At 40.4% G+C, this 144,179-nt stretch overlaps 4 protein-coding genes across 7 annotated transcripts in view; 1 reads left to right on the forward strand and 3 right to left on the reverse strand.

Moving 5' to 3' along the window:
• The window catches only part of LOC110985237 (uncharacterized), a 57,100-nt gene extending 52,189 nt beyond the window's left edge, over positions 1 to 4,911 (forward strand). For all 3 annotated transcript variants that reach the window (XM_022246115.2, XM_087138919.1, XM_087138918.1), the window contains 3 exons: positions 278 to 525; positions 971 to 1,145; positions 2,145 to 4,911. In XM_022246115.2, the coding sequence (XP_022101807.2) occupies positions 278 to 525; positions 971 to 1,145; positions 2,145 to 3,559 (1,838 nt within the window). In that variant the 3' untranslated portion in view covers positions 3,560 to 4,911. The remainder of the gene's footprint in view (positions 1 to 277; positions 526 to 970; positions 1,146 to 2,144) is intronic.
• Positions 4,912 to 29,033: 24,122 nt separating this feature from the next.
• Positions 29,034 to 37,293, reverse strand: LOC110985272 (uncharacterized). Its single transcript, XM_022246182.2, is given in 6 exon segments — positions 29,034 to 32,884; positions 32,886 to 35,351; positions 35,524 to 35,587; positions 35,806 to 35,871; positions 36,029 to 36,072; positions 36,305 to 37,293. Coding segments are annotated over 6 exon segments (3,207 nt in total). The 5' UTR covers positions 36,374 to 37,293; the 3' UTR covers positions 29,034 to 32,386.
• A 24,364-nt stretch (positions 37,294 to 61,657) lies between these two features.
• LOC110985256 (uncharacterized) lies at positions 61,658 to 81,429 on the reverse strand. 2 transcript variants are annotated; one of them, XM_022246160.2, is made up of 6 exons: positions 80,646 to 81,429; positions 76,911 to 76,954; positions 75,863 to 75,928; positions 71,380 to 71,434; positions 66,775 to 67,609; positions 61,658 to 66,376 (listed from the first exon to the last, which is right to left on the reverse strand). In XM_022246160.2, the coding sequence occupies exons 1-6, from the start codon at positions 80,808 to 80,810 to the stop codon at positions 66,339 to 66,341; spliced, it is 1,203 nt and encodes a 400-aa protein (XP_022101852.2). In that variant the 5' UTR covers positions 80,811 to 81,429; the 3' UTR covers positions 61,658 to 66,338. The 2 variants fall into 2 exon arrangements, with proteins under 2 accessions (XP_022101852.2, XP_022101850.2); XM_022246158.2 differs by having other exon boundaries at positions 61,658 to 67,609; positions 80,646 to 81,425.
• Positions 81,430 to 96,005: 14,576 nt separating this feature from the next.
• Positions 96,006 to 116,504, reverse strand: LOC110985247 (uncharacterized). The gene is made up of 5 exons (XM_022246149.2): positions 116,052 to 116,504; positions 114,729 to 114,772; positions 112,243 to 112,308; positions 106,106 to 106,160; positions 96,006 to 99,712 (listed from the first exon to the last, which is right to left on the reverse strand). Exons 1-5 carry the CDS (start codon positions 116,106 to 116,108, stop codon positions 99,068 to 99,070), a joined length of 867 nt encoding a protein of 288 aa, XP_022101841.1. The 5' UTR covers positions 116,109 to 116,504; the 3' UTR covers positions 96,006 to 99,067.
• Between the last annotated feature and the right edge of the window lie 27,675 nt (positions 116,505 to 144,179).

Below are 144,179 nucleotides of genomic sequence, written 5' to 3' on the forward strand. Positions count from 1 at the left end.
CCTAAAAATGAAATAATTGGTTTACTTACTTTACTTTACTTAGGAAGGGCTAACCTCACAAACAATAAAAGCCAAGATGGCACCATTACAAAACAAGAATGACCATGAGACATTCCAATAATTATAATGATGATACTTTTATATTACTAAACATTTGTTGCCATGCATATTTATGGGCACTTTTCTTTACTGAGCACGCACCAATGCTCCACTCCCATTCCATCATGGTCAAACTTAGCCAATGAAATTATTTTCATAATATCACCTGAAATTCTAGGAACGACTAACATCCATCCAGTGGCTGCAAGGGCTCCCCCAGATCCTGACATTATAGAAAGCCAACGCATCAAACGTGTTAAAGAACTGAAGATGTACGCCATCATTCGGGAGATTTTATTCAGCATCATCTTCGTCTGGATCTTGTCTGTCTTCAGCTACGGTAACCAAGATCCTTTGGCGTTCCGCACCAAGGATTCCTATGTGAAACTGCTTGTCCGTGGAGATGGTAACCATACCTTCCTGAATGTAAGTCCAGTGGTTCGGTCATTTGGTCAAAGCGTGATGCTGGCAGTTTTGTGCAACATGGAACATAGTTTTAAGCTCAATTTAATCTAAGAATACTTGCCTCTCGCTCATTTTGTCTTTTCCTGCAGGTAGCATAACTATATCAAAGAATATGTTGAACTTTTTATGTGAAACATTGCCTTTTAAAATGGTATGGGTAATGGGAATAGGATATAAAGCAATGTTAAATACACTCGCCCATCTTAAACCTGAATGATTTCATATTCTGGTGTTTTATGTAAAATAAAAAGGGGAAGTTTATTAACAATGAAAAGATCGAATATCAGGACAACAAATGACTACATAAAAGCTAGCATGCATTCATGCAATGTCAAATGTTGTTTGCGTACAAATTTACCAAAAAACTGTCATTGTGTTTATTTGTTTTTTTCTTCTTTCCCAACAGGCAACAAGTATTCCCAAGTTCTGGAAGTGGGTCAATACTGGTCTGATTCCAGGCATGTCTGCCGGCATCTGGTACAATGACCAAGAACCCAGTCCAGATGAGAAAAACTTCCTAGGAGATCGTTACTCCAAGATTCTTGGCAAGGTCATGTTCCGTCAGTTGAGGGTCCCACAAGGTAAGCTGAGAACTTTTCTCGTAGGTAAAAAGACGTCTTTGAGACAATAACATATGCTGTTGCCACAAACACTCGTTTTTCTCTGAATCTGGTACGGCATTTTTTAATATTAAAGTAGCGTTGCTAATGCCCACAGTTTCTGACCACATTTGTTTTTTCTAAGACCAATTTATGATTAGTATCTGTGCACATTATGCTGGTAACATCACAACATCTTTGAAAACATCTCAGGTCCTAGGAGAGTATACAGCTCAATGCAGCTATTGCAGATGCAACAGTCAATCAAACACGATAACCATCACTGCTGTCATAGGTACTCATGTATCCTCCTCGGTGGAGAGAGGCAGTTAGGGTAAAATGACTTTACCTAGGACCACAACATGTTATCACCTGCCGAGTTTGATGGATACATCAAATATGTCCTCCCTGCCTCCCTTGAGGCAATACTGTGAGGGTGCTAGTGTCTTGGTGGCTTTGGTTCCAATGGCAGTAATACCGTATTTACCCTTAGTCTCTCTCCATGTCAGTGAGCAGTGAGGATTTCTACATGTTGGAGTAATTTGGATGCCAAGTTAAGACATCCATTGCTTCAACTTAATCCTCTCCACCTTAAGGCCAGTTCATACTTTGCACGAAAGGGAACACCAACGCAAATTTGTGATGTCAGATCAAACATTCCCAGTGCAAATTTGTAAAAGGTGAACACATGTCAACTCGATCGAAATTTTGCCGCAAAGTTGTCGGGACGTCAAATTTGCTTCGCATTCGCATGAAGTATGAACCAGCCTTTAGTTTGCAGTTTCAGTAGACTCATCTCTTGATGTTCATGAAGACCAAGAATTTATCAGGAGTTGATGCTGTCCACAGAGTTACATGGTTTACACAATTACTGTTGCAGCACTTGATCATTTAGCACTTACTGCCACCGATTCTGATATTGACAAAGATCGCAAGCTTTTGTTGACTCACAGTCATTCCTTTGTCGTCTTTTTTGGTTAGGAGATTGTGAAGTCAATTACGAAATGCGGGGAGTGATTGCTCAGTGCAATATCGGTTATTCGATGGCTGCTCAAGATGAAGCCACCTATGATACGGGATGGACTCCATATAATCAGAGTGGCTCGAGCCATACAGAGTATACGTTCACGGATGGTAGTGAATTGGATAGTTACCCTGTATGGGGGCGTCATGCATTGTATCATGGTGGTGGGTACATACACTACGTGGACACAGAGAATATAAACACCATCAAGGCAGCTATGGATAAGATGTATAAGGAAGCATGGATTGACAGGTACACCAGGGTTCTGTTTATCGAGTTCTCAGTCTACAATGCTCAGACCAATCTCTTTAGCTTTATCAATCTGATGTTAGAGATTTTACCTACTGGTGGCAGCTATCCCAATTACCGTATTGATGTGCTAAGGTTGTTGACGTACCACGAGGGTATTGGTCTAGTTCGGGTCATCTGTGAGGCTATCTTCTTTGTCTTTATCATCTGTATGACGATCAAGGAGATCTTTCTGATCCGTAAAGAAGGCAGGAAGTACTTCAAGCTTTTCTGGAATTTAAACGAGCTGGCTATTATCGTCTTCTCCATCGTCACAATGGTAGTGTACTTCTTCCGTCTCTTTGTCACCAACTCCCTGTTAGATGCCTTTGCTAGAAGGCACAACGAGAGTCGTATCAACTTGCAGTACGTGGCCTACTGGAATGAGCTGATCCGTTACATGCTAGGCCTCTTGGTTTTTCTCAGTACTCTCAAGTTCCTGAAGCTTCTCCGTTTTAACCGTCGCATGGGTCTCCTCTCCAGCACCATTCGTAGCTGTGCTGAGGAACTCCTCAACTTCACTGTCATGTTTTTCTTTGTCTTTGTAGCCTTTGCCTCGGCATTCTACCTAATCTTCTGTAACCGGCTTCTGAACTATTCAGATGTTCTTTTCACCATGGAGACCATGATCACGGCTGTGCTGGGCAAGTTCAGATTTGGCGAGTTGTTGGTGACAGAGAGTGTTCTGGGACCTCTCTTTTTCTTTGGGTTTACCGGCTATGTCTGCTTCGTAATGATTAATGTCTTTCTGACTATCATCATTGGGGCATTCAAAACAGTCAAGGAGGACATAGAGAACCAGTCCAATGAGTATGAGATGGTGGATTTCATCTTGAGTCGCTTCAAGTCCTTCACAGGCATTGGTGGAAAGAAACGCAAGGAAGATGAATTACTGCCCAATTTGGATGTTGAAAAGTACGAAGAAGATATTGCTAAGTCTCTGCCTAATAAGGTAGACCAGCTCCTCAACAGGATTGCTTATGTCTATTTTGACCAGGGCACCATGAACGACTTCATCAAGGAGGTGTCGTCTTTAGAGAAGAAGCAAGAGCAATCCAAATCCAGGAAAATTTTCATTAGTTAAGAAAACTTGGCTTGATAATTTGAAGACTGAAAAAGGTTACAGGAAGGTCTAACATATTTGTTTGTGATCACTCATAATAAGTAAGAAATTCTTGCAAATCTTTTCAGACTAAAGTCCACATTTACTCAAATTTCACTTCAACCATGTTTATTCATTGCTACTAATAAAAGAGGTACAAGTTTTAAACTCGAGCAAGGAACAGAGGCTTTCAGATTGTAATAGTAGTGGCAGATTTATTCAGGTTTGGAAACGTAAAAGTTAGAAGTGGAATGTTGTAACCTAAATTTGAATTGAATTTGTTGTAGCACGAGCTTCACTTCAATCAAGGAGGAAATGCTCAGAATTGTCAGGGGTACAGTTGTTCTGATAGTTGAAGGAAAAAACGATTGTGTTGAAGACAAGTTAAAATGTATAGAAGTCTGTATATTATTGTAATTTAAACTTTAAATACTTGCCGATTGTCGCTTACATTTAGACAGCAGGTTTTAAACACTTTTGAACAATGGACAATGTATTAATATAGATATCTATATTTAGAAATGTTACTTCATACTTATATATGTGAATAAAGTTTGAATATTACTGTTCACTTCATATTCTGAATTTGCATTTATTTATGGTTCGGTTTTGCAAATACATGTATTAAAAGACGAAAAAAGTAGTGGATAATACTTATTGGTATAAAGCTGTTAGTATATTTATTCAGAAAGATATGACAAAACTTAAATTATCAGAAAATTAATCTGAAAAAATTGTGAAATAAAGTCTGAAACTGTACAAATGCCGTTTTTTCCTGTTATATGAAATAAGTGCCTTTTGTGTGTGTTCAAGATTAACAAACTCGTATAAATACCTTTCCGTTTATCACGTTCAATTTGTTCAGCAACTTTACCGAATTCAATCAATACTGTCGATACAACTGACAGAAAATAAATGCACAGGGCAACAGGCGAACAGTTTATAGGAAATGAGAGTTATCAAATGACCTTAGACAGACAACAATGTTGAAGTAGAGAAAACCTTATCATACAGGCATACAGAGTATTAACGCTTATTTAAAAGAAAAGGTTATTTGACGGATTATATGTTTCAAAAGCAGTCATTTTGATTGGTTCATTTTGTTCCATGAATTACGGAATGGCAGGATTGTGTTGGCTCAAAACTTCTGAATCCGAAGCCCGTTACTACATTAAGAAGTTTGAGGTCAACAATCCTATCAAGACCTATACCAGTACTCGAGATCTGAGTTCCTGATATACATGTAGGCCTATCGGTGTGTTAGATATTTTAGGCGATCTCTGTGTGGTTGCCTTTAAACAGTTTTGAAATAAACCAATTTTTTTGTGCTTGAAGTTCAATAGTTATGGTTTGTGTGGTTCTTCTTTGTGAACAAAGTAAGTCGCATGTAATTCGGTTTTCACACAAAACAAGTCTGATTCGCAAGGGGTTATATACATGTATATGATAAGTGACGCACGTCCTTTAGCTGTAGAAGTTCCAAGTATGTCAATGTTTTCGGTGTTCCGCAAAATATTACAGAAAACGGAGGAGAGTTAAGTGGACCAACCATCTGCGGCAGACGTAATCTGTAACGGAATTTCTCTGCGTGTGTACAGTACATATAATGTCTTTCAGCGCTATAATAGTGATTTTTTTTGTTTTGAAGATTGAAGTTGAGAACTTTAGATTTTGTACCTCTTGTGAAAATCCTGAAGCTAAATATCCTTCATACAATTCTTTGCGGAAAGATAAACCTCGAGTCTTCAGCACAGAATAGACAAAACGACGTGTCTTCAATTTGAAGATTCCGAGGACTTAAATATAACTCACTCTATCTTCTGAGAGAATGTTTATGCTCATCAGAAGTCTCATCTGAAGCTTTAAAGCGGAAATTGACCAGTTTTTGAACTCCTTTCGGGAATCTCTGGAAACGATGATTGTGGACGTATGGAGTTGTTTCCGTTCAAGCTTTCCTCTTGCAATTCAGAATTGTTCAACAAAATTTTAGCATGTGGACTCATTCCCGGAAGAGTTTGTTTTAAAGGCATCACATTCTGCTGATATTACTTGTTTTTAAACGCCTTTTCAGAGTAGGGATAGAATTTGGGCAAGAAACAGTTCCTGTCTAGGGCGAGAACTTTTTTCACTTTCCATTTTGGATCTATCGTCATGTGACATCGGGAAGTTGCATTTTGCTTTAAAGACATTCTCAATTTAAATATTGCTGATGATAAAAAAATGAATTGTAAATACCACCGTAACTGGTTTCAAATTATCTGCAACAAGTGCCTGCGTGCTGGGCTTGAAGACCTCATTTATAAACGCATATTATAAATACTTCTTGTTTAAAATTTCTGGATTGTTCTCGTGAGTAAAACTAATTCCCCTTTTGAATTCTGTGGGCGATTTTAAGTTTTTTCTTCACAGCAAGGACGAACATAGTTGTTTCTTTTACGATGAAGGAAAAATGTGTCCGTGAAATGTTTTTTTTTTCGTTGATGCTGCAATTCAGTGTTTTCTCTTGCCGATACCCAAATTGTCAATTAGAATTCATTTACTAATAACCTACTTACTCCGATTTCCAAATAGTCTAGAAAACCAGCACAGATGACCAGAGAGGCTGTTTTATAAGCAGTTGATCGAACAAAGCATTAACGCAACCGATGACCGGAGTTACTCGCTCTTATTCCAGCAGCGTATTTGTGGTCTGTGCGAGGCCGTAACACACGGCCCAGCGGCCTTCCTGCTCTCGGTAATGAGCTCCCGGGAAATCATAATACGCAATTGAGAATTCCGTGGGAGTTACAATCAACTTTATTTTATATGATATTGGGTTTGTCGTTACGTTTTGGAAAATCTCAGCATATGGTCTGATTGTGGTAAGGAGGTTTGTTTGCCACTCTCTCGATTGATTTTCACTCACTTTTCTCAAGCCGTGAGTTGAATGAGGTAAGATTTTAAAAAGTGTGACAACAGGGTGGGTAAACAGTAGGTCTTGCAACTAAAAATCAATCTAAATCAGACACTGTTGTCTCCTATAATTCCTCGCTCCTTTTCCCCCTTCATACATGCTGCTGTCGTTTCTCAACACCGTTTCTTCTGTATCCCAGGTATGAGAGGGAGGAATCTAGATGTTTTGGAGCGGGATAACAAACGGGGGAGATAGTAGATACTAGGCCCTACCTTCCAACCGAGATGTTTTTTCAGATTGGTTGAGTTTTGTTTTGTTTATTACCACACATCACAATTAGAACATAAAGAAGCAATGTTATTACAGAATGAAATAAGAGATGATGAATGGCGGATACCAGACTGAAAGAAAATGCTTGTTCTTGGCCTGGTTCCGTATTTGTCACAATAATATCCATATGCAGCTATAATTACAGAACAGAGCACACAGAGAGTAAAGAAAGTAAAATAACTGAAGGTACAGCTGAACGTCAGAATTAAGCAAAGCTTTTCATTCTTAGGAATAAACACAAATCTAAATATGACTGCTTCAATATTAAAGATATGATTGCACAATAGAAATGTGATATACGTATACTGAGTATAATACAGGGTTAAAAACTATAATATACTAGAAAGGAGAATATTCTTCAAGTACTTTGAAACCCTGTATACTTCTAAAGTGTTGTGGTGATTTTATTCCAGGGCAAAAAGCCTTGATGTCAAACTGTTTTAATAAATATTGTAGTTCTAGCCTTCGCAACGTGAAGCTTTGCTGCTGACGTAGTATTATATAAGTGGACTTCAGTATTCCTCAGAAACAACGATTTGATTTAAGGGGGTAGAAGATTGTTTTCAAATTTAAACTTGAAATTCTAAAGATTAAGGAATCGCTCCTCACAAACAACTGGATTTCTTTAATCAAATCCCAAGGGAATTCAAGATCATGTGACGGACAAAGGAACCCGTTAAGTACCAGGTCTATTGTGATTGATTGTGTCTTTTTTCGATTTCTGAAATTGTTCACGAAGGAGGTATATTTGAGGCAGTGAAAGACTTGATGGAAATCGTGCAACAAAGCGTGCTCCTAAACTCTCCCAAATGTGTGGGTAACCGTAGCCGACTTCATTTTGTAACATTGGAAATCGGATTCCGAACTAGAAGTTGGACACAGATTTGAAACGTTACATTACCGAACTGCTGAGATCAGTTAAGATGAAACAGACACTTTATAGGACTACATTAAGCTACGGAGGGAATTGTGTTGCCGGGTTTTCGCTATCTAGAGGGATTTTTGAAAACCCTTGAAATAGATCTGAATTACGAGATCGATTGGCATCCTCGTCTTAATTAAAAGACTTTTACCTTTGCTTTCTTCATGTATGTTTATAAAATAAACTTACATGTTTTCATAATGTGCATCGTGGAATGTTAATTGAAATACATTCAGAGCGTTAAAATTACTTGCCTTCAAGTTCTTGTACCAGGGATTGGAATCCGGCCTCATTGCTTTATGTTTTCATTATGACACTCCCTTTACTTCTGACTGGAAATGAAATACAAATATCAAAGAACATGGGCGTCTGCGCTTCAGTTTAGAGACATCACAGACAGTTGTTTGTCTTTCGGTTAAATGGTGACATAGCTGTTCCAATCATTGCGTGTTTGGCTAATTTTTTTGTATGTTGAGCTCCGTTGATTTGAGTTAATCTTGTGATTGCGAACTTCTTGGCTGCATTCAAATGACCGGCTGAGTTAAATGAGTTTTGTTAGTTTAAACATTACACAATGCAAGAATCTGCGCAAGCAGATAATGTTGAGATTTGTTGAGGCGACAGGAGAGGTCGGTGCAGGGTTACTTTCCTGTGACTGGTGTTCTAATTTCGCCGTTGGGAGGGGGGGTGATGTAAGGGGGGTAGAGTGTAAGGCATCCTGAAGGCACGCCCTGTGAAGGGGGTGCTGTGCATCCCTCGAAAAATATTGAAGTCTAGAATGCTTTTTCTTGCAAGGCAATTGGAGAGTGAATTTCGAATCTGGAACATTAAATATTGCATATTGCAGCCCCATTTGGGTCGTATCGTAGCATTACTCAGCTGCCAGGGAGGGATAATCTACAAAAAGCCGAAATTCTCTACTGGTTTCAGGACCCTATCTGTTTTGTGGGTTTCCTGAGATAAGCCAAATATTATTTTCAAAGTCTCCTTCTTCAATGAAACTCTAACTTTTCTCTTCAGATTCCCTAAGGTATCCAAACAATTGCCATTGGCACTATCGGTTTTACCGTCAAAAGGAATTTCATAAAACAAATAATACATTAAAGCCCAGCCTGGCAACGATGTCTTATTTTTCACCTTTTAGGTCAATTTCAACTATTGATGGCAATAAAGGCTCCGTTTATCATAACGGTATGTTTTGCTGCCTCAATGTTCATTATATTGCAAGGAGATGTGCTCAGCCATAGACCCAGGCGTCTGTAAGTCGGTAAAAGCTCGCTGTACATTCATCTACTGAGGGTCCGCGACTCGTGCATAATGCATAATTAAGAAGAAATTTGCCAGCTCAGATGAGTGATCGACGAGCTTAAGACGATAAACCCGCCGCTGGCCCAACCACGTGCAACTCCCGTCTAGAAGATAATTCATTTCACCGTTGTTTAATATCACTAATTAATCGGCTTTACGGTTTTAGGTAATTTAATCGCCTCACGTCCACCAATCTTGCTTAGATATGGAGAAAAATGTAAACTGTCGTTTATTAGATTAAAAGAATTTAATCAAATTTGTCTGATGTAGAAGTAACCAAACTGGAAACTGGCAAGGCGCTTGTGTTAAAATTATAAGGATGCAAAGACATTTCAAGCGGGAGGCGAAAACATAGTTAAAACAGAATTTAATTCCACCTGGGATCAAATTTTAGGAGACATTTATTGGCCGTAATATTGAAAACAGGCTGTGCGTCAACGGTTGCATTGTCAACATGACAGTGAGTAGACCATGGAGTCTCCCTGAAAATAAAATGAACGAATTTCAAATTTTGGACTGTGGGCCTTTGATGATGATGATGATGATTTTGAACGCCAGTCAAGTATTCATTAGGTTGGTTTCATGCCGACATAAACGCAAGCCGTCACCCGTGTATTTTCATTTGCTTTCCCGTCACCTATATGCCGCCATCCATGCATGCGCGCACACACACACACACACAGCCCCCGACTGACCGGCAACAGAGAGCCTCAACATTGGCCTCGCATGGCTGATGAAACCCAGCCCGTATAATGCATATACAGCGAGAAACTAGACACTGCGACACAGGGCCCCAAGGAGAATCTGTCTATCTGCCCCGCCGCGTCCCTAGAATTAAACATAAGGAACGCACCACAGTTGTACACACAGCGAGGGCTTTGCTCGTACAGCGCCCCACGACCCGTGCTATCCACTGCAGATAGTAACCGCTCCCTACACTACGGCCTGCACATGTACTTTGACCATATTAGGCAGATATCGGTCTTTGCCGTTGATGTTTACTCGCGGCCAACGTTTTCCCGCTCTAGTTCACTCCCTGTCCTCTCCTCGTTCCTGTAATTTATAATTCTCCAAACACGAATTCCAGGCACTAATTTATGTGTCGTGCATTCCCTATATAGTTGAAATACAGCACGCACGACTGCAGGGAATCGCCTTTTCATTGAGAATATAACCTCCTTTTTATTTTGTACATTATTGATCATTGTTGCCATTATTTCTCTTTTACAAAAAGGGGCCATTGTTGCACTATTTTGTTAAATTTTTCGGCAGACTTTATATTACTGCATTTCTGAGTATGTTGATAATGTCGGTAAGATTTATGACCAAAGCAGAAATATTCTCTTTAATGTTCATGTCTGTTTCCTGCGGAACGACAGTTATGGAAAGCGGTTGTCTCAAATGTGAAATGTTTTTCTGAATGTTTCATTTTGGCTGAATAGTTCACTTTTTGTTGATTGTTTATTTGTTTGTTTGTTTGTTTGTTTGTTTGTTTTCTGTTGGTATCTGTTCAAACATATCCTTTTTGATGAATCAGTATACCTCTCAAATTTCGGGAAATAATCAACAGCATGCAGGTGATGATTTTTCTGATGAATACTCAAAGTCGATTTGACAATTTATAATATTTCACTTGAATTTTCTAAACACAGGGCTATTTCCTAGCTTAACCTGTCCTCTTGTCAAATTTAATGTTCTGTTTTGCTTCATCACATCGACCCTTCTCATTTGGTTTAATTCTGTTTTTATCTCGGTGATTTCACATTATTTTGTAAGGCTTGTTTGCCATTTTTCAGTCTTTCTTTGTCCTGTCTTTTATCACCCTGCCGATGTTGACCTAAAGGCTTCCTTGTCGATTTGAAAGCCTTGCAATAAAGCAGACGTGAAATCTACACTGTCCAGTACAGACGCGCCAGGCTTGATCACACACTGCAAGCAGCGAGCCTGGCTAAAAACCCCCCGCTGTATTGCGCCCGACAAACCAAGGCGAGAATTTCTAATTTTGATCGCTGTGACGACGATGTGTCTCCATGACACCTCGCCCGAGCATCTTCACCCCGCAACCCGGCGCCTCGGCTACGGGCAAATCCTTCATCTACCCCTTGATGAACGAAGAAGAGACGCGTAGCTTCTCAAGAAAACGCGCCATCATGCAAGAAAATCCGTTGATCAGAGCCGGGTTCTAGCTGAATATTCAATACGCGTACATGCATGGGGACAGTCTGCAATAATACGCCAGCGCAACTCGGCGGGGGACAGGCTAGCGAGCTGAAACCGTCTGCCTGCAATATGCTCATAATGGATGGCTGGATGGCCCACGTCCGTCTAGTGCATTATAATGATTGCTGATATAAAAAGAACTCACCCCTACATAAAGGCACGATGTAGATTTGATAACTGCTACTCACATGCAAGTCCGGCTTTAGTGTCGCACGAAAATGCCTCGTATGTCGTTCTTTTTCTTAATACAGTGCGCGCGTAAGTGGGACCATCTCCCAATAATGCGAGTCTATAATGGAAAGATGGCCGCGATACAAGAAAAGGCATTTCAACGTCTTGCGGGGATTGGAACAACGCCTTGGGGAGGATTCCAGCATCACACGCTTCTACATCTCCTGCTGTATTTTGATCCGTAATTGCGGTTTAAGCATGCGGTGATTGCCTGACACCTATGCTGCATCCAAGCAGTAACTCAGCATTATAATTCTTAAGGCGATCGGTGATCCTTTTTAATCTTTCGGCATTTGTCTTTTAAAAATTGCTGTGAGTCGGGGTAATACATACAGTGTTTTTAATTGAGAAATATGATTTTCTTTTTAACAGGTCTCGTGGGAAACGTTCAATCAAAACATCGCTCTTACCTGAACTTCCTGCAGATCGTAAAAAGTTCCTTTTCCAAACAGTAGGCCTAACTTTTAAATCACTGCTCATGCGATCAGACGAGCAATTCGTTCCATTTCATTTCTATTTTGCAATTTGCTGTTAGAATTCATTCAAACACTCGACACACCGTAAGCAACCACTAACCAGCGACGTAACTACGTGGGAGCACGTGACCCAGTTGATGTCCGTGCCTACCTCCATTGACATGGAAATAAACATATGTTATTATGCAAACCACAGTTCATTACCTTCCAATTTCCTGTTGAATAAATGCATACACCCTGGTCCCCCACCCAAAAAAATAAAACTCACCCTAGGTGTACGCCGCTTCTATTACATGCAACAAATGTTTCTGTTCAAACTAAAGAACTGCCAGGCAGAATTCGCCACCCCTTTTAAATTTCAGCAAAGCGTGCAAATTTTTTTTGTGCCAAGGTTTGTTAGTTATTTTATAAAGTTTTTGGACATTTTGACATCAACTTTGGACGTACCACCATTGTAAAATGTCAGATTTGCGACGCAGGAAGTCGGTAAAATCCAGCATGGTGAAAATTATTACGATCATAACTACAAAATGCTTTCTTTGATTGAAGTTAAAGTTCGTAAATGAAGACAGAAGGGAGCCATCCAACCTTTTGCTGAGTTGCAATAACATCTATCATTGAATTGACAAATATCATGCTGTGAGCAAATTCTTTATAAGTTTTTTTAGAAATGTAGTTTTTCGGGACGTCAGAAGAAAAATGCATATTATCAGATTACAGACTAAGAATTACTGTTGCTACGTGGAAATGAAGTGATCAGTAATAAATTCGCATCAGGATACTGTTTCAAGAACAGATGCATAAAGATTGCCAGACAAGAAAAACGTCGCTTTTGGCAAATAAAATGCATGCAGCGGGGATTTCAACCACATTGGATCCAAGTACTGATATCCTCCTGCGAGACAACACAGCTTGATCCCCTGGCGGTCTTTATCCACCCCCACCCCGAAAAAATCAGTCAGTAAATAAATCTCTCTCTTTCCCTCTTGTTTGGTTTTTTTTTCTGATACACGACACCAGAGCAGTAAGTTCTTGGTTGCAAAATAAATTTGGCCATTTTGTTCACGACGGGAAGTCTTTAAACATTTTATGAAAGATACACCTAGATCGACTTTTAACGTCGAGCTCATTCATGGAGTAAACTTCATCCATTTGATTATTAAAGAGACTTATAACTGCTTAGTTTTCTGCTGAAACCGTCCAATGTTTAGGCCCCTATAAACCGCTGTCTCATGGTCGCATCCTTCATATATCTCCTCTCCCTTGTTCTTATCTCCAGTAACCTCGATTTGTTCTTTGGTTGAGAACGGACACTCCTCCAAAAAAGGAAAGAAGGCAGTCAGATGCACCCATGAAGGCCGCAGAGTTTGTCAGTGCTTCCGGGGGGGGGCGAAAGCAACTCAAAGGGGGGTGTTTGACAGAAAACATTACTAACACTGACACTTGCAGACCATAATGTTTTGGTATCGATGAACATAATATTGCTGAAAAAGTAGCAGAACAACTGCAATGTGTACCGTGAGACCAACACAGCTTAAAACGTCGCAGGGACCAGAGCTGTTTGAAAGATTTCCATTGACTTAACGTTAAGAGCCATCGTCAATCATGGGTAAAGACTGCTTTGAGGTCGGCTCCAAAACTGATCATCGGAGCAAGGCAGAGGAGTTTTTCCCAAGGCTGAAAATAATTCTGCAAGGATCTTATCTTGTTTCATGTTCTGCCTTTGAAAAGAATTTCCTGTTGGGTTGAAGGCTAGCTCAACATCATATCTTTCAACATCACATCGATTGTGCAGTGCACTACATTCGGATTACATTCAAAGCCTATAATCAAGATTTTATCTCACTGACTATCATTGGCCCTTCCAAGTTACAAAATGGAACTTCGACGTGATTCATGGTTCTGAATTCAAGATTGACTGTTTGGAAAGTGTTGCTTTTATTGTATAGTATCATCTCACATCAACAACTAACGTAAATAACTCTGGAGTGTTATTGCCTTCCCTGTTAGCTTCATTTTGATAGGTTAACAGGTAAACAAACATATCTTTCCACGTTAATAACTATATTGAAATAGCTATGGAAGTATGTATTTTAAACCTCTGAATTCTAGAAATTCCAGAAAAAAATCACAATTCTACTGCCGATGACGCAGAGCAAATCGCAGAGTCCTTTTTTCGGCGCTCCATCTGAGGCAGGGCATGGTGACACGGCAATGTCGCAGAGTTATGGCGACCGTTCATGGTCCCAGAGACGGTTAATCTGGCCTGGCTAGGCTCGGCCTGGCCTGGCCTTGTGTGGGCTTCCCTGGTCGTCGTGACCGGACTGATGCACACGTTTGTCCTGAAGCCGGTGGCATGTTGGTCAGTGTGCCTGGTCAACAGTCCATGAAACGTGTTTAGAGATAGATTTTTGTTCGAAGAAAGGATTTATATCGTAACCCCAAAAGCCGCCGCTTTTTTTCCGATTTTTACAGTTAAATGTTATGATTTAAAACAATAGATAGGAAGCCTCAAGGTATCGCGGGCATTGTAGATTCGGGGACAAGGGAAAAAATAATATAAGACAAACGCAGCAATACACTTGAATTTAGTAGTATTTGATTTGTACAATGTTTGCTTTTGACAGAATTCCAAGTTTCCTAAAGGATGGAGACCTCAAAGTTCATGCACTCTCTGTTGGAAATATAGACACATGAAATTTTTTAGAGGTTTTCAGCCCATGGAATTGAAGTCGAATCCGGAACTTTTCTTCTGAGAAATTCAACTAAAACCACAAGGACGAGCAAATTATTGTCTAATATACCGCATTTCCAGAAATTCTCGGGAAAACCTTTTAGCAGATTTACCTTTAATGATTTTTAATTTCTTTCTTCATTCAAAAGAAAGGTCAGTTATTTCATCATTGAGTTTTCTGTTTCCAAATGAAACCATGTGTGCTTTGCACCCTTTTCCCAGCCAAGCTTCAAAAATGATTTTTAAAGTTGATTAACAAAAGCGTTTTATCCCCAAGAAATGAACCATGATCATATTAAATGTATCAAACTGGAACAGTTCTGCGAGGTATTCCCAACTGAAGTTTGGTTGAATAGCATAAAAGAGTTACTCCAACTTAATATCAAAAAGGAATGTTCGAGTTTTAGAAACAAACATAAAGAATAGATTTCTGTCTGGATAATCCATATTTCTACACACAATAAGCCTGGCCTTCTGCCAATGTTTGGTATAGGAATTTGTTCGAATTACATATTTGTTTCATTTCGATGAATTGTAAGCCACGTCCTGTGTGAAGCGTCATTCAACAGGACGATTGTGAACAGGAAAAAAAATATTACAGAAGCCAAATGTGCACGGCCCACTGCGTTTCTTTATCAATAGTGTTTCACTACACAACCTTTGTTTCTTTGCAGGAAGTGGTTGAGGTAAGTGGTGGAGGTTCAAAGATCGAGAAAGCAGCATTTAGCTCTGACGTAGAGGAAAAATAATGATGAAACGTGACCAAACTGAATGGTTATTTAAAACTGGATTGTAATGAAGACAAAGACTTGGATTTATAAGACTGCTGAGTCACTCCGGATATTGGTCCAATAACGAGATCAAGGCCTTGATCTAAAAAAAAATCAGGAAACTCTGATGGTTGTTTTAAAAATTTACGAAAGATCTATCATTGGTTTCATAATGACGCTGTTTCTATATATTCAGTGTGCGATATCGCATTTCACAGTGCATGGTAAAGCTTTTGTTCGATGCCTCGTGAGCGGCGATGTGCTTTGAAAGTCGCTGGCGTTTTCCGCTGCTGGCTTGAACAACTAATTACCGCTGTGAGAAGTATGAACCATGTGATTAATTGGCTCACATTTCAACTAGCTCTACATTCTCATTTAAAGCACGTGTGTGATGAATGCTGTACACCGTAATGTTTTCACAAAGGCTCGTACGTTGGCTGACTCCAATATCTTGCCGACATCTTGACAATACTTTCTAGGGACTGACTTCCTTGTTAGGTGTTTCAATTGCTTTGTTTGTTGTTCCTCTTGTCACGAATGTACCGTCACTCGGGTACCGAGTAGCCACGGCGCCAACCGAGCCAACAGCGGCCCGGTTCGCCGGCTGTTTCACCCTGTGTCCCGTGTGAAGACTCATGCATCATAGCACGCGTTGTGGCATGGTGAAAACGATCGTCCCATCGCGGGATAATGTTGGCTCCGTTTCACATCCTCTGAAGACAAGATGAAATTCGCGTAATGTGTCGTGGTGGTGGAAGGAAGAAACAAAATGAACGTTAACCTGCTTGAATTTACTGGGGTTTAATGTTTGCCTTCTTCCCCCATACAGTTCTCGTAGTTCTATCTCTGCAATTTGTTGAGCCAATGCGAAATCATTGATTGATTGCGACAAGAATTTACAACAGGGAGTAAATCTGCTTCAACAGATTAAAGCGTTTTGGCAACAACTTTTGATTTTCCAAGTGTCTACACTCGGCCGTCGTTTTCAAAAGAATCAGCAATGAACTGTAAACAGCATCTAAACTTTGAAATTGTTATTTGGTTGATTGAAATTTCATTGACATATATTGATTTATTTTTTATTCCGTGATGGAATTAGCCAAGTTGTAATTTGGGTTTCACAAAACCAAGAGACGGATCATAAGTCTCATTAATGACAGCTTCAGAACAAACGTAGGGCTGCGTTCGAAATGAGCATAACTGTCTATGATTTGGCTACGACTGTTCATCACTATATGTATTAATAGCAAGACTCAAAGCCGTAGCCCTATGATTGTCCCATTTGGATACGCCTTTCTTTAAACAAGAGCTGATTGGCCGCAACACTACTGCTGGGGTTTCATCATATGAGCTTGGACTTGTCTGTAGTTTTCTCCACACTTTTGAAAATTTCGAATAGGTCTAGGAGAAATACGTCTTTAAGGCCGATGTATGTCCACTGATGATTCGTTGAGGAGAAAGGGATGGGTCATGCACGCTAAATCACCCTCTTCGTCTTCCCAGTAGACTTAAATCACTTAGCCCGCCTAGAGTCACCGTCTCCATCTCGCCATGCAGCGAGATGGTGGATGGATTCATCCATGGAGACCATCCATCGAAGCAGCTATACATTCATCAACGTAATGATTAGACCAGGCTATTATCTCCAAGTTGCTCCTGTCCATGACAGGCCGTTTTCTTCGCAGGGGCATGCCTATGCACGCTGTAGGAACATCTCTAATTCATGCAACATGGGTTATTGACATCCAGTAGCGTAGTTGGGGGTCCAGTCGGGGGGGGGGGGTTCTTAAGACACCATTTGTTAGAAAGTGGCACTCAGTATTTTTGATCGTAGTAAACAGCAACGGGATTTTCTTTATCAGTTCTGAGCGGAAGCACCAGGGTTTAGGTCTCGATTGGAGGCGTGCCAATCCTTTTTGTCACACCCCTCATTCCTCATTTCCTCACAGCGGTTTTCTCGACTATGTTTTTATTCTTTTTTAATGTCAATTAACCCTGGTATAAAAAAGTTCATAAATGTAATCTAAATATATCACACGTTAAGAATTAAAACAATAAATAGAAATGAAGATATCGGTTACATAAAGTAAATTAAAACAAATGAGAGTAATATCTTTAATAATCGTATGAGATATAAAATATAGCTAATTGATATGAATAAAGCAGAATGGAAATATTACTATGAAAATAAGCTAAAAGAAAGGAAGAAAATATATCCTCAAACCAGAAACTTTGATTCACTTGATCAAATGTTTGGAGTTTCCGAGTACAAATGAACGGGTATTCATACCCACAACTTCCCCTGTATTATACCCCGACAGTCACTTCAAAACAACCCCCGTTTGTTAGCTAAAACCAGGTCACGTCAGTCAATTCCAATTTCGCATCTTGATCTGGCGAATTCCCTCTGATATTTGCTTCGCCATTACTTCATGTCCCCGAGTGAGGCTCTGTGTTTTCACATGGTTTGCCTATTTATTGTCATCGTCTCGCCACACGATCGTCTTGAATCACCGAACGACCCGAATTCGTGCCAGAGATTTGGCACGATGTTCGCGCTATCGTCAACTTGAGCCAGTGTGACTCACCGGTGTCGAGGGAGCTGTGAGTTGATACGACCCGGGCGCTGTACCGTTCAAATCCAGGGTATAAACGCCCGGGCCACGTTACCCTCTGTATGATGGGTGTCTTTATGAAAGACTGCTCCACTATCTCACGATCTAGACTGTAATATATAGAGCTTAAGCCCGAATTCTTGCATTGAACTCAGCATTGGCTTTGTATTGTATAAAGGAGACGAACCAAGCGAAATTCTCCCCCAGTATCTGCTTGAGCTTGCAGTACATTCCAATATCACTGCCATAAAGTTCAAGATTGTGCTGAAAACGTAACAAGACTGTAGAGACGATGTCGTAAACATTGAGATTTTATACTGAAAGTGGGGACAGACAGGAGCTTAATCAAACAAAGGCGTCCAGAATCGGTCGACAGGCGAGAATCATGCACAGTGAGGATGAATTACTCAAATAAAATGTCACCACTTCACATCATGACAAAAAATCATTTGGCTTTTACGTTTGCTTTTGATATACGGCCATCGTTTTGGATTTCAGATGTACTGTGGAGCAATGGGGGGTACCATTTTACCCTATTTTAAAGCACATTTAATATCACACTGGTTTGGAGACGTTTACCTAGTTATGTTGAGCTGCAGAATCCAAATAATGTGAGACTAGCATATTATTTAGCAGTGGAAAGGGGGAGAGACAAATCTAAGTGTGGGGGACACGTCCCTATTCCCTTACTGATCGACGCCAATGACTATTCCTTCCACATTCCGCCTTATTTTGAATAGAAGATGAATTATTAGGGCTCTTTACCATATCTTGGTGGCGAAATGGAAAGCTGCGGCATAATAGTAGTCAAAGGAACCATCTGATATCGGGAGAAGTGTCCAGCTCAGAGGTTTACCAGAGATTGGACCTCATTGCATCGGGACAGGGAACGGCTAACCAGCTCCTCGATTTAATTGTTGTTACGTCCAGTTTACGACATCAATTTGCCTTGATGTGTGGGCTGATGCAGCAATGAGTTCGAACTCATTCAATACGAGGTTTCTATCGTGCTTACCAAATCGACAGAGAAAGTCTAACGGTATACCAGTATTAAGGAGTCATTTTCTTTCATTCAAACATCCACCTTCTGCCTACACAAACCCCATCACCCGCGTCATAAAACTTAAATGATTGGACCGACGTAGTCCTATTAACCAGATTCTTTTATTAAATTGAGTTAATCTGCATTGTCTTAAGAATATGTGCTGGATCTCTGGTAGTCAACAGGGTTTTCTTAGAGGCAGAAATTTCAAGAATGGACTCCTGTTACCACTGAAAAGTGGTCACAGGTGTATAATATCACCTGCAATGCATGGAATTTCTCTGCTTCTCGCTTCTGTTGGCAATTCTAATTTTCTTTCACAGGTTTGTACACTGAAGCAAACTTACTGTAACCTTCCATCAACTGGTCACCAAGGCGTGCATGTCAATGGATGGGTTTAAGAAGTTTAGAAAACAAATGTTTTCGAAAATGCAAGGGGTGAGTGCATGATGAGGCTGCCCAGCCTGCCACCGTTGTCTCAAGAAAGAAAGGATTACTAGATTTGGAATGATGAGTCTTGTCCATTACAAAGAATTTTCGCCCAAAAAAATCATTCCAAAAAGACTCTTGGAAAAAGCTTCCAAAACTTGACAAAATTGCGACCAATCATACTCAGAGAAAACACATTTTGCAGTTCAACTGTAAGCCTTTACTATAGATATGATTTTGCTTTAGGTAATTACGTAGTTGTTAGGTCTTGTGATTTGGAAACAATGTTTTTAATATACTGGTAAATAAATGCAACTTTATTGATGATTGATGGATTACTGACTGATTATCTTAATCTGATCTGAATGTATGCTTTAACTAAGTATTACCTAGTTCAGATCGTTTCTACCTTCACAATACCACTGAGACGGGATTCTATTGAGATCGGAAAGAGCATTTTCAAAAGGTAACCATAAATCAAATGAGTGACACTTAAATTTGAAATTGGGATACCGTAAACTTTGACCCCTTGGGTTGTCACGTGATACCATTCCTGTCACTGTACACGTCTGTCCAGCCCAGCCACTCACTAATCCCCTTGAAAAGAATCGCCGATATTTGAAGTTTATTTTCTCAGGGGATTATTAACGCCTGCTTCTTCAAAGATGTACTTCATTCAGGTTGGAGGATCGCTTGCACAAGCTGGCTTTTTCTTTTGAAAGAATGCTGACTGACGATTAGCCACAGGACAAAAGGAGGCATATTATATCCAGTGAAAAAAAACATTGTACAGAAATTACTCTGATGTCACTTCTATGATTGCTATTTCTGTTTTACCCTCTGGCATGCCAACTTTCTTTCAAGCCGTTTCTTTAGACGTCTTAAGATGAGGCAGCAACGAACGATGCCTAAAGAGCAGTCAGGATCAACTGGAAGTGACTGAGACCACCTCAGCTCGAGATTTGGGGGAGGGGAATTTGTACCTTGGGGCGACGTCAATGGATTCTACAGAATGAAATCATGACAATTGATGAGTCGTCGAGGAGTTTTTACGAAGAAGAACATGTGGGAGAGCATTTCATTAAATGATGTCAAGTTCTCTATACTGACTGATACTTAGAAATTCAACTTTTAAGCGACATTGTAATGAAGATGGCGATACAAAGAAGACAAAAGATATTTTAACAAAGCATGACGGACTAGGACCTAATTATTCTGAAACACTCAAATATAAGAGTAAACCTTGACGTGAATTAAAATGTATTATGAGCAACGAGGGACATTAAAATGTTATTGATGATTGTTTACCTCAGGGATGGAGAAAGACTGACTGGTTTAGCAAAGGTTCAGGCCCGAGACAAGGGAGAACAGTTCACTGCCCTAAGCGTGGATTACTGAGTTGATTTCAATTTCCCCCGTGGAAAAGATGTTCCAAAAAAGAAGAATGGAAATTTAATCAGAAAGTTTGAAATGGATACAATATGAGCAATAAAAATCCGACTTTTCAGTGCTTAACTAATTGTTGCTGTCGCTTGATATAAGTAGTGCGTTCATGCGTTTGCACATTCCTTTGATTTACCGATTGGTACGGCTTTTGCATTTCTAAAGTTCCCTGCACGATGCCCCACCATCCACATGTTTGGTTAACGCGTTGCCAACGCAATGTACGAGTACCTTATTTCTGTCAGCGTGCACGGGGGGCCAAGACGGGCCGTACGGTGCAAACAAATCACCGTATGCATACGGCCGTTACCCGGTGCACGTGCACACGTCCGTAGCCTAAACGCCGCTGGCACTAACAACCGCGCTTGAGCGCACTGTGTCGCCGCGCACAAGGCCTCGCAAATTGGAGTGGTTTTGTATGAGATCGATTAGACTTTAACAACGCCCTGCGTACAGCAATAATGCTCAAAAATATGTAATGCATTTTGCATGGCGTGCGGCATAATAATTAGGGAGCAGGGCTTGAGCTGCCGTGAGTACCGTGTGCTAGCGAATAGTAATGCCGTGTTCAGAGCGCAGCTCACCCGACCAGTAATGGGCAGGTACTAGTAGTATAGAGCCTGACGGACTAATTTCGAATATTTATGCATCAGAGTGTTCAAAGTAAATTAAGCGTTATAAATGCACGCTGGGTTGTTTGATTGTCTGCAAAAAAAAAATAAATAACAGTGTTTTCTTTGGAAGTGCAGTTGGCGTTCGGGGACCCTTCAGTTTAGACATTGTTTGCATGCAATAATCGTCATTTACGAACTCAAAAATGAATACATTTTTATGAAAACGCTATCTAAATTGCCTCAGTGAATATTTATGAAAAAACGATGGCATTTACATTAAAGGTAGACTGCATACTATATCATGATGTAGCGAATCATCTCTGAAAAATACAAGTTGCCCAATTAAAAGCTATCAAAAACATTAATTTAGGCCTATATCAATTTTTCTGTTTTCTACAGACCACCAACAAGAATTCCTGTAACTGGTATTGAATTGATCAGAATTATTTACTGTAGCATGAGTTCCCAGGAATTTATCATCTCTGAAGGCGACGTTTTTATTTTTATAGGTATTCGCGTAGGAACACGGATGGGATCTAAATATGCTAGCATCGCAATAACTAAATACTTTATTAAAACAACATACATAGGTCCATACATGTGTAGATTTCCTTGTCTCTGTATATCTCTAAAACGACACCCTTGAAAGCAGAACCTCAGAAAAGATAAAGAAATTGTATTATTGCCCAAGCATCTCATTAATTTATTCAATTATTACACTTTTCTAAACTAATGTTGCCAAGCACTCGTGATGAATATTTGTCTTTCAAATCACTCCTATGAATTTACATCAAACAACGAGCCTCGCTAACGACCAATGTTTAGCAAGCCTATTCAAATGTATCTTTTTGGGCTATTTTCCATTTACCCTTGGTGTTCTGATGGGCTCCTACTTTTGTTAATGCGATCAGTAAGAAGAGAGAAAACTATTGAAAAACATCGAGGTAAGAACCCATAGCACTACTGAAGAGGGATTTACATTCCCCCAGGATTCGAACCAATGGTTTCAAAGGTAAATGGCAAGGACCAGCTACTGTATGGGCACCTGACCGCTATCGCTTCAATCGTATGCACCACTCGCACGCCAAATAGCATTGAAATGGTCAATAATCATACTTTGAAAGTAGAAGGATGGGCGGGGCTACAGGGTTATTGTACCTGACACGCCATCCATGATTTTATCTGTTTTTAAATATGAGCGCAAGTGAAGCTTATTTTTCGACGAACGATGCCTACCATTTCAGGGAGTTTTCCACAATTCGAGCCCACATTGTGAAGCTAGTCAGATTTATCCCGGACAAAACAGTGCTGCAGTGTTGAAGTGACACCAGTGCTGCAGTGTTGAAGTGACACCATGTGTTATCTACCATGTACCACACAGTACTCGAACGTCGAACAAAGGGAAACCTCCAAAATTATTCTCTCGATTGTTTTTTGTATTTGTCGTGTTACCCAGGACGATTTTTCTTCCTCAAAGTCAGGCGATCGTCAGAAACGCTGGCGAAACGTCCATCGTCCTTCCAAATGACGATTACAAAACGTTTTGTAAATTGTATATCATAAACTGTAACACGAAATAATGCCTGTTGTGCCTGGTTCCTCTGTCCATGCATCAACAGAAAGCCATTACTGCTTCCTCAACAGAATCTGACTTATCAGCTAAGGTCTAAAGAAGGCCAAATTTGAACTAAACTTTAATGCGTGTGGGGGTGAAGTTTTATGGTTAGCGTCCGTTTAGGTCCGCAACAAAAAAAGGGTTAAATGACCTTGAGGACCAGTAAAAACCAGGAGTTCATATGATAAGAAGTGTACCTCAGGTAAACTGTTCACCACGTTTCGAAGTTCACTTGGATAATTTTCTAATTTCGACCTAGGATAGAATCTACGGTCGGCTCCCTGAGAGGAGATTATCTGTCGCCGAGACACGACAGGCCCGTTATGAAAGGAAGACCTGACATCGAAATTAGAATCACATATCAAAACATTTTTTCTTGATTGTGTATGGTTAAAAGGTACACACAAACACTTATGGAAAAGGACGGGCGAAGGAACAAGCCAAGGGACCGTCTCTACAATATTAGTCCCAATTCCAAATTTTGACAGGACCGTAATTCACGCGGGGCAGGAGCGGTGAACATACCCCCAGGTCATTGCTACCTCCCCTCTCAACAATAGCTGACGAGGGCACGGCCCACGCACCATTACTAAGTTGGCAGGGGTCCAGAAAATATTCCCGCCTGCCCTGGGAGCTTTGGCTGATTGGAGAGTCTGTGGGTGACCTTTGCTCCCACCATGATACTCCCTGTGCGTCAAGGGTGGCTCTCTGATGAACTAGAAAGGAAAAAAACAACGGTTTTTTCTGATTCGCAAATAAATGTGGTACATGTAATTATTTCAACTTACTTGAGAATAAAAGAAGAAAATTGACTCTAAGGTAACAGCCAGTTAAGTTGGCATTCCATTTTCTGAATGCCAATGGGTTATGAAGTTATTTTGCTACTCGGAGAGGTTCGGTCAAATCCAGTCATAGCCCTATAATCTAACCTTATGGCCCACTCAAATGGCATGAATTGTGCTACCAATCCCTAGATGGACTAATTGTTGAAATCAAGCGCTACTTATTCCCACTTGAGACACTTACCAACTGTAATGAGGTAAAGGGTTTTTTTAAAGTTGTTTTTAAAAACGACAAAGTTATTATTTTTCTATACGCTTGTGGCAAATAATGACGAAAAAGTTTCTGAAAGTCGTGAGAGATTTAATTTATGATCAACCCGCCCCCATCCCCCGCCCCAAATCACAACCTTCGAATGTGTCACAAGTAATCCCCACGCTGAAATGAAATTTACAACCACCCTCAGTTCTTGTTTCATCTGTCGGGTGAAAAAGGTAGGAACGCGTCAAAACCCTCTCGAGAAATTAATACCTCATACGTGGTCCATGCCAAATGATTACCCTACCGGCGCGGACTATCTACACCCCGCTGTTTAGCGTCACGTGTCCAAGAATCATTTTTCACTGCCGAAACGAAATTGAAAACTTGCCTGGCCGATGACGATGCATGACTACGCGATGTGAAAGTTGATATGACTAAACCAAATGCCGGGTTTCGGTGTATGATGTGATCTCATGTGGAAACCATCAGCCAGTTAAAACTTGCCAGATAGTTGATGTGTAGACCTAACCAGTCCAGCTGTATACGTGGTTGCCTGTTTCCCGCGTTTTTTTTTTTTGTTTTTTTTTTTTGTTTCCAGTTGGTTGGGGTCGGCTGGTCGTATGCACGGTGTGTTGAAACACCAGGCTTCAGTACAGTACACATGGTCGGCTGGTTTAGGTCAAGAATGCCGAGATCCGTGTCGCGCCGCGCTGTGAGGGGTCAGGGCTACGGGAGCACGCAGGCTTTCACACGGCACGTCCCTCCCTGAACAGACGGTAAAGTGCCGTAGTCATGAACTCGATAATTTTATAGCGGAGTCCAGAATTGCAGTTACTGCACTACACAGTATGGCTGCTTTATGAACGACTTTTATATAAAAGGGGGAATGACCCCAAAATAACGACATTGTGCTTCCCGCTCCGCTGAAACTCTCCTTCGATTCCTTCAAGATAATCGACTGTCAGTTCGGAAATCGGTCTAGACTGAGAATCAAAGATGATGAATTAGGATGTCAAGACTCGGTAGATTGACAAAGACTAGTGTGCCCCTCTCTTTGTCTCGCCATCATAAAGGGCAACACACATTGTGCCGTATAAGCGTTAGGTCTACTGTAAACCCCACAATGTTCTTGCCTGCCCAGCAGAGTTTATGTCGCCCAATTTTGATCAGACATTTGGTAAACTGGTGGAATCGAGACTGACAAATTATTTTGAAACATATCCGTCACTAAAGCTGTTATCAGGAAAAGTTCAAGATGCAGACTGTTGTAAGACAAGTTGTGAATTCCAAGCTAGGCTAGAAATCAGAGGTCATATCGAACCAATATCACATTCTATGACTGTGTTGAAAAATTCGGATACATCGGCGTTTTACTCATTATCTTCAAATCAGTTATCATCATGACGGTTCCCCTTTCGGTTACCGAATTGGACGACGTGAGACACATCTGGGACTACAATTTTTCCCCGTGATTTCTGTAAACTTGGAACGCCGTGGGAAATTGAACTGCTAGCCCAGGATTTCTAGACAAATTCTTGGTGGTTCTCTAACGAAAGTCACCTTCCCCAGAATTCAGTGGGCCATAGCTAAACACCGAGGCCAAGACCTTGCTGCGGTCTACGGGGAGTATTCCATCCACCCAGCCGGAGAAATTAAGCCGTTTCTTGGTGCACTTGCTGGGGGAAATTCGTAAATTACTCATTTTTTCTCACAAAACCTTACTTTGGAGCGACTTCAGTTTGTCAAAGAACACTAGCTGTGACGTCCCGTATAAGATTAGGATGGGCTCCAAGATCATAACTTGAAACAAAAGTTGAATTGCAGCCTACCAGACGAAATTCCTTAAAGCATCTCTTACCTCTGAACAACCGTTTGCTCAACATGAGAAATTGAAAACAACTTTGAAGCAAACCGTGTTGTTATTCCAAACAACAATACCAATTTGTCTCCTTTGACGTTCTTAATTCTTGTACGTTTCTTGAAGGTTCGCGATCGTTTTGACCGATCCTTTAATTTTCCTGTTCTTTTGACATGTTGTTGTCACCCAATGTGCTACTATTCTTGCTGTCTGCTCTCTTTGCTGTCCTTGAGGCTACTGTTGAAATATTGAACTCTGACACAATCTTATTGATGTCTTAGCTTCTGCTAAGTTCAGGATACTATTCATGCTTTGATATCCTCGCTACACAGACTTTTTAATAAATCATTTGCCCGAGTGTCGTACATTTTTCGCCATCTTTGATACGCCACTTTTAATATCAAGCCGTGTCAGGAATGGACATTGTTGCTTATAGCTACTGCTATTCACCGTCAGACGCTAATGCTAACAACCGAAGGCGTAGCCACAGAAGTATCCATTTAATTTAAGAGATGGATTATGGCGGACCGGAGATATGGTGGGAAATTTAGTGTAGAGTGCAAAGACAACAGTATACCACCGTCCGATCGCTTTTCGGTGATTTGTCTGCCCGTCGACCGTATATAGTCTTGATCTCAAATAAATGACTATTCCAACTTTGGGTTCACTGCACCAGCCCAATTCCTGACTAGACAAAGGAAGAGGAAATTCATAATCAACGCTTTAGGGCCTACTCTGATAACGTTATACTGGGACGAGCTGAAACATCACGATCCATCGCTTTTTAAATTTCAGAAATAATTTCTATTTTCATTTTATTAGGAAACGTCTCCAGCCACTGTTTCGTTGCTGACTGGACAAGAATATATAGAGAAACTTACGAAGGTCTGGGTTCCAATCTAAAATAAAGAGAATTCTAAAATCTACCGAAATAAGGCTCTTGAAATTCACGCAGGAATCTTATTTTCTTCCGTTACACTTTGGTAAATAACACGCATGCACATCTTCGTCTGTTTTGCAGTTCTGGTGCTATTTTTGCTGGTTTTATTGTCCACCCACTACAATAACCTTGGTGGTTTTCTTCCAACTTCACTGCTAACGAGGTCATGCGCTTATTACAAAGTCTGAATTACGCAGCTCAGAGAAAGAAAATGACTCCACATTATGTGATTTCAAATGTTGTTTCAGGAAATTAAGGTACATTACATATAACAAAATTGTTTTCAAACTCCGTGAAGGAAACCTTTGCACCCTTAAAATGCTAGAGCTATAATTTTAACTGAACAACAAGTACCATCGAAATATTTGAACCTGAGCTAGGCAGTGGAGGGAGAGAGTCCTTGACATTTTAAAGACCAGAATTTGGCTGATTCTGGCAGAAGTGCCAGAAGGAGCTTTCGTTTCAAAACGCTGCTGAAATAATTAGTTATAATTATGGCATTTAATTTCACAAACGATTCATGAAATGATCACAGAATAACGCCACAATTGTCTGTCATTTGCAATACAATGTATGGTATTAAATTTCCATAAATTTACAGGATAGGTGGAAAATTGAAAGACTAATGTTGACGTCAGTTACCCTTTTTAGAGCAATTCCACAAAAGCAATGCTCAGAATCATATACAGATTCCAAGCCCTTTGAGTTATCTGTGTGCCTGCACCACGTGTCTTTCCAATATTGTTTGCTATGCTTCATAGAACAAAACCTTTTGTTGTGGGCCAGCGGTGCGTGAATCCAGTTCTGATGGAAGAAATTCGAATAGATACACAGATGCAGAGAGGGTGCACTATGGTAATTTTGACATGATGTGAATTCAGTTTGTCCTTTGGACAAATGCGATGTTCTATCGGCGAACCTATGAGAAGTGATTATTTGAGAGTGTTAGACAAACGAGAGCCTTTTTGAAATTGAACATCTCTGATATGGTCTTGTTTTTTGTCATAACAGTAGCAGTTTGTATTCATCCAAAGGAACGTCTTTGATAATAAGGCGTTCTTTTTCTTTTTGCCCAGGGAAATATGCATATTCTGCCAAAAAATTTCCATAACTTCATAATGTCAGTTTTTCGTAATATGGTGCATTTCCAAAAACGGAATCCTTATCTTTCCTGGCATCTGAAATATTTATGTTCATATGTTTCAAAATGTGAAGCCAACAACACCAATTGCTGTTGGAGAGATATTTTTATATTTCCGATGAAATTCAGGCAAAATAACATTTCATGAAGATTATCTCCCGAACGAAACCCAAATTTACCGGAGGTACTTCAGCATTGACCAGACGTGCTGGATCTGCTGTTACCGTGGTGATCCTGACGTCATTAATTGGGTCACACGTTCAACATTCGGAGCAAGCAATACTGAACTTCGCAAAGTTCAGCACATGGGCTCAACTCTTGAAAATGAATCAACGTTAGAACCAATGCTTTTCAGACGGAAATACACTTTGCCAAAAAATTATAGGGCTTATTAAATTACCCCGTTTAATTGCTTGGATTAGACCTCAGTCTGCCTTTTTTCACCGTCGAAGGGGTGTCTCGTCTCCATCTTTCCCAGGATAAAATCTGTTTATCTTGGTATTAAATCAGTCATACGTGACAAGGCGATTCTAATGGATAAAATAGGTGTTTTAGCGCGGCCTTGCGAGGACCCAGGTTATTTTTGGCGACTGTACAGGTGTTTCAGCATCATTATGAAGGTGGATGTTTCATTCATTATGAATGTGTTTGGCTTATGAAATGAAGCTAAAATACTCAATTATGAAATTTTGGCCACTTTTTCGAAAAAGGTCGTTGGCAAATACCTTAAACTTAAATTGTATGTATCTTCCTATCCGGTGTCATCGTATTGATGATACTGAATTTATTTACATATTCTAACTGGAAGATTGAATACTCATACCAATAAAGGACAACTTGCCTCAATATTTCTGCTTTATTACCAAACAGTTCAATTAAGGGATGATTAACCAACATAGATCAGCACACATATCAAACGGCTTACCGTACAAACCAACGTCATGCAATAATGTGCTTTATATAGTAACATTAAAAAAAGTAATTTACATGTACTACCAACACGTCAGCAAAATTACGCCGGTACAAAAGTGTTAAAGAAACAATTTTACACTGTGACAAGTGATCCATACCGGTAACCACGTTTTATTAATTAAACAATGGAAGTGCTATACATGTGAAGTATCCTATTTTTAAAGAGATAAAACATTGACACAAGTGTATTTCAAACGAGCATGGTGATGTACTTCAAACATTTGTTCATAATTCGGCTTGCCGACAATGCCTCTATGCAAGTGTAATAAAAAACTGACGTCAAGCTGCCATCTTGTTCCCTCCTACTTCAAAATTGTCTTGCGCTTGTGATGTACCGTCTGACGGGAAGTAAGAAAACTTATACGGAGCACATTATTCAGTGATCTTCTTTGACAACCTCTTCCCATGGGTTTCCCACCTTTTATGTCCTGATGTTCACTACCCGTTACCTCTCTCCATCTTTCACCCCTGTTGGCTCTATTTACACCAGTAATTGGTCTAACATCTTCGATATCCGTTCTAGAGGTCTCCTGGTGTCAAAGGTCGAAAGCTATCAAGGAAAACAAAACGATCCCATCATCAAAAACGGAACTTACAGGAAACATGCTAACTGGCACCGGTAACTAAAGCCACGGAAAATATTTCCAAGTAGCAGTAGTCAAAATCCTGGATGTCGTTTTATCCGTGAGCAATACTGAAGAAACATGACAGACGGAATGTGAGAAAAAAAAGACTTCTCAGAAGAATGACATTCACAATGTCTTTGTTCTGCTTGATACTTGTGGTCGTCTTGGTGAATGTTTTATTCAAGCGAATCACGCGATTCTGGACCGTGGAACTACCCGTTTGCTAGGCTAGAAGCTAAGTATCCATACAAATGGCTTTTTGTCGACCGAGTAACTGAACACTATACAACCTGGAACTCGGTCAACAATGAACCCCGTGAAAACGTTGAAGTGTCCCAATAACTGCGGATTGAATTATCGCTCACCGAAAACGAATGATACGGGCACAATGAATGCATCTACTTAAAGCAGTTCAGCTACTTATGAGGGTTGGATGAAGACCAACTCACACCTAACGTCTACAATCTGCGTTTACTGACACACTGTGGAGAATAATGTAGCGATATTTTTATAAGCAGACACAACGTTGAATCAACGTGAAGGTTTAACAGAAGGCCAGCGTATCAGCGTGTCACTGTCGCCCTTTTGACCCCGTATGCTCGCGGCCTTTCCCGGCCGAGTGGTGTGGGTATCTTCTGGTTGAAGCAACACTTCTCACGGGTACAGCGTAACATACATTAGCTTACCCCTTTGGCAAAACACATCAATACATTACAGTTTTTAACAAGAGGTGTTCTACCATTACAAGAAGAAAACAGTGTACGTAACAAGCATCAGAAACAAAGCATATTTAAACGTCACCTGACTTTCAACAGGATTGATAATGTTACTTCCCAACTTTCATCCAATCTTAAATTAGCTATATGGCCCGCGTTCCAACAACTACAAAACACTGACAGTCCACAATTAGACAGAAAATCTTGTTTGTTATGAACTGAAACACCAATTTTCTAGTACATGTACGATTATGTACAAGCCAGTCTTCAATATTGTCCACAACGCACCTTTTCAAGTTACCCATTAATTGATTGTCAATCAATCGAATGATCAATGGACATTTTTTCGACAGAAGACGCTCTGTCCACAAGCGGATCCAGGTTGAAGAGGCGTGTTCGCCCTGTACCTTGGGAATGAATATCTATTTATGAGATTGAGATACATAATATTGCCTCATTGAGAAAGACACACCCCTTTAATCATGGGCAGGTCATCTGCCCAGTGTTTCATTGAATCGAGAAACATATCCTTTCACCTCAAAACCATTTGAACCTAGTCACCAGTCATCACTCTCAGTGAAGCAAAACTCGGACATCAGAATCAAATCAACATTACAAATTCCACTTTCTCCTCCCCCGATTTCTCCCCGCGGATCCGCCCACTTCTCCATCTAAACTGCACACAATCCAACACTTGAAACGCTGTTAACAAAATCCATACGCTAAAGCATGTACAAGCAGCAGTCTATACTTTGACTGTCCGTGACTTACATCAAAAACGGCGTGTTTTTCCTTTGACATTCAATAGGTATAATTTCCATACACCTGATAAAATACTAATATACATACAGTAATATACATGAGGTGTAAGCCTTCTCGCTTACGAGTGGCAAAGCAATTTCAATGCAGGTAAAACGACAAGTTTCCTGCATTTGCTTGTAAATGATTCACTGTGTATCTAATGGCCATAGTAAGCAGTATCATTTCTATCGATTTGATTCATTCAGCACGTACAGACCTGTACAATACATAGACTGGTCCCGTAGGCGCCAAAACACAATGCTATATTTTTTCTTGCTCGCCAGATTTTGGCCTGGAACAAGTTCCCAATAGTCGTATTTCCTCCGCCGATTAAAGAAGAAAGCACGCACAAGTAAAATTCGCCTTTAATTTCTCCTGCCTGCACAATCTCGAATCAGTTTCCATCATCGCGAAATAGACAAATAAACAGCATAAGGAACAAATAAGCAATTTGAGGCGAGATCTACCCACTCTTTTATCTTAAGCGACCGCTCTAACCGCTTTGACAAAACATCTCAAATGGGTGCATAAAAATCATACTCCTTACCCTCCGTTATGAGCGCGTAAACAAGAACTAGACGTGTATAGGTGAATGACGAGTGACATTACACAGGGCTAGAGCGTCAAGACACATCACTCACATCATTATAATATTACAAGTCCAAAGACAGTCCGGCCTATACTCGCAGCACATAAGCTTTCTTTGTTTACATTTAATATCATTTTGATCGTGTTCTTTACGTACTTAAATTCATGTCGCACACTGTTTTATGGTGACGAATATTAGTGGGATTCTTGCTAAAACGACGATTCGTTACGCGAATTGTTGTAATATGGAAGCAAAGTCAGACCTTGGAATTTGAATGAAATACGTGATTTTGGTTTCTGTAGCCAGGCCGATGAACGATGCTGTGTTGCCATCTCTGGTTTGTGAATTCGGGATAACAAAGATTTCAGTGTTTACCCCAGCAACATTGCCGCCGTTCTCGGTGTCATACAAATGAAATTATGGCGTGGATGAGAAAGTTACGAATAAACACCTTATGTGATACGTCCCCAGGGTAATGATACATCAAGCACAGCTCTGAAAGAATCCGTCTGGAGTGAAACACTCCCTGACCGTGATGGTAAAATCTCGGGCAGTGACGTCAGTCACTACGATGTAATCAAGGTTATGGGGGTGGGCGGGACTCCAGAATCGATGGGCAGGCGGTGGAGAGGGATAAGCTTTGGGGCGTCTCGTCACGTCTGATGATTTGGTGACCTGGGTTTTCTCTACTGTTGGGGGCTGTGCAGCACTCCGGCCCATGCTAAGGTCAAGAGGCACGTTGGGGTCATATGTTGGAGGAGGTTGGGTGGAAGTTGTTTGTGGAAGTGTTTTCTTGCGCAGAATCTTTTCCGGGGTGTTCTTAGGAGACCCTGGCGATGGGGAAATGGAAGGACGACCTTTGACTTGCTGTCCCTCGGTGAGAACCGAATTACGAATGGGCGCCCGCTTGGGAATATGCAATCCGTCCGAATTAGTCTTGACAACCGAATTCATTACTCGGTCAGTGGGGGTAGATTTGTTTTCCGTTGGGTAACCGTTTGAGATTGGAAGCTTTGTCCCAATTGGGCGACTTCATTGCAGGGGCGATATTCTTTACTCCCTCTGATGCAGGTAGACGGTCGGCAGAGGGGAATCTGGGTGTGGCTGTTGGAGATTTTGTGGAAGGGCATTTTTCCGTCGATGCCAGTTTGCTGGAGATGGGAAGTTTTACCAGTAAGGAGGACGGCTTGGAAGGAATCGACAATTTCTTAATTGGGACTCCAGAGGTCGATGACCTCTCTGAAGTTGATGGTTTTCCGGGCGATGCAGGCTTACTGGCAGTGGACGGTTTTATGGAGTTGGGTGGTTTGACGAAAGTTGGCGTCTTTCCATGGTAGATGACTGAGTTGCCATTGGATAATCGTTCAGAGTAGGTGAGAGTCTTTGTTGCAACTGGCTGTTTCGATGAAGCATGTGAGCCGCCATTGCTGATTGGCTGTTCCGCAGTGGGCGGTTTCAGGGAAGTTGGGGGTTTTTCAGTCGAATATGTTGGTTTATCGACACTTTGCGGTTTGGGAGGGCTGGACGAACGATCCGATTGCGTGGAAGGCTTGTCTGAAATGTTACACTTCTTAAAACTGATCTGAGCATTGGAAACGAGCAACTTTGGGAAAATATTCTGTCCATTTGAAATGGAAGATTTCTCAGTTAAGGGCTGGGTGTTAAATGCAGGCGGCTTTACATTTATGGACGGTCGATCGGATGTGGGTGGTCGTAAACTTGTGGTTGATTTCTCACTTATCAATGATTGTTCGTTCATCAGCGTTTTGCCAGAAACGATTTGCTTTTCTGGTATAGGCGCGTCTTGTTGTTGGCAAGTGGAGACCTTTTCCGATTTAGGCGGGCTGGTTGGTACATCTGATAATTTAGGAGAGGTGGGGCTTTCGGGTGTTGGCGGGGGTTGGGGAGTGGGCGGGTTTACATGATTGGCAGGTCTTTCCGATTCGGCAGGTGAAGTGGACGTGGATAGTCTGACAGATGGGAATGATCTTTCGGGATTAGGCGATCGTTGGGGATCGGATGATCTTTGAGGGTACTGCCTATCAGAAGCAGCCTGCTTGTCCCGCGGGGATTCCCTCTCAGAACTACTTGGTGATTTTTCTGAAACTGTGGTTTTAACAACGACTGGCGTTTTGGCAGATGTGCATGACCTTTCCGATTTGGGCGATTTTTCAGAGTTGGACAGTCTGCCAGGGCTTGTAGCCGAATATTGTCTCGTTGAAGTTGGAGACAGTGCTGACGTGGAAAGTATTATGGAAATTCTATTACCGTCCCCTTCAGAAATTCTGACGTTCGGTAATTTTTCTGGAGAAGCTGATTTCTTCGGGGAATGCAATCCAGAGGTTAGGCTTTTAGATGGCTTTTCGGGAGTGGTCACGGCGGCCGTACTTCTCACTGTGTTGTCAGCTGAATTCTGGTTACTTTTGGGTGAGATTGCTGACTTTTCCGTGGCTGTCAGTGCAGCCATCGATTTGTCAGAGATGTGTAAAACGGCAAGAGGTTTATCAGAGGGTAACTTAACGGGGGACTTGAGTTTCTTATCGGGAGACGCCTTGACAGAAATGGCGGAGTTGGAGTCGCTGTCGTGGAAATCCCAGACTGTGGAATCAATCTTGACAGCAGTACTTAGGTGTGACTTCTTCTTTTTGCGAGATTTCTTCTTTTCTCCTTTGGATGATTTATATTTCTTGAGTAATCCTTCCTGTGTGTGCTCAGACGAGGTGCGGTGGCGACGTCGATGCCTCTTTTTATGTTTTTTCTTGCCACTTTTTTCTCCACTGCTTTTTTTCTCCTTGGCAAGTGAAGATGAAAGTTTGCGTTTCTTGGCCCGTATCTTGTCTTTTCTCCGTTTCTTAGTCTTCCTCAGTAAGCCTGTCAACTCCTCTTTAGGCCTGACTCCCTTCGAACGTTTCAACTTTTTGCCGGCTTTCGTCTTGTGTCTGGATTTAAGGGCGTGGCCGATTTTCAAATCTCGCGCTCCATGCGCGCGCTCGGCCGACTCGCTCTTTGTTTTTCCTACCGAAATGTTTGCCTGCTTGTTGCCATGGCTACCGGATTCCTTGATGGAAGTCTGGGCTGTTCCCACTGATGCATTGGTCAAACTCGGACCGCAATTCTTTTGTCCGCCTGGCACCACACTACATGTTTTCTTTACAGGCCGTTCATCGTCGTCATCATTATCATCCTCGTCATCAGTAGATTCGTCCGCGGTGGCGGCCACCGCATCGCTACCACCGCTACCACCACCTATACCGCCACTGGTACCGTGGGAGTTACCGCCCGTACTATTGGACGCCCAACCCGCGCCAGGCGCGTCTTTGTTCCCGGGAGCTGTGGGCTCATCGCCGGCTACAGCCGAGGCGTTTCCCGCTGAGGTCGTGGTCTTGTCTTCCTCTTTGGGTTCAGCTTTGAGTTCCGTATTCTTCAACAATCCCACCCCGGACTGAACCTGAAATGTGAACAGAAAGCGTTATTGATGCTGGTCGCGTTCCTAATCGTATCGCGTTACTATTCATTGTGGCTTTTCGGCAACAAGAGATTTCAGTTGGAAGGGGCGGGGTTTTCCAGGGCACAGTTGGCGATTTTGTCAGTCAGAGAAAACAACGAAATATCCATCTTACCTCCCCGTACGTCCTTTTTCTCTTCCTGCCTTTCCTGGCAATTGCTGATTCGAGTTCTTTGCGCCTGTAGTGGGACCAAGAGAGTACAGAGTAACAGTGAGTGACGATGGACAGTTAAGAATAAATTTGCAATGAACGGGTTTGCCATAGTGGGCACATAGTGTCTGCCATATTGACACGGACTGCTACTTATTATGTACGGGCACGTACACACGCACTATGCAAAAAAGGGCCGGCAAACAGGGCGACGGCGCATAAAATACTCGTAGGGCGCATGCATACCTTTCCTCGTACACTTCCACCAGGCGTTTGTCCAGGATATTTGCCTCTGGTTCCCACGTGCTGTACCTGCGAGGGGCGGGTGATAGGAAGAGAAAAAAGACATGGAATGAATTAACACTGCTACACCCATCCTATCGAATTCTGGTCTAGTACACAGCCCTCGATAGCAGAGGGATGCAAAGCTGGACAATAAATACACCGAAAGAAAAATAGTACTACTTACTTCACAGACCAGCCTTTCCACTTGACCAGATATTCAGGCTTTCCCTGTGGAAAAAAAAAAGAGAAAATACAAAAGAACGCCGGGTTGAATTCGTGTGAGTGGTTGACTGCAGTGCATCGGGTGACGCGCATTATGCAGCGTACTGGCAACGGATAAGATTGCACACTTAATCCACTTCAGCAAGGCTCAATATTATAGCGCGGTGTAGCCCACACAAGGTTCGCTACGCACGCAGCCGCGACGCAATATGGTCGAGAATCGTACTATTTTACTTGCCTTGCGAATTCTACGATTAAGCAAAGATTCAGCGGCGTACACTCGCTCTCCAATCTCAGACAACTCCATCTTGGATGACAACGTTCGGGTTGTGATAACAATGAAGGGAAGACGATGGAGACGATGTGCGGTGATTATAGTGACTCGGCCACCGCACCGTCTTGCCTCTGTGCTGAGTGTATGTGAGTGCACTGTGCAATGCTTTCTTCTAGCCCAGTCAAGCTGTTCTGTCTCACCGTGAGGCTGCTGGCATGCGCGCCGATAATCAGCAAGGTCGTTGAATACAACTGGGTGTGTACCGCGCTGCTACGGCGCGAAGGTACGGCCTTCTGCCTAGGCCAGCGGATGCAATAATGACAGCGCGCCGTGTAGACCACAGCGTGGTTGTGTGTAGTCAGCGGCGTGTGTGTTGCTGGCATACACACACGGTGTACGGTGGTACGGTCTGTCTGCGCGCAGTCAACCCCCGTTGATGATGATGGCCCATACAGCTTTACCCCCGTCCACCGTGGATTGTGTCTGCGGCACACACAGCACGAACTGGCCCCTAGCCTAATGCGCTGCCGGTTATTAATGGCCAGCCCTTGTGCGTGTTGATGGACCGCAGTGCCGCGATGGAATTCGATATTTTTTTTTCTCCCCTTGTCTCTTTCTGTTGTCGTGCACGGGCATTCACTCACAGTCGCGACCGGGGAGGCTAAATTCAAGTTCTAAGCCAGAGAGACAGTATTAACAAGGCAGGGCCTCGGTAGGGTAGACGTGACGGAGACTATGTCAGCTGCATCTCATTGCATTACACCTGTTTTTCCCCCGTCTCCACCGGGCGTAGAATAAAGCAGGTCGCCCTCGGTATACGGTGTGTTCGCCGGTACCGCCTAGGGCTAGCGTATGGCATGCGCCTGTTGATGATCAGTATTTCTGGCGGGAACTCTTACCGCCACGTGAGTTGGCGTCTAGTCTTGATTTCTTTTGGCGCGCACAACATTCACGGATCGAGTAACTAAGCGGAAATGGAGAACCACGTGACAGGGGGTGTCAGCGTAGGCAAGACGGCGGATGCCGCTAATTTGTGTCTGAAGTCTTCCCCCTGCAAAACTTTGGGCATATTACCAGACAAAAAGCACTCGCTGCAAAGCACGTTACATTATCATTTCATTATGATATCACAACATGACGCTTGTGGTGATAGATGGGGGCTTCTAATCTCGCGCCGGAAAAAATAGTTCCTGGGTCACGAGAGATAATGTTTGGCCGACCCGAGACGTCGTTACCTCACAGTGCCTTTCCCTGTGAGTCTGCTCAACTCGAGTCCTGAATATACTCCCCCACCTCATCATAAATATCCATCAGCGGTACGACAAACGAAAACAAACTGCTGAGACCGCGGTCAAAATCTCTACAAACAACCCCGCTTGGCCTTGACGGCTGGGGCCCGCCGTGTGTGATGTTTTTGGGCTGGTGATTGTGAGCACGCACCGAACCCCTCGCACCTACTGGAAGTTCAGCAGGCAGTGAACTGTATTTCATAATTTCCGGCAGTGTGTTTTGCTTCGCAAGTCATCCAGGCGCTGCGAGCCAGTATGTATTATAATTCACCAAGGGATTCACTCAGGTTCGTGACTGTGAGTGGTCGATGTTCAGACAACCCCCCCCCTCCCGGTCATTTAGCCAAACAGTCAGTCATTCATTCTGTTAAATCCCGCCAAGCGTACCCTCCAAAAAACAAACTCCGTTACATATCATTTACTTATAAGGCATTTGGAGAAATCTCTGGAGTTCGTACGAGCTAAATCGAAACAGAGACAGAAATCGACATGAATATTGATGATGTCGGATAGTTCGGTTCTAACGTTTTGAAAGAGTCGTCTCCTGCGCCTCCATTTATCAAGCCACTCCCACAGCCCCCCCCCATTAGGTCGTGTTACCTCTTTGTGTCACCTCTAAACAAAACCCTTTGGATATCAAGCCTGGCTCCCGACTAATCCACAGCCATGGTCGATGAGGAATTATTGAGCGCGACTGGGCTGAGAAGACCTAGGCCACAATACGGGAAGCGAGAGTAGAAACCGATCCCACTGCATGACCCGGGAAGATTGTCGTAAATTACATGCTCCCCCAAATGGCGCAGAATCTTGCTTCTTTAAAATTTAATTACCAATAAAAGAGGAAAAGTACCTAGGCAACGGCATTGACCTATAAAACGTTCTCTCCCCGAAGGTTTTGCTGGCAGATATATTTATTCCATTCCTTTGCAGTCACGTCGAAAAGAGGTCTCCGTGTTCAGGCAATAAAGACGCATCATAGATATGCAACACACACAAACAAAACATCATGTGTATCTATAATATGAACCTTTAATTGACACAGAAGTACTTACGAAAAAACAGTTTATCTTTGTAATAAAATGAACTCTCGTTTGTTAGATAGAGGAGCACACGTTGAAAAATACATCTGCACCGCACCGTTCAAGAGTTTTAAAAGCGAGACTGCATGTGACAATCTTCTAGAAAGCTTTTTTTTTTCTCAAAATTCCCCGCCAGACATGGTTCGAGCAAGCTCTTTCATTAAGGTAAATAATGTTCAGACAGGCCTATCAAATGCAGATCTTGTTGGAAAATTACTCCAAACTCAATTCAGTACTCCACATTATGTCATTTCTTGTAGCATCTGCATTCTGATATCCCAACCGAGCAGGCCTCGAAGTTTTCTCGTAACTAAGCGTTGCACCTTAAAAGAACGTGGACCACCAAAGGGTAAACATTTGTTTAGAGTATATTTATGAATTTAAAGTATATGAACAGAAATACGATGGGTCTCTGTATCCTAACACACTACTGACTAGCACACAGGGTATAATTTTACTGCCAATCGAAGACGAAATAGTCAATATAACTTAAGTTCATCTGATAAATGGCACAGGAAAGCAAAGACGCCAAACATACACGCTCTGAACAACTCAAAGGTCACACGTTTATGGAAGGCCGCTCATGGAAATGAATTTCAAGAGTGAACTGAATGTTTCGAATTGCATTTTAACGATCATACACTGAATCATCAATCATTGTTGTCCAGGCTGAGTTGTAAAAGTCGCTCTCCTTCGTTAGTCCCACGGCTGAGCTATAGCTGGCTGCATGATGGCAGAATTTTTGACGTCGGTGAGAAGACAATTCTTGACTGGGAGTCGCCCCCGGGAGAAAAATTCTGTTTTACACCGCATCGGACGCCATGAAATGACGCCGCCGGACCACTACGGCCGGTCTTTTGATCGCGCGCGCTGAATCTTCACGTCGCTTGGAAATTGTCTGGTCAAGCAAGCAATGTCCAGTGCCCAGTGTTCCAATGGCTTACGTTGGTCTTGAGTTAGTTTTCACGTTCATTATTTACCCGTATACAAACCACATTGAACGCTTTTCTATACAACTCCGGGAGAACCTTCTCTACATGTAACCGGCGTGGTAAAGGTTTACAGGCTGTGCTTTGGGAAGCCTCATGATGAAAAACTTGAAATCTTTAAATCTTATTAAAAATACTTCTCATTTGATCCTCTGTATTGACTTTCCCGCTCCATTAGAATCTTTTGTGTTATGAATGGCCAAGGGTTTAGACAATAAGAGTCTTTAAATGACGCCAAAACGTCCAATTTGTCATTTGTAGCAGAGAAGGAGAAACAACATTTTGGCAAAACGACCAGTCTGCCTTTTTACTATTTTGTGTGCTGTTGAAAAGAAATTATAAGACTTCAGGAATTGAGATCCCAGGGCATTGTAACCGTAAAGGATTGTTTAAAAACGGCCCTGTGATTTAAATTGGTCAGTCCTGTGTCAGTGTAAGAAGGGCAGATTGTCCGATGGTTTTATGGATAACCATGGAAGTGTGTTCCTGCATGGAGTAACTTTTTAGTTCCATGCACTTATCATCATTACAACCCCAGAGTGAAATAGTGACCTGAAAAGCTTTGTTGTTAGAGTTATTAATGTAGTCGTTTTAGTTGACGTTGTTGTTGTTGATGATGACGTTGTTGTCTGTTGTTATTCTTGTCGTCATCCTTGTTATTGTAGTCATGGTAACCCCCCCCCCGTCTTGACCGTCGTCGATTTTGATGCCATTGTCTCTGTTAGTGTGGCATTGCATTTCACTGCAATTACATTTTGACACTTTCCCAATTTGTTTACAACTTCTAAATAAAACCTAGGCATTGTATGGATAGTCAGGACATTTTGATTCTTGTTACTTCTTGTTACTTCTTAAAGACAACCAGCATCAACCAAATTTCGTGGTTCAGGCTACAGGTGGGCAGAAAGATTTCATCGATTACCGGTAATCTTTTCGGGAGCATTGTGCAATTCCTTCGGGAAATTACTGAGTTGTTTGTTCACCTGTGCTTTCTATTTTGTTGTTATTATCATTATTAAAAGGTTACTTGTTTAATGTACTAGTTGTAGATCTCGGAAAGGGATATTTTCTTGATTGTTTAGCTGGTTTTTCATTCCGGTCTCTGTGCAATTCTGATTTCGCACTGCATGTTCCATGCGCGTACTATTTGTCTCTCTGACGTCACACACGTCATTAGATTTGAGAATCCTGTCTACGATGCGCATTAGCTAGCCGGGGGATTTTAAAGGGTTTACCACAGAGAGCCAGTAGATTCGTCTTTAATGCAAGAGATGACTTTTCTGCATCAGATAGTGACCGAAATCGATTCTTATAGCATGACTTACATTATTTTATTAAAAGGTCTCGCGAATTTTAGGCTATGTAATGCTGTGAAAACTCACAGTGCTCTGTATCTCCGTGACTTTCCAAACTAAACTATCGGGCGTCCCCCAAAAATCGATAATGTTAATTCGAAGATGACATTTGCATACATTGGTTATACTCAAGACAACCAAAGGAATTGTTTTACTGTTCTGAAGACAACGCTAATTCTACTCTTTCTAAACTTCAATTACATAGGCCCACTTGATAGGTAAAAGTGATATAAACTAGATACGATTCCGCCTTCCAGGGAGTCGTTGCTTCCATTTCTGCTCTGGCACGCTTTTTTCTCTTCCTGACATGAAAATCATAACGGAGCAACTGACATTGAGCTTTGGGGGGGGGGCAACGGGAATGCAAGCAATTTGTTTTCAAGAGGCACTGACAGCAAATAAACTGTGGCTTGTATATCGGTTATACACATTTCAAAATATCAGATTGGGAGGGGAGGGGCACTGGCACCCTGGAATACACCCTTTCCGTCCCGTACTGACGTCACTGCTGTCCTTTTACAATCCCTCCCTGGTCTGATAACAAGGAAAAACGGTGTACTTAGAGAAGGACACAGCAAACGGTCTTAAAAACAAAAAGAAAACAAGATTTATTTGGTATCAGACAACATTGTCTAACTCCAAATGAATTGTGTCCAATATACAACCACTTGTGATGGCTTTTTCTTGATTTTCCATGTATAACAAATGAGTATTACTCGAGTCCTTGTAGTGCATGAGGGATACTTTGACCACCGGGCATACTGATTTGCAGGATCTGTCATTTGAACTAATTTTTATAAGCACAGAATGGGTTTTTCTTTTTTTTTCATATACATATTTTGTGGAACAAGATTTTATCCAAGTCTGTTATTTTGCACTTTAGCCACTTTTCCATCGTGACAAGATGAATGCATGAAAATATTCTTGTTTGTACGTAAGCATATACCTAATTTAACCACAGTGGTTGTTTACGTCACCTATGAAAAATGATAAATGAAACCTACAAAAGATGAACTTGATAGTTTATGGGCGGAGCCAAATGCATAGAGGCGAACTATCTGTCAGCCTGCCCCCCTTGAATGAATGAGCTCCCCTCGGCATGTGTGTCCCACTTTAACCACACAAATCCCTCGGGGTATGGGACGGTGTGTGTTACTTCATTCCCGTCCACAGGAGCGACTAGAGACGGTGAGACGGTGAAGAAGGTGCGTCGAGTCGTCGGCACGTTTCAGGCAACTTACACAGGCGTTACTAGAATCGTTTGAAGTGAGACAAGAGAGGTTAGAATAGAACACGGGGCTTCGTAGCAAGATTTCTTGTTTCCCTCTAAAGGAATTTTGAGGATTCAGTATTTTTGTTGATGCCACAACGTGACAAGGTATTTGGTTCGGGGTCAAGTTTTTTAGGCCTACATGGAGATTATTTTTATAACAAAAGTCCTTCAAATGTCATCTTTGTTTCGCCGTGATAACCCTGTGGAAATCTGAGCCACCCATGGAAACCGTAGAGGGTGGTTTTCCCCTAACAGGTTTCATGCCTTCGAAGACAAATGGATTAATCGCGCACCATGTTCTCGCAATGACCTTTGACCTAGCATCTTATAAACAGCCACCTATTAGTGGAAATAAGTCACTTGTGTAGGTCTACATCTGATGAATATTTATATCTCGACACTAGCGAGAGGACACATCATTGCGGCATGCTAATTTCACGCATGCGATATGAATGCACCGCGCCTTACAGTGGAAAATTTACTCACCGTGTCGTTTTCTGTTTGAGTTGCGTTTTCAATGGACGATTCAAGCCATCGTTTTTCCCTGTCAACGGGACTTGTGTAAGGTCCGTATCTCGCGTAGCGTACCGTGCGCGGCCGGGTACTCCCACGGGAAATCAAGGAGGTATTTATTCTCATTTCTTGCGTGGTTGGCTCGAACCAAGATGCCATTTCAGGCAAGTAAGGGTGCTTTCAAAAATATCACCCACGCAAGTCTCGCCACAAGATGCACGCTACAGTGGTTCAACTTCTCAATTTATTATTTACGCTGCGTGCGATATCTAATGTGCGATCGCTACGTAATCGTAAAGAAAGAAAACCAAAACACTCCCGAGTGCGCCACAAATTTCACTGTTGGTCAACCCCAATGATTGTGAAGAAATTGGGATGCATGTCTCCTGGTTTGAATGGATGAGAGTGAAAAAACAAACAAAAAAGCTTCTGGATATTTAAGTCGGAATTGAAGCATGTAAGAGTTACAGTTTTAACACTATCAGGAAAGATGGAAAACAGAGATTTCCTGTATATGTGCATATCTACCTAAAAGGATTTCTGCGGGTTGGTAAATACGCATGTACTTGGCTACAACCCCTACACGTTCACGATAAGTAAATGTAATAACAGGAGATCTTTGTTTGTGGCAATAAGATAAAATTGTGAGCGCTTCCAGCGCTTAGCTAAAAGAAACTTCCACCGCCGAATCCATGTATAGATGAAATAACCTGACAAAGAAAAATAAAACCGAAAGTCCTGAGACTGTCGCGAGAAAATAGGATCGGTAATAATAGAAGCATTCCATCTGAGACAAATAAATACTTGCTCATATTGACATATATTAGAGGGGAAAATTTACTGGAACCTTTCTCGAACTGCCGACTTAATGATACGATCTTTGTGTTCTTACAGCAACCACTGAGCCTGTTTACAACGAATTTATCAATCACTTTGTGCCAGCAGATTTTTGGCCATTTTTGTCAGAGTCGCATATTCACCCATCATTTGCCGACGAGCTTAAGCCTTTAAATGGACAGTGTTGTGTTTTTGATTTGTCAACTCAGAGGGGGAGACGTAATTTAATTTTACCTGCATCGTTTAAAACATGTAAATATGCATTTTGTACTGAAAATCCTCCAAATGTGATTTTACTGAAGTATGGAAGACTTCAGAGAATTTTTTAGCTACTTTATATCTCTATATTTAATCTTCTTTTAAATAAAACCACTATCAATCGACAACAAAAAGCAGTACTTTTATTTGATCACGTTTCAATAGTTTGCAGCATCGGAAAGGTAACATATTCTCAAGAGTGCTTTATGAAAGAGATTGTTTGAAATGCATGTAGTCGTATGCCAAATCAAACCTTTAAAGACGAAGGAAAAGTCGTTTTATTAGAAAAGTGGAGCTAATGAAAGTTAGCAGTCCAGCCAAATATTATTAAGTCAGAATGCTGCAATTTCTGTGATGGGCTTACGGTTAGTCCTTCCTTTGTCTCAACTATGTACCACCACACACCGGACCTTAAGCAACCGGGACCTTGACTGCAAACCCCGGGTAGGCTTACATGGGCTGCCTACCTTCCGACCCTACAGCGTCCCCCTACGTATGCGTTTTTAAGGCCAATTCGAACAACATTAAGATAGCAAACAAAGAACTCTCAAAATGCACGTTAAACCTGTGAAAAGGTGCATCGTGCCCAAACACTAGTAGGCTATTCTACAACTAACTGTACCATAACAGATGGAGTATTTGCACTTCAGAGTTTGTTTATGAAAGAACGTCTCGTAGAAAATAACGTAAATCACTTTCTGTGTTTTTTACCTTTTCGGCAATTTTTTTTTAAAAATTGTAAGAGTGTGTACCCCCCCCCAAATGAACCCTTACCCTGCAAAGAATGCAGTTTGATCTTGGATGCCTCAGTGGATACATCATCCCTGACAATCGCCACCCGACACGTACAAGGACAATGACCGACATTAATTGGACAAACAAGAGGAATTTACGGGTTGAAAGCAAAAAACTGAACAATGTAAATTATCGCCATTTAAGGCATGACGTTGGTTCTAAAGCAGAGCATTTATTTGAAGTTAGTCTCAGTCTGAATCCGTTGTTTGATGCCAGGAAGCCGTATAGCCTTAGTTATTGCAGGGTAATGCTTGTTACAATCCCAGCAACAACAGTAGACCGTGACAAATGTCACAAGCGTGTCGTTATATCTTACAAAAATATACATCATTTTTGTATATAGAAACTTGAAACCAACAAAGCATGAACTTGGGTAATTACCCTTCTCTGTACGGACCCCATTTTTTTATTTGTTGCTTTTGATGTGCTTGCAAGGTGTTGCATCTGGTGTCGCCGAAAAGCTGCATGTCATATAAATTATTATGTTTTATTGACTGACACACAGCCTTGCTCTTCATTAAACTGACGTCAAAGTAACATCAGTACGCGACGCAAAATCGTAAGCTATGTATTTCAAAACTGTTGTCTTCTGGCCGCTCCGAAAAACGAGTGAAACACGATCACAAGAACTAAGATGTGATTCAACTTTCAAGGGTGCAAACCTTAACAATAAATATCTCCCATTTTATACTTCTAACGTTAAATTCTACTTCAACTTCTTGTAGAAATTGGTTTCCTTGTTCGGTTCAAAGCTGAGAGATTCAAGCCTCTCTAAAACGTCATAAAGTCTGAACTTTGACTAATTCGCAGACTACTGTAGACCCGGCCAGTGGCCACCATGTCTCGGCTAGTCTTGTGACGGACTCTTCGTCTCGTCTCGTCTTGCCTCCTGCTACCCACCTGTAGTTGGATATGCGAGACCTTGTTATCAGACAAGTCCACCCGTCGAGGTCCACGCAGGTCTCTTCGCACGGGGCACCAACCTTCACTCTTCCCGCTCACTTCGACCGAGGTCAGCCCCCGGAACATTATTCATGCTCCCCGCTCAACAAAAGTACGGTCCCCGCAGAGACAGCGTGGCGTGCTGGAATTCGTGTGCAGGAAAAAAATGTGGGTCAAGAGGGGAACGGGAGGTTGAACTGAAGAATTTATGACCAAATATGAACAGAATGAAATGGCGCCGTAAGACGGTACTGGTGTTGATCACGGTTGCTAAAAGGTGAACGATATTTAGATCTCGAACACGAAGTGCGTCACATTAAAGCAAACCGACATGCCGTAATATCTGTGGTGTCTTTTTAACAACAGATTTCAGTTGTCTCCGATACAATAAATCTGATGCCGTGGATCAGCGATCATGTCAATATGATAGATGTGGCTTACAAAATATGCATGGTATTCAAGTTAAACTTAAACACCTGTGAGGTAAAACAGATGAACAGATGTTCGATTCCTAAAATTACGAACCATTTACGACATGATCTGCCTATGTTGAATAGAACTAAACTTTCCATACCGTTTTTGACGCTAACAGAGCCAACCCGAATCACAGTACTGAAAGATTTCTCTTCTATCTGAAGCATTCCCACATCCATTAATCATGAACCTTCCTCACAAAATCATACAGTAAAAAACAGCAATGCGGATCCCCGACCCTCAATGCAAAAGGAACAGTATCAGTGAGTAAACAGGGACGTTGCAGAGACCCATCCTCACTAGGTTTGGGTAACCATTTGGCTAAGCTGCTGTTACCAAAGGCGCCATTTGTATCGATTGCCGCGTTTTCACAGCAACAATAATAATTAACCAAGCGCTTGATGACCAAGCCCCGTATCGATGTTAACATCCTCCACCGGTATCTCGATCCAGATAAACCGCTGTTTATCTACGTCAAGATTCAATTAGTCCCACTACGGATCTGAAGCGAATGAAATAGGCTGGCGGACCTGGCATGTATACACGGACAGTCTTTAATTCTTTCTTGCATAGGAAAAACAACGAAATATCCGGTACTCCTGAGTTCCTCTCCCGTACCTTATGTGAAGAAATGAAAACAGTCAGGCCAGCACTAGAAAGCCTGTCACTTACTCAGGTTTGGTGGGCACTAAGGGATTTCGTGCTTCTCCTTTTTCCGTGTTCTCTTCAGTATAAAATTTCCAATAATCCATTTACTGTCGTATGGGTGTATATTGTGCTATTAGTAAGCACAGGATTGATCTCGTTCGTAAATCTGGAATTGTACTCTTTTTGATTGTTGATTTTTCAAAACTCTCCCCAAAAGTCGGAGAAACTAGGAAAATTATCCGCCTGTTTTATGTACTGTTTCAGTTGATTCACAAAGTTAACCAAAAAGTGAATGCTGATAGCAGACAAGTTGCCCTTGAAATCGCGTCCGTTACTCTCACTAGGCCTATATATATAGTTGGAAATTCTGATTTTGAAAATCGTAGGATCACAAGTCTAAAGTTCTGTAAAGTCCTGGAATGAAAGCAGGAAGTGGCGGTTTGCTTGCGTTGTAAACTGTTTTTGTCGTACTTTCAAAGACAGAAATATAACAGGTCATGTTTAAGAAGTCCAAACAGAATACACCAGCAAAAGACATAGAGAGTGAGTAACAATGAATTTTTGCGAATGCAACACATACTTCTGTTAGGAATATTTCCAGGGATGGATAGATTTGTGCATCGACAGATGAAAATCTTCTCCTTTTTTTATGTTAAACCACTTGCTCGGGAAACTCTAAAAAAGATACTTGTGGCCATGGATTCTGGTCAGCTGATTTGGTTTTCCATGGTTGGTGAAGAGGATGACATTAATAAAGAGGATGACGATTAGTAAAACGACTACGAAGAGAGGAACCTGTCCAGACAGAATGAATTCGCTCGATTCAGCAATCCAGTCTTAAGTTATAAGGACTAATTTCAGGTGCAATCTTTTGTCGTCACCTTATTTGTAGAATCTTTCCCCAGCGCCTCAAACTTTCCACCAATGAATTAATATGGATAACAGACTTATTTGGTTCTTTTGGTCGTAATGGGATACAGGGTAACGTTTATGAGTTTACTTCAATCCAGGAGAACCACTCTGTTAAGAAAGCAATTGTTACCCCCTTCTTCTGAGGGTAGGGCAGTGGCAAAGTTTTCTTGTTTGGGGGAGGGGCTGGGTTTTGTTTTGATTTAATGTGAACAACAATTAAAATACTACTTTCTGGACGATCTTTTTTAAAATGCCATTTATCATTCACTATTCAACGGTATATTTACTTTAGTCTGCAAGGTTGGATCGCTGAGGCTTGACCATCCGTTTTGTAAAGCACAGTTTTCGTCTTTGAGAAAACTCCTTGAATACACCAGTCCGAGACAGTCCTTGAACTCTTTCAATTTCTGATGAGTACACAACTTGGCCTGACTCTTTTAAAGCATGCACAAATGATTATGTGACTGGAAAGTCAAGTCCAGAGATTTCCACACACAGTGGTGATTAGTCTGAACAACTTGAGAAATCCTGATTGAGATATCCTTACAAGGTATAACTCGCTATGCCTGTCCCATCCCATGTACTCACGCATGTAATTTCACGGCGGAAACCTCAGTTCATCTTTGTTGTCTGATCACACCATCAGATAAGTATTAACACAAACCATTCTCCTTTGGCTTGGCAGTATTCTCACCTCTCACGATTTGTTCATTTTTTACTTGCGAAATTTAATTGACTTCTCTTATTTTATTTTCGAATTATCGAGGATTTTTTCCTGCGTTTTAAAAGTGTGCAACACACTACTGAATAGGTTTAGGGCTTCTTATTGTTGGAAAATTAACATCTTTATAAGTGTAAATGTAAGACGCAGATGATATACAGCAAGACCTTTCGTCAGGATGGCTAGTTTGTGTACCATACCCTTTGTAATGATTAAATGTATGATTTTAATGTAAATGCTTGCCCTCATCCGTTGTCATTTCAGACTTATAAAGTGTCCAGTTCATGGAAACACCAGTGCTGCCGACACCTGGGTGTGTACCTCCTGAAATGTACAACCGATGTGCATGACAAGGTCCCACCCACCATAGAGATTAATATTGACTCTACATTCTCCAGAGGGTCAAAGTTGCGTTAAATGCGTTTGCAAAGTTTATAAGGAAGGAATTCATTTCATTTGCGCCCATGTTAGTGATGATGGTGGTAAAAGGTCGAAGGGGGAAACATTGGTGGAAATAAACTCATATTGGTAGTAGTATCAACAGGAAAGCCTCACATAAATTGGTATGTCATGTTTCGCAGTTTACTCAACATAACCAAGAACGAGACGTTTTTACATGATTAGTGCTAATAAGCTGTAAATTACAGCTTGAGAATCGATTATGAATTTGGATCTCTTTGCAATCGATTCCAAAGAGCAGAATATCAGCTTTGTACACACGCTGCAAAGATCTGACTAGACGTCTTGGGGGAGAAAAACTGGCTTCTCTATTTTCCTGCAGAAACCTTGCCAACATTGTGGATGACTCATCCACCAGCCGGCGGCAGGAAGGGGGATAGAAGAGGAAGCGACCGTTCCTATGAACTCCGCCCGACTTGCCGGTCTACATACTCCCCAAGACGTGCATCGATGTAGTGCCTGCAGAACCAACCAATGAACGACCGCTGTTTTTTACGGTACATTAAATGCCGCACGCGAGCACGTCACCACGTTTATCATCACGGGGCAGACTGGAGCGATGAACGGTGGAGGAATTGGCTAGGCCCCCGGTGAATGCTACGGGGCTCGGCAGATAGCGCAGGGGGCTTATAGGAGTATTTACGGTCACCAGGTAAACCCTGGTGCCAAGTCCTGGGCATAAATGAGACCAGATTGACTGACTAGCTTACTGTTGATGAATCTGGGAAAAGAACCCATTAAGATAAAAGCATGAGGAAATATGTACAGCGTCAAACGAGGGAGGAAGGAATTAACAGTGACAGATGACCAAACTTCATGGAAAAAACCTCGATTGTAGGCTATGAGTAGCAAACTGAAATGAATTGGTTAGCATCTCAACTGCTATTAACTTTCAAACAAAATGCTAACAGTCGGGAAGCACTTACATCACACCTAAATCCAAAAATAACACCAGTCCAAAGAACCCCCGGTCATCCAAATCGTCTTTGCAGTGTTTAGAATCTTTTGTAAAGTGAGATTTTCCTTTTTGAGATACTGATTAAATTTTAAATAGAAGAGTGAAATGAGTAGCATTTAGTTGAAAAAGTTCTGCTTCCGTCAAGAACGTAAATTTAAATCCAAAGATGGAACAACGCGAGTATGTCCGTAGCCCATAAAACTGTTGGGTTAGGGAGGAAATCCTAAATATAGTTTTGTGCTCATTTCAAAGCGTTCTATGTTTAATTAATTTCTATTGGAGGAAAAATGTTAACTGGTACTATAAATGTACTTCAAAACACTGCCTTCTCCTTTGAAAAATTCATAATGTACTTGTGTAATTTAACCCAAGAAGAACCATTTTCCAGCTTTTTTAAGAGACGAGGACAGATTCCCCTCCAGATCATGGTTTCAATCTTTGTCAAACTTCTCGAGCAAAATTTTAAAGACATTCAAATCAAATGTATTTGGGAAGTTTAACTCAGTCCAACAAAAAGGTTTTGTTTTAATGGTCAGTAGTACGATCCCCATTAACTCAAAACAGCTACGAAATTCTTTTATATATCAAGTTATTTTGATACAATTTTGTGGGAATCGGATACCATTCTTGCAAATAGGATTTTTCTCCCGAACAGGTCGCCAGAGTTTGCGGCTGTTCTGCGTTAACGGAGCTCATATAATTGACCGTTAATACAAAACCTTTCAGTTGGACTGAGTTTAAAGTTTCCAGATACGTTTGATTTGAAAAAATGTTGCTCCACGTTTTGCACTGCAGCCTGGCAAGTGATGATAATCAGAGAAAATGTAAGTAGGGTGGAATCCATACGAGGTCTTTAGGGTAACAGGTCCACAATTCACCACCTAAACCAAATATCAAAGAAGGCCAATAAGACTTTTGTGAGTTAAATTTGAATAGAATCTGGTACACCGAGTTCTTTAAATACACGTGAACATAACAATTTGAATTCTCCATACTAAAATACCGTTGCTTTACCTCGTGCATATGCAGCAAGGTATGAGACGGAGAGAACCCCCCCTGCTTTGTGTTGGTCATTGTCTCGCAGGAATCTGGGGAATTCCTTTCAGACATCTTGGGGGGATGTGTTAAGTAACAATAGTCTGGAATGTGTATAGGGATTGGACATGTTGGGGGGGGGTACCCCTCGGTCTCATTTCTTGCTGGGTATACCCATCGTGATTTGGGGCATGGCAAGCTTTTGGTTAGTACATAAGAGACGCCTTGTAACAATACACTGTTCTCAACGGATAAAAAGGGCACAAAGGAACCAGTCCATTCCAGAGATGGTTGTCGCTATGCAAAAGCTTGCCCCAAATCACAAAGTTATACCCAGCATAACTCAGTGTACCAGATTTTATTCAAATTTAACTGGGAAATAGCTTATTGACGTCGCCTTTCAACAGTGTTATTTTGGCTCAATCATGCATTGAACAGTACAAGGTCTAAACTCAGTGCAACTATGGGGAGGGGCCTACAAGTGCAAGCCCCCACCCTCTGGTCCAATAAAACTTCCTCCACCCTCTCTGTCCTCGCTCATAGTCCAACATTCACAAATGTCCACAGAGTAACTGACGAAATTATTGTTAGAAACCAAACTTGATTTAAAGGTTGTCACGGGACTTCAGCTTCCTGTGGAATTATTCTTCCAAGTAACTTTTTTTTAAAGAAAGCAAAGTAAGAGGGCCATCTCGTACAATGTGTCTGTAGAGGCATTTTTGGAAATTGCCATCAGTGGAGTTCGTTTTTTTTCCTTCGGCAAATCGCAAGCAGGCGTTGACACGATGCACACGTGCGCACGGCTGCTATAATTCGTCGGTTCAGTGCACGACATCGTAATCGGCTAAATGAGGGCGTGTCCAGGACGCTAAGTTGGGCGCAATGCAAAATACGACTATGCAATTTTGATTTGAAATCGAGATCCTAGAATATTGTTATCTAGGATTTTAAAGAAAGAATTTCACTGAGTTCAGACTTAATAAACTTATAACTGTAAAGCACCCTTCTTTAAATTTATCGAACTTTTGTTGCCTCAAACATCCATAATGCACAAAAACAAATGACGAACATGATTTAAATATTGAAGGAGCAAAAGAAAACCAAAGCACAGTCTTTGCATTTCTTGCTTGCAATTGCTCGACGTCTAGTGCGCATCTTAGCAGCAAAACCAATTCAGCACCTCCTCCGAAATGGGGACTTCTAAAAATTCCACTCTCCGTAAACTAGACATAAAAACGCCTCGGCGTAATCCTCCATAGAGGTATGGCCAAATATCCGCTTCTGTGTGTGGTACAAAGATACTCGTATCTACGCCTATGGCAGCTATACATGTATATAGGTGGTTGACCACGATCTCACCTTACCGTGTACTTCATTGACTTTTCAAAAGCTGAATCGTCTACATTATGCCTACCTAACCCCCCCCCCAAAAAAAAATGGTTTGGAAAAAGAATAAAATTTGTAATGATGCAACAACATTAATGAGTTTGGAAGGTAATGGACGGTCAAGCTACGATACTGACAAAGGCTTACAAAATCAAGTAATAATTTGAGAAACTTAGTTTGCTTTAATCCTATATTTCATACATACGAAAACTAAAGTTTGCCTAAAAATCATTCTAGCTAAGTGCGAAAGAGAGAAATTTTCAAATATTTCTTTAACAGTTACATTTTTTTTGCAGTTCTTCGTTAAATTAATTGTATTTCGAGTATACTTTTCCTTTGTATCGATGACTGTCAGTCGATAAGTGACATCACAGTGGCTATAAAAACATGATTCAGTTTTTGACAGCATTGCCACGCTCCAGTTGTGCAGAACTCTAGCTCAGAACAGAATGCAACAGCATCACTCTGTAACCATGCCAACAACGCATGTAAGCAATGCGCATGCGTCTATATCCACGGCAGAAAAAAATGTTCGCTAACACCTACCAGCCATTTCAAGGGAAGTGGCGACCGCTATGCCCTCTGACAAAGTTATTGGTGTTGTGGTGTTTGTTTGTCTGGTTTTTTTTTTCTTGGGGGGGTTAGTTTAAGAAAACAAAGATATTGTAAAGCATTGTGCGTATGGTTAATGCCATCGATAAATTTGGGCTTATACGTGGGTTCATTTGTGTCAACGGTGTGCGTGCGGATCTATTGAGCAAAGGTCATCGGGAGGAAAAGTTTAGCCAACGGGAGCTTAGGAAATCATGATATCATGGATCTTGGAGATATTAGAAGGCACTGCCCCCTTGAATAGGGCAAACTGGATATTAGCAAAAGAAAACAAGTTCGTCAAAATCACGCATTCCTATACATGTGCATTACTTCTGAGGCAAACTCAACATAAATTGTGTCATGACCAGGTGCGGTTCTAGAGCCATGGGGAGGGGGGGGGGCTATACGAAAAATTGGGATGGGGGCTAAATCCCCCTTTGCCCCCCATAGAATAGCGCCTGGTCATGACGTCATGCCCAGGTAGCACACTTTGCTCAACCAGATAACTTGCTGGCACGGAGGTACTGCCTTGCCGGGCTCCCAAACAGACCCAAGTGAATTTCCTGTGGTAATTGACAATTCATTATCTCGTTACAGGTGTCGACTGTGTACAGACTCCTCGATTGGTCACGTAGCTTTACCTGCATGTTTTCCCCGGTCTAGGCCCCTCTTGCCACCCCTATTCTCCTCTGAAGCTTCCTTGTTTCCCTGTTCATTCCCCGGGGACATTTTTGATACTTCCCCATTGATCTCTCGTCTAAACCCTCCCCGTCTTTTCTGCTTTCCTACACCACAGTCAGCCGCCGCACTTTCCTTCATTCGAAGTGTCAGTATTTTGTTAGTGCTTCGATTTGTTCCGTTTTTATTTCCTTTTCTCGTCCTGTTGTAATGACTCCGCCAAAAATCTCATTGACCCGTTACGTCAACACAAGTGACCTGGTTTGTTGTTTCGCTCGCTCTACGAATCGTCTGTGACGCTCTTTTGGGGTGGGTGAGGTTAGAAGGAGTGAAAGCTAAATAGCCTCAGGTACTCCCTTGTTGTCGTGGATAAACTTTTCGCAAAGCAAACAATGCCGGGTACTGGAAGTACCGTGACGAACAAATAAACCATGCCGGTGATTAGGCTCAACAGTCCCGCTGGTTTCAGCAGAAAACCCGCTTCCTGACGTTATGCATGGTGCACACTACTCCAGCAGGGTGCCGACAACAAAGGGATCTACGATTCTCATTCCTACTCCTCTCTCAAGGCAGGGGTATTGGATGTATGGAGGCTGTCAGTAGGTCTACCCAACTGCTGTTCTTTACTCCATCAAACCAGACAACGGACGTGTGCTTTTCAATAGACCGTGAGAGTCGGTTATAGGGTGGATATAGGCTAGCCCTAGGCGTTATCTGCCACGCTATTGATAAAAACGGGGGCTTGCCTCAGGCATGCCTCCCTGCGAATTATCAATGGCCAGGGTTAGCTCTATGAAAAAAATGAAACAATGACATTTTCACTCAGATAGAAGGGGATGGTGTGAGTCGTTGTTGAAGTAACCTAAAAGCACACTAATATCTAACGTGTCGGGGGACTTGTAGAGTAGTGCTCGTTTGAATTGAACTGTCATTTTAAAAATGACCAACAAAAATGAAAACGTCACCACCTTCGTTTGTATTTGATTTTGACGTATTTTCACTCATAAAGGTTTTTTAATCCTTTTTCATAAATATCATAGATGTAAAGACTTGAAGCAGAGGCGAAAATGTGTGTCTCAAATTTGATTAATCTAGTTTATCCAACAATTCAAATCAACTAAGTTGGACAGACTTATGGAAAGTCTGAATGGTCAGGTTTAATAACTTTGTCATCATGTCTACATAAAAAAATACAAACCAGTATATTCAATTTCGCCACAATGAGTTAAATTCCAATCGCCCCAAGACACAAAACGATGGGTTTTATTTTTGGTGTAGCGTCATACATGTAATTTTATCACAATTTGACTGGACAAGGTACCACTCATGGCAATAGCATGTGCATAAATGATGCAGACGTAGTGCGTCCATAAGATCAAATACAAAGGTCTGGATTCAAAAATCTTCCTTGCCATAGGCCTACCAGATTTCTGATATGTCATTTGCCGTTTTTTTTTTGGGGGGGGGTAGTGGTCATGCCGTCCAAACGCTCCCCCATATTGAGTACGTTCCTTTGCGTTATCGCATATATTTTTCCTTTGTAAATCCTGATCCTGGGAAGGTTTCCCGGGACTGGAAGCTTCCTGATCGGTAGCTGCGATTCATTTTTTCTTTCCTCCAATAAGAGCAGTGGCTCAGAGACTATAGGGTCCTACATGCACCATTTGGGGCAACTCGACATGTTGATGGTTTTCACTTCAGAGTATTAGCTTAAATTAATCATTAGTGCCACGCTGTCTTGTTCAACTGTTTGATTAAATTGAAGATGACAAAAGGCACATTATTTCAAAACGAGCGTTATTGCATTTTGATATAGAGGGGAGACTTTTATAAAATATGAAACATAGAATAGGCCTACTTGGATGAAAAGTGCATTGCAAAGGCTTTTGACAGGCATTCCTGTGTTTGAAGTTCCTTTAAAAATAGCCCAACCAATCTTCACCTGTCTGCATCATGCGACGGGAAAATCATTGCGCGGAGATGATCATCTCCCTGTAAACCTTGGGACTTCTTGTCTAGACGGGCACCTAGAGCTAAGACTTGACGTGGGTCCAAAGTTGAAGGGGATTAGTGAAGGGATAGGATTCATCTTGCCTTGGACATCTCAAATCTAATCATGGCTTCCTTTTCATTCTTAGTTACAAATTGCAGTTCAAACATTTCGAGGATCAACTGTTAGCCCCAATTAACGTTGGGGTCAAATGCATATTGGAACAATTGTTCAATCACAGGAACCTGTCTCCCAGTTGGGTATTCAGCGGGAAGGGGGAGAAACAACTTTTCCCCGTGACGGATTTTTTCTTTCTTTTATTTTTTTTTTGGAGACTACTTCACATAAGAAAATAATTGGTATATATATATAAAACAATATTAGCACCAGAACCCTAAGAAAACAAGACCATGAAATAAAACCTTTTTTTCTCCCCAACATCGCGTTGAATGAACCTAAAGCCACTATCGCTTTTGAATCCCCCCCTCCGACTTCCGACTGCCCCGCTGTTGTCTCCATTGAAGCATGTCTATAATTGGTCGCTTGCTATTAAAAAACTAAATGACAAAAAGACAAGATTCCCTTGGGTCTAATTTGTCGTGCAAATGCCGTGACTGTCGCCGACCAACCTCTGGTAAAATGAGCCACAATCCATGGCAAATGATTAACAGCGTCTTCGTTTGCAATTGTTGTTTCGTTTTTGCTTTTCATTAATCAGTTCAAGAATAATCTGCATTATTTGACAGACGTCAAGACAAAACCAACAATAATAGAAACGACACCAAAACAAAAATCAAATAAAGAATCCCTACGTGAAAACACCTCTACATCAAAGACTGGGGAATGGAGTCATGCTAAGGAATGATTACAAACGTACCAACACAAAAACAAAGACTGATTCGTGACCTGCGTCGGTCTAGAATCAACTTCTTGTTCTCACTGACTTCAGAAGAAAAAAAAATTAGCTCGCCCAACAATTTGTGGCTTTTGACGTACCACAGCGCCCCCATGTGTTGTGTTTTCGTTATTGGATGGTGTCAAGATAGGTTGTGCTAAAAATAGTTCCGTGTAATCCGTGAGGATGCTTGAAATCTCGTCAAGGATAACAGACACTTTGCTGTCTCCAGCATACATAAAGTGTTAGTGAACTCAAGCAAGTCTATAAAACAACGCCCCATTTTCGACATTGAACCATTAATTCAGCGTTTTATTGCAGGAAATGTCTGATATCAAGGCATGGTTTTTATAAGTCACAAGCCGCTGTGTTGGGGTTACTATCAATTATGCCTGGTAAACGTACCACCATCCCCCGTTCAGTACCATTCGATATTATAAAGGAATCGAGACATTATTGGGCGTTATTTTTTACGAGTTGTTTATTTCATTTCACTGCAAGTGGTAAGCAAACGTTTCAACTGCTGTTTTTCTTCTAAGAAAGGATGTGTGAATGCTTAATTGCCATATCGAAGGGAATATACGTAGAGACAATAACTAGACTATCTGCCATATAAACAGTCAGCCGCTTTGAAGAGATTTTTCCTGCATGAGGCCCATTTGTTGTTTGTCACGTTCGAACCGTCGATAAACTATTTCCTTTTACAATTTCTGAACATTCTGAAAAGAAAAAACAAAACAAAAGTATCATTCGTCAGGCAGGTCTCATGTCTTCATTTTAGTTCGCCCAATAGTGAACACTATGTTCAAATTGGTACCGATACATTGATTGCATTTGATTTTTTTCTTCCTCCATTTATTCATTATTGATTTTACTTGCGTCAGACTGCTAGAATTTTCGTGCTTTAGTCGGACCGTCAGTGTCACATATAATCTAAAGGCAAACAAATTTTCAGGCTATGTCACACTTAATTTCAATTATAACATCATCATAACAAAACCAAAACAAACTAATCCTCTTTTTGGAAATATTTTTAAGCAACGTTAGGAAAAGTGACACAAACATAATTCTGATTAAATTCTATTCCCTCAGACGAAATGCTTAAAATAAGGGAAGTCGAAAAAGGGACTTCGAAAAGGGGAAGTCGAAAGGGAAGTCTGTTTTTGTTGATTAACTAAACTTATTGGGACCATTACCGTTCAGAAGCGTTGGGTGGGACTGTATGTGAAGGCTTGAACATGGACATAAGATAATACTAACACATTTCTGCAACAACGGTAAGATAATGTCCACTCTCTGTCCATCCTCGTCTTTCGACTTTTTGCTGAAGAAAATCCCCAGCATTTCGCATTAATTTATTCCTGAATGTCAGGATATCAAGTTTCTTGTTCTAGCTACCAGTTTCCATCTCGATATTACCAGCGCACGGTGCAACGCCCACAACGACCGCCTTCATTCATCAGCGGTAATGTCAGCCCATCCGCCCGTACCAGTGGCACGCAATCCCTGTCCTGGCACGCCGTAGAGCATCGCCCGGTGCATACACGTATGAAGTCGGCGTGATGGCAACTTTTAGGCCTGCCACTGCAACTCGATGGCCCGTAGACATGATCTGTATCACTGGCCCGGAAATGGCGACAAATGGACGACAAACGAGCGACCGATGAAGATAATCTGCAGAATATGGCATCGCTTGAAACAATCACTGACAACCTGAAATCCGTCTCGGCGTTTCTTTACTGTGCCCTTTTAGTGTGCTAATTCTGTTTCAATTTGCATGTAGAACGATAAAACAAACATTTCACAATAGTTAGACGCACACTGCTCGTCAAATGTCATATTTTTTAAACAATAAGCCTTAAGATCAGTTTCAGTTTTATTTCACCACAACCCTAACTCTATACCGAGGTAAAGTGCACTGATTTGCAAATTGTGCTATGAAATCTGACATTTTTACCCAAGCGTGGATTTTTGTACCTCAGCCTAGGGCCCAAGTTGCAGCACAGTCTGCCAAAGGAAGGTATGAATTTCAGAGCACAATTAATCCTACACACTCAGTGTGGGCAAATTCTGTTAGAAATTACCTTATACATGTATCAAGGATTATAAGGTGAATCATGTTGATCCACTACAGTTGTAGTGTTCAACAACTCTCTTCTCTTTCAACTTCCTATATAGCCAAAGGGCACAAACCAGGAAAGTGCAAACGACGTTCACGCAGAGACTGTCAGCCCATGTTCGTGTGTTTTATTGCTTATAATTTCATTATGTTGAAACCGTAACTATGTTTTCATTAGCAGTTATTTGGCCATATTGTAGAATATACGTGGCATTACTCAGGCAAACAGAGTAGACGGAACGTAACTTTGTTAACAATGCTGACTGAAATGTTCCACACATGGCCGTCTTAGGGCCCTAATCTCTCCCCACCGAAAACGTTTGCTTTGTGACAAGAAACCTTGTCCTTCTCAGAACCCCCTCACCATGGCAGCAGCGGCTTTTAATTGTTCTTACATACAACATCACAAAACTCTCTTTGAGTATTTTAAATGCTACCGTTGCCAAGAGCTAAGATGTTTGTAGGGGGCGTAAATCACAGTGGAGGAGGGGAGAATGTATACACCCAGTGCCCCTTACAAGTATTATTATTAGTCCAATTTCATGCTATTAATCAGGAACCTATTTGGGGAACTACGCAAGGTAAACGTGTGCCTAAGTAAGACATCTACAACGTAATGACGCCATCGTGCATGGAACTATCTCACAGAAGTTACAGTTTGTACGCGTGACTGTGTGCTATATGTACACTGTGGCATATGAAACTATTCGATCGAGTGGAATGGGCTATAGTATCATACCCCAAAGGTTTAAAAACTGTTCACCACAAGCAAAAGCACCCCCCATCGGTTGAAAAGAGCCATGTTGGTCGGGAGTGTTCATTTCGTTGGTAGCGACTGTGCTGCCTGCATTTTCTAGGCAATTTTCCAATACTCAACTTCGTCTCCGTCTCAGGCTTAGTTCCAAAAGCCAATCCCCGATTGTGGGCCTGAAGAAATGAATTACATTTGATAACTGTAACTGTTGGCTTTCTTGCGTCTTATTTGATGTTCTGTGGCACTTTTAGACTGATTACTGCGCTTACAGCTTCAAAGTCAGCTAGTATAGAAACAGTTAAAGCCTGAGACGGAGCCGAAGTTGAGTATTGGAAAACGGCCCTAGTCATTTGTGAACCAGCGAAGTTCAGAAGCCGCCATTGCTATGAAAATGGCGCCCTCTCTTCCTCCAGCTCGAGGTCCATAGGGGTGCACTAAACTAATCCAAGCTCCACTGAAAACTGTGTAAATTCAACAAGGTTTGGATCCCCATGGCAGGCAACTGAGTCTCTGAGGCCTCAAAAAAATATGAATATTCCAATTATCCGCCCAAAACAAACTCACCCAAAAAAGTGAATGTTCCCAAGTCTTCTCAGCAGCCATTTTTCAAATGACATCCCTCACCATACGGAGGCTCTTGTGACAAATTTTCAATGACGTTTTTGTTTACTTTGCCCCAAGATGGGTGCCCCTGATTCTACAGAGATGATCCCGGGCCATACTTATACAATCCGACAATTTCTTGGCCCACACAGACCCTCTTTTCGAAAGATTTTGTAGGGTGACTTTTTAAGCGCCTCGACCGGCGGGGATTTTTCCTTGAATTGGGACACTTCACCCACAGTACACCACAAAATGCCGTTAATGTCAGGCAGTAACAATAACACCCACAAAAAACGGGAATGTACATGAAACACGAACATTTTATATATAAATTTGCATGCATATTGAGAAGTGATGTGTACCTACTCCAGAGCTGTAAAAAACAGCGCCAACTTCAGACTTGGAAACCAAACTGATTGGTGTCCATAATGTGTACAATACAGCATGCAGCTATTGTGTGCTAACTAGCCATGTGAACTGACGCGTAATCTACCATTTTGGTTCCAATAATTGAGACAGTCATGTCGCAACTCTCTCTAAAAACAGCTCTGACATCGGCCACAGTTGAACATTGAGAGAGTGTAGTGCCAGTCTCATATATTGGAAATAAAAAGATTGTTCATTATATGTACAGAATAGCGCGCAGCTGTTGTATACCTGCGGGCACATACACCTGCCACATCGTTTCCGTCAATGGTGAAACATAATTATGTGGCGCCACATAGCGCCACCACGATTCAGACACTGTGCAGTTGCCATCGGCAACCAACCCCTAGCGCTTTTGAAAATACCAGTCTCCAGACGATTTCAGGATTTTTCTCAGATCATCCGGATCAGTCGTTGGTTGACACAAAACCAGACATCATCGATAGTCGCACTCTTATACTTACGGCGATAAAACTCCAAGCATCACAAATGATCCTTTATTATAATAGGGAATTTACCAGTGGTGCACACCACCTTTAAACCAGCAAAGGCTGCATATGCCACAGCTGATGCCTGACACTGCCCTCAATCCAAGGGGGACACCAAGTAAGAACCACGAATTCTAGCGGGGAATAATTTTTTTGGTGGGACAAAAATGCAGGAATTTGTTTAGGCTTAAGGCCTTTCTGAGGGGTGAAGATAATTTTGGACGTTTTTTACTCGCACTGGGCAGGAGAGGACTTACAACAGTCTCGCCAAAATCGCAGAATATTTTTCCCTTCCTTCCTATTTTTTTTTGGGGGGGGGGTTGAATGTATGGGCCACTGGCCCCCCGTTGGCCTGCCCAAGGCCAAGTTGGCCAATGTCTTCATGCAATTTTAAGTCTCATTACATGGCGCCAAAACGCATCCTACATTACTGTCACACGTTCCTTGTAGCTGCGTTCCGTTTGCCCTTATGTCTGAACATACACCCATTCAACGCCTGACGTCAGAAACTCTATCCAAGGGACAATACCAGCAAATTTCCCCCATAAAGAGACCCGCACAAAAGAAAACAAGAGAGATATATTATTTTCAGCTGCCACAGTGCGATTAATATCTAATTTCTTCCCTCCCTAAAGACTGATTATTCGGATCGGGTATAACGCGCAGGTGGCAGGAAATAGCCGTCGTAGACCCCTGGACTTCCAAATTTGATTGAATTGCTGTCTGCTGTAGCCGCCACGTCTTCTTCGTTTTTCATCTTTGCATAATCGTGTTTCAACACAGGAAATGCTAACAATATCTGTGCTTTCCGGTAGTGAAGAAGAAGAACACGGACGTAAAACAGGGATGCTGTGTGTCATCCTGATCACTGTTATTATTTCATCAAAATAAATATTCACAATGTGTACATTAGATATCCAAATCAGTTTCACGAATAATATAATACAACAATGACGATACTTTAATATAACAGAAAGGTGACAATTTCAAAGAGTCGTATCTTGGTGAAAATCACATTACAGATCTGTTTAGTACAAAAATAAAGATCAGAGTTGTCCGATTTATGTAGGGAAATACATACACGTTTTTACAAAGATGCGGTTTTTAAAGTCCCACTGATATACGCGTATTCGAGAGAACTGAATTAATATTTTGGCCAAGGACATCTACAAACAAGATTGTAGCTGAAATCGCCTTACCAATTTGAAATTCTTCAATCATGAAAAATACCTCGCATATTCGTTGAATCTTTTTCGGCTTTAAACTATTACTATCCAATTACTCTAAGTCCTAATATAGGTGATACAGCATTGTTTGAAGGATCTGTCGCACGATACGATCTTTTAATTTTTAAAAAACAGTTATAATTTGATTGAGCTTATTTGCTTCAGCTGTAAAGTTAGTCTTGCAAGATTATGCTTACAACCGACAACCCTGTAACAATCTCAAATAAAGCAACGAGAAGTTTGGTGAAGCAATTTCAATCGATAATGTATGTACGAGTGTGACGTCACCAAGGTTAATCAATTCCCCCTTTGAGGTCATTTAATGAGTCTGTCCTCAGTTGGAACTGGCAAGGCTTTTGCATGTTGGTGTGAAGAAGTAACATACATCGATTCAAATACGTCATTGTTTTGTTGTGGTTACTGCTGCTTTCACTTTTGCTATTGTTACGTTTCCCGTAATTCTCAAAATGGTGAGATTTGTGGCTTTTGTGGGGGAAGATAAACGGCAAAATAAACAGACAACCTGGTCAAAGTACCCTCGAAGCCAAGACAACGCTGTACATTTGCTTTGACCACGTTACAGAGTTCGGTAAACATACACCAACAGCCTTTATCGCAATCCTCGTTTTAAAATAGCGGGATAAGATGGTTGAAACTGTATAGTGTTTGAAAATACCATTGAATATATATATCACTCAACTAAAACACTACTGTGAATATTGCCCTATACGTGTTACATGTTCACGGTGCATGTATTTCAGACACAAGCTGTCAATCCAACCACGTGTATGCCCCAATAATATTTGAAAAAGAAAAGTCTTAACAATAGACTATATAAGGGGCAACATGTATTTTGCATTACCGATCAGTGGCGTGGGATATCACCACGCGAAAGTGCAGTGTCCATGGTTTTGACAATTATGACTCAATTTAAGTGGATCGTGTGGGTTCAAAGGGGAGCAAAAGAAAAGGTCTGCCTGATTCTCGCAGATTCTCGTAGCTTTACAAGATTTTAAACTGCAGTTTAGATCCGTTATAGTTTAAAAGACAGAAAACTTTAGGTCAATTCACATAAACATGGTTTTTAACAAAATTAGAAACTCTCCATATTGAAAATAAGATTTTTATCACTTTATGATCCTCATGGGCTCTGACACTTTCTATGGATACCAATTGTTAGGCCTACATCAAGGATGTACAACCGACTTCAACAAGAATATATAATGTCGGTAATACACGTTGCTTCGCTTACTTCTGCGTTGCATGACATTACGTTTCCCGTCATGTGACTCAAATAGTCCTACCGAAAGAGTTGCTTATAAAATGCTTAAAAACGCTTTATTATGAAATCCAATTCATGTCGTGTACTTGCATCATATAAAGGGGCAGCTTTCAACAGAAGCAATCACCCTAACAACCGCCAGATAACCAATGACTCGAGCACAAGGTAACTTCACACTGCCGTAATAAACCTGACCTAATTCAATGCACAGATGCACATGTACAAACTTCTCAGAACTGCAGTGTTAAGGCACAATACAACATATCATCCAGAAACTTTACTTTTTGGCATGTTGCACCTCTATTGACAGGATTCTACATAACACATATTCACGCGTATACCATCAACACCGTATGATTTCGTAATAACACCCATACCGGTACCGTATTATATTGTGTATACACAAGACAGTTGCACAGGACCTATGTACATGTACATTAGACACACCAGCATGTGATAATGCGTTAACCTGCCTGCATATATCGTGGTCATTCAGCCGAATGATATCGAATGTACCGGAGAGGGCCGGTGAACACAGTAAATCTATCCCCCAGTAAAACTGTCCCTGGGGACAGAATTACCCAGGTAAAAGTGCCCCCAGCCCAGTAAACCATTCCCCCTCCAGGTTATTCTGTCCCCTCCTGGTAATTTCCCCCTCGTTGTGCCACGTAGAAGTTATTATTTTCATATCAGTTTGATGAATTCAATCCACATCAAATACACGTACATTTTTAAGACCTTCACAAGGTTGTCAAAAGGGGGGGATGATATGTGAAATCAATCGAGATATGTTTTCAGCAAGAAATAGGAAAAGGCAGCAATCCATATTCTGCAGACTCCTTGCATGCGTAGTAAATATTCTCAGTCTGTAGGCACACCGCGGGGTGATTATTATGACTGACTTGTAAAGGAAGGTAAACTCATGCATCATGTCAGTTCACTGCACCGCACGTTGCGCGAGAACCATGGCGAAGTTCCGGATACAGCGTCCAAACGCTTCAAGGACAGTAAATTCAGACAATACGCGCAATGGATACCAGTACATCCAGAATAGCCCTCCTTATTCAATCGCCATGTTTTGACGTAACAAGCATCCCAGAAACAGCACTGGTGTCTGTCAAAACGCTGCGCGAAAACAATTGAAAGAAAGTGATACACAGTCTGAGGAGGCACATTTCTCATAGGGGACAAATTTACCTGGAGGGGGATAGATTTACCTAGGTAAATGTGTCCCCTGGACACCTCTACCGGGTGCAATCCGGTAAAAGTGTCCGGGGGACAGTTTTACCTTTTACACCGGTCGTCTAAGGCGCGGAAGTATCGCATTCACTAGCGGACTCGGAGGTATCCTCCCTTGTGACACAAAAAGTGTTCAACTCTTTACACATTTTTGGATCAAAGCTATATGACACGTTTCATTCTTTTTAGTATTTTACTGAGAGGTTGCAGGCTTCCATTTCAAATCAGCGTGTGAAAAATGTACTCTAGAAATCGACACCCGGCGCCTAAATCGGTAGTGTTGGCAAGTATACGAAACTGTGAAACGTGAAAAAAAGGTGGCTTATCTTTTACTGTGTAGGACTAGATCGTCCCCGGACAAAACTCTTTTTAGTCTTCTCCTGTCCTCCATCTTTTCAATTCGTAATATTTTCCGCAGGAATACACATTCTCAGCCGATTGCCTATCCATGCATTATCTTTATTTGGATGTAATACTTACAAGGACGAATACTTACAAGGTCGTTCTTCATAACAATTTCGCTTACAATATTCATCAATATGGCTGCTTGGGAGATCGACGCATATAGTCATGATTATAGCTTCAGCCCTTATCAATGCTCTCGCTTGCTCATACAATCTTAAGATAAGTAGAATTTCGATTCCAGGTTAAAGGAATCGGTTTTCAGATTTAAACCAGGTAAGAATCCATTCCCTTTCCATACATTCCAACCGACGTCACGCGCTTAATGGATCATTCAAGGCACCTCATCTCCTAATTCGTCAGTGTAGGTTGAAATGCAATTTTTTCTCAAACTACAATCAATATTTGCAACAACCTCAAGTTTAACTGGTAATGTGTGCCTCCCATATTGAGTTTCATCTGGTAATGATATTCCACACCGTCATTTTTCCCTTCAGAAATATAGAAAAATTGTAGTTGCAATTTAGAAAATAATACAAAATAAAACTAGTACGCGTGCAGTCGGCCTAGAACAATACGAAAATATGTTCCCCATTACACTTGGACACTGGTCTTGTATTATGCGTATAAAGTGATTAACATGACACACCGTGAATGAAACGTATTGCATGTCTTCGACCTTAGAGAGAGAATCAATGGCGTCACCCCATGCATGCTGTTAAGAAACTACTGTTAAGAAAGTTCGATTGATTTTCACCTCAGTCTGATCGAATGTCAGACCACTTGGTTTGATTAAACGTCCAGCTGTCGAAATTGGATGAAAAGAGCTGTATAAAAATAGGTCTAAATTAGTGGAAATATACCTAACACATAATTTGTAAACATCTTCATAGGCCTAGATTGTTACAGTCACTACTTTGAACTTTTTATTTACAATACGATAGGCCCTTTGTTGTATTGCAAATACTCACTCCATGCAAAACCTCTCTCATATTCGGAGATTTCTTTCATTTGGCTTCATGGACTTCGAATGTTGTGGTCTCGATATTTAACATTAAAATACTTACATTCCTCCTTCAGTGGTAAAAGCAAGTTAGTTGATATCAAACCTATCCTCGTTGCTTCCACTCAACTTCGAACGTAAACAAAAAAAATATACAAACCAGAGACTTCCAAGCATGGTCAGAATAGCAAGCCATGTTTGGCTGTCTAAATGATGACGTCAATGGAGATGTCAAAAATAAACACAGTTGCACAGTTTCCTCAGCTCAGTTAAAAGTTAATCACAAAGCACGGCATTTCCCCGCAAGATTTTGTGGCTGACGATTAGCTGTTTAATGAGCTGAGTAGAACTTGAGGCCACAGAGAATGAGCTTGTTTCACCTCTCATCTAAACAAATAATCCGCTTCAGCGTAACTAGTTCATAGTACAGAAGTAGACAAAACACAACATCGTGTTACTTGCACTCCCACGTTTTATAGGCAGGAAACGAACATCCACTTACCCCGTGAATCTATTTTCAAGTTTAAAAAAACATTCCAGAATGTTTCCATAATACTATGAAATCAGCACTGCATGCAAAACTAAATGAAAGGTCATGGGTTCACTTCCCGTTGATGCAAGTCGGTGGAGTTTTTATGTGTGCTTGTCAAGTACTGATTAGTCAGTGTTGGTGTATGTTAAATGTGTAGAGGGGAAACTCTTGCTTACATTGTGTAAGTGGCACTGACCACATGGTACAGATCACGTGATAATTTTATTTCCGAAGAAACCGTCTGCATTACCGCTCTCCCTAATGGTAATAGTGATCCCACCTGCTGTTACATCAGTCACTACTACACCCTCTGATCTCTTGACGCGTTGGGGCATGGACGCATCAAAGGCTGTAGGGCTGGCAGGCAAGCTGATAGCTTCTTTGTTTACTGGCGGAAATCTTGGCCTCGTTTTCGTTTCCGGATCGTTTTTGTCGTCATGGCAATGTTCTCGTGATGACTGCCCCTGTGCATCAGGCGGTAGCGAGATCGCTAAACCTTTGGAATTTTTCGGGTAATATTTGATCTCGTCTGGGTCGGAAAAATGCGCCTCGTCCGTGTCCGAATCGTCTTTTTCTTGTGTCATATGCCGTCTTAACGTCTGTGGAGGGGTGATCCTCCTCAGCACGAGTTTTGGCGAGAGCTTGAGGCCTAAACCCTGCTGACTTGAGCTACCATTGAGCCGGAACTCAGGCACCTCGTCCACATGGAAACTCGTGAGATCTCTTTCGGTTACAGTGCAGCCGTCCTTATCCCCAGATTCGGACGCGTTGAGTGAAGCTTGGCTGCGGTCTGAATTCGGACTCCAGGTCCAATCTGACCGATCGTCCCTTGGGTTAATGGTTCCGGTATCCAGCCCACTACACGAGGTACTTGGGGCCGAGGCTGATCTTGAGTACGATGTACGGGACGCAAACCCAGCGGTCCCTGATGTTTCGTTACGTTGACGTCCTACCAAAAATTGTGACGATTCTCCAGTGGGTGAAGTATCGGCGGTCGCTGCCAAGTGTCTCGTGCACCATGTCCCGTTGTTTGGATCTTTCACTAATCGGAATCGGCTCGGGAATTCTGAATTTGGCCAGTCATAAGGTAGATCCGACAGAAACATAGAAGAAGGCTGAAAGAGAGAAACCCTTCAAATTAATTATATGATTGGCTGAATACACTGCATAAATATCCGTAAATAAAATCAGCAGTATCAGCAATTACAGGTTCTAAAGTGTTGTGGAAATGCTAACAACTGACTCTTTCAACAAAATTGATGCGAAAAATGAAACCTTCCTTCTTGCTGTGTCATTAAAACTAGCTTTTTTTCTTCAAGGTTAGGGGCTTTCTCTGCGGCAGTTACAAAGGATTAATTGTACTTGGATGCGGCTCGTATGCAATGGCAGGTCTTCCTGATATGTAACAATAACATATAGATGAAAGAAGGAGAAAACGAAGACGTAAGGAAATATAGAGAGAATAACATAAAGTCTTACGAACTTGGTGACTATGAGAATTGCATATTGAGGGTAATGTTGGGGTATTGGGAATATGGAGGCGATGATGGGATACGGTACTAAGGATGTGGTGTAAGTGGTGTTTGTAATGACCGATACATAATTAGGCTATTGGTAAGATGTGGTAGAGATGACTGTTATGATGGGTTAAGGGATGACTATTGGTGATGATTAAGTTGGCGACAACGAGGCATGGATCTGGTGGTATATAGAGCCTGAAAGTTGACCCCCGATGGCGTGCATTCGGAACCCTTGGATAAGAAAATAACGTGCCAACATTTTAGAATTTGTAATATGTTTCGTTCAGATACTTCTTAAACCTCTACTCGTAAAAAGACCTTTGTAAAATATTTGGTAGCATTTCAATTTATAGAAACTGAAAATTGACCTGACTTAAAAGAGAAACATACTGCCAAAATGACCTATCACTTCCGAAAATTAAGCACTGCAATTCAGTGGTCTCGCACACAAATGAACAATTAAGGAATTATATTTTATGAAAGGTTTTCGGTAAAAGCCAAAATAAAACAGACAAAAATATTTTAAGGACTTTATATTTTATAACAAAATAAACTTAAAGTAATAAGCTGCTTTAACGAAAGATTCTAATGTATAATCTCATCTTTGCTGTCAAGAATTGTGTCAGGTCAACTCGACTGAATCTAGAGTCCATCGACTGCAGGTAGGTAAATCTTTACAACGTTGTAAAATCTCGTTTCCACGTAAAGTACTGGGATTGAAAACAACTGTGTATGAACAAGGAAGCCTAGGAACGATATCACTGAACGTGATAGGTCGTTACTAAAATTTTTAAAATTTTTCCCCCCGTCTCCCGGTGACTTTTCCTTAATACTACTTGACGAGGACAAAGAGAAAATTCTGATATGAGTGTTTCTTGGGGATGGTTTCAGTTAGGAATCATTTTTCCAAAAATTATCGAACGTGATAAGACGGCCCCCATGTAGCATCCCCACAGGCGGACGCGCGAGGGTTCCAAGAAGTTTACTGAGTGACCTTTTACTTTCAGGCTCTATTGATGGTGGGCATGCCATAGGCTAAAATTTTAGGGCCTTGGTCAATCTCCCTAACTTGCCACTATACAAAGACAAAGTAGAAACAGCAAAAAATGGATGTACAACATTCACACGCGTGGAATTCACATTATGGCTTGTACCCACGCATGTTGAAATCGAAGAGTGAAACTACAACGCTCCTTCATATTTACACATTTGAGAATGATCTATATCCATCGTTAATATTAATTTACTCAGTTTTTTTTATTTTTGTCTAAATCGATTCCACCCAGCAACGGTGGAAAATATTACGTGCTTCAATAGACCAGTGATTCAAATTCAAACAGCGCTTTTCAGCCCAGGAAAGTCCATGATGTGTTTCCCCAAACAGGTGTGATCTTCTAAGGGGTACAGATTAAAGTAATTTTTGAATAATTGAATAATCATATAACTGAATACACGTTTACCACACTAAATCTCTAACAGGTTAGAGTTAGTGTGTGGGGTTAAGTTGCTGTACTGGAGTTAGGCCTACTGTAGACATGCGCTGTATCGAATCACATTCTTAACAGTCAAAAAAATGTAAGGCGTACTTAAGTCAATTTTATTGAGAAAATATCAGAACTCAATCTTCACTCCATTCATCCCTTACTCTCGGTTACTTTGACATTGCTTCGCTACATAATATTTCCAGCATTCTTACGGGTAAATATTATTAATACGGGTTATTAATAAGAGTTGGCAATGTCCTTCCCCTTTAAAGCGCCACCGACGAGAGGCGTTTATAGTTGCCTTCACCTTATCATTAGCTCATCACAATTCAATCCTAATCCTTCAAGCCAACGCGTAACAAATCTTGCCTGCATAATATCCCCCAGCTTCTACATATTCCAAGCATTCACATTAGGTCGTTCTATCTCCATGATGGTCGAATGTTATCATGGAATTTGTTATTTACTCAGGGTAGTTTCATCTCTTCTTGACTTGTTTACAATCGGTTGCACATATACATGTAGTGAATAAATGTCAAGTATGGTACCCGTGCTTTGCACTGGTCATTAACAACTGCTTTTCACTTTGAAAATCAGCAAATAAGGGCATTAAAATGAATGGGCAATTTTCATCAGTTGTTAAACAATAATTACCAAAATGATGTGCAGTCTAAATAAGAGATTCTTTGGTTGTTGTCTATTTATTTATGTGTTTTGGTCTTTCTTGAGATGCGGTGCATCGGTTTGTGTGGGTGGCTTAAAGGGTTGCTGAAAGTTTCACGTATAGTTCTATCTTTTTAATTTCATTGTTAAAAATATCTCTTATTGTGTGATTTTTTTATTAATAATATAGCCATTGTTTTTTAATTAAAGAATAAGTTTAGGTTTCGCGTGGGTAAATAAAGTCTACAGTAAAAGAAAATGGTGAAAAGACTGTATGGACCATAAAAATCATATGACAGTCGTCACTGGAATTGATGTAGAACGAAATGACAACAGAATAGTCGAGAATGATGGGCTTTAAGCTGTTCGACGAAATGTGCAACATGTTTGTACAAACATACGGACACGTCACTACACATTATATTATATTGCAGCCTTTACCTCAGGAAACAAATCTGGTTTAACAACCTGACAATTACAACATACAGAGGTCAAAGAGGCGCCAGTATCACGTGATTTGGATCAGTCCGAGAGCGAATGTACAGTATATACTAAATACGAACGCTCGTCATCTTTGATTCCGACATGTTTGCAATCAACTAAACCGTGGTTAATGGGAGCATTTCCTATCAGACCTTCTGCCTAGTATCAGGCTTAGGTCTATGTTTCATGTTCTATATTATAAATGTGCGTTTCATTTAATTAATTTATCCAGGTACCTTAAAAGAAGTCAGGGACTCATCAGATAAGGCAACAGACTGCTCAGCACTGATATTTTTAACCTCTTTACAACGTTACATTTGGATGTATGCATGAATCGTTTTGAAAATCTAGGAGAGAACAGACGACACTGCGTCATAAAGGTCAATTTAGAGATTTTCTAGCTTGATAACTTTTGGCAGTAAGTAATATTTGTGGTGCCAAGTTTAATGAAAAAGGCATTGGTATAGTACTCTGCTTGCCTGTGAAGCATATAAATCTTATTTTAATTTCCTCCTTTAATGCCATATCACATGGACAACTTAAGAGCATGAGAATACACCATCGTTTCGACCATAACATGCGTGTCTTGTATCCCTTCCAGTTTTCATCATCCCGCTTTGCGGAAAAGATCGATTTTTTATCCGATTTACTGCATGCAAATACTGAGTGCACCATACGGTTATAAGGCGCGCTTCATTCCTGTAGGCTTGCTTAGGAGCGCTTTTCGCCTCTCACCTGCGATATTTGTCTTCTGGGCCGTCTGCCGCGCCGTGATGTCACACTGGGGCGCCTGCAACGGACAAAAACAGCAAAACACTTTAATCATCATCAAACAATCCACCACCCCCCACCAGCGTGAGCAGGGGATTCTCCGTGGAACACTACCGCTGAACAATGTCTCACCGATTAGGTTTACAGCCTACCCCCTTTCAAAATTCATTGAAACACCCCAAAGACATGTTATTAATGACAAAAATGGGAAACTTCTCTTGCTACCATGTTTGGCGATTTGAAATGCCAGCTATATTTCAGCTACTCCGCGCTTTAATGCTGGGATGCATTATTAATGCAGAGAACAAGGACAATGTAGCACACAATTCCATGCACACACAACAGACTCCGCACCTTTCATCCATTGTGATGTCAAAGTTTAATAAAACAAATCAGACCCCAAATGACTCAAAATTTCAGCAGACATGGCTCACAATTACACAGTTTTCGCGGAGGAAAGCAGATGAGATTTAGGGACCCGTATTTTATCTCATACGTTTCTCGTCTACACTACATTTTGATTATAAATAGGAAATACCTTCCAAGGGATTTTCAGCATTACCAGTTTTCCTTTAACTCAACTGCAGCTCAAACACGGAAACACATCTGTCGGCATGATGGCCCTAACACCACATACGCCGTATTTCATCATTCATGACAGAAACAAAGGCTACGGTAAAGATGGGTTGTCTTCTTTCTTACTGGAGCTAAATTATTCACAAATTACCAAGAAGACAGAAAATGAGTAGTGTACAATTGGTTTACTGTATGAGGAGGCACGTGGTAGATGCTCAGATAGCGAAGTCAACATACACATGAAATTCGACACCGTGAGTGTTGTCGACATTATGGTTTTGAAAAAGATAGTCTTTGATGTCCACGGGCTAAAGAAATAATTATTCGGCGTAAAACCGGAAATGCCTTGTTCATTCCCTCAGTCTCTCTTTTTCAAAAGAATCATGGAGAAACGCAAAGAGTTTTGGGCGGGCTGAAGTGAACCGACTGCCTGAATAAAGATTGATGACCTTATGTATGACATCATCGGTTGACATCCAATCACGGTGTACAATATATCGCGACTCATACATATCCATTGCCTTCTGAAAGTTGCCTGTGCGCAAGCATAACGAAGCTCTACGGAGGTTCCTCAACCTTTATCTCTATACTTCCTCGGCTTACAGACACGCATTGTATGCAGATTACCAATGTCTTTGTACGCTGTACATATTTGGCAGTCTTTTAAATTCTAAGGAGATTGTCAAGATTTCCCCAAACTATTGTCTACATTTGCAATTCCTAATATACGGAGGAGTCATCAAGTTAAATGCTAATGCGTATTCGCGTTTATAAAATGATGCTGTCGAGCGAGAAAAAAAAAAAGATTACTTGGTGAAATACCTTGATTGAGAGCAATGACTTCGAGGTAAAATGCGGAAAGGTTTCCCAGTTCCATGTTGACCTCGAACTTTTAAAATCACTACCGACAGCTCTTGAAATTAATATGGGGAGAGGGATACCATAAATTTTTAACTTGGTCCGTCCAGAATTTTCCCTTAATCAAATCAGAAGCCTTCAGTATTGAAGAATGGAATGTGACCTCTGAGTTTAACAAACTTAATGCAATTGTAATTCTTTGTTTGTAGATGTAAGATTTAGAAGGAAATTGTAAAAATACCCAAATCCGTCGTAATCCTTGAAGAGGACACGGACCCTAATGTCAGACAGCGACCACATACTTCTGCATGAAAGTTTCTATTTTTGTCTTTCGCAAGAAAATGAAAATTACCGAAAAACTCATGTTTAAAATAAAACGGCAAAATGAAACTGCTGTGGTATGAAATGTCCTTGCAGATTAATGTGAATAGCTGGGGCATTCCCCTCCTGTCAAAACAAACACCCCCCCAAATGCGTTTTCTAAAATGCTTTTATTCATTGGCAAAATTAAATCGAAGCAAAAAAACATACACCAATGACGTCAAACGTAGCAAAGTAATCAAGCGCTGTGAAACAAAAATGCTACATAAAGATCTGAACAATGGCCAATAAAGTTGAAAGGTTGATCACAGGGATGGTGTCTTGTTGACACGTTCTGGGAATACTCACTGGGTTAGAGAACGTGAATTTGGAATACTCAGTGTGTTACAAAACATGAATTGGGAATACTCAGTGTGTTACAAAACATGAATTGGGAATACCCAGTGTGTTACAGAACATGAATTGGGAATACTCAGTGTGCTACAGAACTTTAATTGGGAATATTCAGTGTGTTACAGAACATTAATTGGACAGATCCTGCCGTGATTCTCGGAAAAAATGGTGTGAAGCGCGTATATAGATTAAGAAAAACACTCAATTAAGTACAGTTTGAAATAAAACTAAAATCAACAATGACGGGAATATGTTTTTAACAAACTACGGTTTTATTTGATTATTCAACCAGCAGGTGGGTTTCAGGTTCACCGATATTTCAATTTACCTTCACATGGTGGATTAAGGGTAAGTCACACCATAGATGGAAAATTGGTCTTTCCTACCTTCAACACGACGATAAAACAAGTAACAGCAACATTGTTTCTTTGGCCTAAGCATGAAGACATCACGCTTGATTTCAAACTGAGTGCGTTATTGCAAATGTACAACATATGAGATTTGTAATGATATTCACAGACAGTGGTGGTTGCTACTAATTTCATTGTTGCTGGATATTTTCAACTTGAAAAAGGAAAAGTTCATCCGCGCTTCTACGTCATTCGTTACTATGGAAATCACGAAAGCCATTCTGAACTTATTCCAAATAGAATAAATTCCATTTTTAGCTGTGCGTGCAGCGGTATCAGAATTCTGCACTGTGCTTTAAAAAATATCAAAATGCTATATTGAAACAATTGCTGAATGCTGAGCCAACAACAAACCATGCAGTCATGGGCGTTAATTCCCAAGGAGATGGGGGTATATATCCCTGCACTTTTTGATCAGAAGGGGACGGACTATTGAATCATCCCTCACTTTTTAGTGGGGAGAAAAAAATCAAGCAGATTTTGACGAACTTCTCGGACTTCACTTTACAATAACCATTATGTATTTAGGCCCTAGTTGCACTAAAAATGGGAGAAAAAAGTACACATGCCGTTCTGATGTAAGATTCTTAGGATCGCCCCCAGTGTCATATGCAGTCAGCCCCCCCCCCCCACTTTTCACATTTCCATGGCCAGGCAAGTCATCCCTTCAAAATTCCCCATCCCATATCCCCCGATTTCCTGCACAAATGTACGCCACCGCATGCAGTTCTATTATGTCTTGACGCACGTATTATCTAATGGAAGCCAAAACCGTCAACGTTAGGTCCCACCAAATATCTGCCGTTTGAAATGGTGCCAAACAAAACCAATAACGGGTGATAAATCGTGTTTAGGGCACAGCTACCACAAAAGAGCCAAGTGGAAGGACTAGTGTAATTTTAACACTGCCAAGTATTTCCACTTTATACCCTAAGGCTTGCCTTAGAGATCTGTAAGGATCCGATTAGATAGTTATGAAAATTGAGACATATTTACTGTATAACAATGCAGTACAGCTTTTTAAATTCAATCTAAAATGAGGGCGAAAATAATGCCAGCCTTGCGCTCTGACACCTGAACCATAATACCTGTAACAATGTTGTGTGATTCAATTCCACAGACCCTCTACCAACTCGAACATTAAAACAGGAAGATACGAGCAAGCGCAGTATCTTATATCGTATTAGACCTGTGAATTTCCTGACCAATTGCGTGAGCATATCTCTATTTACTTCCTGTTTATGTATTTTGTACTTCACACCTTGGTTTGAAATCGAGCCTTCAATGATAACGGTTTACCTTTTGTGTTGTTGTCACAATGATTCTAAAAAAATTCATACAGATGAACCAGACTTGAGTCCAGAATTATTGAAAGTAAGAATCAAAACGAATGGTGGCACACATGATGGGAGTTATATTTACAATTTAAATCGCAAGGGAGAGTCTCACAGTTTTATGGATAAATAATTAAACTGCTTCCATATCGAGAAATACGGGAAAGGCATGCGCGCATACTCATGTGCTATAACGTAAAACGAATGTGAATTCGTTTCACACTGTCTTCATTATGATTGAACATCAGCCATATTCCCAGAAACGTCATGCAGAAAATACCACTATAATAACCGATTAAGAAGAAAACTGCCGAAATTGATATCTATATCTGGGACACGGACCAAATTTTTCATCGCAACTGTCCGATAATTTTAAGATTCTTTCCAGTGCCACTTTCCAGCACATTTCGCCTACACTCTACCAGCATCTCTGTGGTCTTTCGTTTTTTGGTTTTTTATAATTTCATTCGCTTCAAAATCCTGAAACTGTTTGAAATCAGACAAATATGAAATATAATAATCATTTAAAGTGTGATTATGGTCACAAATGGTTACCTTGTAGAATATATTTCAAGTAACCTCTTGTCCAAGATGTTATCCTCCGGTTCCCATGTGTTGTGTCTGAGGGCAGAAAAAGTTTGAAGAAAGATGAACGGGTACATAATTATGAACAATATCGTTTAGAAGGGCAAAGGAATGAAGCGTGGCATGTAACTATATAACTGCCCGGCTGCATTCCAATGATTAAAGCAATCGAAATTATCGCAAAGTGTTCCTACGAAGCAAGGAAAAATGTGCCCTGAACAAGAAAATTCCCATGTTGAATTTTGCTGCGGTCATAATCAAGATGAGGATCCAATGGAAATGTGAAAAAGTTAGTAGATCTTAATCTGGACTCAACATACAATGTTGAGTTGGTTTCAAATGGTTAACACCGCTAAACTACACATTTACTGATTTCAATGGTTCATGCTGTATGAAATAAAGAAGCCAGGTGCTTTTCAATAATGTGTAATAATAATATGATTATTTTGAAAATGTGATACAAATCTCGCTGAGAGCAGTCAAGACCAGAGCTGTATAGGCCTATACAGAGTAGCACCAACTTCAGACTTTGGAACCAAAATGGCTTGTTCATTATATGTTCAGTTCAGACTTTAACTATTTTGTGTAAACTGTCCGCGAGCACTGACGCATAATCCGCCATTTTGGTACCAACAACGAAGACACTCATACCGCAACTCTCTCTATAAACAGCTCTGATCTGATCAAGATGAAAGGACACAAAGAATGAAACTGAAAGACCAAAAGGCTTATTCGATCCTTGAATTTTATCCAAGAGTGTTCAAGCATAAATTAAATTAGTCCCATTGGCCAAGACATCCCCATCTCCAAACACTCTTTATTTGAATCAGTTCCATATTCGGCAAGATATTCGTTACTCACATCTGTGCACCGTACACAGTATACTCATGCCAATATCCGAAGACCTAAACTTTAACGTGTTAATAATTTCCAACGGAGTCAGAAACAGAATGGTTTGGGCATGCATACAAAGAATCAGTCGGGTATTATATTTATCAGATGTTTCCCAGAAACTTACTTGTTCGACCATCCTTTCCATTTTACAAGATATTCCGCTTTTCCCTGAAAAGACATCCAAATCAAAACAGAAATAAAATAAAATAGCGGTGAACTACTCACAGACAAAAATTCACAAATAAAGGTTCAACATCTAATAAAGTAGTACTCATTTGTATCTTTTGCATGGATCTAGAAAATGTGTTTCAAAAATTAAAAAACACATGTTTCAAATGAACTACACCCGTTCTTGTCCAACAACCGAGTATTATCAGTTGATTGCCTCAATAAAGGTGACAAATGATTCAACACAGGTGGAATTAAATTAAATTTCTACTGCTACGGGCGACTATTTCCTATATACAGCTCAATCAAGCTGAAGACTCTCCTCGATAGAACCACTTAGGGTGTATGTAAAATCATATTGAAATTGTAGGATTTGGGACTGTTAAGGATTAATCTTTTCTTTTCCTCCATAAATGTTCTCTACAAATAAGTCAAATTTGGCAAATTTCACTGATATTGCCATTAAAATGAATCGTTTTCAAAAACAGATGTCATTCATTATTATCTTGTTAAACAGTCCATTTTTCGTTTATCTATGCTGAAATGCTTTATCTATGCCGCTATGTTTTTGTTGCGGTTAAGTAGTATTATACGCTGCGTAGTTGAATTAGCTACTGACGAATTTGTTATGTTGAGTTTATTTCTACCGCTTCACTGATTTTAACGTTTACACACTGAGATGTGCTTAAAGGGATATCGACGGATAACTCTGTGGTAAAATAAATTCAAGAGGATAAATATTTTCAACTTATTTCAACCACTGTATAATTCAGACAAATCGTTGAAATCAAGTCCGGTAAGCTCCTCTCTGCGTATGAATGTTTCTGTGTATAGTCATTTTTGCGGTGTTTCCATTTTGTAGCACAGAAGCTTTCATAACCATTTCAATCGGTGTTCAGTTATGAAATCAACTGAACCTCGACATTTAACAGAAGCTATAGCGTTCTTCAATGCTTTCCTCGATATAGATGTCAAAGATCCGTTAAGGTTGTTTCATCCCAAGTCCTTACTGACCAAGGCTGTCATGTTTAACTGTAAGGGTGGCCTTTTCTTGAACATTTCTGAAGCCATACTCCATTTGTGGTCAAAAGTGTTCCAATGTTGGGGTGTTACCGTTTTTACTAAAAGGCTCAAAAGCTTTACATGTTAACAGTAAAATGCACAATAAGCAGTTTACATTTTGAATTGCAATTCCTTGTAATTCTTTTAAACGTTATAACACAAATGACTCAAATGAAGCGTAGGTGTACAAAGCAGCTGTGACATTGTTTTCGCACTTAAACATTTGACATGACTTGATATTTCCATCCCGATTGATCACAACTTTTGCTCACAAAGATACCAGTTTCACTCTCGTGTAAATAGTCGTTTTCCAATGTTGCCTGTTCCCTAACTACAATCCTACTGCCGATTAGATACTAATCGACATGTTCCATTATGTGTGTGTACACTTGACTGCAAATTTGTCATGCTTGTCATGTTTATATTCGGGATATTTTACCATCCCTTTCGTTTCGAAATATCCCATTATTATAGTTCTAAGTGTTGATAAACACTACAAAAATCTTCGCTATCCCTTTTTGCATTCTTTCTTACGTGGTGCTGTATAGCTAAGTTGAAAGTTGGATTTTCACGCAAAGTTGAATGGAATTACCATAATAAATGCTAATTAATTCAAATCAATTGCTTTCATGTACATAATACTTCCGGGACTTCCTGGTACCGGTTGTCAAAGTGTCACGTAATTATTTTCTTGTTATGAAACATATCAAGAAGATCCCTTGACTGAGGTTTTACATAATTCATACGGGGGGGGGCTGAAATAACGTACAGCAAAAGAACCCAGAATCATCGTGGGCCATATCAAAGCCATCCAGGAAAATCCAGGGCCTCCAATCATGATTGATTGGTTAATTGTTGTTTTGTATTTCTATAAAAATGGGCGTTGCTCTCTGGTTCTTAAGTGTGACGTCACTTCGTTTTAAACCACGCCCACTTCACATGCACTGCACATAGAGTTACATGCACTGATCGCCGTTTACATGGTACCATGGAACCGGAAATTAACGCGCAAATTCAGCGATTGTCCAATGGAAGCCTGCAAATAGTGGTGCAGCTGCCCCTGTGACGAAGTCATGAACTGGATAAACAGCGTTTCTGCCATGATTGACCGTGGGAGTAGTATATATTTGTTAGTAATAAATGTATTGCAAGAGATCGTCCAGTCATCAGGTTGTGTTTTATTTGACATAGCTTGTTTGACTTATTAGCCTGTTTGCGAAGATAACACAGTTTTTTTTTTCAATGTAAACAATGAATCTATCTCTATCTCTGTGTCACATCGTAAAAATGCAAGTTGCAATAACAAAACACGGATTGGTGGCCACATTAAAAGAAAAAAATGGAGGTTGTGCACAATTTCACGCGCTCGATTTTCCTGTCGACATACATTTTTGTCCCAGGGCTTGTGAAAAATTCATAGGCTCACTTGGGTCGGACTCGAACCCATGACCCTCTGCGTAGTGTGGACGTTCAACCACTTGACCACTGAGCTTATTGGTGTTTCCTGGCAGTTTGTGAGTCAACGAGAAGGGGCTGACTCGTTAAACATGTTATATGATGTGATTTTTTTCCATAGGGAAGAGGTGGAACTATAAATACATGGTAATTTATTATTTTAATTACAGCAATCACACTAACGTGGGGGGAAGAATGGTAAGTGCATTATAACTTCTTTGCTGCATTATAAATGCAAGCAAGAAACGGTTGGAAACATTGTCAAAATATCGACAACCGTCATTGTCATCTTTATTGAAGAGCCATGATGAATCAAGTTGGTTACATTAGCTCCACAGCCACCTAGGAGAGATTCAAAAGTATAATCAAACAATAGCCATGTTGGCACAGATCGAGTTAACTTTGGGCCATTTCTCAAACCTCCATGGTGTCCTTGACATGGCTTTGGGACCAAACCTTATAGCTTTAGGTCCCGTGTATGGACAAGAACCAGAAATCGTCCAATTTACGCCATCGTTTGGAATCTCTTCTTGTTAGGAATCATTAAAGAAACCCACACAGATGGTTAGTTGATTTTGTTGTTTGTTTGTTGATTTTTTGTTTGTAAAAAAAAGAGAGGGTAAATGAGATGAGATTTGCATAGGATCCCAAATGAATACAGGACAGTGTACCTGCTATGAATGATTAACCAAATTATTTGTTCAGAGCGAAATAAAGGTACAATTTTGAAAAAAAAGAAAGGGCTGCAGAAATCACACGAGTAAGATCGAAGGAGTAAAGGAATGACAACACTTGAGATGAGGGCGCTCTTAGACAGTGCAGTATGAATAACCTATCACTGGACGGTGCTTCCTGAACTTTTCATTCTGAGCGACGTAGGATAGGTCATTGGAATGAATTAAAGCTTGGTTGAAAGTTTGTATGCGGAAACTATTTGGCTTTGCTGAAACAAAGTTCATCTGATTCTGTGGTCAAGTTATCTATTCCTGAATAAGGAATGCAATTTGAAAACTAAGTTATTTCTACTTCATTCAGTAGTCATAAACTACATCTTGATTTTTTTATGTCACGCCCATTTTTATATCGTACGTTTACTAGCACGTTACCTACACTAGAAAAGTATCTTCACAAAATTCTGTTACCAAGTCCAGAGAGTACTTTATCTAATAAATACCTTCCTTTTTCTCTTTCCTTTAAGTGCCTCCACGATGTATACATCATTCCGAACCTCGTCCCATCCCTCACGCACGCCTACAGGGCTTGCTGGGATGTCTCGGTTCATCGGATGTCTGCCTAACTGCACGGGATCCTCGGTGACCCCAGTCCTAGGGGAATACATCCCGTCACTCAGGGAACCCAACGGTTGCCGTCATTCCATACGGTTGGGATACTTCAGCAAGTTGTCAGTTGTCGTATTGCACCATGGCGGATCATGTCATCAAAGCAAGCTTCCTACATAGTATAATTATCACACATCACACTGTATTATTACACTGTACACCAAACAGCTACTGAACACACAGTTGCATTCTTTGGACCGACCTCCCGTACTGAATAATGGTACCGCTTCACTGACATGACGTTTATGATCAGCTAACGCATCAACGATTTCTGCACACAACGTTGTTTCACAGTGTATCACCGAGTTTGAGTACACGTCGTATGCTTTACACATGAAATATAGCAATTGCACTATCGACTCTGCCACTGTGCTGACGTCACCGATGGCCGGGTAAGATAGCGAATCTACTAATCGACTCCTAACAGATGTTAAATTCGATTCCCTTCTGGTGACGAGTTTGGACCCAGTGACTATCAAACTATGCCGCTATCCACAGTATCCAGCATATTCCTTGCTGCTCTAAGCCCAAAACGGGACACGAATAATTCCAACATAGCTTGTTCCTGTCCCCGAACTATTAGAACCGCAAAGACACACAGCAAGCAGGAAAACTCGCCTACTAATTCCATACCAAACACAGCGTAGTACCAACTGAAGTGCGCAATAATGCCAGGTAAGCCCACGCAAATGGACCATGCACACTCGGTAGTCTGGCATGAATTGTTCACCTGCAGCTGACACGCTTGACTTATCATACCCCCATCAATTTCTGGGCAATACAGGGGTTGTTTTTTGTATCTCTTTAAATATCCATGTGGGATTCCAACCGCCACTTCCTCGCAGTTGTGGAGATGATTAAATGATAAATGACCGAGCCAGGTTTTTCCTTTAGCTCTGATGTTAAATTTCACCGAAACACACTGAATAATGGACTTTTAAATTAAATAAAAACAGGACTGATCTCCATGGTAACAAACTCCGGTTACGCGTCAAGGTCATTAATGTATCCTCCGTGTAGCAAAACTGCTCAAGGAATATCTTCTTTTTGGTCTTTAAGTTTAGTGATTATCAAACTAGTCTTAGGCCTAAGTGAAACTGCTTTGATGGTTGAGTATAATGCATGTACTTTTAAGTTCTGTTTTTTGCCATCTGTATGGGCAAGAAAGTCTGTGAGATGATGAGATGGTGAGATCTTGTACTTCCACGTGGCAATTCGTGATAGCGCCCTCTACAATCTTCCGATAAACCAATAGAAATGAGGAATATAAAAGGAGGGTTCAAGCAATGCCATATGCTTACTACAACCTGTGAAAATTTACCTGGATGTTTCAGTTATTCTAATTATCAATTTTTGTTTTGCTTTTTCAAAAGATATTTTGGTGCCTTCGTAGTTTATTGCCAATACAGATTTCCAAATTCTTCAGCTAAATTGTGACGTTACAGGAATTTCCATGTTCAACTTGCAAAACTGTGGGAGGTTTTGAATTTTGCTGTTCTAAATTTCCTTTCCATTGGTGAGTCGTTATTTTGTGAGTAAACATAATAAGACAGTGAGCAAAACTTTCTAAAAAAGGTGTTTTCAATGAGATTCTGGATTCACAGTTTGAATAGAAGAACCTGTTTATTGAGCAGTGTCTCCCAATGACATCATAGCAATAGCGCCCCCTCTGTTGCCTCAAAAATTATGGACAGTTTTTGAACAATGCGCTTTCTAATACACTTACCCCTAAAAGAATGGCTGCTGTTTCATACATGTAAAAAGTGTATGAAGTTGAAAAAAAAGTGTCGAGGCTAACTTCATCAACCGCAAAAACCTCTTATGTTAGCACAAGATATAGTAATGTTAAAAACATTGAATATGTGATGTGTTGAAGTATTGCCTACGGTTCCCTGATATCAGTCATCATAGCCAGGAAGTGCGCGTATCGTTAGCAACGAACCGTACCTCGCGCTTTGTAAACTAGCGAGTGGGTTTCGTTTTTTACATCACATCTAGAATTTTGTATCATATTGTCTAATAGTATAAACTACCTGCAATAAATGATAGATGCCTTCGAGCGTAAGTTGACGTAAGTTTGTATCTACGCAAGGTCACGCAAGTCAGTGAAAAAAAGCCTTGTAGACCGGCATACTTTATATGCCGTGTCTAAATTCTAAATTATAGTTTGCAACTTGGCTCATCTTGGCAATCGAGTTTACTTGTCTTCGTGTACCGAATTCACGTTTATTCCAGTCGACTGCAATCGTTACACAAACGCAATGTCGTTTGCTTAGTCATTTGCCTACATGTTGTGATTAATGCACATGTACGTACTGAAAATTAAAATGAAAAGAGATTACAAAATAACTAGGGAGTAGAAACTAATCAGATTCCAAGATATCGAATCTTGATTTAATTCTGGCGTGATATGACTTAACTTATCAAGCAGAAATCTGAATATCAAAATGTATCACTCTGCACCAATTCAAACTGGCAGCTGCAACTTGGGTAGTCACACGCCGAGATTGTTGGTAAGCCTTATGTAATATATAGCAAACAAAGTAGTTACTCATGTATGCTAACTGGAATGAACACAGCATAACTGCATGACAAAAAAGATGCCAACTGAATGTGTTCCCGTCAAATATCAAAGTTCAAATTGAACTTTTTTTCCTAGTAGCCAAGAGCATCCACGGTGATGTGAGTTTATTGTGCGCTTGCATGGGCGACTTTTAAAAGCTCGTTTTACCTTTTAATTTTAATATTGGCTGCAATCCCGGTCAAGCAGCCCTGTTTTCTGAAGTCTCATCTGTGCCCGGCCCTCTATCGCTCATTCTTCTCAAGGATTTCTTCCCGTACGCCGGCTTGTACAAACGCTTGGTCATTTTTCCAAGCTTTTTAACTTTTCGGGAGGAAATCCAGCCTATCAGAGCATCAAGGACAGATTGCTCACCTTAACAGACCCGAGGAAATTATAGTTTAACAACCTTTAGCTGATCTTGTTCCCCTGAAGGTCAAAATGAAATGACAAATGATAGCATGACATAAAAAGTAATAAGATGAAGTCAAATGAACAGCACTAAATTACAATTTGAAAACTATGCAGTGTGTGTGATGCAATGGACTAAAAGTGTTGTGGAATACATGTCAATAGAATTTTAGACAATGCAGTGCACCGAACTGAACCAGACAAGCGAAACGAACTGAATCGAACTTAAAGCATGTGGTGAAAGTCGACAAAGCTGCATATTTCTCAAAATCGAAATGTACCACCTACCTGCAACCAATTCAATCTGTTTAATTGTAAATATTTCATTTTTCTCAATATTTCAATAAGGCTATCATTCATGAGCGTCCATGTTTGACTGTTGAAGTAGGTCTGTCCAACACTGGGCAATTTTGAGAGCGATTTAGATCTATAAGAATGTATTGTACGATGAGATACTTCAGGGTGTAAAATAACTTGGGCGTCTGAGGGTTTGGGAGAAGGAGACACCATTACTTTTGACGTAAGTCGGCGCGTCCCACGCCTTGGATTATGGTCCCGCTGCCTCCCATTAGGCCTATTCCTGCATCCGGAGTTATCTTAATGGTGTAGAGGCAAAGAAACTTTCATAGGAAAAGTGTTTCTGCAATTTTGTAATCATCTTCAATATCTGGAATTTCTTTTACATTTCCTTTGGTTAACTTTGTAAAATATTTTAAATTATCTATGCTTTCCAAGGCAACCGAGGGCGTTGTTGCTGTGATGTTGTCTGAAATTATTTCTGAGAAAGGGATTAACACTTACTTATTGCTATATGCACATAAACAACAAGGAATCAGCAAAGAAGAGAACATTCAGTACAACAAGTTCAACAAAAATGCAGGACTTTTTGTATACAAAGCAGTGTAACATTAATCCTGAAAGAGCTGGCTTAGTGTTACCCATCTCACAGCCAGGATGCGGATTCCGTCCCCCAAGAACTCGGCTGTGACAGGCTCGATTTTTAAAAAAAAACTTGGCATGCATATAAAGATGCTCCTTATTATTACAAACATGAAGGTTGAACTCAATCCAACATATGGTTTTGTTGTTAAAGTTATTTGAAGTTCAAGGCTACTTGCGTGCCACCCTGCGTGCATTGGGCACCACAGAGGAAAAGTATACATTTCTGGCTGCCCTGTCTCAAAAAATGTGTGTTGTACAATAACGGTATGTCCGATTTTCGCCAAATTAGTGTCGACATGACTGCAAGAAGTTATTCTTCCAACTCCTAAGGCCAAAGTCCATAAAAAATGCACTGCGATAATATATCGGGAAAAATGTCAGCGGGGGGCGGATTCCATTCCGGCTCCTTTAGGGTTAAGACAAAAATATGATATATAATCAGTGCTCTGAATTATGTAATTGCCGAGCTTTCGGTAACTGGGTACCTTCGTCAGGGAAAGCAGGGTGAATTCAGCGCACTGATTACATATTATATTTTTGTCTATATTATGATCACGGTGCTACGCAGCCTTTCTATATTCCTTTAGAGTTAATGTTTTCTTCCTGGGATGACATCACACTTTTGCTCATAGATATGGAAAAACTCATTAGCATAAAGACCAAACAGACAGTACAATAACCTTTGAAATAGTGAAACGAAAGTTGGAAGAAGGTTAACTGAGACACAAGGGTGCATTCTGAAGGTTTTTATTAAACCAAATTGATTGCCGGTACCCTTTAATGACGTGTACTTTGAACTCATTCCAGATAATTTACCATGGGTAAGTTATGATATTCCCGGGATATCTCCTTTTGTTACAGACAAAAGTCATTTTACTTTTTAAGCCAAGTATTATAATGCTCAAACATTGATATCATATCGCCTCACCAATTTCGCATTTCCAGTTTTATACCTGTACGAGAATTCTTCAAATATGTTGAAATGTTCCAACGAGACTCGTGCTACTGAGTCAAATTTCTGATCATAATAAGCACTGCAAATACAGCACTTTTGTTGCTGTGGAGATGCAAGGTCATTTGGAAATGAAAGGAATCGAAACCAGAACGATAGCGCTAGTTACAGAATATACAATAGGTTCCATTTAAACCAGGATCGCTTTTTCATTTCCGTTGTGGTTTACTGCTTGTTCCCGAACTTTGGCCTCGTAAGTAAAACTATGTTTTATTCAATAAAACATTAATCATTGATATGCGCCACACACATGACACACATGACATGTAGACATTGAAACTTAATCAATGGTCCAGTGTAACAGATATCTGAAATTAGAATTTATTTAAAAAAAGGAGTTAAACAAAAAAAAAAAATACGGAAGAAGCATTGTTATATCACAGAAGCAGCGTGAGGGAAAGCGTGTACATAATAAAGTTATGAAAACATAACTATAAAAAGTCGATTCCCTCCCGAAATAAAGTCCAAAAGTGACCCTTTATCTCCATGTATTCAGAGCTGTTTATAGAGAGAAATACGACATGAGTGTCTCACTTGTTGGAATCAAAATGACGGATTGTGCGACAGTGCACGTGGACAGTTAGCACACAATGGCTGCATGCTGTACTGCACACATATCGGATAGCCAAGTCTCAAGTTGGCACTACTCTCTCAACATCGGCCTACATCTTTGCAGTGCTGATGTACAGTGATGATACCTGGATCTCAACTGATCATGTTTGGCGAATGCTTACATATACTTCCAAAAGTTCTTCTGGAGCGGGACGTCACGACGTTTAGTTCGAATTTGGTGTTTTGGATAACATGCAATTCTTATACCGATTTTAAAGAATATGACGTACTATTTAATTTAATCAATTTTGAAACAAATTACCTTTAAAGTCAAATTAGGCCTTTATAAATCAAACAAATTTTGAGTTGAAATTCATTTGAGAGCGCTATCCAACAATGCTGTCGAACACGCTCAGTTATCCGCTCACAAAGTGGAATTACAAAAACAATGTACAGCGCATAACAATACCTGGAGGCTGGAACATGCATACACTACTACAGGTGAACACCAATAACATCACACACCCAAAGACACACATTACTGAGACCTTGGGGGCATTTAGCGTGAGTTATGGTGATGGTAACATTCTCATGGACAATACAAAATATTTTAGCTCTGCATGCCAAACAATGTTATTTGCTTCATAGTTTTTTCAAAATGCCTTGACATTTTCCATTCAATCAATACCTCACAACGACTGAACATGACCAATCGTGGCATGCGAAATGAAAAATCCTAGTATATCAGGACGAAGTCGGTAAATATAATTGGACCAATGAATTTGGACGACAATGCAAATGAGCTGCGAGCAAGTTTTGGTGCTATTTTCGGCAATCCACGAATACACATAGTGTTTGTCAGTACGCACATATCCTTTTTTATGTAATTGATTTTGTTGTAAGATTTGTGCAATCCATGCAGATTATCAAATAAAACCAATTGTCAGAGAATTGTTGAAATGAAATCATATTATTTAAATACTTCCTCAGCTTGAGCAAACGATATAGCATTACAGCTGATGTCAAGGTGCTGGTCTTAAATGCCGTCATTTTGAAAACACCAAATAAAAGTTTCCATATTTGTTGAGAGAGGGCATATTTTGATTATGAGCATTAACTGTACCCAACATCATTAAGATTGTTCCAGAAAAGGCTAATACTTCCAATTTCCTAGACTTACTTTGACACTGAATTTGCAAGCTTGATCATTTTAAAGAACACAGCACCTGTTGAACACATTAAGTCCAAATCTGAATAGTTTTAGAACCAAAACCAAAGTCTCAAAACATCAGCTCCTAAAGGTCTATGTAGAGACTGCAACCTCATGCAAGTATACATAAGTACGCGGCTTATAAATTCCCTCACGACTGCGTCTTGGTAAACGTGCCATTTTGGTTAAGATTATCGACATGCAAAAAATAAAAGCATAAATTCTGAGAAAACCTTTCGCCGCTTTGAGATTCAGCAATTAGGCCAACGTAAAATGGCAACAAGAGGCTTAGGCCGTGTGCATCGCTTAGGGAATGCATTCTGATGTTGGGATGACAAATGGAGGAGATCGTTCAAGCAATGGAGATAATTTGCAATTTGCAGTTTTATTACAGGGCTTTCGGGAGGGAATATCTGTACCTTAATGGGCTCAGTAAATGTCACATTGATTGCAGGGCAGTATCATGTAAATAGGTTCAAATGAAAGTCGACCAAATCAAGATCTGTATGCCCCTACTCATACAGGCATGAGGATTGGTTAGAATTAATAGGTTCCGACTAGAAATGTTTTAGAATGGTAACGAGTCTCATTACCCTGGTACTTCTGTTAGGGGGCCTCTTGAGGAAAGACATATCAACAAAGTCATCGAATTGCCGCCAAAGATGAATAGAAAGTAGGGTACATATGACGTTTTTGTCAAGTCTAAATTATCTTTGGAAGTCTTATTCTACTGATTCCCGGAACAGAGAGAATCTATAATTGATGCCTATGGCTGTAAGCGTCAAGAGAGAGAAAAGGAGGCCCCCCTTAAAAATAAATAAAAGGGGTAGAAAAAGGGACAAACATCACTAATTTTCTTGAATACCTCCTAACTGCCCTATTCCACTGTTTGTCAGTTTTCTACCGATGAAAGCTTCCCTCCCTGGGAAAGTCCTGGTAACGTGCTCGCGTATTTCAGTTGTTCAGTCATTCTATTTGCAACGGTAACTTTTCAGTTCGGGGTTTCCTCAATATTACTATGGGGGGGGGCTTTAAAAACTCAGTATCACAGGTGAACAAACGTCACAACAGGATATATAATGTAGTACAAAAACCCAGCCAAACTGTCGAGTCATGCTTTGTGTATTTTCGATCCTAGCACAGGTTTACTGTTCCATGGGAGTGAGTGTGGGTGTGTTGGATGATTTCAGGCGTGTCTACATACTATTCCACTGACCTCCCAGCATCCAGTCGGTGTTAACAGAATAACTGTCAGAGCGCCCTCACTATTGAATAAGAGATAGAATTGCAAGATCATGTGCTCACGTACTCTTGCGAAATAACAGACGCGGAAATTAGCCTACGGGTACAGTCTACTAATTCAAATGCAAATTTCGGGCCAGCTCATTAGCATTAAAAGTGCCCCCACAGTATCTTTTGAAAAAGGGGATTGTATGGCCCCGAAAACGGTTAGATTTTGTAAATCTTTGCAAGGATCAACTCCCTGGGTCTTTGAGCTTTCATCTGAGAGCAGAATGGCAAAAAATCATGGTTGAAAAATGGTCCTTATAGTACCCAGGCAAGTTGAGGGTTGTCACTTGAAAAATGGCTGCTAGTAGACTTTGTAAAAATCATTTTTCGGGGGTTATTTTGATTTGGTTTGTGATTAATAGGTTAACCCACAGAAAAGTGAAAAATTGAAGATTATGGACTACACAAGAATTTAACATGCATTTCAGAACCCTCAAGGATGTTGGTACGCATGTTACTGGGCCCTGAAGAATGCTGATTTTACACGGTTTTCAATTTGGGGTTTGAATTCGTTGACTACACCCGTACGTGCATGGGACCCAAAAAATCTCCAATAATGACAAACAATTCACTCAGTGTAGTCTGTGTGAATGTTCACAAGGAATAAAGTTATGATGGCATCCTTCTCAATATTGACCAACATAAAATCTTTTCAGCATTATCACAAAGTGGCCATGATCGAATTCCTCGCCGAAATGGTTAAGTGATTACCTAAGTCACAGAATAACGTGTTTGACTCCCATGGACACAGATGGACTGCTGATTAACTACAATCGGCTCCAGCAATAGTCCAAATGGAAATCACAGTTGTTAACAAATCTACTCTTGCATAAAGAGTTTTCAACGGTATAGCCATTAGAAAGAATACATTGCAACGTAGGAAGGAGAGTCTCTCATGTAAAAGAAACCATGACCAAGTCATCTTCTTGTGCTCAATACATTTAATTGCCAAAAAAGTCTGGCCAGTAATGGATCGTACAAGTTTAGACTACAAATCTATTTATTAGCTGCAGGATGTTGAGCGCAGGAAAAAAAACCTTTTCGTTAAAAACACATTCTCACTCGATTTGGGAATTTACACTCTTCAAAGAAAGGACCGGGCATGGGGATAATTATGGTTTAAAAGTGAACAGGCAATAAGATCGCAGTTGGGCATAATTTGTAAATGGGACAATTGTAAACATGTTCAAGTGGTAGGCCTAGACAAAAAACAAACGTAAATTGAGATATAAATTGAGGTAGTTATCACAAATTGTCAAAATGCAAGAAGGCTCGAAAGGGTCTGAGGTACAATTGTTTCAAAGCATGAAATTGCAAACAGCGATACACTGGAGCTTGAAATGACGAGGTAAAGAAGCGTTGAACATGATTCACTTGATCCTTAGAACTGCTAGCACAAGGATGACTATTCTTATAAAAAGGTCGGTGGCAACACCACTTTACCCTCTATAGTAGTAGCACCTCATCCCTAACCTACCAGAATATCTGAATTAGTACACGTCATGTCAAACAAAGTTTTCCGTCAATAGTTGGTCGGGCACATTGCGAATGAACATTCAGTGTGGTGCCTTTTTCAAACTCATGGCCAGTTTCATAGTTCATCGAGTTATCGTACCTTATCCACCAGCCTGAAGAGTGTAAAGACCCATTGCTCAATCTGGACACAATACCACACAACAAAGTGGGCCGATGAACACGTTGTCATAACTAAAACGATTTCATATCAGTTTCAGTTTCGCAGGGTCTTTTGTCAACATTAAAGCGAACGTCATATTGTGCGTACATTACAGACCAAAGTAACATGGATGGGTGTCTGTGTGACTGTGTGGACCAAAGTTTCCTTTAGTTGCCTTTTCCTGCCTTTTCGTAATGGTATTTCAGGGCAACAATGCTAGGCCTAATTTGTAGAGGCTGATATTTATAAGTGGAATGATTGTATCTAAAATTTCAACCAATTATATAAGTTTTCCCGGTTAATTTAGCAATTATTCTTTCATTTTGTGAAAGAAAGGCCACTTGCCGTAAATGTTCATTCTAATTTCGAATAACACCACTAGATTTTACTTATTAACCCACAGTTATTCGTCTTATTTATCGTCATTTTCGCCTCACTTCGGGAATGGCGTTGAATCGGACACGTGAATTCGTTTTTTGTGATTTACCTATTTAATCAGTTAGTTTCGTCACAGAAATGTATCGTTAAGATGCTTTCAATTAGCAGTCATTTGGACATCACTTTTGTTGTGATTAAAAATTAACGAATAAGGAATCGACCGAAGAAATCAGGCATAATGATTACATAACTCACTGTTATTTGACTTTTTCTTGTGAATTAGATTAAGGGCCGATACTTTGTAAAATGAACGACAGAAATGAATTTCCTTTTCCAATTCAACGATATTTCCGGAGTGAGACGAAAATGACGATAAATGTGACGAATAAGTGGGTTTTTCCCGTGAATTACAATGCTCTGAAAGTAAAATCTAGTGATGTTATTTTGAAATTGGAATCAACATTTAGAGAGGGTGACCCTTCTTTGATGAAATTAAACTTTCGTTTAAGCAATTTTAAAATGAAAGAAGTGTTATAGGAAAACCTATATCAATACGATGAAAGTTTAATGTGTTTATTATTTTTGTTTATCCTGAATCAAATATATCAGTGTTCATAATCTTAGTTCCTTCAGAGAAGCAGAATGCGACAGTGAAATATCCTTTCAAGTATAATAAAACATGACGCCTATTTTGACATATTTGAAATGACAACCTCGTAGATTTCCATTCCTATTGATCTGCGCGCCAACGATACAACCACCATAGACCCACAGGAAGTCACTGAGATCTCATGAATAATTCAGGAGACTGTTAGAAACGGAATTTTTGACGAACTTAGTTGAGAAGACAGGGTTCCAATAGCCTCTCTTTTATAGCCACTTTTCTACGTACAAGTTAACACAGCCAATCATTGTTGGGCCACTTAAGTCAAACCATGACGTGATCGATCCAGTTCATAATTTAGTTGAACAATCCTAAAGGGGATAAATCTTTTAAGGCAACCTAACATAGAAACTTTCTTTCAAAAAATACACTGGACAGACACTAAACCGTTCAAAAAATCATGTGGAACAAGCCTGACGGAATAGCGTTCACATAAATCAGTTGAAAGGTCAGGTATCAACGTCGTCGGTCACATGACAAACAGGTTGGCAGTCGTTAATCCATGAGTGATTGGACTCAGCCCAAGTATAGGTTAATTTGAGCATTCCTTCCTCCATGATTTGAGTCAAGGTCGCCGCTGGAGGTACATGTAAAAAGCCTCAGGCACATGCATATCTGCTCATCCCGATTATATACAAAGCTCCGAGGCCGCTAGACGTGCGTTGAAAAAATGTAATCAATGAAGAGCTTAACTTTAATAACTGGGGGCACTGCATGGATACTTGGCGCCCATTACCCACGAGATTGTGCTAATTTACAGGCTTCATTCACTTGTAGTCAATCCGTCATTATTGGCTAAACCAAAACCAAGAAGGGGAGTCCACTTCGGATTCAATACTGCAACTTCTTTTACGTCAGCAAGCACATGAAAGAACACAACAATAATCCAAACATGAAGTGGTTGAAATTAAATTATAGGTTTTGAATTGCAACCCAGCAAAATGCCGGTTATGTCACATACGGCAGTAAGTTCCCACCCAAGGCTTTTGAGATATGCATCAATTTATTTCACGAACTTCCATTTCTGTTCGGTTTTGAGAAAGATTACATGGCTTTTACGAGACATTTCCTCCAAAGATGATCATTCCTACGAGTAATTCTGAAGTCCATATCCATTTAGAAAACGGTGCCATAGCCTAAATGGAGCAGTTTAAAGTGTCTGCTACAATTCAAACCCTCAAGTTCACACACCCAGATCTCTTTAAATGGCACACTTATCTTAGGGCATGCAAATCGTGATTTGGCCAACGTAAGTCGTCAGTCAAGGCTAAAATGTTAGCCTTGCCATCTATTCACAAAACGTATTTATAGCCAATAGATTCATGTAGCAACAATGAATTCACTATTATGTGAAATGAATGAACATGAATGCATTTTTTTTCAAGCAGTTGCCATTGCAATTTTTGCCATTAAGTTGCGTCTGTCCTATATTTGCCCAGATAAATAGGCCTATCTCAGTATTTCCGTACACAATATTAATCAGTCACCTCTACGAAGCATGAGAGTGCGTAAGGTAACACTTAGTAAAAGAATCGGATACGGGACAATGGAGAACTTTGGATGCTTCTTTGATGTGCATATTCATAGTCCGAGATAAGGGCGCGTGTAAGGGGAGATAAGCCCTTCGCGCTTAGTGAACACTCCAAAATAGTGGATCTGTGTAGGGCCTAGGCAGTGTAGGCATATGAAACTTTGAAAGACCGATACTTGCGAAAAACAAACAGGAATCTAATCGATGGCGTCCTTGATTGGAAACGTGTACAAAAGTAATGGGAGCTCTTGCTATTGAAAAAAAGTTGACGTAAGCAGTATAGTAGGCCTACATGTTACTTGATTTCAACATACATGTACGTGTCTGGGTGTAGCGATGCGGAACGGAAAGCTATAAATAGCTACATGGTCAAACAACGGGACAATAACTTGCATGCAGTTGTACAGAACAGGTTTTAATGGCTTCAAAACAATTTCTCATGAAATTATTTAACTGCGTTTTGAACAAAATGGCCTGAACAGAAACGATTTACTATCATTTGACATTCCAAAAAATGTAATTTCTTTTTTACCTTGGATGGAGTGAGATTGTGTGGAGTTCGATGTTCCGCAAATTCGAGAGTATTCCATAAATAGCAACAACTGGCCTGTAGAAGGCCAACAACTCCATGGTTTCAGAATGGCCGTAACATGCATCCGATCTGTACGTGAAAATACCAACTTATTGGGCTCTTACTGGACGCCCTTTTGTAGTGCCCAAGTTGTACGAATATAAAATGCAGGATGTATAAACCATAGTTTACAATGATTCATTATGCGAGCAATTCGCATTGCATATTTATCAAGTACTTCCTTTTTAATATCCTGGATTTCAAACTGGGTTTATTTCCCCCATTTGGCTTCATGTAAATCCCCTCAATGGTTCAACGTAAACTTAGCTGATGAAAACGTAACTCGTGGGGTTTATATCCATCTTGGACGATCACAAGTACTTCCTGTAACTCATTCTTCCCATATTCATCAGGATTCTCAAGGGAATTCTGACTATTTCCCCCAAGATGGAAATGACTGTTCTGCCTTAGGAGGAAAATGTATGGCTTGTTCATTATTTCGCAATAACTAACGATTGAAAATACAGAGCTTGGAGAGCTGCAGGTTTTGTAGCCTTACTCGATAGTCGTTGCGTTCAAGAACGTTTATCAAAATGGATTTTCAATGTGACGTATGTCAACCGTTCTCTGACATTTTGTACTGAACTTTAGTGATTCAAAAAGCAAGGAACTTGGGTTAAAATGTTGCCCTATGAAATTTTCCTGTACGATGACTGCTCCATGGGAAGAAAAGGACGAACCAACATGGGTAGGGAATATAATGAGTCCAGTCCAGTCTCAGGTGTGTACGCGTCCACGAGAATTAATGGCTTAGTGCGGTGATTTTGTTACTCAACCTCTCAAGGTGCACGCAATCATGTTCCTTTGCGATGTAATAAAGCAAAATTTCTTTAAAAAAACCACTGTCCATTTTGTTAATGTCTGCTATATTCCGACCAAAAAGCAGCCAAGGTATGAGGCCGTTTTGTAAATACACATAGAACTTTCTCACATAGCGAACTGTTATGTCAGGTTTCCCTAAAACAAAAATAAACATATACATTATGCTGCATTGCATTTTATTTTCATTAAGGTGGTGGTTGAGGTGGTAACAACTCTACGTATATCATGTTTCATCAGTTGCGGGAGATTTGTGTGACACTTTGCGAATTATTTCTTTCGCCTGTTTACTGACTGTCAGCAATAGTTTACCGACAGGTTTCTTGCCAAAAAAGACGTAGATTGAGGTTTGTACTAAGACTCGCGCCATCTCCATAGTGGGCGTACCGCGATATCGTTCGGCAAGTAGGCCTATGTGCATTACCAACTGTAGTGTTAGGGTGTTGACCTGCAGCTTTACACTTACAAGCGGGGCATGGTACGCCGATCATGTGATTGCAACAAAATGGTATCCCAAGTCATCCTACCAACTGATAGTAACAAGCATTACAGTATCCAGAGAGGATTTAAGAGACCTCTGTCACTACTAATGATGTCGCACTTTTATACGTGCGTGGTTTCTTATGTGCAGTGGACCGTGGATCCCACTGGCTCCATGGGGAAATGCACTGTGCACGTTCTGTCAACAGTGATGTCTTCATGAAGCTAAAAGAATGGTACAACCCCTTGAATAACTTAGAGGGTTAATCGCTTCGAAGGCCATGTTCAGTCCAGAAAAGCTATAGAATCAATAGCCGCGATGTCGGTTTCACCCAAAATGCCTCGGAATGCGCAATGAAGCTGGTAGATAGCAGGTACTAGCAGACAAAGACATTAAATGTTTGTGTAGAGGGCTCCACTTAATTGATATATAGGGACCATCAAAATGGTAGGTGTACGAGGGTGAGTTATTGGGAAACGCTACTGGTTAAATTCACCAGTTTACGCATCCTAAGCGAAGTGCATTTCACATCCAAATAATCACATTATTATGTAGCTTTCTTAAAATTGCTGCACAAAAAGGTGACAAACCCAGCTACTTTTTCCGAGCAACATTCTGTACATATACTGAACTTGCACCATGCTAACAGTTCTTTATACTTGAATTATACATGCACGGGGGATGCGAAAGAAATCAACACAAAAGACATGGAAATGGATGCGTACCGGTAACGCATTTCACCAAATGGACTCTATGTGTTCAATCCTTGCGCTATTTAGATTTCACATTGCATAAACCTTTAATGTTTTTCCTGATTTCAGCACATCGAATATAATTTCGACGTGGTGAAGCTCCTTTTGCTTCCGTGCATTAGCTGGGTTGAAAGTGTGGTGTAATCTTCCCTTATTGTTTCACTTTTGCCCTATAAAAATAATACCGGTACAATGTGCCACTGTAATCCTGATCTATTGCCTACATAACACACGCAGCATACGGCCAAAACACGGAACATTCACGTCGCAAAAGACCACACAGCTGTTTCATATTGACACTTTATTAGAATGTCTTTCTGTGGGAGAAAATGTGGCAATATCGATTGTACACATTCCTGACAGACCCCACGACAAATATGATGGCTACAAATGTTGTAACCAAACGTTACCCTTCGGAAAATTAACAAAGAGGAACCATAGCAATACTTACGCTGCCCTCCATGAGTCTCCACTTCTCAAAAATCCAGTTTTTAAAAATATAATCTGCTTATATTTACAAGAATAAACCTGAAAATAAACCGTGGTGTTCTCTGTTCTGGTCGTGTTTGAGTAATCGTGTAATCTCTCGAGAATTTAACGAGTACTGGATTCACAACTCTGACATTGAGTTTAACCTACTTACATATTTGTGTCATACATAGAAATATCTTTAAGTATCCATAGCTTTAAATCTTGTCAAAACACTTTCTTGAATAAGAGAGCTTATACTCTACAGGGAAATAGTAGGGTATTTCTATTCTAAGGTAGCGGTGGTGCACGGGTATCTTTTAAATGACATTGAAAATAAAGAACCCAATCAAATTGTAAACAAGAAACATACGGCAATGCCTTATAAATGAAACAAAAGTCATGCATTACGAGATCAAGTTTTTTCATGCATTATGAGATCAAGCTTTTTTCAGTTGTTATATTTTTTTAAACAGTCCAATGTGAAGATCTGCATGCCTTCAAATCAATAATAGCCGTTTTGCAGTCGTTATTACAATTAGAATACTTAAAACAAATTGCCCTCGCGGGAAAACGATACACCAAAAGCACTACATTATTTTTTTGAAAAAGGACTTGGCCTAACCGTTTATACCTTTCTTTACAAAAAAGTGACTTTCAAACGATGAGAGAACGCTTAAAAAAATCAAAGAAAATCTTGGAGACAAGCAGAGAAGTTCTCATTGTTTGCCTCGACGGAAATGCTGTGGTGCGGTCATAGCCGATCCAAGAATAGACTTACCGAAAGTAGCTTACCATGTCAAATGTATGTTCGGTAGGCTAGGCACGTGTCCAAGATAGATAGAAGTGAGGCGGGTAAACACATGTATTACCATGTGATATCGTCTGGAGGGTTTCCAACGGCTAGCAAATCAGAAAAACTTTCAATTTATAATTACACTAAAGAAAAAAAAAATGATTGTTTCATTGTTCTCACTTCCGTTTGCGGTTCCAAGGGCTCTAGGGCTACCCTGGATGGTGTTGATCTGTACAACTTCCTTGCAGGAAACTAAGCCTCCCAAAACTCGTTAGAATATGACAAAGCAGATTACCAGGTGAAATTTTCGAAGAGAAAACTATGTTTGGGGCACATCTCGGTTTACCGTAAACGCCACCTGGCGCAAATTACACAGCGGGTGACTTGGGCTTTAATTGCAAACGTGACAGTATTGGAAAGCGGAATTAATGGAAGGGTGCTACACAATACCTACTGGGGTCTACGCGGTACTTCTATTCGGCTTACAAATATGAAACAGGTTTCTTTCAAGGTATATGTAATACAATTTGTTCACGAGTTGGCTCTTTTATTAATTGTGCCTTGTGATATCTAAGATATTCAAGAAATAATACAACTCTAATTTCGTCGTCGTACTTTTCAAAGGACAACAGACACGATTTAGTAAAACAAGATGACATTTGGCTTGACTTACTATCATAACTGCGGGACGCGTGTCTGCACGTCTAGTTCTGACTAAAAGGTCATAGTTTAATATGGCAATAATACCGACAATATACTTAAGACTCACAAAGGCAGACTCATATTAACTTTTAACTATGGTAATTCTCCTTTGCCTGATTTATATTAGTCTTGAAACAAGGCTTATTTCTACTCCGGTTAAAAGCGAGACAGAAAAAGGTAAAACAATAACTGCACATAACTGTACCTTTCAACAAGGATAACCATCAGGAAATGTTATGCCTTTTGTTAACCCTCATCTAAAGCCATTTAGTTGACTGAACTAAGCTCACAAGTTAAAAGTCGCTAAAATGAACAGTTCCAACATAACATTGCACATCCTGTAAATTTACAGTACAAATGTACATGGCTTTTCTGAAACATCTCTGTTTGGGGGCGCTCTAGGGGAATAAATATGTTGAATTACATGTAATACCATTTTTTACAGATCATAAAATTATATGGACCAATTTGTGAACATTTTCAACAGCCATATCGTGAACTCTACACGTACAGTGTCAGTCATAGACGCATAGGGAGGATCACAGGTTCCATTCATTCATCGTGTCAAAACAAGCATGAGTCATTTTCCCCTTTTATTGAGCCGGTTCCAACTTTCCCACGCACTTGTAAACGTAAATCACCTTGATAAAAAACAAAATACCACAAATACTGCATCGCTGGTGACGAACAAGGCGCGAAAAAGGCTTTAAATCGAAACGCAAGGTATTTCTATCAAGATTTGGCGCGGCGCTAGTCTAAGCATGGATCTTTGGGCAGCATACGAGCACAACTTTTGACGATGCTGCCAGTATCACTCTAGCTATAAATAAATAAAAAACACCTGTTTGCCAATGTCAAACACGTGTAAATCTAGGCTTACAATTCGGATCCAAATATTGCGCTAAAAATCTGACAGCCGCGTTATCCTCAGGGAATTCTGTGCCCTTTTCGCCCTCTTTTGATTTCTTCTCGCCTGAACTAACGACAGTTGTTTGCTAAGTTTTTCTTCGAGAGAAAACTGACAATGCTTTTAAACAGTCAGGGTATATCGAAGCACGCACCACCCATGATCCAAGTTGAGCTCTCTGGTAACCATCTAGCATGTGTCACCTCTTATATTTTCGTCTTGTCCATCATTTTGCGTCACTCTCTCATCTAAATCTCAAGACGAGTTTGCACACGCTATGCCATCCTCTTCTGGTTGTACTTTTTCTTTAGGATAACACTTCCTCGGTTACATCCCACTGTGGAGAATATCTCGTTGAATGTCTACTCTTCATAGCGATCCAAGGGGGTGACTGTAATAACTCACCATTTCTAGTAACCCCACGTGTAGTAAAACTGCAATAATCAGTCCACTTTTGTTCTGATTCCAAGCCTCTTCACCAACACGCCGACTCAGCTTCGTATTTCCTGAAGAAACCTTTAGGCGTGTTACTCTCCGTTATGGCGATCGTCACGTCGCCGATGGTCACGTTAGTAACGCTCACTTGTGAGGTTTCCTCCATCGAGTTGCGATACTTCCGCAGCAGAGCAAATTTCCCCAGCTTGACAGTGTTGGTAGGGATGGTGACGTTTGTGGTTGGCGAGGGTGGTTTAGAATCCATGGTGTTGGGGGAGGCGATGGGCGTGTCACAACCCATGTAGGTCGCACTGTTTGGCGGTCTGGGTACGGTGGGTGATGGAAGGCAACCAGCGATTGGCGATCTAGCATCATGACAATTACCAGCCGGAGAGTGGCGGTCATCGAGTTGCAAAAAAGCAGGTTTTTTGACAGTCTTTGGTTGTCCATTTTGAATGTCTTTATCTACACGGGTGAAGTTTGCGTTGGCGTCAGGAGTATCCATATCAGTGCATGGTGTTTTGTTACATCGTCCGTCATGGGCTTCCATGCTGTCTTGACACCCAATCTCCTCTTTCTCCAGAGAAGCTTGCTCATGTCGTTCTTGTTGGAGCTTGGCTTGTTTGGAGAGCAGCTGATATTCCTTGCACTTGGCAAGAAGTTCCCGCCTCTTGTTCTTCAAATCCTATTGAAACATCAAAAAGAAATGTAAAAAAAAAAATTGCTAAATCTTTCACTGAACTTGAAGCACTAAAGAAGCGATGAGAAGTAACTGCAAGAGAGACAGACATAATGTTTGGCTCTGATAGAGACTAGATATTATGAAATTCATGGACTCGTTGACACGTTGCTTTATTTGCCCATGTCTACGACGCTGCAAAGACCGTACCAGACAAGGTATAGAAGGTTTGTATGGCTGCCATACTGCAGGTCAATGTTTGTTCAACAGGGCATGCACAAAGGAGATTTCCGGGTGGAACAGAAAATAATGCCCTGCACGATAGCTACACAAAGCTTCTACATGATGTGTATGGCGTCACAAACATTTTCATTAGTCGTAAGCTATTACAAATAATTCGCAACGGCAACCAAGTGGTTGCATACCACTCTTCTCTCGATACGAATTCGATTTCTCGCTGTTGGAATTATTGCAGTGATGACATTGGATCACATTTCTTGATTAAGGTTTTCACTTCAGAGCAGGATCGTTGAATACTTATGCTGTGGTGTTCTTGTGTCAGGCTTTCATGCCAAATACGTTGCAAAAATATGACATCTGGGCTTATCATATTCTTCTTATATCAGCAGTTTAATAACTGTGGCATGAGACGAGATAAAACGTGCATATCGCAAAGCCTAGTTAAATTTTAAGAGGGGAAAAATATGGATCAACTGGCGCACGTTTCCAGTCATAATAAAGTGTTTCCTCTGTTAATCTTCTATGGGTATATAATTCCTGTCTTCGACATTGGCGCGAGCCGCACGCGTACATGTACCTGTACATTATTGCTGTTCGTGTGAATTAGATCTCTCCAAGGTAACCATGCAGACATGTTGACAGACTTTTTTAGCCTTTGGGAGCTGCAACGACTGAAATAAGTCGGGGCCCCGCCTCCGCACTAAACCTGAGCCAAGTTGCAACTGTGACTTTTTCATGCAACCTGTTTTTTCTCCGTGTGGTGAGTATGGCATAACTCCTTCACTACACGCAAGGTAAAATCTTTCACTGCTCACCATGGACCCAAACTATGCCGTGACATGCGGTTTTCCATACTGACACTTTATTGGCATATTCACGCTGTCAAAACCTGTTATATGGCATTACACAACATCCTAATAATATCTGTTATCTGATTGATGAATTGTGACTTGAATTATTCGTTCCAGTGCATGTGTACGCGCGTGCACCGCTATATGAGAGCATCAGGGTGTCTTTCCATATGCGCGTCAATGTGACAATCGTTGCGTATCCGTCAAAATCGCTCCGACGGCCGAACGCAACGCGCTCATGTGGTATGTTAAAGGAATCGATTTCTGTATCCGTGAAAGTGAAATGAACACATTGTGTACGCAACGCACCCTTAAATGGAAGGTGCCCTTTTGAAGGAACAAATTAAATATGCCGTCAAACATTTGATAAGAGCAATTTGAAAGAAAAATGGTCCAGCAACGTGTGATCCGAAATGAGACAAGAATCCCCAAAAGGTTGACCTCTACGCAGTTCAGGCATTATGTAAAACAAAGAAGGACTATTTCACATTCATCAAATGGCCAGAATAAATTGAATAAGGTGATAGAAAAATTCCTGCTCAATTCCAGGAAGCAAAGCTGAGTGGAATGTAACATTCAATATGTTACTGAACATTCTTTATGAGTATAATATCGGGGAAAAGCATGTCCTTGTATCTAAACATAACATGAACGGTTTTACCGTTTCACATTTTTGCTCGAGTAAATAATTTGTTTTCTCAAGTGTTACCTTGATCTTTTGATCCAGTTTTGTAATCAATGATAATATAACTGGGAAGAATTAACATATCTATTTTCCCCAGCAGTTCTGTGACTGTACATTAATCGCTCCATATTAAGTTAGTGCCGTTGTACATGTACATAGGACAGCCGTCGTCTGTGTGGTTTATCTCTACACTGTATTGCACGACTGTTCAAAAACGAGACGAGTTTTCAGACGAAAGAGCCCTTTGCGACGTTCGATTTCTGATACTGAATGCTGTGGCTGTCTCGGGTTGCACAGTCGCCGGTCATGAACGTGAAGCTCTATACTCGCAAATCAACGGATCGGGTTAATGTTTTTATCTCCGAGAATCTTTGTTATCATCGCATTGAGAAGATCCGGGAAAATTATCCAACAGCCGACATGTTGGGGGTGATATTATATGTCTATTATCAGCTGGCGTCAATAACGTGGATTATGTTACCGTTTGTTCTCTCAATTAGAGCCCGGAAGAAAATGTAAAATCTTCAAGCAAATGACAATTGGGGGCAAAGGGAAATCAATAGCTTCTGGCCCGGATGTGAAAGGATGGCTGCCTGGGTTATCAAAGGACTCGCGGTTCAACCATCGACAGGAAAAGAGGCCACTTGGGAGGTTTCCAGAAACACTGAAACATAACGTCCATATATACCAAGATAACACTTCACATCAGTCCAGGCTCATCCAATTTAACATATTTAGTTATACACTGTCCAGATTGGCGACTTCTTATCCGAATAATTCAAAAGTGAATGACCTTCAAGATACTCAAAATAATTCCTGGGACTTTTTTTCGAGATCTACCTTGTTGATTTATCAAAGGCGATTTGAAAAGCAGTTTTGGAAGCCTTGCAGTGAGCAAATGCACAAAGAAATGGAGCAGTTTTCTCCTGAATATGAGCATTCTTCCTGGTACAAAATCAGTCGCCCGTGTTCTTCATATGATAGCTGTCGTCCATTACCCTCTCATGCCTTCCCACGCCCTGTCCAATGCGTCAAGCTGCTGAACACAAAAGGGGATAACCTAAGCACGACGACACCGGGTCACTTAATGCACTATACCCCCTATTGACTGGTTCCCTCCCAAACTGTACTTACCAGGTCCAAGAACGGTTCCAATTAAGGGACACGAGAAGAGACGCTAATTCAATGCTTACATAGATTTCTTTCAATCCAACAGTTATGCTCGGTATCTCACGAAAACGACAAAGAGCAAGGCATGTTGGCTGTAATCACTTACACGGGCCATAAAAAAGAATGGGCAATAAATCCTGAAGTCCACGGCTTGACCTCCAGTCACCTTATCACATTTGAGTGATGGGATGAAGGTCAATCATTCAATCATCTTGAGGGTTAAACTTGAACCGAAGGTCCATGAGGTGCATGGAAACATCAGTCAATGCCTCTTTCACACCAGCCCATCTCCTCAATAAATTTACCACATGGTCTATTTCTTTTTATACTTTTCATGAGAAGAATGGCCATTTTATTATGAATTCTGTATTCCCAACTCTTCTAATATCACACCAGGCCTACGCACTTAGGTTTAGCTCTGGCCTTTTTCCTGCGACCGTAAATTCTAAAAAAGACGATTGGCCGATGGCGCAATTATCGACAAATCGTGAAATAAGATCGACTGATCACGTATAAAGATCCGGTGATCGCGCATATCGACCTATCGCACCGATCATATCCGTTTCGAGAGACATTCAATCAAACCATTAGCCTTATGTAAACAGCAAAGCAGACTTCTGTCCATAGAGCATTCAAGCACCTCACATTTATTCCGTTTGGTACAATGCAGCTTCTGAACGGTTAATATTGAGCTAAATTTTCGGAAAGTTGATTTAACATCTAAGTTTTCCGTGCACATAAAAATCAATGCTCTTTTCTCCATAATATGAGAAAGTGTTAGCCTACATGGGATAAACTATGCACCAAAGCTGCTGTAAATAACTACATGTAATATCTCCTGCGTACCTGAGATATTTTTTGTAACATGTAACCGCCCGCACGAAAAACACTAACAGCGCTTAATTGTAGGGAGAAAATAATTTGTTGCGGCAACTTTATACAATCTTGATGTCTCAGAACATCAAATATCATTTGAGATTTTTTCCTCTGCGTATCCCTCCCCTGACGCGTCATGACGCCTGCACTATATAGAGAAGTAACAATCCTCCATTCAAAAACTAGATTTCCTTTGTCCAGCCGCTGTGAAAAACTAGATTTGATGCGTGGTTGATAAATTCCCATTTTTATTCTTTAGCACGAACAAAGAGACTGCGACCTTTGCGAGTAAGTGGAAGTCAAGTTCGTTGACCCCGACCCATTTCCAAACGGCCAACAGCTGCTGTCTTGCTATTCAAAGTAGCACGTGCTTGTAAGCCTTCCTCAATTTGGGTGAGCCCAACGGCTTTGCGTTTTATACCCGAGTCGACAGCCATACGTTGCACTCGCGGGTAGTTGCTCGTGAATGCCAATATTTGTCAACCAGTTTCGTCAGGAAAGAAAGACTTCATTAAACCTGGAACATTTGCAAAAATGTTACACCAAACATACAACTACTGCAGTGGTCTAATCTAGCTGTAATGACTACTTTACTCTTTCCAAAAAATTATTTATTTTGTTTTGTTGAAGGTTTGTTCCCTTAAATAATAAAGTCTTTCGTCTTTGAAGCCATGATGAATTTTGGCCATTTGATATGTTATAATACAGGTTTTCCCAGTTGATTTTGCACTTGTTTCTTTTAAAATTCCTTGAATGAAAATTTCGTCAAAGAAGAGTCACTCGCCCTAAATGTTGATTCCAATTTCGAGAAAACGCCACTAAATTTCACTTTCAGAGCACTGCAATTCACGAGAAAAAACTACTTATTTGTCCTATTTTTTCGTCGTTTTCGTCTTACTCCGACAATAGCGTTGAATTGGAAAAGCAAATTCGTCTTTATCATCAATGTTACCGATTTAATCATTCAATTTCGTCAGTGATATAACTTTCTATACAAAGAATTGGCCCTTAAAATCTAATTAACAAGAAGTCAAATAACAGTGAGTAAGGTTATTATTATACCTCATTTCTTCGGTCCATTCTTTCTAAGTCAATTTTGAATCGCAACAGAAATGACGTCCAAATAACCGCTAATTCAAACCATCTTAATGACACATTGTATGAGGAAATCGAACGATTAAATCGGTAAAACAGATGACAAAAAACGAATTTGCTTTTCTGATTGGGACAAAAATTATGATAAATAGGACGGATAAGTGTGTTGTTTGCAATTTTCGAAATTGAAATAAACATTTAGGGTGAGTGACCCCTCTCTGACGAAATCAAACTTTCATTTAAGTATTTTTTAATAAAAAAAGTGCAAACTTAACCGAGAAAACTTATACTAATCAAACTGACGTCGCCGAAATTTCCAGCTGCGTAGTACGTGGCAAATACATGTACCTTCATGAGTGTTTTATAAATGAAAAACGTTTATGTAAATATCGTCAATGCACAACACTTGGTGATGATAATGACATGCGCACTGATTTTGGAGAGGATACAAAAAATAGCTACAGAGCGACTTCAGCTTGTTGCTTACTATGCAGTGACTTCAGCTTGTTGCTTACTGCAGAGCGACTTCACGTTTTTGCTTAATGCAGAGCGACTTAAGCTTCTTGCTTACTACAGAGTGACTTCAGCTTGTTGCTTACTGCGGAGTGACTTAAGCTTCTTGCTTACTGCAGAGTGACTTAAGCTTGTTGCTTACTGCGGAGTGACTTAAGCTTGCTGCATACTACAGAGCGACTTAAGCTTGTTGCTTACTGCGGAGTGACTTGAGCTTGTTGCTTACTGCGGAGTGACTAAGCTTCTTGCTTACTGCTGAGTGACTTAAGCTTGTTGCTTACTGCGGAGTGACTAAGCTTCTTGCTTACTGCAGAGCGACTTAAGCATGTTGCTTACTGCAGAGCGACTTAAGCTTGCTGCATACTGCAGGGTGACTCAAGCTTGTTGCTTACTGCGGAATGACTTAAGCATGTTGCTTACTGCAGAGTGACTTAAGCTTGTTGCTTGGAAATAAAAAAATACTGAGTTGAGGTACTAACATACAAATACTAAATAAAGCCCCTTGGTTGATTATAAAGATGTGCAGCCTACAAAACGGTACTGTACTAAACTCGATTGTACACTCAAACACAAATTTTGTGGTTATTATCGACTTTCAACCTCGTAAAGCTCCACAATTCCCCAATGATCCGTTCCAGGTTCTGTTGTTTCCGCATGGCGCATTTCTTCTGATGTGAAAAAATCTTCCATGAACTTTACAGCGTTTTCGATAAAAGTGGAAGTTCCAATCACGGGGTTTAATATTTCAAATAGTATAGTATCCCTAGTTAATTTACTATTCTGAAACTGTTTTTTTTTCGAAGAGCTCCTACTTGAAATTGCGACTTCATACCGTTGAAACAGTGTCAGGGCAAAATTAATAACGATTTAATTAATTAAGAATCAAATTATGACGGACAGTCCTTATATCTCCGGGACTTTGTGAGCAACATGAAACTTGAATCAAACGTTTTATCAGAGATTCTTTACCTTAAGGTTAGCCGGCTTACGGCCGGGTCGTCCCCTCTTGTATTCCTCAGCAAGCCTGTAAAATAACAAAAAAGCCAAACGTAATTGAATATTGCGTTATGCGGTTTCAGTTGTTGCATGAAGTACCGGGTGAATATTTTGTAGCCATCTTTGTCTCCTTGTACAAACAATGAAAAGTTCTGGAGTGAAGTGAAACAAACAAGCTTTCCGTTAAGTTCTCCGCAGCAGTATGGCATTTCATATCCAATATACTGTGTTCATGTTTGACCCATAGGCCTACATCCAAACAGCAACAATGAAAAACGGAATAGCTTGACTGTTCCAAATAAACTCTCATGTCGTCTATTAACGTTTCTCGACTCTGAAGTTCAGTTGATGTCACCAGCTAGCAATTTGGCCTTTTTAGTGAATTCAAGTTTGCGAAGAACTGAAGAGTCCTCACATTTGTGTAGATTTTCGTAATTCAGCAAACCGAAGATTTGATAATTCAGAAAGAAAAAATCAAAACAGGGACAAACCAAAATCCTGCCTAAAAACACTCCCAAAATACTTAATTGAAAAATCAAAATTCTCTCCCTTAAAAAGGCAAAACCGAAACTTCAAGCTAATGGAATTGTGCAATCTCTCTGCCACAATATGTAAAACAAAAACATCACACACTCAACTGAGAAATGACGGGAAATCAGGAACGACGAAAGCATCGATTTCCCTTGGGGAGGAGTTGACAGTAAAGCTGACATTTTCCTCATATGCTAATCTTTATGTTTTTGAGTTGTGCAGTTGTACGGTCGAAACAGCGCCACAAAACCCAGTTCATCACAACAAAATAGCATTGTTTTAGACGCCGCATGCTAGGCGTGTCTAACTTAGCATAACCGTATTTAGTAGCGACTATCTAAAATACCGGTATTACTCTGTGACCTTGCAATCAAGATAACCAGGAGTATCAATGGAGGTTCAGTTTTTCTTGCCATTAATTTTTTTTTCAGCTGATGAGGTCACCTTGTAACCTTCTTTCACATCATCACAAAGACAGAATACGGAAATTCAATATATGACGATATAGCGCACCATCAAATATATCTGTAGATAGGTTCTTTTTATAATACTGGATTTCATGCCGCGGTTTTTGAACTTTAACGTTAAAATCAATGCTCAAGTAAAATACTTCACTTGGAATATTCTGCAGTGTTCCCACGCGTGATCTCCAAAAATGGGTTAGGGAGAATCCTTGTCCTAAAATCAACACGCAAGTATAGTGCACTTTCACAGGCAGATCACAGCACACATATACTGGCCTTGGAAACATCGATCTGACAGTAGAGGCGAATAACGACAATAGACAGCCAAACCACAAAGCCCCCCTTAACGCAATAGTTTGGCAGTTGCAGCCTCATTTATCTATCGGATCCTTTTCATTAAAGCTGTTGCAACAATGATATCGCTGGGCTTGTGTACATGCAGCCAAGGCGAGGCAGTAGGCCATTTACAGATAGTCACGTCACGCGACTGTACGCAGCTATACGTCCTCTTCTTTTATTCCGAACGTGCGCCGTTGCGTGTGCATGTAGGCCGGCAGTAGGCAAATCTAGGAAATGAAAATTAACTTGATACGACCATATGATACGACATTCGTATAGCGTGGGAACCGAAGAGCTCCAACCATCGTTTCTGCTAGAGCTTTTACATTTTCGAGTTGAGAACGATCTCACTATTTAACAATAAAATGTTGCCTATTTACATCACCGAATACCCATCTGTGATTGCGCGCCTGTGCCTAGATTCAAATATTTTTGGTTTAATATATTGACCAAACTTTTTTCACCGAGAACCTGAAGAAAAATCTCTGTTCGTGTAATTCTTACCTTACCATTGGGCTAATATCTCCCCTCTCTCCTTTTTAAACATATTTCTTCCTTTGGATACTGATAATGTATCTAATGTGGAGGGGTGAGTTTTCCCCCTAAATCTCATTATCGGCCGGTAATAGTTTCCTCGCATGCCTAAAAGGTCAGAAAGTGCATGATTTTTCGATTTACTTTAGATTTGCTCACTTGTTTTGTGGGAAGATATTGTTAGATATTTTCCCACAACCTGACTAATCACTCTTTGTATAAGTTTAAAACACATAAGGTTTAATCAAGGTTTCAAAAAAGGCGTGTCCTTATTTTCTGCAAAATGGGTGTGCTCCAAATGCCCCCAAATGATTCACGTAGGCCTACGATGTTTGGACCTTCATGTATATTAAGGTAAACTGCAAAGTCGATCCAAATTCAAGCTAATATGGCTCAATTTCGAATAGTGGGTCCGAGTAGGCCGACAGGTCTATCAAAGTTTCAATACTGAACACGGTTCATTCTATCAGACTTGCTATGGCCTCAGCTATGGAACAGCTGAACGGCCATTTATTTGACATTGGCCCACGCAATATCCCCACACTCGGTAAATGCTGCTAACCTCCACAGTCATCGAGCCTCGTCAGTCAGGGAGGGGGACGGTACAATGTACATGTACGATGCGATTTAAGGATTTCCATGAAACCATTGACGTAACTTGCCCCCCCCCCAAGTGCCCCTCCCCCTTGAAGTCCGTGAATAATCTCCGTTGAGTTTATATAGCTATATGCAGCGGCAGAATATTTCCTTGAAAACCTGCGCGCACACCGGGTGCCCCCGGATATTTAGGCCTAGAACTAATTACGTCACTGCTTAAAAACCAGAATATATCGTTACAAATCATCCATGCGGTGTTTAGCACATCTTCCAGACACAAAATATAGTGTCGGACAGGTATGATCTTCAGTTTCAGCATGGAGGGACAACCACTGGTACTCTGTTTACATAAACTCATGTACTTCGCCATGCAACCTGCGAGAGTCGGGCGTTTACTTGCACAAAACCACTCGAGCTAATTACGTATTCAGTTACAATGAAAATATTTGCTAAGCATTACTAAATGCACATATTCCGTCTCACATAGGTTTATGTAACTGCACAGCTGGGCATAAATTTCAGTCACATAAATGTGAGACCATCCAATTCGAGGTAAAATCTGGGGAACATTACGGACTTATTTTTCGTGGATAAAAAATGAAGAATAATTGTGATCAATCTACTCAAGCGTTAGTCGTATGCGCGTAGTGGTGAGACCAACTCATAATTTCACAGATTAATGCAACTCACGCGAAGCTTAATGACTATGTTATCTTCTGACATCTTGAAGGGCTAGTTTTAGTGCGGCATGTCTGCACGAAATCAAAAGGATGAGTTGAATGACCTCAGAACTGAATATTTTCAACAACCACGGGGGGTGCTAACGTCATCCTCAGTTACAAGATCGGTTGTGTAATGTAGGATTTATCGTTGCGCAATACACATCGTGCATCCAGTAATCTTGACAGAAACACAGTATTTAATTCTTGTCATGAAGAATAAGCATAAGACAGTCAATTAATTTCCCAGAAAACCCAACACCATGGCAAATGTTTGTACCGACACCGGTCTTCAAAACATACATGTACATGAAAATTAGGCTAATATAACTACATGTATTTCTTCCTGCACAGTATGACAGGGTCCGATTGGACTCTGACATGTACAGTGTATATATATGTACAGCTACAGGCTTCCCACTATCAGTGCTTTGTGTTCAGAAATTCCGTAGAATACAAATAGCATAGCTAAAGATAGCAAATCAATAACTTAGGGCTCGACTGTAGTGTTAGAATTGGCAAAATACAGACATAACACCAATAATCTCCTTGTATGCGTAATCAATCGAAAAGTCAAGGACCGAGATTTAATATGCCAAGCGTGTCCAGTCTTCAGAATTATGAGTGTAATGCAGGACGCCCATGCAGACAATGAGTTCAGACTTGTTAATTATTACTTCCTCTTCAACCACAGTATTCAACCTCGAGCCCAATTACGAAATTGCATGCATGTAAACGGTTTGTACGTGAACCGCAACAGATTTCACACTATACCTTTCCATCAACAACTGAAAATACTGACGGATTTCAAGAAACGTTGTAAATTCAGAGACTTTTTTGAAACCCTATTGTGATTTTACAATCCTTAACTTGATTGCAATTTGCAATTTCCCCCGTTGTGTTCAAAATTTAGGTAGGGAGGGTCATTAAGATGACTAGAATAATGATCAGAGAGTGTCATCCAAATGACATACATTGAAAGATGTCGTGGTGAGTCTTTCCTTGCCGACGTTCACATGTTAATCTCGCGGGACCTCGGGTTATTTATAGATCTATTCACGCCAAGAAGCTGTTGTGTTTACCAGGAAGTGAGAGGGGAACAGTCGTGTGACGCACAGTGTGTGTCTAATATCCCGATGTATGGGAGCATGTCTTCAAGGGGCATGAGTGCACATCGCCTCATCGCCTTGAAGGGGCAAGCACATTATCTAAAACAGGATGGTAATAATGAAGAGGATAGGATTTGGCAGTTGCGCAATGTCGCCACTGTGTATCTATCTATTCACCTCGTAGGCCTACAACAATAAACTTTTGATATTCTTGCTGTCCACAGATGTCCTAGTGTTTCTATACTCACTTCGTGATCACGTAACATTTTAAAACCAAAACGATCAAATAAAATGACGCAAACAGCCATTAAATAATACGAATCATTACCGCGGCTGTTTACGACCCTTGTAAAATCTTACTGTCGTCTAATAAAATTTAAGATAGCTTGTCCTTTAGATTTAAAAACAATAAAACAGACGAAGAGAATTATCTATATCACAGTTTAATCATGCTCGGCAGACCATTAAAAGAAGTCAATAATGACAATTGAATCATGTCCTTCTTATTTCTTCTCTTTGGTCCTACCCAAATTGCTTACAACAACGTGCGACTCAGTTACTTTGAATTTAGCGATAACACATTGGCGCAAACGTTCCAGGTTTCGTGATCAACGCATCTTATCTTCATACATTACGGCTTTATGTTCACTGCATGATAGTGCCCCTCTCTACTTTACCAATTTGACTTTATTTTTGTCCTCATCGGTTCCAGTCATAACCTCTGATGCCCTACGCGTATACGACGCATGCGACCTCCAAACTACTCTGCCATGTTGTGTAGACAGAAACATCAATAAACACTGTTGTGAAGAAGTGAACTCATTTCACAGTGTCGAGTCCAGTAACATGCTTAATGTAAATATCCTGCTTCATGTCGGCCGTAAGCCACGCACAATACATTAATTCAATGTGCTTCTTCAACGCTCAACGAATCGTTCACCTTTCCTAATAAGACTGAGGCACAATTCAGATCAAAGTGTTATTGGCCCATCATGGTTAACACAGCGTCATAACGTCAGACGTAGAGGGTTCCAAAATAAAACACAGGGAAAGATTCAGATAAAATGGGGGGCCTATACTGTACGGGTTGTCAAAAACGTAAATTAAATGTGGCGTCACCAAGCGACGCACCGCTAATTCATTGCAACATTTGGACATACTGTACTGTCAGCCCTGGAGACTATACATATACAGGTTTCTCACGTGACGTACATAACATGACCGGAAGAGGCATTTCAGGAAGGGTACCATGTCTGTGTAAGCGCATACATTTCGATTCTGGGTATTTCTATTGGCAATTTCACGAATTTTCAAAGGCTTCGAAGGCGCATATGTTTCCACGCACATTTGTGTTAATTGAGTGCTGACCGTCAAAAATAACAAGAGTAAAAATCATTCATTCTGTCCAAGGAAGCTTTACATGTACATGTCAATCAAAAAGATATACGTAAACATTTTTTAAAATAACTATTATGGCTATAGTCGATGCAACTGGGGCCTGGAAAATTGTTGGTACATGCACTAACAGGCTCTTCAACCAATGCCCAGCTGAGGCATTTATTGCGAAAGAAGTAACAGGAAACGCACCCGTTTGTAAATAACCCGATCACATTCTGTTTGCTGTTATACTTAAACTATTGGCCTTTGGATCCGGGATATATTCAGGTAGGCAAAGTTCAATGGCGCTTTGCGGACATCGATTCCTAGGGACGTCGCTGCTTTTTTTTCCCGGCCAGACGAACAGCCCGGAGTACCGGTTATGAATGCTGGGTATTGTCCAGGCTAAACAGGAGGGACCTTGCAGTGAGAGGACTTACCTTTCTTCGAATTCCAAGATCAGCCCTGGATCGAGGATGTTGTATTCTGGTTCCCAGGTGTTCATTCTGTCAAATAAAAACAACACCGATTTCTTTTTTGGATGTGTACTTCCTGGTGAAAGTGGTGAGTGCGTGGCGACATGTATGAACACTCAACAGATTAAAAAACTCCCGAAGTGACTATAATATAGGCACAACGAATTTTGGAATCGGCAGCACATTGAAAATAGCCAAATGAATCCAAATACCCCCGTTTTAATGAAAGGGCTGTTTTGCATGAATTTAACATGGTGCCAAGGAAACCAAATTACAGTAAACAGACAGTTTCCAAATGATGTTAAAATAATCAATCAATTAGATGCTTTGAGAGCATAAATTTCATCCTTCTGTGTGGTATTTTTGTCAAATGTACTACTACGTTGCATGCTTTCACGTACGTCCATTGATGGATGAACAGGTACAAAGCTGTGAAACCGACTCTTTTGAGGGGAAAATGTCCTCAGGTGTTATGTTTTCTTGCGTTTTCAAGAATGGTTTCAAAGGGAATTTCGAGGAGATCACTGGCCAAGATTTCGAAATTAAAGGGATCCTGCGGTGGCTTTTTGAGGACACGGTTTTCTTTGTGCATCACTCTCTTCTTTGACGTATAAAAACATATTGGAATCCTTTGTGGATTAAGAGATTTGAAAGTGTACTTTTAAATCAACTTTAAATTGTCCAAGCTTTTCTGACCAAAAAAAGGCACTGCTTCCGTGATGTCAAGCTATTTTTTCTGTTCGAATTGTGAATCGAAAAGTTGCTCGTTGAAAATATTTATGATACAAAAACTACATTCTGCGAGATCAAATCAGCTTATGTGGTTACACGTGCAACATTTTCCCACCAAACGATCAACTCCTTGTAATCAAAAGACAATGGATCGCATAGGCCTTCCCTGAATAAACATCAGCAAATCTTGAAAACTTGTTACTGGAGCGCGTCGATATGATCTCCATGTTTCTAACAGCAGGGTAGAAGTGGTCTCTGAAATCATCATCATCAGTAGACGTTATATCTGCAACTGCCCCCAAGGTCAATACCCATTGCGACCTTTAATTGACTTACGAGGTTATCGATCGGATCAAGTTTTGATCAATCTGTCTTGACAATCTGCATTATTTTTGTCCCCTCCCGTCCTGCTGAGGGACGATGTTTGTAAGCTGTGGCCCCCACAAACGCCTCCAACCACGCAGATATGAGTCATATCATTAGAGCTCTAGTGGCAGCATCCACATGGGTCGCTCATGATGTACCGGGGCTGCCCGGAGAGTTATTGCGACATGACATCAGCTACAGTCATGGTATCATATTTCAAACAACTCCAAAACTCCGTTAAAGCATATGGTTAGAGTTGTTCGATTCAGCCATTTCCTGAAGGACATGAATTTTGACACAATTGAAAAACCACCATTTCGGTTGAAGTATCCCATAAAAAGTCACGTCACTGTTATCATTAATTTTGCATCTTAATGCATTATGATGCAAAATTAATAAAAGTGACGTAACGTTTGCAAGGGAAGAGATACATATTTGTGGATATACATTTCACAGCTTCTCTTGTATAGTCAGGAAAACAAATGCCTGAAAAATCCACAACCAAATTTTATATATAAATTCATTTCACTTAACATTTCAAACAAGGTCAATGTCAAAGGCTACTTGGAATTAGGAACAATGATTGGCAAAATCAATCGATCGAACGCACTTCTGTAATCTGAATCCTAGCTGTCAGAAGGGGAGTGATACCAAAATCCACATGTTCCATCCCCTCATCGGAACGTTATCCGAAATCCTGTCATTCCTCGAAGACAGAACCAACTCACATCTCCGAGAAGCAATCTTGCAAATCGGACAAACAGATGTTACCGTAAAACGGGGTTTATTTTCCAACTTTCTTATGACCGAGCCCCAGGAACTCTCTCAACCATGGAACGAAGCTTTGAATGCATCGAAGCACAGTAAGACTCGCCTTAGAAAAAAAAAGGACCCCTCACATGTGACGTGCGTGACATCGCAACAGAGAGCGTCATTGTCTTTGTCCCCATGTGACAGGCATGCTATATGTATTTTCCCCGTCACTGGATCGAAATAACAACTGCTACAGAAACCCCCAAGAAAGGCCATCAAACTGAAAAGGCGTTCAATTTGTGGGTCTTTTATTCCTCCATGCTCATGACACACAAACATTTCACCAATGAAAGTGTCCTGTTGAAAACCAGTATTTCTCAGTAAAAAGATCTAGTTGCAACAGCTTAATTAAAATCTTATGAGTATGTCTTATTCAACTCAGCCACGCTTTATCTATGAATAATAATGAGGAACTGCGTTGAGGGGCGTATTCTTTGGTCGATGTGGTCAGTTGCACGTTATTTGTTTATCAAAACAGGCATGTGCAGGTGTGGCACACACATTATGACATTACTGACGTCATATTGCTATTTATATACCTGTTAGGGAAGCCTTTCCACTTGACAAGGAACTCGACCTTCCCCTGTAAACAGAAAAGAGAAAATAAATCATTTCAAATTCACGAATAATTGGAGAAAATCCATGGTACAAGGAAGTTCAGTGAACTTTTATTAAATTGGCTGAATCGCGGCAGTTGGGTTGGAAGTTGATGGGTAGGAAGCGGGAGATTTTTAATATGCCCGCCAAACCAACATCTTTTCCTCTGTAACAATTCAGAAAAAAATTGGGAGTGATGGGTTGTGCCTCAAGTGTTTCCAAGATATTGTCATTCTCCATAGCCGATCGTAATGTGCTAAATTGGTGGTTAACAACAACGACTTGGAGGTTAGCTGTGGATATTCCTTGGGCTTCGATGGTGAACCAACTTACCCCACGTGACTGCTCATTCCCCCCCCCGTAAAAAGAAAACCCTAACCTGTAAAACGGCCACATACTGCGCTAACGAGATAAACGAACGGCTTTTGAGTCACAAGTCCACACTTCCATCACGATACAACGAATTCAGTGGGCAGCGCCAACGAGTTATCTGGCTAGCGTGGGTGGATTTTTATAAGCTATGCCCAGGGCGTTCAAGTTGACTGTCTACGGCCGTCGTGGCACAGCACGGGTCGCAACATGTAGGCCTACATGTACATGTACAGTACACGTACAACCCGCCATACAGGTTGACTATGCCAAAAGACGATTGTAAATATATCACCCTGACGTTATCTTTACGATGCCTGGCATTGTTTGTTTGGTATGCGCTCAACTCGTGAATACAATAAGCGACTCACAACTCCTATAAATCGATTATTGCGAAAGTTGGATGCATAATGTTTAAGGTTTTATTAAAAAAAACAAATGGATACATCTTTGCATAATTAATATATTGGATGCATATAACCAATATGTGAAAACAGACACGTACAATCAAAAATTTTCAATTCCAAAAATGTTATAATTACTTTTGATATTGAATTACACATGAAGGGTTCTAGTTGTAATTAATGGATACGGACTATAATGCAAGAGAAAAATTCAACTTAAAATTTACTCTGGCAAGTTTCACGCAAAGCACCGTTTAATGAACGTTACAACAGTATATAATTAGCAAAATTTCGTACGATATATTAATATTATTCAGTTTCTAGTAAATAAATACACAACGATAATTCTACACCCTATGAAACTGAGGTCGCACGCATTTATATATCACTGGCCATTTTCAACAGAAAACCCAACTCCAGAGATATTGCATTCCACGTGAAATCAAACTGACCTTCATTGGTAATTATTACATAAAACTGTTGCATACTCACGTGTCTCGATCGCCTCTTTTTGATGCAATCAGCAATGAACACTTTCTCACCGTCCATGATCGTGAAAAGATGCAATAAATAATCCAATGGATTCTCAAAATGAACCAATCCTAAATATTGTGACGAGTTTATAAGCGCTCGACAGCTGTCATTACACGGTAGTATTCCTTACCGACTAGCCGTTGGAGATTTTTATCGTTCAAACTCATATGTCGGTTTTATTGAATGGTTTGCTGTGATCATATGTACGCATGCTTTTTGCGTTGACTATGGACTAATCTACCTACATGTGTACGTGCGTATAATAAACCGGTACAGAGGCGTGCGCATATGGCTAAGTACATGTACATGCAGACAGCGCACACTAAGCGCACAGCCAATCAGACGAGATCAACTAGCTGACTGCGTCCGTGCGGATCGACTGCTCACTAACGACTAGCTGAGTTGACACAACACCGCTCGACTGCTATGACAGCCTTGCCACTGAACACGTGACGTCTCCACGAGGCTGTTTACATGCATGACGTCATAGCTATTGTTGCGAATGATGTGACCTTTTTTGGGAATCCAGCCTTACCCCCCTTCGCAACACCATGGAGGTGGAAACAGCCAACACAGTGCTTTCACGGTAGAGCGCTAATTTAAACAAGTGATCCGATTCAGACCTGAACTGGGTGTTTTTTTCTCTCTTTATCTATTCGCTCAATTCTCGCAAGGGTCAAAAACATGAACAATTATTCACTGGTTTAATATACATGTACACCGCACAAGCATGGTTGCTGTAATAAAAGTTTAGGTGTTTAACCATGGTTGAACCGAAGCTGATACAGAGGTGAAATCAATATTCAGTAAAAATGGGGGAAATGAATAGAAAAATGATTGCATATTACCGCAGTACAAATCATTGCCATTGCGGAACTCGACGGGACCCAATCCAAAACTGTTCATATTAATACACCTTACATTAGTTAATTAACTACATGTCGTTTGTTGATCAACAACGCGTACATGCACATGTACACGATGGTGGTCTTACATCAATTGGGGTAGCAACAATGCCATATGTGACGTTTGACCTGACTAAGACGAGGCATTGCACAACACACTATTGCATTTCATGAAGCAATCTAGAAAATTGCACTTTACAGGCCATACGCTAAAATGAAGTGTTTAACGTGGAATTAGACTAGGAAAAAATAATGTTGCATCTGGGGAGAAACCCAGATCGAACAGTCGGGCAAGTGACTGTAATCGTAGAGCAGTATGCTGTAAGGAAACAGGCAGTGACTCTGTAGGAGGGGGTGGGGTAAAGGGACAGGGTTGTGTGGAGGGGTGAGGGGGTGTAAACATCATGGGTGTCAAACTAAAATGACTCTGAAGGAAAGGGTGGGGTGAAGGGACGGGCTGTGTAGAGGGGTGGGGGTGTAAACATCATGGGTGTCAAACTAAAATGACTCTGAAGGAAAGGGTGGGGTGAAGGGACGGGCTGTGTAGAGGGGTGGGGGTGCAAACATCATGGGTGTCAAACTAAAATGACTCTGAAGGAAAGGGTGGGGTGAAGGGACGGGCTGTGTAGAGGGGTGGGGGTGCAAACATCATGGGTGTCAAACTAAAATGACTCTGAAGGAAAGGGTGGGGTGAAGGGACGGGCTGTGTAGAGGGGTGGGGGGGCAAACATCATGGGTGTCAAACTAAAATGACTCTGAAGGAAAGGGTGGGGTAAAGGGACGGGCTGTGTAGAGGGGTGGGGGTGTAAGCATCATGGGTGTCAAACTAAAATGACTCTGAAGGAAAGGGTGGGGTAAAGGGACGGGCTGTGTAGAGGGGTGGGGGTGTAAACATCATGGGTGTCAAACTAAAATGACTCTGAAGGAAAGGGTGGGGTAAAGGGACGGGCTGTGTAGAGGGGTGGGGGTGTAAACATCATGGGTGTCAAACTAAAATGACTCTGAAGGAAAGGGTGGGGTAAAGGGACGGGCTGTGTAGAGGGGTGGGGGTGCAAACATCATGGGTGTCAAACTAAAATGACTCTGAAGGAAAGGGTGGGGTAAAGGGACGGGCTGTGTAGAGGGGTGGGGTGCAAACATCATGGGTGTCAAACTAAAATGACTCTGAAGGAAAGGGTGGGGTGAAGGGACGGGCTGTGTAGAGGGGTGGGGGTGCAAACATCATGGGTGTCAAAGTAAAATGACACTGAAGGAAAGGGTGGGGTGAAGGGACGGGCTTTGTAGGGGGGTGGGGGCGCAAACACCATGGGTGTCAAACTAAAATGACTCTGAAGGAAAGGGTGGGGTGAAGGGACGGGCTGTGTAGAGGGGTGGGGGTGCAAACATCATGGGTGTCAAACTAAAATGACTCTGAAGGAAAGGGTGGGGTGAAGGGACGGGTTGTGTAGAGGGGTGGGGGTGTAAACATCCTGGGTGTCAAACTAAAATGACTCTGAAGGAAAGGGTGGGGTGAAGGGACGGGCTGTGTAGAGGGGTGGGGGTGCAAACATCATGGGTGTCAATCTCAAAAGCAATCATCATCTCAGAGTGCTTTCGGCCGGATGTTCATTACATCAAATAAACTGTTTGAGCAAAGGTTTCTTTGGTAGAAAGACTGAGAGAGTAAAATCATGAGCGCGATGTATTCTCTGACGACATGATGTCATACTGACCAAAAGCATCGTAGAAAACGGGGTTTATTTCCCGACTTTCTTAGGACCGAGGCCCTGGAACTCTCTCAACCATGGAACGAAGCTTTGAACGCATCAGAGCAGGGCGGGGTGAAGGGACGGGGCTGTACGGAGGGGTTAGGGGTGCAAACATTCTCCGACGACATGATGTCATACTGACCAAAAACAAATTTCTCCCTCGACAGAAGTGAGTCTGTTGAGGAATAACCGGAGCGTTATTCATAACAAGGGCATTCTCGGTATATGTCTCCAGAAGACAACGCAATTTTGACTAACTGTGTAATTACAATAAACATTGGCACCTCAAGATCAGACTATAAATTAGGGAAACAAACCCTCCACCGGGGGAAAAGTTTGTGCTCTTTTTTTGCATAAAAATCAATTTATACATTAATATCTATCCAAAAAAGGAAAATGTCTCCGTTTCCTTAACGAGCGAATAAATTTGAATCAGATTATGACGCTTAACAGTTTTAAATATCCGTAAGTAGATGTAGACTTTTCAATAAATTCTCGGCAATGACACTGAAGAAAATGCTGTTAATTTTACACAGCATAATGTCTTATCGGCTTAACTTAAAACAAGAAGACACCCAAGTACATTAAACTTAAATTCAACTTTCACGCGGAATATTTTTCGTTCAAAGACAATTCTTTTTCAATCAATCACATGGCGTATTATTGCTTTTTTCGAGGCGCTTCCGTCCATTGAATGGTTTGTTGTCTGCACGCGCACTAATGCACAATGCCTCGGGCAGACGGTATCATTGTTAACAGCCAACGCCTTGTTTCGATTTGTGCTGACTTACAAAACGAGATGACTTGGCCAATATCTCAACAGTTCGGCCAGTTGAAATGTTAATTTTGTTACTCAAGGATGCGTCATCATTATTGTGTGCCAAGAAAATCCAGGATTATCGCTGTGCAGAAATTGCGTAAGATTTGCCGTTGTTCAAGTAGTCAAACTTTGGTCACAGCGACATGATCTTGTCAAATCAGCCATTCATAGGCAATTCGTTGGAGAATTATAACCATGTTGAAGTCGTACTGGTATAGGCCTACAGTGTCTCAACTCCATTTTTGATGTATTTTTAACAGCCATGGCATGTTATAGTATACATAATGTAGCTTAGTATATAGTATAAATAATGAATGCTTATGAGTGCGATGGTAAAAGTAATTGCATGAAGTGACAGATGAAATGATCTATTCCAATATTCCAATTCTGAAGCAATTATGCTTACCATTGCACATTCATTATTTGTTTTATATAACACCTGTGTAAATCCCTGTCATTGGATTTTCTGAATACAGCTGGATCAATTAACTGATTCAAACTGGAAGTTGTCCAGTTGTGAATCCGTTAATTTTCTGACACAATATTCCAATCAGCATTACTTACAAAAACAAGTTCTTATCATTATTTTGCAGAATTGTGAAACTTGCGGAGCTTGATCGCTCGTAATTTTGCCATTGAAAAACTTGTACCGGTAGAAGCCGCAGTGCAATCTATTCGGAGGCGTTTGAAGTTATTCATTTCTAACACACAGTTGTTATAATCCTTTTGAAGTCTGCGTGCATGTTGCGTGTGCGTCTTGCGAGTGCTGAGTGTTGGTACAAATAATTCAATGCCATGTGATCAACAATCTACCAATCAGATGACGGGGATTTATGCAGGTGTTGTATAATTCCCATTAAACCTGCATATGGTAAAAAGATCTGCTAACTGAAAATCACATCTCGAAAAATCAGTTGCAAAACTGTCTGTGTGACAAGCTTTGAGTGTGAAGCGTTATGCGCACGTGCGGATCTCGTTCGCTCCTTTCACATAGAAATCCAGCTAGCTCATATAATAAGGTATTAACGCGTACACTTAATGTGAGACCCAGATTGGTCGTAACACATGTACACGTCAAATATATCGATTTCATACAGGAATTGACTCATTTTGGTCAGAAAATTTGTCTAATACTTGGAATAACTCTTAAACACGCGTGGTGTCTCATTGAAAACAAATACAAGACGAAAACAGCTGATTCCAAGAGCGACAGAACAGACGAGTGACGCAAATGATAATGGAACACTTTCTCTCTGTCGTAACTTGTTGTTTGATAAGGCCGTGGATTAAGATGAGCTTATCCATTCTGACGTCAAGATGTGCATCTTACCGTCTCTGTTCCAAAATTCATGCTCAAGTTTCCTCAGGAAACAACTAATGGGGACATGTAGACCAAAGTTTCCTGTCTCGAGAAGGAAGGGGAACTTTCGTGATCGTTAGGTTTTACAACGATTTCGATGAACTTCTCTGAATAAGCAATATTTTATTTGAACTACGACCTGTTATTGTTTGGTTTTAAGTGTTTTATTTGTTTTTCTTAGAAGATTTAATTTGATAAGAATAAGATTTCGTGTTTATTTGCAGGGAGGATCTTATAAACGCCATTCACCTTTTTTCCATGCAAGAAACTTTTTTATGTTGAAAGCTAGTTAATATTTTGTCAGCTCAGGGAATTTTAAAAGGACGTCTGTTCTTGATTTGAAAACGAATCGGTGAACACCTTGTGCATGCATTAGCAAGTTGAATATTTCTAATTTAAGCTTGTATGTTTTGGGGAAATCTTCACCAACAGGAAATACATGTTCAAGGAAATGAATTGTTGGTGGAATTGAGGAAGGGGGGAATTTAACAGCTGAATGGACATTTGTACACGCATTTTCATGTGTCTGATGTTGACGCAAACTTTGGACTGCCAAATATTTTTGGGCCTCTGTGACTTAACCTTATTTACCTTAATTCATGGACATTTGGCAATGTTTTCAACGTGTTTCGCGAGAGATAATTATGTTTGGATGGATACCCAGCAAAATCATCATTTTCACTGGATGCGTATAACAGTCCTTCCAGCTACGAACAATGACTATGGGCCATAGTCTCATGATTTATGCATATTTTATTCGGATTGGTCTCCAATGACTAATCACTTTTATTTGCATTTCCTCTAGCTGGTGCGTGTATATTTAATTTGCCCTGTTGAAACACAGAATGATTGCATTGAAATCTTTCATAGTTTGATACTGTCGTGTTGATTACACGTGTCAATGGTTTAGACTGCAGTACCCATTGTTCTTCTAATAATCAGCCACGCTTGACGAGTGACTCCGAATAAATTTAACGACTGTCGATATAAGGCATAGCATTCGGTATGGATTTTCGTGTATTGGCATTATTCAAGCTAAAAAACCATATGTATAATTAATTTTAGGTTTTAAAGGAAATGTTTGCACATTTCGGAATCATTTTCGGCAAAAACTGCGATTACACTAAATTACAAGCAGTGTCATCGCTAACGACCAGTATTCACCATCTTGCTAGCGACCCTTCACGTTCAAATTTGAACAAATTGTATTAAATACAAATCATTTAACAGTTTTCATTAACAGCGTCTCATAATATTTTTTCATTAATCATGCTTTTAACATCTTACGGGCTTAAAATTTTGCGGCTTTCACAGATTAAACACATGCTCTCAACAACATGGCTTCATGAGAGTTAATACGAAAACACGACGTGATCAATTAGAAGCTTAAACTATTGCCAACACGTCGGGTCAGTATATATCAGGCTCTCAGAAAATCATATTGCTGTTTGCAGTAAGCCCCTTGCGTGCTGTGTGCGTAATCTGTGCCGCCTCCACCATGACAAATCTCTCCAGCAACACCACAGCAATATACAGTGAAGTTTCTTCTAGTTCATTGTAACAAACCTATTCCCCAAAATATTCAGTATTTGCTAAACAAATTATACCGAGACGATCCTATACCGATAACCCCTTCATAAGCAAAGTTATTCCTCTTTCTCATCACCGATACTGTTGCTTCATACCCCCTGCGTGTTTCTGGGTTTTTGGGGGAGGGGTAGTGTCTTTTTATTTTTCAAACGAATATATATACCTTGCCCATCCCATGCAAGCACGTTAACTGCTAACTTCTGGCTAATGTTTAAACTCCTGTTTATATCCATCATAGAAGGTCGGCCTAATGAAGCTCACTCAATGCCACCCACGCCTTTTCCTTTCATTATCCCCGCCCACTCGTCAGTCTGGCCTCCTACGATAAAAGACCACGGCTGGCTAAGAATCGCTTATGGTATTCAGCTTTAGATCCAATTCGCCCTAAACCTTTTGAAATCAGGGTTTTGAATTCAATTTAATTCTCGGAGTTGGCTCCAATGGAGTGCAGCTCCAATGAATTTTTCTTAATTTTCCTACAACTCTGTACTCTTCTTCGATGTATGAACACTCTTTCAAATTCTTATTTGGTTAAATTCAATGAAAACAGCATGCTTTCCTAGCCTGGACGACCGTGACTTAAGGTGCTGTTGCTGTGACCATGGAGGAAGGAGATGCTCATCGACCACTTTGAAATGCCAGAGTTCTAACTCCTTCCGTGTCCTTCCTCCATGGTTCAGTACACAGGGTTTTCTGTTCAAATTGTGAAACCAGAATTTAGGCCTACTCATTGAAAATGTTTCTGAGAAAGAGATAGATGCTTGCTTATTGCCTAATGCATGAACAACAATGAATCAGCAAAATAGATCAAATTTAGTCCAGCAAGATCTACAAAAGAGCAGGACTTGTTTCTAAATCAACAACTTAACATTGAGGCTTTCTTCCAAGGATGACATTGCAGTTTTGCTCATGAATGTGGAAATCTCATTAGCATAAGAACTAAAAGGCAGTAAAATACCCCATGAAATGGTGAAACAAAAGTTTAAAATCGGGTTAACTAAGACACAGAGGTGCATTTTGAAGGTTTGTGTCCAAACCACCCTGATTTAGGAGGCAATGTGGTGCAGCGATACAATGTCTAACTTTAATCTCTTGGGTAACCAAACGGTTACATCAGTACGGTAAAATACAGAACTCAAAGTTGCAGGTCGAACTTTGAACTTTTCAAAATGCTTTCAATAGTTCTTCCCCAGAGTTCCTTCAATATTGAAATAAACAGAACATGTAAATTGTACGTGTACATTATAATCCCATCATTAAAAACAAAACCTATGATAAGCCCATAATTTAGTTGAGCAATCCGCCCTCACAAAAGTGTATATTCCCCATTAACGCCTTCACTCTCGGAAAAATATGAACCCTGTGCGTCCATTACACAAATTGAAAACAGCAAACAAAAAATCTAATCATTGGAGGGAACAAGACCTTATGATAAGCGCCGGATGTATGTGGGTAGGGTGGTGGCGGAGGCGGGTTACTTGAGTAGAGGGTACAATTCAAAGCTGCTCAGGTTAGAGTTCATTTATTGAAATGATATGAACCCAAACCGAATGAAACGCACACATTACATCCGAGGACTAATAATTCAATCTATTATGAAACTCTGTGTTTCCCAGAATTCCCTCTCAGGATACAGTTTAATACCAGGAAAAGAAACTATAATTGGTACGAGGTTTTGTTAACCTTTCGAGAGGGTGTGAATTATACTTAAGGGACAATGTGCATGAAGACCAGGAGGGGTATAAGTCCCTTTCTCTTGTCATTAGTGTCTATGCACTCCTAACAGCACGCCTTCAACTTGAAGGAGGTTCCCCTCCTAAAACCATGCTTTTCAAATTATTTGACTGTTTTAACTGGCACACGACTCGTTACAAACTCTTTAAATTTACATCCATCTTTCGTAGAAGGAACCATTTCAAAGGTAACTCACTTATTGCGCTGATGTACATCAGTCACAAGAAGCTGTTAACTTTAACCGCAATCTACTCCCAATACTATCAACTATTTTAAATCAGCAATTTTAGCAAACCGAAAAAAAATACACCACGGTGTGTTAACAACACATTTTTTCAGTGATTTGTGGAATGGTTCTCTAGTCCCTTTGAGCACAGAGCTAGCTAGGAGGAGCTAGTTCCTTGCTCTATGCCCGGACCCAGAGCACCCAGCTTTTAAACCAAACAAGGTCAATTCACACTTACCCTCGGGCACGACTGTTGACATCATCAATCAGCATAGCTGATAGACGCACTGAAGCCGCTATATACGGCTTCTAAGAAAAGCGTCCAGTGACACTCAATAAAGCGGATAACATGTAAGATCATTCGGTGTCAGTAATTGCAAGAACTCCAGTAATTCAGCATTTCCTTATCTTTCAACAGACACTACAGTCCTTCATTTTCCAAGTGAGGGCAAATTGTTCGGATTTCGAACTTTTCAGGGAAAAACATGAGGAAACATGACGAACGGCTGAGTGGTGGGCGGATATGATGCCAAGGGACGCCACAATAGTACTACCACGATCTAAAAAGATGTTTGAGGCAGAAGTCTGTGTAAACAACCATTGTATGTCAGATGGTAAGGTTTCTTAATGGACACCGACCATGATAATCTGACTGGCCCCACACAAAATGAACGCGTAGAATGGTGATAGATCTGATATTATCCTCGTCACCTGAAACTAGCGAACTAAAAAACTAAGATGCCAGAGCAACTTCAAAGAATAAGTGGAAAAATCAAAACAAAACAGAAATATATTAACAAAAGCAACGTCGGCAAAATATATTTAATAGCAAGTATCCAAAACCAAAAATGATTGAAGATTATATGTGGCAAAAACAATATTACCTGTATAATTTGATGAGCATTGAAATTGGTTGTAATTAAATTTCTCAACCAATCGTTTTGTTTAATCAAGTTGTTTAAGGAAGAGAACAATAGTTTAACATCACAACAACCACACAAAGTACTGCTGAAGTAACAAATTTTCTGTAAACGTCTTAATTCCTTAGAACACTGTCACGTGACACAAGTACTTATTAATCTTTCCTAGTTTATGTAAACGTGAATTTGAAAAGTGGTGTCAGACGTTTTGAGGTACAGCTAAAAATTAGTAAACGTTGTCAATCTGGAAGTAATTGCAAAATATGAAGGTTGTTCTCACGAGACGAAAACTTATCAAACGATGAGCTGTAAAAATAGGACAAACGTGCGCTGACTCATAAAAGTATAGGGCCTACTTATACTTATTCACTACAGTGTAGCGTATCATCAATGGAATAAAAAAGCATGACATCTGGAATATAAAAGGCCGCCAATCGGCGAGATATTGGTTGATGATTCACGCTTTCTCATGACATTTGTTATCATAACAATTCATAACAATTCTACGTCACAATCGTAGTTTTGTTTACCAATGGCGGGAAAACTATGGCTGGCCGTCAGTGAAAAACCTAAGGTGTAGAAAAGTTACGTAGCTATCACAATGACAAATAATAAACAATAAACACTCAATAGTAAATACAAAATACGGTCCTCTTTCAAATAAATGGGAAATTGTATATTTTGAGGTAAAACCTGACACTAACCAAGGCTGATATTTCTGCAAATTTTGGCCACCCGTTTAATAGAAGGTAATGTATGAGGGGTCTACAAGCTGAACATGCTGAAGTACATATGTACATGTACATTACCAGACAGATAAACTGTACATTATGTACACGAGTTACCTGGATACTTTTTACGAAGAGGTATTGTGCGCCATGATAATTACGAAAACACCAAGGCCCTATACGCTCGATCCTATTGAAGACTTTTATGCGTACGTCATCAGTCGGTGAGGTTTCACTCGTAATACGTATGGTAATTATCATTACCGCTAATGGGTCATTAGGAAGACATTCCCATAAGAACGAGAATAAAATTTTTCCAACTTAACTGTCCCATAATTCAATATTCCTTAGACTGATCTGAACGAAATTTTGTATGTTTTCATTTTAGACCCTAATCTATTATTTCTCAAAATTTGGACAATAAAATTTGGCCTCCTTCTGGTAGTTTGAAAATAGGGAGACACTGAAATGTCTCCCTAAAAGCCAATGTCTCCCTAATGCTGAAAAATTTACCACAATATGTCTCCCAAATGACCTTTTTGTAAATATTGTCTCATTGGTTGACAAAACCGTTGTTCGTGTTTCATATCCACTTTTGCTTTCCATTTGTTGTCACTCTGTGCCCCCCAAAAGTATGGCACGCCCACTCCACCCAGTACTGGAATCTGTTGAGCTTCGTTGACATTCCTGGCGAATTTATCAATCAAACAATACAAACTACATGTAACAATACAAACAATCATTGGGTCATATAAGGGTCAAGCAAGCATCATCAGCCGTACTGACGTCAAAAATAGTTATGTCATGGTGATAATTTTACCCAAGCCATTGTTTAAATTTCGGTTCAATGTTAGTAATTGTAAGGAGGCATTATACATGCATACTCTTGCGTCTGGTGACTCATGGAAAGGTCACAAGGTCCGATGTAAGTAGGTCCAAGTGTTTTTGTTAACTTATACGTTAAAAAAACTTGTGGTATTTCGTCGCTGTAGTTGTGCAAGTTTTTGATAGTTTTATGTAAATATGCTTTCAGTTATCATGAAAAACTTCGAAAGGGCGCATGGTGTAAAATTATTGTTTGATCTTTGCATTGTGCATTTTTTTAACATAGGGCTTTAACTTAACTTCGGTTAGTTGTGATCCAGACATTGTTGAATTTGAAAAATTTCATAACTTAGTCTTATTTTTGCCGTTGGCCAAGAAAAATAATGAAAAACTGACACTGAGTCTCAATGAAAGGGCGACGGAGAAAGACTTGTCGTTGCGGTATTTCAAAGACGAGACAAAGAAAAAGATAGGTGGGTGGAAATATAGTTAAGACCATAGAAAAAGATTGATATTAAGATGAACTGGAAGGACCAATCAGATTAATATCCCTCCAAGATCGGACACACTGGGTCAAAACATGAAGGAATGACCGGACTGTGTTCCCTGGTTTTAAAGGCCCTCTACAGTCATAACTGTGACACTGGCAACAATTTCAGGTTGTAGCGCTGGTGTAAGAGCGGAAGGTTCAAATTGCAGGTCAAGCTCAATAAGATATGTACCATATGGGCGTAAATCCCGGGGGTAGGGGTGTATACACCCTTCCCACTTTTTCAGGTGGGGGCAAAGGCTACTGAATTATTCCCCTACTTATTTTGTGGTGAGCAAATTAATTGAAGTGGATTTTGAAGAATTTCGGACTTCCAGCGACTAAAATGCATTGAATATCACTCAAAAAGGAGGACAATTAAAAAAGCCATAAATCTGTCATTCTGAACACGTACTACAGATGAACATTAGTATCACGAACATCGACCTCTAAACATATATAGAGTCATAATGTGTCACGCCCCCTGACTTTTCAAATTGTCGTGTCAACCCCACCTTTCCCCATCTGCCATCCGCCCCCCATTTCCAGCAGAGATTTACGCCGCTGATGTGTACTAAAGCTAGTTTGAAGCTTTTCTAAAATTGAAAATGGAGAAAATCTCACTGTGATACCTTCGTAAGCCTCATTTTTTCCCCGTCGGCCCTAAGCACAATACTCACTGCGTCCAATAAAAAAAGGCGCTGCCAAAAGGACATACCAGAAAGTCAACAATACAGCACACATTACTAGGATAAAAAAAAAATAGCAGTCAGAAATCATAGCTCCACAGAAGCAGAAGGCTTCCTTGCGTTGAATAAGAAAAGGATTGGATAGGACAGCCATTTCAACCCGATAAACTGAGACAAAAATGATTTTCACTGGTAAAAACTAACAGGTGGAACTGGACGACATTCATAATTATTACCCATCAATATGTCTCAGGGATTTCTACACTAGCGCGATTTGTGTCACTGTGCGGATGGCAAGTTGTGTGCGTTTTATTAGCCCCGTTACTTGATTACATCGTTACTTGATAGATGTCTTTCAGATTTTTTTCTTCAAGATCCTGGCTACAATTTTAACAGTCTGGCACGTTTGCTGGGCGTAGCAGAGAAGCTATTTATAAGTGTCTTGTAAAGAAAAACTTCCATTCTTGTTCTGACCATTATTTTGGTACGTGACACACGTGAGTGCGCGTCAGCGATTATGGTCTGTTAAATTTCTAAGAAAGGGGTCAGTTGGCTTCAAACGAAATCATGGGCCTTGACTTGATGACAACACGCGGGCATGACACATACCGAGAAGCCTTGAATTAGCTACTTTGCGTTCGGAAAAATTCAACAGTCTAAAATTTCCTGCCTTGCCAGCGGGAATCGTGGTTCAGCAAACAGCCGCAGGGTAAACAGGTGTTAAAGTTATGAGTGTAATTTGACACATTTTAGAGAATTATTTTAGAAATGAAATCCAGACTGGTATTTAAAGGACATCTCTTTTTGTGGCAGTATGTTCAAAGGTTAGAGATATAATTCGCCTCTTCAGAAAGATACTTGGAATCAATCATGAGTTTTAGACCTTTTCGTCGGAACGAAGTCTCTTTTCAGCAAAGGGCAAGAAGTGACAGCTTGAGAGTAGCAATAAACAAACAAACAAACAAACAAACAAACAACAAAAGTGGGTTTTTCTTGGAACTGCATGACAACAATGATAACCGGCAAATTTGTACAATCATTGTGTCATTTTTGTGTGTGTTTGTATGTATTTGTTTTCTTTCTTTTTTTCCCAGAATTCCGCGCAACCGCGAAGTCTAAGCGAACCCCCCAATCTGTATCGTCGTTCGTACACAAAGCCTAGCGAAAACTTTTACCGCGAATTATTTCTTAATTCATCCGTCTTCTTTTCGAAGTGGACACGTGTACACTTTTTGTTTTGTTGTCAACTCCCTCTTTTTCACTGTCACTCTGCCCTTTGTCCATGACCACTGAAGATGTCCGGTACGTCCGTCCAGGACAGACCAAGGCCAGGCCCAATTACGGCTCTCTTATAGAATGACCATGCAATTGGTAACACGTCCCTGGTCAGGCAAACAAACAAGCTCAACTTTTTTGTACAAATTCATTATAATTCCTTGAGTGTGACAATAGCAGTGGACAAGAATCGTAATCTCCCCCCTAAGTCCATTCAAATTGCCCCTTCGCATTAACGGCTAAACCCAGCATTGTCTATGACCGAGAGGCCGTATATATTGGAGGATGTTTTAACAGCTGTCTATGCCGTGTCCGGACATTATTTATGAGACCGGGTATGCTACACGAGCGGCGTCCATAGTAAGTCCTTCCATTAGCTTTTGTTTGATGGAGACAACGCTGGGACTGCCCCTACGCGCTTCAAGAGCGGCAGGTTTACTAAATGTCCGCGTATTACGAAAGATTAAAAATAGCAACCCGAGACAGCCAATTAACGCCCGATTGGAGAAAACACGAGCTTGAGACTTGGCCATAACTTGGCCTTAATAGGTACATGTAAAGGCAACAGTGCTTACCAAATTGTGATCCCAAATATCTCACATGCATGATATGGAGCCATTCTGTTGTGTCTTTGTTTTAGACCCAAGATCTGTTCTAAATCCATCCGACTGCATTCACAAGCGCGGACAGATCATGGCTTAAAAAACATAAAAGTAAGCGAAAGTCGTGTTATAATTAGTACAGATTGTTTATCTTCACAGAACGCGGCCATCAAAATCATCGAGACTCTTTGAACTTGTCACTGGGCTCGACGCTTCATGGAAGCATGCAGTTATAACCGACGGGAGTTAGGTTCACGCTATAAAGAGGTTCAAAAATTACAGGAAAGAAAGCGAATATGACACTGAGCTTCTTCCAGTGAATTACCCAAATTGCGTAGCAAAAAAAAAGGAAAAAAAGGTGTAATGCGTTCTTTTCTGAGTAGGATATTGTGAAGGAACTGGGTCAATATGTATGTATAGCTAACATGATTAATGATAAAATCTGCATAGGTGCATTAAAACAGGGGATGCACTTCCATGAAATTCCCCTAAACAACAAATTTATTATATTCAACAGTAGTGAAGAATGAGGATCCACGCATGAGTACATGCCAACAGGCCAGAAATCCGACAAGACCACCTGCCTTCGATTTCAACAATCAGATGCGCTATTTTTATTATGTTACATCACTTTCAACAACCGTTCCTCACAGTTGCTAATTAACATCTTAAGTAGGCCTACTCCTTATTATAGCCTTCTCTATAGGCCTACCGTCTGTCTTGACGCTTTAATCCCCTTGCCTGAAAAGGATTTTCCCGATTTTTTCTCATGCGCAGTTTTAACTCCAACAGGGCAGTTGGTTTTCGAACATCTATCCCCAGAGATTGGGGGAATCCCGAATTGGGCTCCTTTGTAATTTTACACTGCCGGATTTTCAAAAGCATTTTTTGTGTACATTTCCACGCCTTGCACGTACACGTTGGCAAACCTTTTTCAACTACATTGGACAAATTATTTTAAACTATGTAATCATTTTTTTTATTTCGTACTATCGTGAATCAACACTTTTCCTTAACAGTGGGTACTAGCAACGAACGTTTCAGACTTTCAGCGTTATGTTATGTGTATTCGGTACACAATTACTGTGATGGTCTTTTCGAGTCATCCTGTTTCGACCCCCGTTGAAGAGGTATCAGTATTCTGTTTCCAATAGTTTTCTCCATCTTAGTGACGAGACATCTCTGCAAATAACCTAATCAGACTGAAGGTATGGCGAGTCATACCTCAACCGGTGGACACGCTCCACTTTCGTTCAGTAAACAACACGGGTTAGAGTAGGATTACTGTCGTCAATTGAATACCGCGGTAACAGCTTGCTGATTTCCTGCCCTGAATCCAAAACAGTTTATCAGGAAACAAGTTGTTTTTAAAATTTCAACACCTGGTTTAATATGTCCGTCCCACTGCGTTAAAATTCATTTTCATACGTGTTTTCTTGTTTCAAGCAAACTCCTAAGCGCGTCTACTTTTTGCTCATAATATTTTCTTGAATCGTTTTTAATTCTTTTTATTCGTTATCTGAGGAAGTTTGAAATTGTAACAAGTTTGAACAAGAGAGTAACGAAATCAAATTATCTATATAGACATGTAAACTTACATCATGGTCGTACACTGTTTTTGAATTATTTTGTTGAAATATTCCAGGATTTCTTTCAAATGAATGCAATGTTGTAATGATGAAATAGATACTGAAGATCAGATTTTCTGAGGTAGCTTCCGACTAACCCTTTTCAAGTTGAGAGTAAATAGACAAAATTTAACCATAGTTTTCAGCAACAAAGGAATTACCTTGACTGCACTTCAAATTTTCCCACAATTTTAGAAGTACGTAATATTATAAATGTTATGCAATCGTACCTAACCGCCTGTAAGATTTAATTAGCAGTGGAATTTGTATGGCTATTATGGCACAGCAAACAGTTACAAACACCGGTATCGAACGATATATTTTTTAGAATGGATGTGATTCTGGATATTTAGCAATAATGGATTAGTTCAAATATCAGATTTTCTCTTGGTACTCAACTCAGCATAAATATTTTGCAAGCGCCAGTTGTCTCGGCCACAAATCGCCAATGTTCAAAATGACCAATTAGCCTATTTGCAGTTATTCAAACTGAATAGAGTCCGGGGAAAATATCAGTATCTCCGATTAGGCGAAAGCTGGACGGTTATCACTTCATATCCGCATCAGATATCGAATGTCAGGTACGGCGAATGTCTAGACATTGTTAGCATTCTATCGGCTGGAAACGGAAGAAGCTTTTTACAGTTCCAGGCAATTTAGTCACTGCCATGCACTCTTGTCCGTTTGACTTCCTTGGTTGGGATTTCCAGCCCTGAGATGGTCGGTTTCCAATGTACATGTACAAGAAAAAAGGCTTCGTGACATAATTGGCTGGCGCAGACTTCAATGGCCTGACAGATTTGACATGATGTCAAGATGAAGAGGTTTGGAGGTGCAGTCGTGTTTTGCGAGTCAGCAGGTCAAATACTCCATTTATAACTATTTTCTGGGATTGAGGATTAGCGCAATAGTCTCAAGTCGAACCTTCACAACATACTGCATCTGTCCAATGAGAACAACGCCGAACAAATAAAACTGACCAATAGCCGACTTGAATTTAAGTCTACAACAACTTGAAACTATACCGTCCGCAGCGATTCTGCGAGTGTGGATAATATCGCTTTCAGTATGTCAAAATTGGTCTATTGTGACCAAACGATGTTGCAGTTTTTGCACAACAAGCCCATTATCACTGTTGAAGCAAGTAGCTGAATTTAAATTAGACTCCAAATTTCCGTACATTTATGCAGAGACGCCAAACGGTTGAAAATAGTACTTCGACCAAGGCTAACGTCATCTATGGTCAGACGAGTCAATTCAAATTTAGAAAAGCAAAACATGAGACAAATTTCGGGTACAAATAACACGAGAATTGCAACCACAATATTAAAATCAGCCGTACTGGGAAAGATCATATTTGGAAAACAAATCGTGTATTTCAAAATGACAAATTCTAGTTAGCTGCAGAGGACGTACAGGTATTGCTTTACCATTGATTACACTGATTCTCAAATGCAGAGATTTTTTTAACAATTATTTTGGAAGATTAGGCCTATTATATTTTTCGTCAAAAGCGAGCTGCACTAGTGTAGTAAAATGCTGCGCTCTCGTCCACTGCTCTCTGGCTAATTCTCGGGTTGCTGGGAATTTCCGCCTGAAGCCCGGTGTTTACATTGCAAGGGACGTGTTGAGCTTTCGATACTCAAGGCACTCAACATAGCCTTGACCTGTAAATAACACGTCACTGGTTTATTGATAGGGCAATACACACAGCTAATTCACGGACCTTGATCAATGATTGGCGTCATCGGAAGCAGTAAATTTGGCCCTTAGCGCTTACTGAGCTTGTTTCTGTATTGACCATCGTTAGACTTAAATTTTCCGGCTATTTTGTTTTCGGAAACGGCCAAGAACACACAAAATCTTTTAATTTACGATTTCAAAGAGTCGATCAACGCATTGCATCGATGGTCAGGAGTGTGATGATAGTTACACTGTCTCCGTTTGGTTAATATTAACATTGGAAGTTACAGTCACGGTACTTACGTAAAGTTAACAGGACCGTCTTGCTCAATTTAAATTCAACAGGGTTGACCTTTTACATTTTTGTAAGTGTAAAATCACAGATGAGCTTTCAATGCTGAAGCCTCATGCATCATAACCAAAACATGAAATCAAAATGAGGATTTAATTACTAACCAACTGAAAATGTGCTTTAGTCTGATTAAACAGCTTTTATTTCCACACGTAATACTAATCTTACAGGTACTTGTTTATAGTTATTTTCTCCCTCTTTTAATCACTTGAAAATTCTCTGTTTCCGACAGTATAAGGGGAATTATAGAAACAGGTTGCGGGGAACTATTTTTGTCGCGTAAGTCTCCGTGTTAAAACTTTTATTACTCTGCAAAATATACATGTATAGTCTCTGTCTACACACATTCTTTATAAAGAAAGGTGCGCCCACGGTCGACAGTTCACAACATCGGTGCCTGGCACAAGATGACAACGTGATCAACCGCGAAACATTGGCAAGTAAAGTGGGGAAAAAGGCCTCAGACCTATGGCCTAGCTACAGGGTTGCAAAATAATACATTGGACCTATATATACATGTACTAGCAGTTTTAGATAGGACTATAATAATCATATTTAGAAAACATCGTCCGCTGTTACCGCAGAGTAAGAATAAAGAAAGCACAGGTCACGATTCAGTATTTTAATCACCGCTGAGATGATTCTTAAGCTCACGCATTGATCGGGCCGACCTATCAATTACGAGTCTCTGTCTGAAAAAAAAATTGCTCAGTCCGGAGAGTTTGGCACAGACTGCGGTTCAGTAACTGAAGATGTCTTCGTCTGATCGTATTGAATACACCTGGGACCTGCAACGCTGCCATCCAGCTGAAAACGCCAAGACTGGAATAGTCCTCAACGCTTGCAGCAATGCAATGTGGGCCTGCCTATTTCCATTTGTAGGCTGTACTACGCAATTCACGGTTGCATGAGAACAACCTCGTTCTTTTAAAAAACCAGTCCTTCGAAAATGCTGCACGTGTACACCTGTTTCACACATATCTTAATTTCATGTGGTATTCGTCACTCCCTAAGCTCCTTCTTTTAATTAAAGTTCCCTCGAAATATTCATTTAGCAGTTTAGCACAATCAGTGAACAATACGCTAAGCACAACTTGACAAGTTCTGTTGAATCGTTATAAACATCCATTAGTACTCTAAGCATGCTTTTCATTGAAATACATTCTTTTATAAACTGGAGGAAGTGGTTTAGAAAAACATTCATTCCTCAGCAGTTTTTTTGTAGTGAAATAGTTTCAAGAATGCTTAAAAAAAATCTAATCTTAAACATCTTGAGATTATTAACCCTCATTTAGATACTCGAGATCCTGCCGCTTTGGGGTCTGTGTGTTCCACACAGATCTGGATCGCGATCAGTGATCCAGAGCTGGCTTGCACCATCCATTAGGCGGGTTCTGATGTCAGTGAACCAACGACAGATCATTGCTCGAGATCCGGATCCGCGTGAAACAAACAGGCTCACAAGTTGCCACATGGCACTCATTAGCTTTGTCTTGCGCCGTCATTCAGATGCCTGATAACAACCTTCCATTTTGATCACTGAAAATGTTTATAAATCGCTTCTACAGTCACGCAACTGCATAATAAAATTTGGACTTGCTTGTGCCGAGGGGAAAGTATGCCAGTTTGATCAATACAAGTAAATTGAGACGGCTACTTAATCTAGCTAGTACGTTCACCGTTGGACGTGCACCACGGCTAAAGGGAATATTTGTTACATTGCAGAGAGATTTTCGTCAGATCGGGACTTTTATGATGACTATATGGAGAAGTGCGTCATTAGTATAGACACCTCAAAGCGGCATAACGACGGATGACATCAGCTTAGGGAATATGTCTTCCTGTTTACGTCTTGTCAGCTTGTCTCTGATTCTTAAAAGCTTTTATAAGCTTGGACATGAGCCTGGTCGGATAAAGCTCGCTGGGACCCAAGACTACCCGACCTAGCCTGAGGCGAACTGTACTTTCAATAAACTTCAGACTTAATTGCCCTCACAACTAAAAACGCCCTCGTATCGTGGGAGATTTCCCCGGTTGCTATAGGCAACTACCTCTGCGGCACAGTTTGCAGTTCATGAAAAAAATAAAATTGTTTCTGACTCATCAGAACCAAAACTTACAGGTACTTACGAAAAATAAAGGATCACTTAAAAAGTCAACTGGTGACTCCAACTGACACAGTTATGGTTTTGACCGAACGTACGTCAGATAGTCAGGTAGTACTAGGTGTGTTCGCGTGCAATAATTTGCCCATGTCAAAGGTCGCGATCACAATCATAAGTGCCGATGAGACAGGTCGGATTTGGTAGACTAGAGCGTAGCGTACAGTTCCAGTGTTCAACCGAAGGCCTAACTTGAAAAGGGGGTAGAGAGAAAAGAAACCTTGAAAATAAAAACCACTCTACGCGCCTAATCAGGTGAAAAAGATTTAATATGCAAAAGATTTTATTCTAACTCTAAAAACCCATGTATTTCTTGCTGGGTCGTGGATAGAAGGATAGAAGGTCCCCCTACACTACCCTGGCCGCAATCCACCGAGTCAAACTACTTACATTTCCTAAATCCGAATATAATTGTGTTTTTATAGCAGTTGAGACCAATCAGGACTAGCGGTTGATGCTCTTCAGAAGGTTTTCCCCGAAGAAGAGGCAAAGAAGAAAGTTAATCTACAATATAGAGTCTTAACAATGCCTTAATGTAAAAAAAGAATTGCCTCTTTTGGCTTGAGGATGCAAAAATCAATTTTTAATGTGATAGCGATACCCGGCGCTGAGGCTTCATGATGACTCACGACGTGTAACGCGCTAAAAGGAAAAAATGGAAATGTTTTAAATAAAGATATGACGCAGCGACCAGTGACTCACGATCATTGTAGGACAAGGTGTAATCTTGATACTTCTAGAAATATCATCAAGTTAATTTAATATGACTGTCAGACCACAAATCGAACATAGAGGCTAATTTTATTTTGGGGAGTGAGAAGGAATACATATGTCCTCATCTCTGTTAAACATCAAGGAAAGAATATAACAGTGAGAACGTTTCTGAGCGAGTTGTGCGAGAGTTTCAACATCCATTAGAAAACTCACACTTTCAAATAGCAAATTATACCAAGATGGGATGGTGTTATGATAACTAACAGGGACATTTGTTTCACAGCCTCGACTAATTAACAAGCAACAATAATTTATAAAAACATCATACTCGTGTTGTGATTTCAAACTGACGTAACAGTAAGTGAAGACGTGACAATAGATATTTTTGCCTGATGCACACAACTAGCGGACAAAACCAACAGGCATTATCACCCCGCACAAAACAAATAGATTTTCCTATTTGTCCTCTTTTGTCAAATTGTGGTCTGCAATTAAGAATTACTGAACCCCTGAATTGTGAAAACATATCCCGGTATCTACTTCTGCTCTCTGCCTACTGTTCTAGTTGCATTTTCAGAGAACTTACTGGAAAGATTTGAAAATGTTAAACATAAAATAATCAATTACCTTTTGAGGTGAGAAAAAGGACAAACGATCAATTAACAGTGAATTCCTGGAATGATGATCACATGGGAAGTATTTACACCAGCCACCTCGGGACCAATATTTGCATCAGTGTTATGGTGATATCGACATAGTGGGCTATGCTACTACACTAGAATTTACCCTCGTGGGGAAGATAAAACAGCCAAAGCTTGGCAATTACACTGATCATGAATGAAGATGGCCAGGGGAGAATAACACTGAGGAGATAACATTCTGCAGCAATATGACACAATCTGCGAAGTGTGTCATTACATGTCGTAAGCCCGGCATTCATATGGAAACTGAGTCACGTCTGAGGACATCGATCAACTGCTCGCTCTAAAGTATCGAGTGATTCATAGTGATGCTGGCTTCATTGATTCTGATGGGAACACTGCGAAAAACCCGGCGTTGTCAGGGGACTACTCCGACATTCTTCACATTTTGTGTTATTTCCAAACTATTGGTGTTACTTATAATTTTAACACCCTCCGGTATTTTGTAACACTTGTAGGTGTAAACAGTAACACCAGCGGGGTTAAAGTAACACATATTGCTGTGATCATCTGTGGTCAAACACAAAAAGTGTCGTTTATCAAACTAAAGATATAAAGATAAAGATACACGTCGAGTATGACTTCGAAAGCAATAAACGTGCAAAATATTAAGTATCAAATATCAACCAAAAATTAGAAAGAGTAGGCAACATTGTTACCAAAAGTTTCTCAAGCGAGTGAAAGCCTACTTGAGTTCATGTACGAGAAATATGAAACCAACTTGGAGCTTCTCTGATATTTGGGGTATCCGGGCACATTGTGTTCACTTGAAACTGACTGAAGGGAAATCTGAAATGTCTTCCATCATAGAAGAAATACCAACGACTCTTCTGTAAAGAAAATGTTTAGTTAGAATAGGCTTTAGCTGAAGACGATCCTAAGATTCTGTGAAACCATTCACTAGCCAGTGACCTACTTCCAAATGTCTAAACCATCGTAAGTTGGAATTAAAATGAAATAAACATGAGTCACTTGACCATCAACCCAGCTGAAATATTCCACTTACATTTTTGTCTTTGGGGGTATTAAAATGCCGGAAACAAACTTATTGAGCATGTTTTCCTGCTACTATTAATTGTCGGGAACATTGGAGGTAGTCCAGTTGGTACAATTGGAAGAAATACCAGTACAAAGAAATGCAACACATCATTATGTGGTTATGTCATCAACCACAGTATCGGTAATTGAAAGCCTCACGTGAAAATAGCAAGATACGGTTAAATGCCTGGTGAAGTGACCACGAGAAATGGTGATGTAACTATAGCAACTTTTCTGAGTTGCGTGAGCCTATGCGCTCATGATCCCAGAAGTTTGGGGAGGAAAGCAACTGCATTCCTCTTTTTCAATTCAATGAAAGAAAAACGCTTTCAATTGTTGAGTTTGTTGGACGTCATGGAATTGCACATGTTCCTCAACCACTTTTTTTGTTGTCGCTCTTTGGCTCAGGTAAAGCTATATTGTGTAGATATATTTGTGTTGTGCCGAAAGCCATTTGCCTCCAATGAACCAAACAGGATCTAAATACGAAATAATCATTTCCCAAGAGGGGAACTTTTGGGGTAAGTCGTCCTTTGTGAGAAATTTGGAGGGGAAACGTTGGGGGCCGGGGGGGGGGATTCTGTAGATATTACTGCAGAGAGAGTAAGCGTTTGTGGGTATTTTACTCATTAATGCTTGGGGAAGGGCTTCTGAAACAAACTTCTTTAAAAACCTTCCGCAGAAATCCCAGCCTCTGGCTTTATGAATTAGGAATCAATATAAACTGAATGTAATCATGACAGTGCAACACAATCAAAGTTTTTATTAATACTTACGTGTTTATATGGAATATATGTAAAGTTAGAGGATCGTATGAAAAGTGCCAAGTTCATTATAAAGACACGGTACTATTTGAAGTCCTTTGTAAATGTTGAAATTTGATTTGACAAGCATCGCATATGCTGTCTTTACATCATTTTACAAAAGCAAAGGGTCATGTATTTGGTCCTCAGTCGGCTCCAATGAAAAATACATACCATCGGAGTGTTTGCAGGCAAATTGACTTTAACTATCAGAGCTTCTTGTTCGGAGATGACGTCATTCAATGACGTGGTATAGCTATCTTTAGATGAACCGATTACTGGTGTAGACTGTGCAGGGCGGCGAGTTTTCCTAAGCTTTTAAGAGTAAGCCCCCATGGTCTACAGATTCAATTGCCTTCCCGCGGCCAAAATGCGTGTGATGACGCATACCGTCCGACAAAATTGACTCACTTTAAAAAAAGAGAGAGACAGAGACACCGTTAGTCAAATAATATTGTATAGCAACACTAACAACCTCCACAAATATTCTCAGGGTGAATGGCCAAATAACATCGTAAAAAGGGTTACGCGGTATGCTTTGGAAAAAAAGTTGATGGAAAAAATTTTGTCTGTTTGTACTTTATTCACATCATAAATTCCTTAAATAATATAAAGAGCCCAGCGGCAGTGTTCTCAATATACGACCAAAATAAGAGTTTTAAAGAGTTGAAGGAAAATGGTTAACGGCTTAATAAAGGACAGACTCAAGAAATACCCATCAAACCATTTTTCCCTCGTCAATAAAAGTCATACTTAAAAAGGCAAGCAACTCTTAGAAGAAGTCATACACACGTCTCACTGGTAAACTATGGTACTCTGTAATCCATCGAAACAGTTCCAATTAGAAGTGTTATTGTGGTAAGCACACGAAAAACGTTGGCAACATGATTAGTACCTCATGCAAATTGGTTCATTCCGTTGCCATGGTCTCCATGGCAACTCCCGCCAACACACAACAAAACGTGACTGTTGATCTATCAGCTGCACTGCTCACGAAGAGTGATTTCGCCATCGTAAACCAGCTGTATTATGTAGAGTTTGACGTTGACCTAGAACAGTTCGACGCGTAAAGGGTGAGCAGCAATACCCGAGACGTAACAAATAATATAGCATCTGGCAACGAGATAGATAGCGCGATTAAATGACATTATGCAGGGGAGTGGTCATTTTGTCTTGTTTCAACATTGCAGCTATCAATAAACCCGAGTGAAAAAGTACTTTCGGTTTTTCATCAAAGAAAGACAAAACATTCATTTGGTGCGTTAAATGCTCGGGCGGGGCGGGAATCACGGGAGAGAGGGGAGGACGCCCTTCTAAAATAAGGAGGGGATGGGTGTGGCATTGTCCCTCAATGAATTTGCACTTGTCATATTTAATTCGCAGGTCATTGGCCTGTACACAAGCCTATCAAAGATCGGCCTAGATTATCAGTTTTAGGGTTAGTGAAGTCCAAAGTTTGTCAGATGATCCATTTCGGGCATCCTCGACATAACTGATTGATATGCTCCCTGGTAGTTTACAATGATATTAAAATATTACAGTTCATAATCGTTAATACGATATGCGCTTAGCGCTTTATAGATAGGCCTACGCGCATCATTGGTTTTGCGCCCCAACCTTGAGGAGAAAACACCGCCACTGGGGGAACAAAAAAAACAGGCTCAGTAAAACAGCTTCAGTAAGGAAAAAGGCACCACTGGTGAAGATAATTGCAATGTGTTTGCTGTCTTCACTACGCACCTCCTTAAGACAGTACACAAAAATCACCTATATGTTGTTGCTGTCCACCAACGCATTTCAACTGTACTGAACAAGCCATCAAACGTCACCTCGATAATGTCACAGTATAGCAATTGTGTATTGCGTTAAGTATAACCCTGCAATTTGGTTAAATTTCGGGAAGTCAAACATGGGAACACTCTGTAAAAACTGCTCTTTCATGGTTCATGTCTCCACAATGACAATATTACTTTTATCAGTGATTATTGTGAAAAATTGAAAAAAAAGTAGCATCGCTTACTGACTAAAGCACATTGTTCTAGTGATTGACATGGTGGTAAGAACAATGAAGATAATGAGAAATTGGAAAATTCGTAGGAATGCAATACTTGTCACCGTTTTAATTACGAAAATTGCTGGTAGAAATAACATCCATTTAAGGTAGCTGAATTGTGGCCTCATTCGTAAACATTATACACGAGTCTGCTATGCCAAACACAGCACGTCTTAGGCCTCATGATCGGCGAATGATGTAAGCTAATTCATCCTTTAGCTAGCAAACAAAACGAAGGGCAATGACGTACATGTACATAGGCCTATATTGCAACAGTGACGAATAACCCTTTCAAAATCAGGAAGAATACAGGTGTTGAGACAGATCAAATGAAAGCTCATTTCCTCTTCTTAGATTTTCCTTGAAAATGTTAGTGACTAAAGATTCGTTGAGATCAGTGGCGTAACTAGGGCTGAATATCCGGGTGGGGGGCATCCAGCCGGGGTTAGAGACATTTTTTTCAAGGGGGCACTACAAGAAATTACACCACAGCTTACGGAGATTATTCACAGATTTGAAGTGGGGCACCCGGGGTACGTGCTTCTAGTGCCCCTTCCCCGTTATTACATTTCTTTCGGGGAATAATCACCCCCCCCCCCAAAAAAGTTGCGAAGCACATCGCCATTTTGAAAATTGATGTATATAACCACTCCATTGCAAAAAAAGAACAATTTAGAGCACCCTGTTTGTCCAGTATTTTCAGAAATATACAAGCTGCATGACAGTCTCGCTGGTAGCTTCCGTAGTTCTGTTTTTCCCAATAACCAAAACGTATTCAACATCACTCAAAAAGGGATAACAGTAAAAATATACCGTTCTGATGTAAGATTCTGTAGGAACCTAATTACATATATTACAGGTGTACATGTACATGTGCATTGTGAAAATCGCCGCCACATAGTGTCATATGGTGTCCCCCTCTCCCACTTTTCAAATTTTCATGGCTGGGAAAGTCACCCCCACCTCATTGCATGCTCATAGCAGAGAATTTAACAGCATGAAAAACCGTATTTTGGCAGTGTGAGGCCCATGAACTAAATACAGTAGTGATACACGCACCGTGCGGCATATGGTGATGACGTTGCAGTCATGTTGACGTGTCATGGCGGAATAACACACGCAGATAACGAATGATCAAATTTATGTCATTGAGCTTCGGGATAAGAGCTGTTTAGTAGAGTTAATGCTGAGAAAAAAAATCGGGAAAGTTGGCCTGTATCCCATGTTCCAAGCAAATTGTGGTGTCATAAACAAATGGCTGTACTAAGCACTCAATGACTGGTCTATTGGGATATTTATTTCAATTTCACTGAGGATAGCGACGCTATCCCCATAGTCGCGTCAGCGACTATGGGGATAGTGCCAATTATTATGGGGAGCAGTGCCAATTATTCGAATATTTGGAGTTTGATCCTTGACTAAATATGTCCAAATGGTTAGTTCGAACTTCAATGTTTAGTTCGACGTGGATTATTCGGAGTCGAAAATCAATCAGATAAAAGGGGAACGGATTAAGTTGTGTGCTTACAAAACTGAATTTTAAAGCTTTTCAAGATGGCCCAGAACGTTTTTTTTATGGGGTAAAATATGATAATTATTATAAATATTAACGCCTCAAATATCAGTTTCTTAAAGCCTTCAATAATCGATGTCAACCGTGTAGAATAATAATAGCAGCTTGCTCTTAAAATATTATACATGAAATAATGGGTTTCACTATCCTTGACACAATATGCAATATTTAGCCCCTGCCAAGATTTCTTTGAGTAACCGTTACGACTAATAAAATTTCATGGTACATGTCCACGAATGAGCACACTTCCTTCGTGCACGCATGCTATAAATAAATGAAGCGGCAATCAGCACCAAGGACAATGGCGGTTATGCTGCAGAATTGCTGACTTTATTTTGGGTCGGCCATGTTGGAATTGAAAGCGAGGGTAAATATTCATGAGCTTTTTACAGAGTAAAAATGAAAGCAATAAAATAAATTCCATGATAAATTAGTATCTCACTAAGAATAATTTCAAATTTGTGATACCTCAGATTCTGAAAAGCATTTAATTATTTCGGTATCATCATCATTCTTTAACCTAATAACAAGAGCACTTGTCCTTATCTGGATAAAGGTTTGAACAAACTTTTCATCAGTGATGTGTCAGACCAAACAAAATTTATAACTGTGAATGTAAAAATCCGAATAGAAAAAAATAAAATGAAATAGTTATTAAAACCATGAAGACAAATTTTGGCGATCCGAATAATAGTAATACTGTGCAATAAATAGAAAATACCAAGTTAAACGGCAAATAAAAGACAAGCCTTGGAACCCTCCAACTGATACAGTTAGGAGCTAAAACCAAAAAAATGGTCGACGTGAAATAAATAATAAATGAATGACAAGAATAATTCAAACTAGGAATTACTGTACAGCCAAAAAGTTTTCTAAGTAGCTATAGAAACATTAAGTAGAAATGATCATAATTTATAAATTAACAATGTCTAAAACAGATTCCAAAAAACCATCGAAAATTGCATGCCTCGTGAGGAAGGTCTTTTCGCCACAGCCAACTGGAGAATTGCTCAGGGTATGTGATCAATTAACCAAAACTAAACAAGGAGATAGTATGCGAATACTTTGTTGAAATATCGTCATATGCATCACATTCTGGTTTCGATTTTTACAACCTTTAACATTAACATATAAACAAAACTATTTCAGTCGTAGTATACTGCAAACTTTAAAACCCGGTTCTTGTTGTGTTTGGGATTCTATTTCTCTCGAAAGCTCACTTAAGTCTTAAAATAATGTAGGGAAACTTTCCCATTGGGCCAGCGTTCGCTTTAGTACCACCACTGCACCATACAGAACTTTTGAAAAGAGATCAGCCCGGAAACGGTTGGCGGCATTGCAAGTCATGTAAAATGACGAAGAAAGGTGCATTTTTGTATCATACAATGTTTATTGACGGCGAAGGATAATAATGCCTAGTAAGGTTTT

This window comes from Acanthaster planci, linkage group LG07, assembly GCF_054643075.1.
Source record: "Acanthaster planci isolate LZ-2023a linkage group LG07, COTS_SCS, whole genome shotgun sequence".
NCBI classification, from domain to species: Eukaryota; Metazoa; Echinodermata; class Asteroidea; order Valvatida; family Acanthasteridae; genus Acanthaster; species Acanthaster planci.

Excerpts from the sequence above, each read along its gene's own strand:
- LOC110985256 (XM_022246158.2), bottom strand. The coding sequence starts at position 80,810 with ATGTATTCCCCTAGGACTGGGGTCACCGAGGATCCCGTGCAGTTAGGC. Across the intron at positions 76,955-80,645 it reads AAGGAAAGAGAAAAAGGAAG|GGAAAAGCGGAATATCTTGT; the intron begins GTATTTATTAGA and ends ATGTCTTTTCAG. Across the intron at positions 67,610-71,379 it reads CCAGAAGACAAATATCGCAG|CCTTCTTCTATGTTTCTGTC; the intron begins GTGAGAGGCGAA and ends TCTCTCTTTCAG.
- LOC110985247 (XM_022246149.2), bottom strand. The coding sequence starts at position 116,108 with ATGGACGGTGAGAAAGTGTTCATTGCTGATTGCATCAAAAAGAGGCGA. Across the intron at positions 114,773-116,051 it reads AAAAGAGGCGATCGAGACAC|GGGAAGGTCGAGTTCCTTGT; the intron begins GTGAGTATGCAA and ends TTCTGTTTACAG. Across the intron at positions 112,309-114,728 it reads TGGAAAGGCTTCCCTAACAG|AATGAACACCTGGGAACCAG; the intron begins GTATATAAATAG and ends TTTATTTGACAG.